The 144,179-nt window shown below is 38.2% G+C and overlaps 1 protein-coding gene across 1 annotated transcript; it reads left to right on the forward strand.

Annotated features, from left to right (window-relative positions):
• Positions 1-1,603: 1,603 nt before the first annotated feature.
• Positions 1,604-3,973, forward strand: LOC132309350 (receptor-like protein 53). The gene has a single exon (XM_059807665.1). It carries the CDS (start codon positions 1,604-1,606, stop codon positions 3,971-3,973), a length of 2,370 nt encoding a protein of 789 aa, XP_059663648.1.
• The last annotated feature ends 140,206 nt before the right edge of the window (positions 3,974-144,179 follow it).

Genomic DNA, 144,179 nt, shown 5'->3' on the forward strand with positions numbered 1-144,179 from the left:
GCTGTCCTCGCCGTCGTTTGGCCTCGCCGTCTGCTGGCCTCACAGTCGTCTGGCCTTGTTTTTCTATGTCATCGCCGTCTACTGTCCTTGCCATTCTCTATCATCGTCCGTCCTCTCCGTTCTCTGTCATCGTCTATCCTCTCCGTTTGTTATCCTCGCCAACGTCTGGCCTCGCCGTTTGCTATCCTCGCCGTTCTCTGTCATCGCTCGTCCTCTCTGTCTGCTGTTCTCGCCAGGTTTTTTATAATTACAATGATGGTATCTAAAAGTTTTTAGCATTGATTTATTATAATTACAATGATGGAGCATGAAATCATTGATTTTTTATAATTAGGTATCTGAAAGTTTTTAGCATTGATTTGTTTACCTTTCACAATTATATTTTTGGAATATTAATTAATTTTGAGAAGTAAATTTTTTTTAAAAAAAATTTAACGATCCGAGCCCAAGCTTTTAAAATTAAGACGAGCCTGAGCCCAAGCTCAATTTTTTGAGCTCGTCACGAGCCGAGCCTGAGCCCGAATAGACCCCGTAAACAAACGAGCCGAGCCCGAGCAGACCCAAGCTCAGCTCGGCTCGGTTCATTTGCAACCCTAGTACAGAGCATTGATATTTCGGAACTCACTTCTGTATCATGCAATCTAAATGGATTGCAGTCTTACAGAAAATCCCATGGGCCTACATCAAAATGCCCACAAGCCCAAAGGCAAAGATAAAACGTTAAAGCCCATAAAACACAGTCTTCAGGCCCAACCTCAAACTAACTACAAGCAAGAAGGGGACTCCTTTTAAGGGGATCAAAGAAGGATCAAGAAAGGCTCCAAGAGGCAACGATGGCTTTAGCAAGATGATGATCTTGTCAATGACGATGTTAAGAGTGGTCAAATGTGATGCACAAAGCAGGCCAAGGTATTCATTGATGCTTTCTTCCTTATAGTTTAAAATTTAATTTCAATTCCATGGAATTCAGCATAGATGGTTTGTGTGTGTGTTCTCTATATGTAATTTATTTTATGCAATGGTAGCCGCTTTCTTGACTTGGCAATATCTTAACTTTTCTTTCGAAGAACATGCCTTTCAAATTCTTGAATTTATGCCAATTGCTGGAATATGAAGGTTTTGGTCTCTATCACAACATGTCCAAATTCAATGAATTGGTGTAATTAGCATCGAACAGACTGTAAACTTCATTGAAAACATTTAACTCAATAAGTATATTCTCTAACACAAGAAGAATCCAGAAAGGAATTATATCATAAACAATTCCATTCCCATTATTCCAGCTAGTAACTTCAAAACCACAAGCCATGGTTTAATCTACCATTAAACTTGACTTCACAATTCATAATGATTTGTTCTATAAACGAGACAATCCACTATGTTAATATTTAGTAGACTACAATTTATGACAACTATTGTATATAAACAAATGTAAGCCGGCTTTATTTGTTTTTTTCATCAATCTACGTTTATACATATCACATCTAATTCCAAATGTGGCTCTTTTATGTGTCTCTGTCTTTTTATTTCACATCATCCTCTCTACTCTCTTCCTATAAAAGAGTGAACCAGTTACATTCAACCACAAACAAAACTAGGCATGATGACATTTGGAAGGTGTTATATTTTTCTTATTCCTATCATCTTTCTTTCTTTGTTTCCATTAAAGATCACATCATTGTCATCAAAAACAGAAACAGAAGCGGAAGCTCTTCTCAAATGGAAGAACAGCTTATCGTCTTCTTCCCTCGATTCATGGTCAGTTGCCAATCTCAAAAACCTTTGCAACTGGACTGGTGTCGTTTGTAGCAGTACTACTGGAGCTGTCTCCAAGATTAGTCTCTCCAATGCTAATATCAATGGAACACTTAACCGATTCGGTTTCACCTATTTTCCGAATCTCCAGCATTTCGACCTCAACTCCAACAGCATGAGTGGGCCAATTCCATCTGCCATTGGTAATCTCTCCCAACTCACTTCCTTGGACTTGAGCAACAACTTCTTCTATGACGTCATACCTCCAGAGATTGGATTGTTGACGAAGCTCCGATACCTGTATCTTGGGAACAACAGTCTAAACGGTACCATTCCATATCAGGTTAGCTCTCTTCAAAATGCACATCATTTAAACCTTGGAACTAACTTATTACAAACTCCAGACTGGTCAAAGTTCTCGGCTATGCCATCATTGACATACCTTACCTTTTCTTCCAATCGACTTACCTTGGAATTCCCAGATTTCATATCCAAATGCAGGAATCTGACAAAGCTCAATTTGCAAGAAAATAATTTCACTGGGAAAATACCTCAATGGTTGTTCATCAATTTAAGCAAGCTTGAATGTCTTGATCTTGGCCAAAATTCTTTTCAGGGGCCATTATCATTGAATTTTTCGAAGCTTTCCAAGCTAAAGTATCTTTTACTAGAGAACAACAGTTTCACAGGCCCAATTCCTTCTAAGCTTGGAAACTTGAAACACTTGTTGAGGCTGTACATTTCCAAAAACCAGCTCACGGGTCCAATTCCTCCAACAATTGGGAATTTGAGATTGCTGCTTCATCTTGATCTCAGTTCTAACCAATTGAATGGAGAGTTGCCTGATACCATGTCTAGCCTAAATAATCTTGAACTGGTCAATCTAAGTGGCAACCAGATCTCAGGTCAACTTTCACCAAAGTGGGGAGAATGGGTAAACCTTAAAATTTTAATACTGAATCGAAATAAAATTTCGGGTGAAATCCCAGCTAAGCTAGGACGCCTAACTCAATTGAACATTCTAAGCCTGGCCTCGAATGAACTAAATGGAGAAATACCGTCTACCATTTGCAACTTGAGTTCTCTTAAACTTCTTGATTTGTCTAATAACAGCTTGAGCAATGTGATTCCACAATGTTTAGCAAACTTCAGCAGTAAACTCATAGAGCTAGATTTGCGAATGAATCACTTTCATGGATCTATTCCAGCAAATTACACGAAGTGCAACAATTTGAGGAATCTCGGCTTGAATGGTAATCAATTGGAAGGGTTTGTTCCACAAACTTTGGCAAACTGTAGAAAGTTGGAAGTTGTAGATCTTGGAAACAAGAAGTTAAGCGACACATTCCCCCATTGGATGGAAAATCTTCCAGAGCTGCGTGTTCTTGTCTTGAGATCTAATAGATTTCGAGGCACAATAAGCACTACTTCCAAGAGTGATCAACCCTTCCCTAAGTTGCGAATCATTGACTTCTCGCACAATGAGTTCAACGGCTCGTTACCAACAGAATATTTTGAAAATTTTGAAGCAATGATGAATGTGGATGATGGTCAAACTGGTTTGACATACTTGGGGGACTCGTATTATGGAGCTTCTGTGACGTTGGTGGTGAAAGGAAATGAGATTGAACTAGTGAGAATCTTACAAGTCTTCACAACCATTGATTTATCGAACAACAAGTTCCAAGGAGAGATTCCAAATTCCATTGGAAAGCTTAATTCTCTCCGGCTGTTCAACTTATCCCATAATAGCTTTTCGGGTCATATTCCATCGTTGCTGTCAAATTTGGTTGTGCTTGAGTCGTTAGACCTCTCTTCGAACCAACTGGTGGGGGAAATACCTTGGCAACTGTCAAGCCTAACATTTCTTTTGGTCTTGAACCTTTCTCAGAATCATCTTGTCGGATTGATACCTCAAGGCCGACAATTTGATACATTTGAAAATAATTCATATTATGGTAACCAGGCGTTATGTGGAGTACCATTGACAAGGAAGTGTACAGATGATGAGACAACAACACGGCTGCATGAAGAAGGTAATTCAATTTTTGCAAGTGGATTTACTTGGAAAGTTGTCCTAATAGGACATGGTTGTGGATTTTTATTTGGGTTGATTATGGGTTGTCTAGCCTTCTTGACTGGAAAACCACTATGGTTTGTAAACGTTGTGGAAGGCGATCAACATAAAAAGAGGAAAAGACAGAGGAAGAATAATTGAGGAAATGCTAGAAAAGGAAATCAGTGAAGGCAAATAGTCAAATTATACCAGTGGTAGATCTAATGCATTTTTTCCGTATTAAGTTGTTATAAATGTGTCACGGTTTAGTTCCTCTTTGTTGCTTTCTCAATTGTCCATAATAGTTTGTATTTTATATTTGCTATTTGAACAACTACCTAGATTTGCTATTTGTTCAATCTCTCTCCCTCTTATTTTATTTTCTTGCTTTTCTCTTTGTTTAATTAATTATCATGTCACTTGTAATCTCTCTCTTTGGACTGGTTCTCTATATGATGGGGTTTGGAAACAGTGAGTGATAAATAGTTACAAGCAATATTTGTAAAACTGATCTTTTAGAACTATGAAGCAGATTCATTGAAATGAAAGAAGATCTGTCTGTTTTTAATTCCTCTCCTTCTTCTTATTCCATCTTGTCTCTTCTTTGATGATTTTGTGCGTGCATGTTCTATATGCAACCGGAGCCCCTTCCTTGACTTAACAATTTATCATGACCGCTTGGCCGGCTAACTTGACTTCAGAATTTTTAATTTATCACAATTCATTGAAAGGAACAAGTGCTGAACTTTGATTTTTCTAAAAAATTTAAGTCATTATCAACTTCCATTCATTTTTTTTTTTTTTTAATTTCATATTTGCAAGAATAACTGACAAGAAAATAATGTGGAAAAGCAAAATTCACTATAAAAAAGGTTACAGAGCATTGATATTTTGGACATGCAATCTAAATGGATTGCAGTCTTTTAGAAAATCTGCAAAATGTTGTAATTGCATAGACAGGATGATCAAATAGTTGAGTGGTCCCGAAATTGTAGACTTTCTCGTGTTTTACCAACCATGGGAAATAATTGGACATGATATATTATGGGTCGCGTGCAGATAACCCAAAAAATTATGTGCCAATTAGTCCCTTTTGCTTGTTTACCGGTACAAGAGTTGTGAATATACTAAAATACCCATCTCTCTCACACTGATCCGTTCTATTCTCCAGCGCCATTCTTAGCCGGAGCTTTCGTTGGTCATCCCTTCCTTGCTCGCCGGAGATTTTTCCAGAGTATCTTCCACCGATTAATCCTTGCTTCCTGTCGTTTCAGTCATCGGGTCATGAACCAGTCTTCGTCGTGAACCACATGCCCCTATCGTCGTGAACCATAATCCCTCACACTAATCTCTGTTAAGAGTTTTTGCGCAGCGAAATGGTTGTGGAATATAATATAGATAGATAACCTAGAGGAGTGGTTAATAGATTCAACTTGTTCTTTTTTCCAATTTTTATTTATTTTAATTTTACTAAAATAAAACTAAATGCAAACCACAAAGCAAAAATAAAGTGTAAGTAAAGTAAATAGAGTTTGAGAGATGACACCAGAATTTTAGCGAGGAAACCCCAATTGGTATAATAGACCAATTGTAACAGGAAAAACCTTGTTGGACTTTGCAGTCTTGAGATAAATGATCCACTATGTTTGAAGCAAAGTATACCGAACTTTGACTTAGTCTCACACTCTATCGTTCTACCAAAAATCAATTGCTGACAATCCTTGGCTTTGTGACTCCCTCGTCCAACAGCTCTCAACCTCAGGCTTACTTTCGATCTCTATAGAAGAGTTGCAAGTAGATCAGACAACATTCCACGAATGTTCTAACCCCTTCAAAGTGTGATTGCTTCACCCATTTTCTTCTAGATTTGAATTTTATGAAGAACGAATGAATTCTGCTTTTTGGAATTTATGAATCTTCAATTGTGCTCCAATTCCGATGAGATAGAGAACAACACTACTAAACCACTCTTGTGTTTATGTATGTGCTCTTAAAAATAAAATCAGAAAAATCAGATTGATTTTCTGAATGAATAAAAATATCTCTCAAAGATGGCTTTCAATTGGATCTAAATTTTGTATTCAGAAGCCGTGAATAAACCTATGTGTATGACAAGGTTTATATAGAGTTCAGAATGTCAAAAATTCGTGCATAGAATTTGAAAGGAAATCTAGTCCAAAAAGGAATCAGAATAAATTAGGAAACTGAAGTTCTAAGGCTGTCGAGACTTCTTGAACCGGTTCAAGAATTTGGGAACCGGTTCAAGATGGCCAGAAGGTATTTCAAAGGCTTCCTTTGACTCTTGAACGGATTCAAGAATTTGGGAACCGGTTCAAGATGGCCAGTCTTGAATTTTTTCAATTCTGCTGATGTTGAACCAATTCAGGAATTTGGGAATCAGTTGAAGATGGACAGAATGTAAAATCTTCCGTAAAAACTTCCAAATTACTCTTCCCAAGTGTTCTCACTTCCTCTCCAAACTTCCTAAAGCATTGTTTTCATCATCCCGGAGTGTAGTATACCATGAACACTTGAACTTCTTCAAATCCGCATCTGATCTTTGATCTTTGAAATTTTGAACCGAAAAATTACAACTCGATCGGACTTGTGCTGACACCGAAATTAGCCAATATATAAAATATATATTTTTCACAATTTTCCCAAGATATATATCTCACAATCTCTCCTTTTGGCAATTTCGTGACAAAACTCTAAAAACATCATGTAATCTACCCAAGCAGAAAAAAACAAATTACAATGATTGTCAAAGAAATAAATCGGAATTTTTCTTGAAACTTATGAAACTTCAACACATGTAGCAACCTGTAATCTGCACATTAGCTCAACAAAACTGCCCATGAAGCTTAATCAAGAAAAATAACCAATTAACATATATCAATATGTGAATATCAATGTATATGTATATGTCTCCCCCTCAATTCTAGAAACTCTCCTTCTCAAATATGCACACTTCTCCCCCTTTTTGTTACCAATTGACAAATAAAGCTCAATAGAGAAGGAAAAGAAATAATGTGGGAGAAGTAACAATAAGAAAGATCAAAACTATCATTCATGCATAAAATATTGCAATAAACACAAAAATATAATGATATATAGTAGCAATGGAACCAAAGACAAGTATCCAAGATAAAACATGTTCCATCCACAAGATATATAAGACCAATCATACTCAAAATCACACACATGATATCTCCATCCAATCAAAAACAAAAATTCCTAATAAAAACTATAAGGAAAATCTTTTTGGATTTTTTTTTATTTGTTTATTTGTTTATTTTTTTATTTTTTATTTTTCTGATATTTGAACAAATATTATGAGAAAACAATTTCCATGAATTTCAAGCGTATATGATAATTTAAGAGAATTTAAGAATACGAAATTTTTAGACACCACAAATTATTCAGTTAATTCAATTCTCAAGCATATAATCACAACATACATGAACTTCAACTTGGAACTTCAACTTGTAATTTTTAAGAAGATTTAGAAAATTGCCTAGCAAGTTCACATGTGTGTGTGTGCAATCCAATCTCATCAAATTTTAATCAAATCACATTGACCTACTATCTAAATCATATTGATCAAAAAGCATCAAGAAAAGATTGTTTTGAGCAAACTTTTTTGAGCAAGGCGCCTTTCACTCTAAAGAGTAAACAGTAATTCTCTATTTCAACTTGTCTCCTTCTTTCTTTTTACTCAATTAGCTCATCTTCAAAGTCTAGTAGGAGCTTTTGAACTAGTCTCAATAGGTAGCCTTTTCTTTAGCAAAGATTTTCAGCATTCTTTTGATTTTTCTTTTCTTTTCATGCTGTTTTTTTTTTTTAAAAAAAAACAATAACCATTATAGCTTTTATGAGCAATATGACCTAGTCAACTTTACAATGATTTCCAATTAAATTTCTCAGAGCTGGACTAGTGCACATGAAAAATATAAACCTCGATCAAGAGACTCATCTCTAAAAACAAAATAAACAAAGCAAATTATCTTTCAACATATAGATTACACATCAAGAATCTTTTTATTAAATAATCATGTGTCCTCAATTTGCATTAAAAAATAATTAATTCAAGAGAAATAATTATCACTCATGCATTGACAAGAAAAATATAATCATCACTTTCTTATGAAAGAAAAATAACCTAAATCCTAAACTATAAGATATGGTCCAATGGAAACAAGATATTCATCAAAGCATAGTTCATGACATAAAAACTTTTTAGGATTTACTCTGGGGGTTTTGCACCCAATGACCTATTGGAAACAAATTCCATAGCATCTATAGGCACATATAACCTCAAATCCTCTCTTCACCTAAATAGCTTTCACCTTCAACTTTTGAAGAGATTTTATAGGAACATCAAGAATATTCTTTTTCTTATTTGAATTCCTTTTAGCACGAAATTTTTTAGGCTTATTCCAATTATTTTGCTTTCTAGCATGAAACCTATTTTGTGCAAATGAATTATACCAATGAAAATCAGAACAAGAATTATCCCTTCTTTTTTTGTAACAATAATGTTGACTATGTCTAGTTCTACCACAATAAAAACAATAAAGCACCTTGGACACATTCTTAGCATGCATAGGATCAACAAAAAGTTTAGGCTTAACAATAGGTACATTCAAGTTTATAGGTTTAACAAAAACAATTTGACCCTCTTTACTAGTTGAAGCCTCATCAAAACCTAATCCAGTTTTATCACCTACATGCTTACCAACATTAATCATCTTATCAAGTTTAACCTGCCCAAAAGTAAATCCAATCAATTTCTCTTGTGACTTTTTCAATTCAATTTCAAGAAATTCCAATTTAAAAACAAGAGATTCTTTTGCAGAATTAACTTGACTTACCTCACCTTCTAGGAATCTTACCATTCCTCGAAGATCTTTAGTCTCCTTCTTTTTCTGTTCACTTTCCTTTTTTAGAGCATCTCTTTGCTTCTCAACTTCTTTCAATTCTCTTCATTGCTTATTGAAGCCTTTCTTCGTTTGAACATATGTAACATACAATTCATTGAAGGCTTTATCGAAATTCTCCTTTGTTGCTTCCTTGTAACAAACTTCATCATTAGGTTTTGCAGTATCCTCAAAATCTGAGTCATCTGTATCAGATAAAGAAAATCTTTTAGAAGTATCATTATTCACAATAGCAACAAAAGTAAGAGGATTATCATCATCATTAGAAGAATCATCATCAGAAAAAGAAGTATCATTATCTTTAGAAACTGAAACTTTCATTGTTTTACCCTTCTTTTTATCTTTAGACTCTTTCCTAGCAACAAAGCAATTTTTCGGACTTGGACAAACTATTGATGTATGACCTATACCACCATAAGTCCATCATTTTATCTCAGTCCATTTAGACTCTCCTTTTATCTTGTCTCTCACTTCCCCTAGATGAAAACTCTATATTCCTAAACCTTGACTCTCCCCCTTTCTTAAATGTATTCATCTTTTCAGACTTGATCAAATTTATAGACTTCCTAGTGATGTGTAATACCCTAATATTTTAAATGATTTATTAATTGGGATTGATTACTTTTTTATTTTAAAATGATTTGTTGGATTTAATTGGTATTAATTACTTTTATTGTAATGACCCGAACCTGTGGGTCCGGATCATTGACCAGGTTCCTACCCGAACCTGTGATCAACAAGGGTACAATGGTCATTTCCCATGCTCATGGGTAATATTCAATTTATTACATAACTCAGAACATGTCAAAATCACAGCCCAAGTAGAGAGGGTCAAACACAGGTCAAAGAGGAAGGGTCAGCTGGCTGATGGCCCTTGGTCGGCCGGCTGAAAATGCATGGTCGGCCGGTTGACTGAGATGGTCAGGCGGTCAAAACGACTCACCAAGTAGATAACTCTCGGGATTTTGCTACAGTGGCTTATCGGCCGACTGAAATTGAGGTTGGGCCGACTGATGAAGGAGGGTCGGTCGGCTGATAAAGAGGTTCAGCCAACCGACAGGCCCTGGGAACCTGCTACCTGTAACTAGAACATCAAACTGACTAGACTAGTTATGAACAAGCCTTATAAGCTATGCAATTCCGCATTCACGGCAACAATCAATACCATCCTCTCATCATAATTATTATTATACTTTCGAGTAAGGAGTTTCATATATTTAACATTCACAATATGAACATAGTACTGTTATTCATACATCCCTCTATGATCATATACAAAATAAAGAATATAATTATATCACGAGTCACAAAATGATACATTTGTAGTTAGTGCTTTACATGATGGGATTTAGTTGCAAAAGATAGCAAAAAGGTCAGTTCACTAATCCAAGCTAAGTCTATGGTGGATGATCTTCCGCCACTTCTTTCCCGAGTCCTGAAAAATGTTAAATAACAATGGGTGAGCCTAAGCTCAGCAGAAGGTGCCTAAGACAAACCTCTTGAAACCCAGTGATTCCAACAATGATTAGAAAATATAGAAGCGGGGTCTTGCCATACTGGGTAAATGAAGCACAAAATCAACATCCCAAGTTATAATTAAATTATGTCGTACAATGAAATGTAATGTCACAATGTGTCTCTCCCCAATTTCCAAAACCAATCCATTTCATCGTTCCAAAACCGTTAATGTAACCCGACCCATAGCACCTCTATGGCTTCATGAGGAGAGAGTGGACTAGCAATCCCTGACCACATAGTACCTCCATGGCATTGTTTGGGCCTAGATAGCTCAACTTTTCTCTAGATTACATTAACACCACAAACCACTAGGTGCCTCCTAGGCGTCAGGGTTTTCGCAAACCTTTCCTTAAACCTTTTTTCCAAAAACTATGTACTTTTCATTTAAATAAAAAGTCTTCCCCTTTCATGCCCTATGATATACATGGATGTCTTATGCTTTCCACTATCATGTCAACAAAGGAATTTATAACCACAATCAACATGCTTCCACATTTCAACTTTCAACAATTTACACATAATAAGCAAAGAGTTAATCTCATAAGCATGCTTTATCACACAATTCAACTAATACACATAAGTATGTGGTTCATATACAACAATTAAGCCAACTTAGAGAAAATTAACACAAATCTAACATATGAACTACAAATCAATGAAAGATTAACTTACTAAAGTCTAAGAAGTCATGGATTAGGAACCCCTACCTCAATTTGAAGAAAAGCCCTAAATTCACCTCAAACCATAGAATTTGAGATCCCCAAAATGGTGGTCAATTAAAGATTGACTCTGATCAAAACGTAGATCTTGGCTTGCTCTTTAATTTGCCGCAAATGGCATAAAAAATTTCCCAACGGTTTAAAAGGAATCGAGATTTGAAGCTTGCATAAAAAGAGAAAAGAAAAATGGGAGGAGAGAAAGAGAGAGGCGTGAGATAGAGAGAGAAACTTGAGACCAATAATGGTCTCTTGACCATTTAAAAGAAGAAAAAAAAAAATGGTGGTGGGTCCCACCAATTTAAAATATCTTCCTTTTTATTTTATTTCCTTTACAAATAATTATATGCACACAACTATATTATATCCACATAAGACACATTAAATAAAATGTAAATGATGTAAATGGACCCAACCATAACCCCCGTACACGACAATTCCGATAGCGGGTCCCACGCGGGACTTTCCGGTCCGGAAAACTGAAAAATGTAAAAATGACCACCCTTGCATTTCCAAGAGTTCTGAACTCAATGGAATGCCCTAACCAACTCTCAGACACACTCGGCACACTCCACGTTGTCTAGCATGTAAAACGAGAAAAGACGAAAATGCCCTCACTTAAACAAAAAATTCTAGAAAAATGGATAATGATGAAATTCAGAAATATTATAATCTCCCCAACTTAAAAGGATTTCATCTCCAAAATCAAGTCATATCTGGGGAAGAAAACAACTTGGGTACTTGGAGCATGATAAGTGCTCAAATGTAACGCATTTTAGCATCTAGGCTAGGGTATTATAGTCCAATCATCTATCTTATATCCATGTCTTAGATACTTATTTGTGTTATTGCCTATTTCAGGTGAATAATGTTCAAACAGGCTAACAAGAACCATTTAGATCATTTTTGGAGCTAAGGAGCAAAGTTGGAAAGAAGCCAAGAAAAATGCATTAGGGCAACTTCGATCGATCGAAGGGAAGTCCCGATCGATAGAAATGATCTTTAATCAATCGAAATCAAGGCGGTGCTAGCTTAGCCATTTGGATAAAGTCTAAAGATATTTTTGTGCCACGTCAGCTTCGATTGATCAAAGCCCAAGTGTTTGATCGATCGAACATCTTCGATCGATCGAAAATGTTGCTAGTAGTGAACTGTCTAATTCCCGAACGTGCCGTTTTCCACCTACCTTGCATAGTTGCGAATTTCCTCTAATCAGAGGCTATTATTTTGACTTGGTCCTTACTCAAAGGAGTGTGTAATTGATTTATTAAACAATCATTCTAAGAGATAGATAGTTTTTTATTACCAACTATAGAATAGAAAATTTTCCTCTCTAGAACTAGGGTTTTTGGGAAGAAAGTAAGGATGAAGATGATGATGCCAACCTTCAAACTAGCCCTTAAGGGTTCCATGTCCACTACCATGAGTAGCTAAATCCTTTTCTTGGGGCTAGAGATGGCCCTTAGGCTTGCTTATCAAACTTAGCCTTTATGTATTTTTGGGTATTTTAATTGTAATGAATGGTTTGACAATGAATATATATAAATCTTGTAATCTTTACTTGATTTGTATGATTTAATGCTTTCAATTGATCATTTGGCTCTAGTCATATGTCTATGTATGCCAGAATTGACGTTCATATGTTTTTCTCTAGATTTAATGGAATTGATGCATGTCTATGTGTGTTGATGATGTTAGTCGATCTAGTGATGGTCAAGGCATAGTGCTTAATTGAACACTCTTGAGATTTATTTGATGGTTTACAATTGTTTCTTGATGGATTGTATCGCATTTCTAATTTAATTAGTTTAATTTCATGTCTCTAGTCTAGTGTAGTGTAATTACTTTAAATTCTTAGATAGGTGAACAATCCATCCTTGTTTCTTGGTGTTCCATACTTGTTAATGCAAAGAGTGTATTTCTCTTGATATTTGTGTGTTAATTAATTGTGGTTTAATTGAATGGGTTTTGGTCTCATTTGATAAGTTATACTATTCATTTAATTAACTAGACAAACTATACTTATTTGCCTTCTATGCTTAGTTTCAATTAATGTCACACACACCCAAGTTACAATTTAAAGTACCCCATTAATGTATAATTGCTAGTGTTTGATGAAGTGAAGCTTAGTGGTGTCTCTATGCCCCAAGACCTCTTCTTATATCTTTTCCCTACTCTCTAGATTGGTCTTTTTACTTGCATTAATCTTTAATTGGATTATAGTTTAACTAAACAACCACCAATCATCTTTGATCACTCGACCTACTAATTCGACATTAATTTCTGTCACAAACACACCTCCGATCCCTTGGGACGTTCCCTACTCATGCTAGCTGTATTTTTAGTTGGAAGTGGTAGTGGCATTTTATAGATTTAAACTTGGCCACATTTTATCGCGTATACGACGAGGCTACACAAAGTTTTGGCGCCATTGTCGGGGATTGGCACTGTTGTGTTTGGAAACTAATTTGGAATTACTACTCTTTTGATCTTGTTTTTATTTTGGTTATTTATTGTGTTTGTTCTTGATTGGCTAGGTGCATTGAGCCATGAAAGCAAAGCAAAGGGAATTGAAGAAGCAAAGAAGCCAAGTGAAGCTAAGCAAGAGCATAAAAAACTCAAAAATAATAAATAAAAAATTTGCAAAGCAAACAAGGCAAAATAAAAAAAATTGAAAAACAACTTAAAGTTGCTTAAAGACCCTTTGTGAGCTTTTCTAAACTCAATCCCTAGTTAAATCGTCGGCCCACGTGGAGGCAAGTTTTTCATTTCTTAGATAGATTGTGAGCCCGCGTGGAGGCAATTTAATTTTCCTTGCATATTGTTGAAAGCATGAGAGTATGGGATCATCGTACGTAGAGGATTGTTGATTATTGATTTGTTGTAGAGGCAAAGTGATTGCTACTTTCTTGTTACTTGTTTTTGTTTTGTTTGTGCATGCATGGTCATAGGTCATTAAACCCTACACTTGTCCCACTTTATTTGAATCTTGAACTCCATTATTTGTAATTCTAAGGGTAGGGGTAATTCTAGTCACTCCATTTCATCAATGGAGGAGCAAAATGAGGACTATGTGGAGGACCTTGGTCACATAGACCAACAAGGCATCCTCCACCCTAATGTGCATCATGACAATATTCAAGTACTATTAGGCATGCCAAGGCCATTCATTCCACCACAATAATTAGACCAAGTTCCATTGGGAATGCCTTGGCCAATATTTGCTCCAAAACCTCCCATTATTCAAAGGAATCAAGGTGCTTATGTTGCACCCCAATTGTGAATCCTCCTCTTGCTTTGCATGATCATTATGTGTCAAATGAATATAATCCACCTACATGCATTCAATTGCCCCCTTTTAGAGCACATTACTATGAAATTAAATCGTAAACTATTCAAATGCTTCCTAACTATCATGGACTTCCAAGTGAAGAACCTTACAAGCATTTGGATGAGTTTCTTGAAGTATGTTCGACCGTGAAATACATGGACATGTCAAAAGAAGTGTTAAGACTCAAAATTTTTTCTTTCACCCTTAAGGACAAGGCAAAATATTTGTTCAACAATCTTAGGCATTTTTCGATAACTTTTTGGGCAGAAATGCAACAAGAATTCTTGAAAAAGTACTATCCGGTTTCAAAAACCAATGCTATGAGAACTTCCATTAGAGAATTTCTCAAGGGGTTGGGGAATTGTTTCATGAGGCATGGGAAAGATTTAATGACTTGCTTAGGAAGTGTCCACATCATGACATGCCTAAGTGGCAATTAGTTCAATACTTCTTTCAAAGTTTGCTGGATAATTACAAGGGTATGGTAGATGCATCTATGGGTGGTTCTTATCTTGATAAGCATGAAAATCAAGTTGGGCAATTATATGAAAGTATGAGTGAGAATTCAATGCATAGATCCTTATCTTTCAAGAATAGTAGAAACATAGGTAGAAGGAAGAGTGTTGGCTTGTATCAAGGTGACAATTCCAATGACAGAGCCGCCGAAATGAAATCATTGTCTCAAAGGTTTGATCAATTTTTTATCAACCAAAATTTAGTGAATCAAGTGTCTTCCTCCCCTAATCATACTCATCATGTTTCAAATGAATCTTGCATGACTTGTTCTAATGTTTTACATTTTACTTCCAACTGTCCCCATAGACATGTGCAAAATGAGCATCAACAACAAGTAAATGCCACTTTTGTTTACCAAGGGAATGATCCCTATGGCACACATTACAATCTCGGATGGAGGAACCATCCAAATTTCTCTTGGAAAAGCCAAGGGGAAGGCTCAAACCCTCCCCAAGGTGGTTTTCAAGTAAAGTATGTTCTACCTCCAATGCAAAACCAATGTTCCCAAGGTTATAGATCATTTCAATCATCACATGGAAACCAATTCTTAAATTCTCATTTTCCTAATCAATCTTCTTACTCTCAAGGAAATTCTAGGAGTCCCACTTTTGTGGAAAAATTGTTGATCGCGTTAGGTACTTTAGAGGCCAATACTCAATTTCTTCATTCCCATTCTCAATCTATTGGTAAGCTAAAAACCCAAGTCGGGCAAATAGCTAGTACTTTAAATGTTAGAGAGAAAGGGAAGATGCCTCTAAATATCCCACCAAAGCAACAATTTGTGGTGGAGACCAGTTCCTCATCAGAAGGTCACACAATTGAACATGTTAATGTGGTGACAACCTTGAGGAGTGGAAAATTGTTGACAACGAAGTAGGTGTTTCTAATGAAGAGAGTGAACCGGTGTAACCAAAAGTTGACACCCGTCTCATTTCACATTCTATTCCTCCTTCATTACATGTGCATGAACCCTTAGTTGAGAAAGTATTAAAAAATGATTTGAACTATGATTTGAAAAAGGATTTGAAAAATTCTTGTGTTGAAGATGTTTTGAAGAAAGACTTTGAAAAGATTTTTGAGCTAAAGGCTCCATTTCTGGATGCCTTGAAATGATCCATTTCTGTTGATAAACAAAAGACCAAAGTGAATGAAATAATTAAAGTGTTTAGGCAAGTGAAGATCAATCTTCCACTTTTGGATGCAATTAAACAAATTCCAGCTGATGCCAAGTTTTTGAAAGATCTTTGCATCCAAAAGAGGAAGAACAATAGCCATGCACCAAAGAAAGTGGTCTTGACCGAGCAAGTAAGCTCCATTTTGCAACACAACATTCTCCCAAAATTTAAGGACCTAGTTCACCTACTACTTCTTGCATCATTGGTGACCATGTTATTAACCAGGCTCTTCTTAATTTAGGAGCAAGTGTTAATTTTCTTCCTTATTCGGTGTATGTTAAATTAGGCTTAGGAGACTTGAAACTGACGTCGGTAGTTTTACAACTTGCCAACCGATCCATCAAAAAGCCCCGGGGAATCATTGAGGATGTGTTGATTAAAATTGACAAATTCTTTTTCCCGGTCAATTTCATTGTCATTGACACGTAACCGGTCCCAAATCCCAAGAATCAAATTCTCGTTATCCTTGGTCGTCCATTCTTAGCAACTGCGAATGCCAACATTAATTGTAGGATGGGGATAATTAAAATTTCATTTGGGCACATGAAGGTGAAATTGAATATATTTAATCCAACCCCAAGTTCAATGGATAAGCATGAAGAAGTGTGTGTTGTGAAGAAGTGTCTTGAAAATGAGTTTGATAAAATTTAGTCTTTGCTTGAAAGTGGAATTTCCAAAAGTTCATCTTCTAAAATGATTTCAAAGAAAGTTGTTTCAAAAACAAAGTTTGAAAGGGCATGGAAACCCAAAAATTGCATTGACAAAGGACCATCAATCTCATTTGAATCAAATCCAACAAGTTCTCTAGGGAACCATTTGTTGGGTAGGATTGAAAAATCCATTCACCCCATTAAGGAGGGGATGCATCATAAGATTTTTGATCTGAGCTAAAAGAGCCCAACGTCTTACTAGAAATGTTAAAGACTAGTGCATTTCGTAGGGTTTGACAACCCTATTCCTCCCTCATTTCTATTTTTATATGTTTTTGCGTCATCTAGATGAGTTGATTTGAAAAATCCGACTTAAGAGCTATTTTCTGCATTTTGAGTACTGCCAGGGAAATTTTGATCGATCGAACTCCCACTTTGATCGATTGAATCACTTGTATTGAGGATTTTTGACATTTCATTTCGATCGATCAAAGGTAAGTTCAATCGATCAAAATCCATATTGGATCAATCGAAGTTAAGGGTTCAATTGATCGAAGTTTTTTGATCGATTGAAAATGCATCATTTGAAAATTTCAGAAATCCCTTTTGGCCGGTTCAGCTTCCTATTTCTCTTTTTCTTTCTTTTTCTTTTCTCCTTATTTTTCCTATTTTTCCTTATTCTTTTTTTATTTTATTTTCTTTTTTTTTCCTATTCATCTTCTTCCTCTCTTCTAAACCCTAGCCACCACCATCTTTTCTCTCTCCCAAAATCCATCTCCACCTCATCCCTTTCACTCCATCTCATGCTCCTTCATCCTTTCTCCCTCAACCCCTCGCCATCTTCTTCGCATCCCGGCGAAGAATCCGAGAGCCCAAGCTTCTCGCCGCAAACCTCCGTAGTCGCCGGCGGTGCTTTTGGCCATTCGGCCAAGCTTTTCTCTCCAGTCTCTCTATTTTTCTCTCAAGTAGCATCAAAAACACCATTTCTGGCCGATTTAGGCCAAGGAAATCCCAAATCAAACTCTGGCGACACTTACAGATTCCGGCGAGACTCCGGTCACCTTCTCCTGCGCCGGTGAGGTTCAAAAAACCTCCGTTTTGCTCCAGATTTCTCCCTTTTCTCCCCCTACTCTCTAAAATTGTTGGGTAAGTTCTAATATGTAGATTTTTATTTTATTTTTCTTTATTTTATTTTTATTTTGTTTCTTGCTTTCTTTTTGCATTTTAAATTTGGCACTTTAATTTTCTTTTTGTATATAATTTTGTTTATATATAATTTGAAAACAAACTAGAAAATTAGAAAATACCAAAAATAAATAAAAATAGAAAAACAAAAATAAATAAATAAAATAATAAATTTCTTGTTGAAAATTGTTGTTTAACAAAAATATTTGGAACCAATTGATTTGGGACTAAATTCTGATGTATGTTGAATATTGATGAAAACAAATGAATATGGAATGTGGTTGTTGATGGTAGTTGTTAGAAGGAGAACGGGGCAAATTGCATTGGATTTGTGGAAAATTGTGGGCAGTGTCCCTAATTAATTTTGACTTGTGAATTGCTAATGATTTAAATGTTTAAATTGATTGTTAATGGATGTTTGTTGTGTTTGCAAATTTTTGGGATGTCCATTTTTAAGGGGAAACCATGCTAGATTTTCGTAAAATTTCTACACTTTGATTTTAAAATCCCAAAATGGCATGTGGTTTGATTTTTGTACTTTGAAATGGAATTTGAAAAGAACTTTAAAGTTGGTTTTGGAACGAGAAGAAAGAAAATGTTCAAATGTTTTCCAAGTTGAGCTATTGATGTTGATTTTGAAATGGCATTGAGAAATTAACTTGTTATGAGCATAGTTCCATCCTGTTTCCTTTACTTATCTTGAATGTGAAGTGCATGGATGTGTTTTAAGTTGTCTAAATTACTTGCAAGCATGATTTGACTTGTAACTCTTTGAAAATTGAAAATGCTAAGTCTTGTCTAAATGCATCAAATGTTTCAATGGACCTATTTGTAAAGTTTTAGTTGGATTGAGTGCATTATTTTGGTAAAATGATCTCTTATTGTTGAAATACTTTGTGATTACACTTGTTGGGTTTCAAATGATTCAAAAAGGAAAATTTTGAACTTTGTTTACAAAATTTGAAGTTGAATTGCATAACATTTAATTGATTTTCATTCATTGCATGATTCTTGTCATGAAGTTTTTCTACAATGCAATTGAATGTCTTGACCCCAAAGTTTTTAAAAATTCCAATTTTACCCTCAAAGTGTTGAGAAATTCCAAAGTTGACCAAAATGCCCTTATATGAGTTGAAATTTGTTCCATTTGATTCCCTTGCATCCATTTGCATGATCCTTTTTTGAACTGAAATGTGAACCAAGTTAGGACTATGTTTCCCTTGATATTGCTGTTTATCTAATTCCATGCCATTGTCTCAATATCTTATACACTTGTGATCATTCTTGATGACTGAGGTTCTTTCTGGTCCAGATTCTGACTTACAGATGGTAATCTTCTTGTATTCTTGATATTTATTCATTCTCTACTTCATTTAAGCATTAGAAGAGGTCATAACCCATGAGTGAGCATAGGATGTTGATTTTGTTGCATTACAAGTACAGGATATTTCTTTGTCTGGAGTTGTTCTTACTTGTGCATCATTCCGATATATGCCATCTAGTTGCATACCATGTCCAGGATTCTTTCTTGAACTTGCCTTTCATAACATGCCTTGGATTGCTGTGCTTTGCAACCATGCATTTCACTTAGTCTTTATTGCATGACATGCCTATTTCTTGAGTCCTAGATTGACATTTGCCATGCCTATATGCTCCATGTTATCCTGTTGCTCTATTTGCTCTTCATTGTTGGACTTGTGGACACTCTTGCTAGGAATTGATACGATCTCATCCTGGAGTCTACTTATCATATCATTGTAGCATTTTCTTGAGTTTTAGGTTTGTGAATACACGTTGCATTATTTATGCACATCATAGCCTATGTTTATTCTGTTGATCATGTTTTTACTCAGATTGTTCCATATGTGACTTTGTTGCCCTCTATACCATTATTGCATATCTGATTCTAAAGCTTTCTTATTCACTTCTTGCACAAGCATGATCCAATTTGTCTATTATTTGTTTCTACTTAATTCAGGCATGCTTTGTATTTTCTGATGAGCGCTGAAAAGTGCGTATTTAAACCCCTTATGCTTAGGTATTCTAGAACCTTTATCTATCTTATTTTACAATTTTGTATTGATTTCGTGTTATTTCCATTTTCAGGTACTTATCCCCAAAACAAGCTAACTCAGCCAAATAAGAGCATAATTGAAGCAATTCTGGGATGAATCAAAGAAAGGAGCAAAGTAGAGCAAAAGGAAGCAAATGGTGGAATTTTAGCAACTTCGATCGATCTCAAGAAAAGTTTGATCGATCCAACTTTCATCGATCTCAGCACTTCAAGATGGATCTGAGCTATGTTTGTCCCTATTCAAAGATCTCAAAAGTTCGATCGATCCAACTTCCTTCTCTGATCGATCGAACATTCTTGTCCTTATCCAAATGATTGATCTTATCTAGTTGTACCACCCTACCAACCACTTTTGTCCTTTTCCCAAAAATATCTTTAAAATATCTCAGATTTGTTGTTATCCAAAAAGGCGCCAACATCATGGATCGATCCAGCCTAAGTTCGATAGATCTCAGCCATGTTCGATCGATCCAAGTACAAGGTTCGATCAATTGAACTTCCTCCAGGGCGAAAAATTTAAATTTCCAGCTCACAAAAAGTTGTCCTTTATCCAATCATTGAAGAATATTTGTTGTACAACCCCAGCTCATTTTGGGTGTCATTTGACCTACCTATATAAGGATAAGGATTACTTTTTATATCATATCATATCATACCTTATAGAACTCTTAGGAATGAAGAAAAGAGGAGGAGGAGGCTAGAGACACCATTGGAGACTCTTCATCAACCAAGGAGTAGATTTCTTCCATGGAGCTTGCCCTTGAGGGTTAGAGGACATCATCCATGAGTGGCTAGACATCCTCTTGGGGCTAGAGTTAGCCCTAAGCATGCTTTCTACTTCTTGATTTATGTATTTTTGAGGGATTTGTATTTTTATTCATGTCTTGACACTTTTATATATATAGATCTTGTTTATTCCATGATTTATATGGTTTAATTCTTCTAATTGATCATTTCATTCTATCTATATGTTTATGTATGCTAGAATAGATATTGATGTGTTTGTCTCTATTTCTTATGTTATTAATGCATGTCTATGTGTATTGATGCTATAGATGTAGAGATTGTCAAAGCATAGTGCTTAATGGCATGTTCTTATGGTTTATTTGATGGTTCATACTCATTGCTTGATGGATTGTACCTCTCCCTTAGTTTAATTAGTTTAATTTCATGTCATTAGTTTAGTTGTAATGTAGTTGTTAAATGGGAGGACAATCCATGCTTGTTATTGATGTTCCATACTTATGAAAAGCAAGTAACATATATCTCTAACCTTATGATGTGTTTGGATTGTGAGCTTAAAGAAAAGATTAATGGCTTAATTTAATATATTATGCTATCCACCATGTTGTTTAGACAATATATACTTCATTTGTCATCCATGCTTGTTAGAACAACCACACACACACACATTGTTGCAATACATGTTTTTCCCCTCAATAATCATTCATTAAAGGTATAGAAAAGCTATGCTTAATGGTGATCTCTAAACCCCAAGATCTCTCTCTCTTTTATTCTCTCTATTGCATTGTTGTTTACTTTAGTTTAATTTGCATCTAGTGTAATCCTACCACTATTTTGATCACTCGACCTACTAACCCTAATTTTGATTCCTCAACCTAATGCGATACTCAATCCCTTGGGACGATACCTACTCACCCTAGCTATATTTTTAGTGAAAGGTAGTAGTGGCAATTTCTAAATGTCAAACTTGGCCACATAAACATAAACTTTTGGGTTCGGAGTGCGACAACCACCAAGTTTTTGGCGCCGTTGCCGGGGATTGATTGATTGGCAACGTCGTATTTGCGGAATCAATTAGGAATTAGTACTCTTTTGATTATGTCTTTACTTTGTTTTCAATTTTTATTACTTATTGTGTTTATTCTTGTTTGACAAGGAGCATTGGGCTAAGAAGGTGAGCAAAGGATATACCAAGCAAAGAGCTAAGCAAGCAAGGAAAAATGCTAAAAATCTAAAAATTGCTAAGCTAAGCTAAAAATTTGGAGTTGAAGTGCTAAAGGACCTTTGTGAGCTTTTCTTTACTCATCTCTTAGTTAAATCGTTGGCCCACGTGGAGGCTTGTATTTCAATTATTAGATAAATCGTGAGCCCGCATGGAGGCAATTTACTTTTCTTGCATATTGTTTAAGCATGGGAGTATGAGAACATTGTATGTGGAGGAAGTTTGTTGATTGTTAATTTGTTGTGAAGTTGAAGTGTTTATGTCATTGCTTGTTGTGTTGCATTGTGCATGCATGGTCGTAGATCATTGAGACCCACTCTTATCCCTTTAAATTTTCATCTTGAATCCATTGTTCGAAACCCTAGGGGGAGAGGCAGTTTTAGTCAATCCATTTCATCAATGGAAGGACACAATGAGGACCATGTGGAAGACCTTGGTCACATAGACCAACAAGGTATCCTCCATCCCAATGTGCATCATGATAACATGCAAGTACCATTAGGCATGCCAAGGCCATTCATTCATCCACCACAATAACAATAACAAGTTCCATTGGGAATGCCAATGCCAATCTATGCTCAACCACCTCCCATCATTCAAGGCAACCAAGGTGCCCATGTTGCACCTCTAATTGCTAATCCTCTGCTTGCTTTAAGAGATCACTATGTGCCTAATGAATATAATGCACCCACATGCATTCAATTGCCACCATTTAGAGCACACCACTATGAAATCAAGCCACAAACCATTCAAATGCTTCCTAATTATCATGGACTTCCAAGTGAAGAACCTTACAAGCATTTAGATGAGTTTCTTGAAGTATGTTCCACCATAAAATACACAGACATGCCGGAAGAGGTCTTAAGGCTTAAAATTTTTCCATTCACCCTTAAAGACAAGGCAAAATATTGGTTTAACAATCTTAGGCCTTTTTCAATTACTACTTAGGCAGAAATGCAACAAGAGTTCTTGAAGAAGTACTATCCGATTTCTAAGACCAATGCCATGAGAACCTTAATTCGAGAATTTTCACATGGGGATGGAGAAACATTTCATGAGGCATGGGAATGCTTTAATGAATTGCATAGGAAGTGTCCACATCATGACATGCCCAAATGGCAATTAGTTCAATATTTCTTTGAGAGCTTATCGGATAATTACAAGGGCATAGTTGATGCTTCCATGGGTGGCTCTTACATTGATAGGCATGAGAATGACGTGTGCCGTCTTTATGAGAGCATAAGTGAAAATTCTTTGCATCGTACTTTATCTTCGAAGAATAGTAGAAATTCTAGTGGTAGGAAGAGTGTTAGCTTACATCAAGTCGACCACTCCAATGAAATTGCCGCCGAAATGAAATCATTATTTCAAAGGTTTGATCAATTTTTGATTAACCAAAACTCGGCGAATCAAGTATCTTTTTTCCCTAACTATTCTCATCATGCATCTAATGAGACATGTATGACTTGTTCAAGTGTTTTACATTCTACTTCTAATTGTCCCCATGGACATGTGCAAAGTGAGCATTATGAACAAGCAAATGTTGTTTTTACTAATCAAGGGAATAATCCTTATGGAAATCATTACAATCCTAGTTGGAGGAATTACCCGAATTTCTCTTGGAAAAACCAAGGGTAGGGCTCAAACCCTTCCCAAGGTAGTTTTCAAGGAAAGTACATTCCACCTCCAATGCAAAACCAAGGTTCCTAAGGTTTTAGATCATCATATCAATCAGAAGGAAACCAATTTTCAAATTCTCATTTTCCTAATCAACCATCATATTCCCAAGGAAATGTTAGAAGTCCCACTTTTGAAGAGAAAGTTTTGACCGCTTTAGGCACTTTGGAGGCAAACACACAATTAATTCATTCTCATTCTCAATCCATTGCAAAGCTAGAAACCCAAGTAGGGCAAATAGCTAGCACTTTAAATGCAAGAGAAAAGGGAAAAATGCCTTTGAATGCCCCACAAAAGCAACAATGTGTTGTGGAGACTCATTCCTCATCAGAAGGTCACACGATAGAGCATGTCAATGCGGTGGCTATGTTGAGAAGCGGAAAGGTTGAGGACAACCAAGTGGGTGTGTCCAATGAAGAGAGTGAACCGGTGCACCCACAAGTTGACACTCGTCCCGTTTCATATCATATTCCTCCTTCATTGCTTGTGCATGACCATATAAATGAGAATGTGTTGAAAACTGATTTGAAAAGTGATTTTGAAAAGAAAAATTTGCAAAATGATTTGAAAACTTCTTGTGTTGAAAAGACTTTAAAGAAAAATTCTTAAAAGGTTTTTGAGCCAAAAGCTCCATTTTCGGATGCCTTAAATGGATCCATTTTAAATGACAAACAAAAGGCCAAAGTAAATGAAATCATGGATGTGTTTAGGTAAGTGAAAGTCAATTTTCCACTTTTGGATGCAATCAAGCAAATTCCGGCTTATGCCAAATTCTTGAAGGACTTGTGCACCGAAAAGAGGAATAACAAAAGCCAAGCAACTAGAAAAGTGGTCTTAACCGAACAAGTAAGCTCAATTTTGCAGCATAACACTCTTCCAAAGTTTAAGGACCCCGGTTCACCTACTACTGCATGCATCATTGGTGATCATATCATTAATCGGGCTCTTCTTGACCTAGGAGCAAGTGTTAATCTTCTTCCATACTCGGTATATATCAAATTAGGCTTAGGAGACTTGAAACCGACGTCGGTAGTTTTGCAACTTGTCGACCGATCAATCAAAAAGCCTAGGGGTATCATTGAGGACGTATTGATTAAAATTGATAAATTCTTCTTTCCCGTTGATTTCATTGTCATTGACACGGAACCGGTCCCAAATCCTAAGAGCCAAATTCCCGTTATCCTTGGCCGTCCTTTCTTGGCAACCGCGAATGCCAATTGTAGGACAGGGATAATGAAGATCTCATTTGGCCACATAAAGGTAAAGTTAAATATTTTCAATCTAACCCCCAATTCATTTGACAAGCATGAAGAGATTAATGTTGTAGAGAAATGTCATGACCTTAAAAGTGAAGGAATTGAGTTTTTATGTGAGACCAAAGTTTCAAAAAGTCCATCTTTAACCTTGAAACCAAAGAAAGTTGTTTCAAAATCTTGTTTTGAAAGGGCGTGGAAGGCCAAAGATTGTCTTGACTAAGGACCGAAAACGTCTTTTGAGCTTAATCCAACAAGTTCCTTAAAGAACCATTTGTTGGGTGGAGTTCAAAGCACTTATCACCCTATTAAGGAGGGGATGCACTGCAAGATGTTTGATCCGGGTTACAAGAGCCCAACGTCCTACTAAAGACGTTAAAAGACTAGCAAGACATTTCGTAGGGTGTCAAAACTCTATTCCTCCCTCATTTCTATCTTTAATTTCATTTCTTGCGAAGTTTAGATACTTATTTTTAGTTCATATGCATTGCTAGGAACTTTGATTAGGATTACATACACTTTTATACTAAAATTGAGCATTTTGCATAAGTTCGATCGATCTCCAAGGAGTATTCAATCGATCGAACTTCGACCTGCATCCGACACTTATAAAATTTTTGACCTGCATTCGACCTGCATCCAAATCACCTCTCTGTCCCATCATTCGAACTTGTTCTCAGATTGATCATAAGTTCTTAGATCGATCCAAACTTCAAGTTTGATCGATCTTGAGTTCCAACACTTAAAAAAATTTCTGAACCCAAAAACCTGCATATTTCAGCTCTCTGTCAGATCGATCGAACATTTTGTTCAGATCGATCTCTGTTCTTCATCCCACTGTCTTTGTTTTGACTTTTTAATTTTAAAATTCCAAAAATATTTTTTTTTTATTATTTATTTTATTTTATTTTATTTCATTTTATTTTCCAAAAATCCCCAAAAGATTTTATTTTATTTTAATTCTTCAAAAATCCAAAAATTTTTATTTTTTAATTTTTAGTTTTAAATTTTAAATTTTTAATTAAAAAAAAAATTCAAGGAGAGATCATTTCAATTCGATCGATCGAACTGGTTTGGGGAAGTTTTTAAAAATGAACCGAGGGTTTGTAGATCGATTCCAAAGATCGATCTAACCCTTTCAAACCCCTTTGTCTTTCGTTGCCGCTGCACCCACCTTCTTCATCTCCAACGAACACCTCTGGCGAGCTTCATCTCATCCTGAATCTCTCTCTCTCCTCTCGGATCTTCATCTCATCTTATCCTTCGATTTGGGTAAGATCCGAATCTCATCTTGTATTTCAAGCTTCGATTTACTTCATACATGTTTTCCATGTTAGAACCATAATGTTTTAATGATGATTATTGCAATATCTGAAGATTTGAAGCTTTGTTTATATATATATATATGTGTGTGTGTGTGTATATATGTTTGTATATATGGTTCAGATTTGTTTTGATTTTTGGGAGTATGGGCCTCGTGAAGTGATTAGGATTGATGCTATATTGTGTTGATGGGCCCACGACTATGTTCGTGAAGGCCCCGTGCCATCCACGTCACAGATCTGTGACTGTCCACGTTCTTCATAGAGTTCGATCGATCGAACATATTTCTCAAATCGATCGAACTTAGTTACTTAATTTTTCAGATTGATCATGAGAGATCGATCTCATATTTTTTGTGATCGATCGAACTTCATAGATTGCATATACACATTCCATGCATCTTAGCTTGTGTCCATGCTATCTCATTCATGCCCAATGCCTGTGATTTTCCTCATTGGATACATCTTACACTTATACTACTTAGCATGTTCACATCCTGTCACTTCCATAGATTCATGTCATTTATCTATTTTTTCTGTCTTACTTGACATACATGATTCTATTTTGTGCTTTAAACTTTTTATTCTGGTACTGACTTCCCTTAAAAGTTTTTCCTATTATTTTATAGGCCATGGTTCGGATCAAGACTGTAGCCCGGGGACACTATCACCGCCGAAGCAGGCAGACTTTGGATGACGAGGCCGGTCCATCTCATGCCCAGAACCTCATATAGGAGGAGCCAACTGAGCCCACACAGTCTCCCCATTCTGACAGCAGATTACACTCTGATGCTGGCGCATCTCCTTCACACGGTGACGCTGAGGCTGAGCACATTAGCCAGCTCAGCCAGCCTAGGAGTTAGACCAACCATTACGTAGATACTCACGCCTTCCAGTGGCGCATGAGTCAGTCTTCGACATAGACTTCTTTTCCAGATCAGTACTTACCCGATCAATATATGATGATATACTACGGAGGCGCCTTGTAGCCATTCTTGCCCCTGTCACATACCCAGTGTACCAGAGGCTAGTACGGATGTTTTTCCAGAACCTCCAGCCTGCCCCGCGTAACACAGCGGAGCTGAGGACCTCCATTGATGGCCATCTGATTTCTATTACTGTGGACACATTATCCAGATCATGCCATTGTCCACATGACTGCCCTCCAGAGCTACATGAGACATATCCCAGGCTATTCCGGCCTTCATATGTAGATATGGCTGTTCTTCTCACAGGTCATTATGCCGATGGCGAGATCTTCGCCACATACACCTATTTGCCAGATGACTTATGGTTCTTTGACTTAGTCTTGTTCCGCAACGTCTTCATGGCGGCCATAAGATTTAGCGAGAAGGTGACTTCTTGATAGCTCTATACGCTTTCTATATAGGGCATTAGCTGTCTATCCCTGCGCTCATCTGTAGTGTGAAAAAGAAGCTCTATGATGATCACATCAGCAAGGAACGGCCCAAAAGGGCTAAGTTTCTCCTATTTCCTCATCACCCAGATCTTGTTAGACCAGCGTTATTCTTTCCATCCACGGGAGCACCCTAAGAGAGGATTCTATACCTTTTAGAAGAAGGACTGGGATAAGAGCTACAATGCTATTATCAAGAGATTACAGGATGACACAATAGAGGCGGTAGAGGAGCTAGAGGCTGAGAAGGCAGAAGCAGCAGCAGACCCGGCAGCAGACGACGCAACAGTTGATCCGGCTGCCGTATACATGGACATTAATTTAGAGCAGCCTACAAAGGACGCAGAGCAGTACTCTCCAGTTGGGTCACCCATTCACGCATAAGAGCAGACTCAGGATCATCATTCTCCCGATCTAGCACCTGAGTCTCCAGATCACATACCCAGCTTTGGAGAGCGTCTTTAGACTCTGGAGGACATAGTGGTATTTATCAGTGCAGAGACTGTCTCCCTCAGAGCTAACATTGCTTCCCTCTGCACGGATGTCATGGCCGCATTTCGTGATCTATACTGAGACATCCGTGGAGCACGCCCTGCCCGTCCTGCCTCATCCACCTGAGATTCCCAGTCCCTCTTCCTTATTGTACTTGATATTTGTGATACTTGCTACATTTTTGTCATTGTAAACTATTTTTGCAGCCGGTCTGTCGGCTTTGATTTTATGATGTACTATGCACTTTATCCTGCTTTATATATATGCTTTCTTTATGGATGTCATATTTTTGTATTCTTATATCTGTCTGTTTGACTACATCAGGTGCATCTCAGTGACTTCAGTGAGAGAGAGTACTGCCTAAAATTTTCATAACCACCCTTTTACCTCTCTCTAATTTTCAATTGTTATCCCATTTACACTTCCACGACCACTGTACACTATTATTATCCCTTTTGTTATTTGATGAGTTTTATCCGAGTGCCAAATTTTAGGACCACAGTTCATCCCAAGTTTGGGGGGGCTATGCCACCTACTTTGGATACTTCAATCCCAGCCATTCTTTGCCTTAATTGTAATGGTATACTCTTTCTTTTTGTTCTCTTTGCATATTGAGAAAACTGCACCATTAAAGTTTGGGGGTAATGGTGCTTTGCAGTGTTTGTTTTTAAATTCAAAATTTTGAGCATGACTTGTGTATTTGAGGGATTTTCTATGATTGGTCCATAACTAGCTATGATTTTGATCTTTTGAGGGCTATATTGCTTATAATTTAAAAATTATCTGACTCGAGAGTTTAATAATCCTTGTATGCCTTGTGAATGCCATTTATGAGTAAATTTTGCGAAAAATTGATATCTTGCTTGCACTTGTGGTCCACATCATCCTGATTTTGTAATTGTTTTGTGATTCACTTTAGGATTCTACAATAGCATAGGCGCACACTAGCATTCATTTGTGGGGTACATGCTTTGTTGATTATTGAATTGGTTATATCCCAATTGGGCTAGTAGTGCATTAAAAACTTTTATTCTTGATAAAGGTGGATAACAACCCCTTTTCACTAAGTAGACGGGATTCTAGCCTTGTCAAGCACTGAACTTCTCGTGCCAAAAGGTGGAGGGCCCAAACTCTAAGTTAATAATTGAATCCAAAAAAAAGAAAAAAAAAGAAAAAGAAGTTGCGAAAGCAATAAAAGGTGAGGACTTTTCCCAAAAGGTGAGAAGTGGGAAATGATTAGATGGAGGTTGTCTTGATTTGTAGCCTAGTTGATTTGAGCTTGAAGTCCGTAGGAGTGTTTGAATACCTAATGCCCTAAAGCCGTCTAGTTTGGGAGTCATCAACCTAATACTCGACCTCATGAATCGCTAGAAAGCTTAATAGATCAACACATTGCACTATACTTCCATCTTTGATCCTAAAAAAAAGAAAAAAAAAAAAAAAAACCGAGTAAAAAGAATAAGCGCACCTAGAACAATAAATCTTTAATAAAAGGTCTACTTTATGTCTTAATGATCGGTACTAGATTTGAGTGCTAGTTTAAGGGTAAAAATGTAATTAATTCTTTAGTTGGCTTAGATAGCAACATATTTGATGCCGGTCCACTCAAAAAGGAATCTAGAGTTATTTTGATTTTCATGATCATTTTCTTGATGTGTGGAGGACCATACTTGTTTGCTTGATGTTGAGATTTTGGGAAATTGCTCAGAAATGTTTGAAAAATTGCATACTTGAGACAGTTTTCTCCCAATGCTTGTTTGTAATATTGGTGCCTCTTTTGTGATAATGAGCTTAATGTTTGTGGTTATCATTTCTAGAAACCCTCACGAGACTTCACTCGTCCACTAGGGGTAACCTAGGGGTTTAAAATGCTTGTTGCATATGCTAAGTGCAATCGTACTCCCTATGAAAGTGGCGTTATCCATTTATTGCTTTCTAGTTCATAGTTGTATAGTTGTTCATTTCATTCCTTTACTTTCTAGTTCATTGCTAGGGAGTAGCAATATTTAAGTTTGGGGGTGTAATGAGTGTTGAAAAGTGCATATTTAAACCCCTTAAGCTTAGGTATTTTAGAACCTCTATCTATCTTATTTTACCGTTTTGTATTGATTTCGTGTTATTTCCATTTTCAGGTACTTATCCCCAAAACAAGCTAACTCAGCCAAATAAGAGCATAATTGAAACAATTCTAGGATGAATCAAAGAAAGGAGCAAAGTAGAGCAAAAGGAAGCAAAGGGTGGAATTTCAGTAACTTTGATTGATCTCAAGAAAAGTTCGATCGATCCAACTTTCATCGATCTCAACACTTCAAGATGGATCTGAGCCATGTTTGTCCCTATTCAAAGATCTTAAAAGTTCGATTGATCCAACTTCCTTCTCTGATCGATCGAACATTCTTGGCCTTATCCAAATGATTGATCTTATCCAGTTGTACCACCCTACCAACCACTTTTATCCTTTTCCTAAAAATATCTTCAAAATATCTCAGATTTGTTGTTATCCAAAAAGGCGCCAACATCGTGGATCGATCCAGCCTAAGTTCGATAGATCTCAGTCATGTTCGATCGATCCAAGTACAAGGTTCGATCGATCGAACTTCCTCCAGTGCGAAAATTTTAAATTTCTAGCTCACAAAAAGTTATCCTTTATCCAATCATTGAAGAATATTTGTTGTATAACCCCAGCTCATTTTGGGTGTCATTTGACCTACCTGTATAAGGATAAGGATTACTTTTTACATCATATCATATCATACCTTGTAGAACTCTTAGGAGGAAGAAAAGAGGGGGAGGAGGCTAGAGACACCATTGGAGACTCTTCATCAACCAAGGAGCAGATTTCTTCCATGGAGCTTATCCTTGAGGGTTGGAGGACATCATCCATGAGTGGCTAGACATCCTTTTGGGGCTAGAGTTAGCCCTAAACATGCTTTCTACTTCTTGATTTATGTATTTTTGAGGGGATTTGTATTTTGATTCATGTCTTGACACTTTTATATATATAGATCTTATTTATTCCATGATTTATATGGTTTAATTCTTCCAATTGATTATTTCATTCTATCTATTTGTCTATGTATGCTAGAATAGATGTTTATGTGTTTGTCTTTATTTCTTATGTTATTGATGCATGTCTATGTGTATTGATGCTATAGATGTAGAGATTGTCAAGACATAGTGCTTAATGGCATGTTCTTGTGGTTTATTTGATGGTTCATACTCATTGCTTGATGGATTGTACCTCTCCCTTAGTTTAATTAGTTTAATTTCATGTTATTAGCTTAGTTGTAGTGTAGTTGTTAAATGGGAGGACAATCCCTGCTTGTTGTTGATGTTCCATATTTATGAAAAGTAAGTAATATCTCTAACCTTATGATGTGTTTGGATTGTGAGCTTAAAGAAAGGATTAATGGCTTAATTTGATATGTTGTGCTATCCACCATGTTGTTTAGACAATATATGCTTAATTTGTCATCCATGCTTGTTAGAACAACCATACACACACACTTTGTTGCAATACATGTTTTTCCCCTCGATAATCATTCATTAAAGGTGTAGAAAAGTTATGATTAGTGGTGATCTCTAAACCCCAAGATCTCTCCCTCTTTTATTCTCTCTATTGCATTATTGTTTATTTTAGTTTAATTTGCATCTAGTGTAATCCAACCAACCAACCACCACTTTGATCAATCGACCTACTAACCCTAATTTTGATTCCTCAACCTAGCGCGACACTCAATCCCTTGGGATGATCTCTACTCATCCTAGTTATATTTTTAGTGAAAGGTAGTAGTGACAATTTCTAAATGTAAAACTTGGCCACATAAACATAAACTTTTGGGTTCGGAGTGCGACAACCACCATTTCCTTATCAGTTGCTTACCTTATCCTTTTCCTATGCACTGATTTAAAATTGTTTTTGCAGATGTAGCATAGAAGAAAGACTCTTGCCAAGAAATGAGTTCCCCCAGTGCCACTGCCTGCACCTCTAGTTACAGAGTCTTCTTCTTTATCTTCTTTATCTTCTTCTGCCACTATGGATGCTGAGCAGGCCATTGTTAGAGAGGTCCCCACTGAGACTTGCGCCAGCAAGGCCTGGGAGACCGAGTACAGATTTAATACATAACTATTCTCTACACTGGACCAGACTAGACGGTCTTATAATGAGTTAGTGAGGCAGGGCATTGCTACTATTATGACTCCAGCAGATACAGTTGTCTACCCCCGATTGGTTGCCCTCTTCTACCAACACCTCCGGATTGATGAGGATGATAGCTTTCTTCTACATACTACCATTGACGGTTAGGAGATTAATATTTCTCTCCTGGCCATAGCTGCTGCCAGTCGATGCCCCTACACTTCTCCACTGTCTGAGGACACGCAGGAGCTTCTATTCCCTGACCATTCACCATTTCCTACTGAGTTAACCGTGGTAGCCATACTATCTCCACAGGTGGCATATGAGGGGCATACATTTTTAGACCGGGTTAAGATTGATCCCTGGTACTGGTTCTTCGATTCCGTGGTTTACCTCAATGCCTTCCCTACTGGTCATGGCACTCAGAGGAGAAAGGGGATCTTCCAGGCCTTATACTGTGTCAATCAGGGTTACTGGTTCTCCATTCCTGCACTTATCTGGGAGCTTATCCACAAGTTCTAGAAAAACTTGTGTTTTTCGCCTACCACCCAAGCAGAGACCTGGCATTTACCCTTTGGCCATCCTATCACACAGCTGTTTATAGACCAGGGATACTAGTTTGACCCTGAGGAGATCCCAAAGCCCGATGCTAATAGGGTAAAAAGAGCTTATAACTTGGCCCGGTGGACCAAGACTTTCAATTCCTACCGCAAAAATAGAGCCAACAGAGATATGAAAAGATTACAGGCACAGTTACAGAGAGAGGCAGCACAGGCAGTAATAGCAGCAACAACAAACGATGCTCCAGAGGATGATACAGCAGATAGATCTCCGCCTAGACAGAGATGTAGCGTTACTGCTTCCGGATCCACCTCCCAACCAGATATACCGGCTGTATCACAGCAGACTGGCCCGTCACATGCCCATCCTCTGGCACCTGCAGTATAAACTAACACTGACTCTAGCTACCGATCAGAGGTAGCTCTACATATTTTATATCTTTCGGAGCTGATATGACTGGTCGTCACGAGGTGGCATGATGACCTGGTGCAGAGATGTGATGACCTGGTCCGGAGACATGACGATTTGGTAGGGAGACATGATGATTTAGTTCAGAAATCTAATTCCCTGTGTGACGAGGTAGCTGAGGTAAGACATGAGCTTGGTGCTTTAAGGACCGACTTTACCACTTCGCTTACTCACTATAGCACCGAGATGTTTGCCATGCTGTTGCATATTGCTGACATGCTTACCCCGGATCCTACCGTCTTATCCCATTTTCTCTTTCATACTCATGATCTCTATTGCTCTGCCTATGATATTTTTGCATCATATTTGGATATTTGCACTGGTCTTGGATATATTTTTCTGGATATTTATTTGGATATATTTGGATAGTTATTTGTATTTGATTTTGATATTTTCAGATTTTGATGGATACTATTGATTCTATGGATATTTGATCTTGCACTTATTTTCTATATTTAGATTTTTGGATACTTGATATTAGTTTTAGATGTTATGAGCTTTACATTGCTAGATGCCATAATTTTTACCTAGTTGTCAGTTTTACTTCTCAGTTATATCATTGACGCATATGCTTTGACAGTTGTCAGCGTGACCATTTTCAAACAGGTTTTTAGAATATAAGTTTGGGGCTGTGCCTTCCAGAGCTAAGCTTCTGTTGCCGAGTCCCTTTTGCTTCACCCATTTAGTTTACTCTTTCCATTATCTGTTGCTTCTTTGTACATTGAGGACAATGCACATATTAAGTTTGGGGGTGTATTAGCATATCTTATATGTCGCACTTCAATTCTATGCATGTTGTATGATTTGAGAATCTAAGCTATGATTTTGATCTTTTATGGACCATGATACTTAGAATTTAAAATTTTCTTAACTTGAGAGTCTAATACTCCTTGTATGCCTTGTGGATGCCATTTAGGACTAAATTTTTCGACAGATTGATATGTTACTTGCATTTATGGTCCACATCATCCTGATTTTGTGATTGTTTTGAGATTTACTCTAAGATTCTACACTAGCACAGGCACACACTAGCATTCATTTATGGGGTACATGCTTTGTTGATTATTGAATTGGTTATATCACAATTGTGCTAGTAGTGCATTGAAATCTTTCATTTTGACAAAAGTGGATAATAATTCATTTTCATTGAGTAGCCGGGATTCTAGCCTCATCAAGCATTGAATTTCTCACACCGAAAGGTGGAGGGCCCAAACTCTAGGTTAATAATTGAATGTTGACAAAAAAAAAAAAAAAAAAAAAAAAAAAAGTTGCAAAAGCAATTAAAAAGTGAGGACTTCTCCCAAAAGGTAAGAAGTGGGAAATGATTAGATGGAGGTTATTTTGATTTGTAGCCTAGTCGATTTGAGCTTGTAAGTCCTTAGGGTTGTTTTAACACCTAATGCCCTAAAGCCGTCTGGTTTAGGAGTCATTGACCTAACGCTCGACCTCATAGATTGCTAGAAAGCTTAATATATCACTACATTGCACCATGCTTCCATCTTTGATCCTTTAGGATAAAATAAATAAATAAATAAATAAAAATTGAGTGAAAAGAATATGCGCACCTAGAACAATAAAGCTTTAATAAAAGGTCCATTCTTTGTTTTGACAATCGGGATTAGATTTGTGTGCTAGTTTGAGGGTAAGGATGTGATCATTTCTTTAGTTGGCTTAAATAGCAACATATTTGATGCCGGTTCACTAAAAAAGGATTCTAGAGTTGTTTTGATTTACATGATCATTGTCTTGATGTGTGGAGGACCATATTTGCTTACTTGAAATTGAGATTTCGGGAGATTGCTTGGAAAGGGTTAAAAAATTGCATACTTGAGGTAGTTTTCTCGTAATGTTTATTTTGTATATTGGTTCCTCTTTAGTGAGAGAGCTCAATGTTTGTGGGTATCATTTCTTGAAACCCTCATGAGACTTCACTCATCCACTAGAGGTAACCTAGGGGTTTAAAAGGCTTGCTGCATATGCTAAATGCAATCGTGTTCCTTACGAAAGTGGCGTTATCCTTTTATTGCTTTCTAGTTCATAGTTCTTTAGTTGTTCAATTCTTTCTTTACATAGTAGTTCATTGCTAGGGTATAGAAATATCTAAGTTTGGAGGTGTGATGAGTACTCAAATGTGACGCATTTTAGCACCTAAGCTAGGGTATTCTAGTCCAATCATCTATCTTATTTCCATGTCTTAGATACTTATTTGTGTTATTTCAGGTGAATAATATTCAAACAGGCTAACAAGAGCCATTAAGATCATTTTTGGAGCTAAGGAGCAAAGTTAGAAAGAAGCCAAGTAAATGCATCAGGGCAACTTCGATCGATCGAAGGGGAGTCCCGATCAAGGCGGTGCAAGCTCAGCCATTTGGATAAAGTCTAAAAATATTTTTGTGCCACGTTAGCTTCGATCGATCGAAGCCCAAGTTTGATCGATTGAACATCTTCGATCAATCGAAAATGCTGCTGGCAGTGAGCTGTCTAATTATCGAGCGCTCCATTTTCCACCTACCTTGCATAGTTGCGAATTTCCTCTAATCAGAGGCTATTATTTTGACTTGGTCCTTACTCAAAGGAATGTGTAATTGATTTATTGAACAATCATTGTAAGAGAGAGATAGTTTTTTATTACCAAATATAAAATTGAAAATTTTTTTCTCTAGAACTTGGGTTTTAGGGAAGAAAGTAAGGATGAAGATGATGATGCCAACCTTCAAGCTAGCCCTTGAGGGTTCCATGTCCACTACCATGACTGGCTAAATCCTTCTCTTGGGGCTAGAGATGGCCCCTAGGCTTGCTTCTCAAACTTAGCCTTTATGTATTTTTGGGGATTTGAATTGTAATGAATGTTTTGACAATGAATATATATAGATCTTGTAATTTCTACTTGATTTGTATGATTTAATTGATCATTTGGCTCTAGTCATATGTCTATGTATGCTAGAATTGATGTTCATGTGTTTTTCTCTAGATTTAATGGGATAGATGCATGTCTATGTGTGTTAATGATGTTAGTCTAGTAATGGTCAAGGCATAATGCTTAATTGAACACTCTTGAGATTTATTTGATGGTTCACACTTGTTTCTTGATGGATTGTATCACATCTCTAGTTTAATTTCATGTCTCTAGTCTAGTATAGTGTAATTGCTTTAAATTCTTAGGTAGGTGAACAATCCATGCTTGTTTCTTGGTGTTCCATACTTGTGAATGCAAATAGTGTATTTCTCTTGATATTTGTGTGTGAATTAATTGTGGTTTAATTGAATGGATTTTAGTCTCATTTGATAGGTTGTACTATTCATTTAATTGACTAGACAAACTATACTTATTTGTCTTCCATGCTTAGTTTCAATTAATGTCACACACACCCAAGTTACATATTAAATTTTCCCATTAAAGTATAATTGCTAGTGTTTGACAAAGTGAAGCTTAGTGGTGTCTCTATGCCCCAAGACCTCTTCTTATATCTTGTCCCTACTCTCTAGATTGTTCTTTTTACTTGCATTAATCTTTAATTGCATTATAGTTTAACTAAACAACCACCAATCATCTTTGATTACTCGACCTACTAATCCGACATTAATTTCTGTCACAAACACACCTCCGATCCCTACTCACGCTAACTATATTTTTAGTTGGAAGTGGTTGTGGCATTTTACAAATTTAAACTTGGCCACATTTTATCGCGCATACGACGAGGCCACACTTGGGCGAACCTTCTGCTCGAGCTCCCAAGTAGCCTCCTCAACTCCGTGATGCCTCCAAAGAAACTTCACTAATGGAATTATTTTGTCCCTTAACGCCTTCTGTCATGTGTCAAGGATCTGGACTGGTCCCTTGTTATAGGAGACATCCTCATCAATATCCACATCCACCCAATCAAAAATATGAGACAGATTTGTTTCATACTTCCGTAGTATCGACACATGGAAGACATTATGGACTCTGCCAACTGTAGTGACAACGTCATCCAGTAGGCAACCTCTCTTACTCGGTCCAAAATCTCAAAAGGTCTAATAAATCATGGCGACAACTTGCCACCCTTCCTGAACCTCATCAACCCTTTCCGTTAAGAGACCCGAAGAAAAATGTGGCCTCCCACCTCAAAGGATAGTGGCCGTCTCTGCCTATTCGTGTAGCTCTTCTGTCAGCTCTGAGCTGTGAGCAACCTCTGTCTGATCAACTTAATCTTTTTAGTGGTCTCAAGTACAATGTTGGGTCCTAAGGTGACTGTCTCACCCACCTCAGTCCAACAAATGGGAGATCTACAAAGTCTGCCATATAACGCCTCAAATGGAGCCATCTGAATGCTCGCCTGATAACTGTTGTTATAGGCAAACTTAATAAGTGGAAGGTGATCCTCCCAACTACCTCCCAAGTCAAGAACACAAGCCCGAAGCATATCCTCCAAGATCTGGATGGTACGCTTCGACTGGCCATCTGTCTATGGATGGAACGCTTTACTAAAGTGTAATGCTGAGCCAAACGCTACTTGAATACCTTCCCAGAACTTCGAAATGAACTTGGCATCCCTATCTGAAACAATAGCCACTGGAACTCTGTGCAATCTTACAATCTCTTTCACATAAAGTACACCAAGTGGCTCTGCGTCATCTGTTGCCTTAATAGGCAAGAAGTGAGTTGTCTAGGTCAATCTATCAATAATGACCCATACGGCCTCATTTCCTCTCCATGACCTAGGAAGACTTGTCACAAAATCCATGGCAATTTCCTCCCATTTCCACTGCACTACCGGTAGTGGCTGTAATAAACTAGTTGGTCTCTGGTGCTCGGCCTTCACCTGCTAATAGGTAAGGCATTTAGCCATAAACTACGCAACGTTCTTCTTCATCCCACTCCACTAATACTATCTCCTCAAATTGTGATACATCTTGGTACCACCTGGATGAACTGCGAAACGGGAAATATGAAACTCCCGTAAGACATCCTTGCGGCAAACTGTGGGAACAACCAACAAACCCTTGAACCGTAGACCTCCATCTGCATGTAAGGTCCAATCCTTCACGGTCTCACCACTCAAGATCAAAGCATGAATAACATCCAAATTGGGGACTTATCTCTATGACTCAATCACTTATCCGACAAGAGTAGGTTGAGCCACAAGACTAAAAAAAATGCCAACTCACTGCAAACATCATCATCAAAACACTGTAATCCCATCTCTGCCAGATCTTCAAGCATCTTCCATTTCTGAATAGCCAAACCAGCCAAAGTCCCACGAGATTTACGGCTTAAGGCATCTGCTACCACATTTGCCTTGCTCGGATGATACTGTAAGTCAAAATTGTATTCTTCTAAGAACTCAACTCATCGCCTCTGTCTATTATTCAAGTCCTTTTGGGAGAAAAAGTACATGAGACTCTTGTGATCCGAGAACACCTCGAATCTCTTACCATATAAATAATGTCTCTAACACTTCAAGGCAAATACCACTGCCGTTAGCTCCAAATCATGAGTAGGGTAGTTAAGCTCATAAGTCTTCAACTGTTGAGACCCATAAGCCATTACTCTACTATCCTGCATCAGCACACAACCCAAGCCATCACGTGAAGCATCATAATTAATCACATAACCCAAGCCACGCTCAGGTATCACCAACACTGGAGCTGTAGTCAACCTTGTTTTCAAATCCTGAAAGGAAGACTCACAGGCTTTGTTCCATACAAATTTGATCCTCTTCTGGGTTAATCTAGTCATAGGAGCCGCCAAACGGGAGAAATCCTTCACAAATCTCTGATAATAACCTACTAAGCCAAGGAAACTCCGGATCTCAAAAACATTCGTGGGTTGTTCCCAATTCAAAATGCTTCAATCTTTGATGGATTAACTGACACTCCACCTTTTGAGATAACATTTGCCAAAAATTTCACCTCTTACAGCCAAAATTCACACTTCTCATATTTGGCATACAAACGGTGGGCCCGTAGGATCTGCAACACTATACTCAAATGGACATCGTGCTCCTCCCGAGTCCATGAATACACAAGTATGTCATCCATGAAAACTTCCACAAACTGATCCAAGTAATCGTGGAAGACACGGTTCATTTGGACCATGAATGCTGCTGGTGCATTAGTCAAGCCAAATGGCATAACAAGGAACTCATAATGTCCATACCATGTACGGAACGTTGTCTTTGGGATTTTTTCATCCCTAACTCGCAACTAGTAATAGCCTGACCTTAAGTCAATTTTTAAAAAATAACCGGCTCTATCTGAAATAAGTAACATTCAGTCTAGAAGACCCCATGGACACTGAAGCTGTGGGTGCTGATCTAGCTGACTGCTGCCCCCTAAATCCTGGCTGCTCATGCTTATGTGTCTTACTTTATTGACCCTCGGAGAAAGCACTCATACCTCTGTTATGCTTGTAGGATTCCTTGATAGCCTTGTTGTCCTTACTCTCAGCCTCAACCACTGGGGCTTTTCGCACTACCTTTGCATACTCTGTCGGTTCTGAGGCAGCCACAATTGGCCTGATGGTAAGATCGAGGCCATCAACAAACTTTTCTATCTTCCCTTCCTCGTCATTAGCAATCCCTCGTGCAAACCTCCAAAGTGATGTAAACTTATTCTTATATTCAGTGACTGTCATATTCCCATGCTTTAACCCATCAAACTCTTTCTTTAGTTCTCTCCGATTGGGTGCCGAAAAATACTTCTCATAGTATAACTTCTTGAATGTGTCATATGTCATTGTGTCCAAATTATGGGTGTGAGAAATGGTCTTCCACCAAATCTCAGCATCCCCAACAAAGTTATAAGTCGCCAATGTAATCTTTAACTTGTTTATCACCAAATTCATGATGTTGAGATGCTTATCCACCCTATCCATGAAATTATCTGCAACAAGTGGATCTGGACCGTCCTCAAACAGAGTTGGCATCAATTTTCACAAACTTTACAATGTGGTAAAGAGTATCATCTAACTTATTTGTCTTTGGAGGTGGTAGTGGTGGCATAACCTATGATGATGATGCTCCTACCGACTGAAATGCATCGAAAAGAGCTTCCTGAACGACCAACTACAAATGCTCCTCATTTATCTGAAGAGGTGGATCAACAGTCCCCCTCGATTGTTTGGTTCTTGGCAGAACCAAGTCACGTAACAAAACATCCTCCTCAACTTGCTCCTGGTCCCTTTCTATGGTATTAGAGCTAGAACTCTCACCGGGGTCCCTTCGTGGTGGCATGGCACTATAAAATGAGAGAGTGGATTAAAAATGATGACACCAAGATATACTTGAGAATGAAGTCCTCATATGAAAAACTCTACAGTAAATGACAAAACTTAAACACTTTCCATACTCCCATAACACCCAATTAATAATGAGCATGATCATGCTAACAATAGATATCAACTTTAACAATTAACACGTAATCACATAAATAGGTAAATAAATAAGCAAGTAAGCATGTTTTTCAAATAATTTAACACCTTACACATAAGCAGATAAATATACAATTCAATTTCCCCATGCAACCCTAGGTAAGCCTTTACCTGTCATCCTAACGGTATTCGAACCATGGCGCTCTGATACCAATTTTATAACTACTCGAACCCGTGGGTCCGGATCATTGACCGGGTTCCTACCCGAACCTGTGATCAATAAGGGTACAATGGTCATTTCCCATGCTCATGGGTAATATTCAATTTATTACATAACTCAGAACACGTTAAAATCACATCCCAAGAAGAGAGGGTCAAACACAGGTCAGAGAGAAGGTCAACCGGTTGATGGCCCTTGGTCGGCCGACTGAAACTGCATAGTCAGCTGGCTGACTGAGATGGTCAGTCGGCCGGAACGACTCACCAAGTTGTTAACTCTTAGGACTTTGCTACAGTGGCTCATCGGCCGACTGAAATTAACGTTCGGCTGGCTAATGAAGGAAGGTAGGTCGGCTGATAAAGAGGTTCAGCCGACCGACAGGCCCTGGGAACCTGATACCTGCAGCTAAAACATCAACCTGACTAGACTAGTTATGAACGAGCCTTATAAGCTATGCAATTCCGCATTCACGACAACAATCAATACCATCCTCTCACCATAATTATCATCATACTTTCAAGTAAGGAGTTTCATGTATTTAACATTCACAATATGGACACAATACTGTCATTCTTACATCCCCCAATGATCATATACAAAATAGAGAATATAATTACATCACGAGTCACAAAATGATACATTTGTAGTTAGTGCTTTATATGATAGGATTTAGTTACAAAAGATAGCAAAAGGGTCAGTTCACTAATCCAAGCTAAGTCTGTGGTGGATGACCTTCTGCCACTTCTTTCCTGAGTCCTAAAAAATGTTAAATATCAACAAGGTGAGCCTAAGCTCAGTAGAAGGTGCCTAAGACACACCTCTTGAAACTCAGTGATCCCAACAATGAATAGAAAATATAGAAGCGGGGTCATGCCATATTGGGTCAACGAAGCACAAAATCAATATCCCAAGTCATAATTAAATTATGCCGTGCAATGAAATGTAATGTCATGATGTGTCTCTCCCCAATTTGCAAAACCAATCCATTTCATCGTTCCAAAACCATTAATGTAACTCGACCCATAGCACCTCTATGGCGTCATGAGGAGAGAGTGGACTAGCAATCCCTAACCACATGGCACCTCCATGGCGTCGTCTGGGCCTAGATAGCTCAACTTTCCTCTAAATTACATTAACACCACGAGCCACTAGGCGCCTCCTAGGCGTCTAGGTTTTCGCAAACCTTTTCTCAAACATTTTTCCCAAAAACTATGTACTTTTCATTTAAATAAAAAAAATCGTCCCCTTTCATGCCCTATAATATATATGGATGTCTCATGCTTTCCACTATCATGTCAATAAAGGATTTCATAGCCACAATTAACATGCTTCCATATTTAACCTTTCAACAATTTACACATAATAAGCAAAGAATTAATCTCATAAGCATGCTTTATCACATAATTCAACTAATACACATAAGCATGTGGTTCATATACAACAATTAAACCAACTTAGAGAAAATTAACATAAATTTAACATGTGAACCACAAATTAATAAAAGATTGACTCACTAAAGTCTAAGAAGTCATGGATTAGGAACCTCTACCTTAATTTGAAGAAAAGCCTTAAATTCACCTTAAACCCTAAAATTTAAGATCCCAAAAATGGTGGCCAATTAAAGATTGGCTTTGATCAAAACGTAAATCTCGGCTTGCTCTTTAATTTGTCGCAAACGGCATCAAAAATCTCCCAACGGTTTGAAAGAAATCAAGATTTGAAGCTTGCATAAAAAGAGAAAAGAAAAATGGGAGGAGTGAAAGAGAGAGGCATGAGATAGAGAGAGAAACTTGAGAACAATAATGGTCTCTTGACCATTTAAAGAAAAGAAAAAAAATGGTGGTGGGTCCCACCTATTTAAAATATCTTCCTTTTTATTGTTTTTTCCTCCACAGTTAATTATATGCACACAACTATATTATATCCACAAAAGACATATTAAATAAAATGCATATGATGCAAATGGACCCAACCATAACCCCCGTACACTATAATTCCGGTAGCGGGTCCCACACGGGACTTTCCGGTCCGGAAAATTGAAAAATGCAAAAATTACCACCCTTACATTTCCAAGAATTTTGAACTCAATAGAACGCCCCAACCAACTCTCAAACACCCTCGGCACACGCCATGGTGTCCGGCATGCAAAACGAGAAAAGACTAAAATGCCTTCACAAAAACGAAAAATTCCAGAAAAATGGATAATGACGAAATTCAGAAATATTACAATTATTTTATTTTTAAATGATTTATTTTATTTAATTGAGTGTTTAGATTAATTGTCTTATTTTAATTAGAATATATTTGTTGAATTGATATGGTGTTTTGCTTTGTGGAATGCTTTGATTGAATTATTTATTTGATTTGCGTGTATTTATGCTTGTGTGATTTGTTTGTTAATTATTTATAATTATTAGATTTAATTTAATTATTTTATTTTAATTAGATTGGGCTAAAGAAGAGTGGGACCAATGGATGTGGTCTTGGGCTTGAAAGAAGCCTTGTTGGGTTAATTAATAAAGGCCCATGGTTATAAAGATATTTAAATAATTATCTTTGCGTAATTATATATATATAATTATACATATATAAATGTAATTAATTAATAATTATTATGGAAGGATATATCTGTATATATTTATTGATATATATATGTGTGTGTGTGTGTGTGTGTGTGTGGATATGATTTAATTAATTAATGATTAATTATGGAAGGTAATCTACACACACACATATATATATATTATATAATATGTGTGTATATATTTTATATTATTTGATAATTATTATTTCTTTTATTTGGTAGTCCTATTAGAACTAGGATTTGGATTTTAATGTGTATAAATTATACACATAAGGTTTGGGATATTTAAGTTAGAAAAATAAGAGATACAGAGAGAGAAGAAAAAAAGGCTGACAAGAAGGATGCCGGATCTGAGAAAAAGGACGCCGGAATTGGAAGAGACAATCACAGTTTGAAACGTCGGTTTCGTTTTGAAACCTTCGGGCGAGTTCTTCTCTAACTTTCTTCTTAGAACTCATAAGGATTTCACATTGAGTATTAATGTTTAGATTAATATTATTTGCTTAAAATTCATGATTAGATCGGAATAATTAAAAGTATAAATTATTATATTTGACTTTTGGATTATTGGATTTTAATTGATATATATAGGTGTTGTATAGATATTTCAAAATTAATCTATAGGTGGATTTGTGACCCAAGAGGGTTAATTAGCGTTTCTTTATTTTCTAGAATTTTTATAGAATTTCTAGAATTTTTCTGTATTTTTTTGGAACTATTTTATATTTTTATGATATTTTTAAAATAATATATATAATTATATATGTGTTTAAATATAATATATATACTATACACGAATTAGAGGCTGTAATATATCGGTGCATCTGGGTGTGCAATCCAGTGTGGTGCGGCTTAAAGTAGATTGGTGTGTGCGTTGATCTAGGCCGTAGGTTGAGTTGATGGATGATAAAATGATTCGGTACATTACGGTGCATGTAAGTATGATACGCATGTGCATCTAGGCCCTTGGTGTGGTCTGGTTAACAGAGAAGAGATCTAGTATATCGCAGCGCATGGGGTTTTGAGCGTGTGTGCATCTGGACCATTGACTTGGTCCAGTTAACATAAAATTAATGTAGTGTGACGCAGCTCACCAAAGCCCAGAGTTCTAGCCAACCAGAAGCAGCCACATCACCCAGAATAAAGAGACGCGTGGCAGCGCGTGTACCATACGTGGGAGTATGTGAATACACCTACCAACTATGGGTGGTACGTGGAAGCACGTAAGAGGTATTTGGGGGTGTATGACGGCGCGTGGGGCGCGTGCAGAGGTGTTTAAGGTCTCGGGAAGTGGCTGTGGAGTCCATTGATGTCCTAGGTTTGATTTCAAACTTGTTAACGTTGAAATCAATCAATAGAGGAGGTATTTTGGGTGTTTGAGGGTTATAGGATGATACTACGTTATTTAGTTGCATTTATTTGCGTAATATAATTAATTAATAATTTATTACGGAAGGAAGTGTATATATATATATATATATATATAATCATATATGTGTATATATGATTTATTTAACTTGTGATTAGTATGGGAGGATGTAAGTGATACCCCTCGGATCCGAGACACGGGTTGATCAGGCCCAGGCCCAAACCCGAGGGATATCAAACAATTAATATGCTATAACGAACACAGATTACTAAATGAAATAAGAATTAAAAAATTTAATAGCTGAAAGAAATCTAAAAGACAATCCTTAACAGTTAAATACTTAAAATTTGAATAAACAAATTCCAAAACCTCCTAGGGTACAACTCGGGAATCCATCTCTAGACGACCCCTAATAATAATCCAAATAGTAGTAAAAGAAGTAACTGAAAAAACATCCAGAAGTTAGCTACGAAGAGAAATCCTACATCGTCAGTAGAGTGAATAGAAACCTCTGCTCAGCACGAACACGTCTAAGTCTGAAACTGTCGTGTACCTGAAAAACAGAAGTGGGTCAGGCCCATGAACAAGTTCTATCCTACTACAATCCAAGCAGAGACTCGATACGCATGTACATCCTAACCAATTCAACAACAACTAATAGTCCGTAAATATATATATAGTCACACTAAAGGACTCTCACTGGACTATAGGCTGGTCTCAACCTGAATAGAGGCAACATGCTCAAACACACACAAAGTGGGCATGTGTACCTAAACCTAAACAGGGTACACCTCTAACCGTCGTATCCAGCTATGCATCCCAATGCATATACGCTCCCTAACCGTCGATCCTGAGACTCAAGCTCATATTGAGTTACCATAACAATATATATAAAATCCATCCAGAATCCGTAGTAGTGCCGCTCAACTATATGTTGCCTTGACACTACAAATCCATAGGATTTAACTTTTAGTCAATCCCTTTCCTTAATCCTAGAGTAGGTAGGACTTAGCGATTTCGAATTAATCCCCCTTGTATGTCACCGTCCCATACCGGTACATACCATCTATCCATTCAGCAAATGATAATACAGATCATGCATGTAAATATCATCTAATCCATAAATTCAACCATTGAGAATAAAAATATTAAATTTACTCCTCAACTGTCCCAGAATTAGCATATTAGAGTTGAGTATTTTAATAAGCTAATTTTCCCCTACACTACCACAGTCCAGCAATTGATAACATAGTAGTATTCTCAATTATCCAATTATTCTCAGAATCCATATAAGTGAAAGATCATGTTAAATGTACACATCCAGTATTATATCAGCAAGCTTGATAACCATAGATACACTAACAAGCTTCTAACAACAGTTCAACAGTTTATACAATAGATGCTAAAATTGAATCATCAAGAAGTCCACAACAAGCATAAATAACATGTATATATATATTTTAACATGCTCAACTTCTTCACTGCTACATGATCAGATTTATATAATCGTTTTCAGACAGAACTGATAGAACAACCTGAACCATCGTATCCCTTAACAATTTGCAGCTTTGTTATAAACTATTTATTGTGCAACCTATAAACCCAAAGTGGTTTATTGCTCATTCCCACACTCTCTGATGCTTTAACAAGACCCTAGGTACATTTAGTATATCAGTTACAGCCTCTGAAAACACCAAAAATCATCAGAAAACAACCCAGAAGCAAAAACTCGCACAAAACGCAACAGAAGGGGGTGGAGCCGCTTCCCCCACATGGGGAGCCACCTCCCCCTTGTGTGGAGCCGGCTCCACACTATGTGGAGCAGCCTCCACAGCCCCTTGGAGCTGGCTCCACCCTTGTGTGGAGCCGCCTCTACCTCCAGCTTCCTCTGTTCTCTCTTCTCCGTTTACCTGTGTGATCTCCAGCGGTTTTCAATACTTCTGTCCACTACTGTCCAGGTTTTGGCTATTTTAAATTTTGATTCTAGTGTTCTAGAGAGTTTTAAAACATCCCACAATAATTAACTTCAAATAGAACAAGAATTACATAAAGAAGAAACAGAACAGAAAACAACAGTTCATGCAAACATCCGATCTAGAACAATTCAGAACATGCAAACCAGATTACTTCCAACGTTTATTTACTCCTAGAATTGTATTAGAGATGTAAAGAACACAAGTCTAAGGGAGAGAGTTAGGTATAGAACTTGCCTCCCACCGACGTTCGTTTATATTTTCCGGCGAAACTCTCCTCTGTTTGTTCTCCCTCTATTTCCTCAATGCCTCCACAGAACTTACATTTTGTTGTATTTTTAAACCCTAATCCATCCTAACATGCATATTTATAGACTCATCATTAACCCTAATCCAAGTAACGCTAGGGTAAAAACTATGTCGGCTAAATACGTGACTCTAAAAACTGATAGAAACCTAATTTGATAAAAAAATTAACTTAAGCCCACTAAAACCGTGAAATGAAAATAATGAACCATACAACAATTAACCACGTACATAAAATAAACAAGGATTAACTAATTAAACAATTAAAAATAATCAGACAAATAAACTATTAGTTTAATTAATAAATTCCAATAATACAAATAATTCAAGTAAGTCAAATAAGGCAAAGAAACACTTAAAGAATTAAAACTCAATTAAAACAATAAATTAAATACCAAGAAAACAATAAATTAAATACTAGGACTATCCTTTTTAAAATTAGGGGTATTACATTCTTCCCCCCTAACAAAAGGAATTCCGTCCTCCGAATTCGCCCTTACCTTCATCCAATATTTCAGGAAACTACGAGCGAATGACATCCTCCCGTTCCCAAGTGGACTCAGCCTCATTGTGATGACTCCACTGAACACGTACCAAAGGAATAACTTTATTACGAAGAATCTGATCTCGACAATCTACAATACGACACGGTGGCTCCAGATAAGTTGCATCCGGCTGCAACTCAATCTCCCCAACATCGATATGCTGATACCGATCCTCATCTCGCAGAAATTTTCGCAACATGGAAACATGGAACACATTATGGACACCATCCAAATTATCCGGAAGTGCTAACCGATAAGCGACAGTTCTAACACGATCCGTAATCATAAATGGACTGATAAACCACGGTGACAACTTCTCTTTCTTCCCAAAGCGCATAACACCCTTCGTAGGAGACACTTTGAGTAGAACCTAATCCCCAACCTGAAACTCCAAAGCACGAGTGCGACGATCAGCATAGCTCTTCTACCTACTCTGGGCAGTACGTATGCGAGCTTGAATAAGAGCTATCTTCTTTGAAGTATCCTTGATGAACTCAAGACCCAAGAATTTGCTATCACCAACCTCCATCCAACAAACAAGCGATCGACAGGGTCAGCCGTATAACGCCTTAAATGGTGCCATCCCAATAGTCTTCTGAAAACTATTGTTATAAGCAAATTCCACAAGTGGTAAGTAATCGTCCCAATGACCCTTAAAGTCAAGAACACAGGACCGAAGCATATCCTCCATAATCTGATTCACCCGCTCAGTCTGTCCATCAGTCTGAGGATGATAGGCAGTGCTAAGGTGCAATTTCGTACCCAAAGCCTACTGAAAACTCTTCAAAAAGCCAAACACAAAGCTCGAATCCCTATTTGATATAATAGACAATGGAATGCCGTGCAACTTCACAATCTCTGATATGTAAAGCCTTGCCAACTGCTCCGAAGTGAAATCAGTGCAAATAGGCAAGAAATAAGCTGAGTTGGTCAACCTATCCACAACAACCCATATGGAATTATGCCCCTTAAAAGAATTTGGCAACCCTTCCACAAAATCCATAGATATGCTCTCCTATTTCCACTCTAAAATCGGTAGTGGCTGTAGAGCTCCTAGCAGCCTCTAATGATCAATCTTAACCATCTGACAAGTACTACACCGAGAAACAAAAAGAGCAATGTCCCTCTTCATACCTGCCCACCAAAACTGCCGCTTCATATCTTGATACATCTTATCACCTCCCGGATGAACAGAAAACTTAGAGTGGTGAGTCTCAGTTATCACATCCTTCCTCAAATCATCAGCAAAAGGTACCACTAACCATCCCTTGTACCTCAAACCTCCTTCAGCCCCAACATAATAAAATGAAACCTCTCCAGAAGCTATCTCTGCAACCTTGTCAATGCACTGCTGATCCGTGAGTTGTGTTTGTCAAACCTTGCGAATGATGGAAGGTGTAACCACCATGCAAGCCATAAAAGCATCTGATAACTCACCACATTCTTCAAAGCATTCCACTCAGTAGTGAATAGAGCAGAAAGACTTCCAACAGGTTAGCGACTGAGTGCATCCGCCACCACATTCACTTTCCCTGGATGGTACTGTATAGAAAAGTGATAGTCTTTCACAAACTCTAACCACCTCTGTTGTCTCATATTCAGCTCCCGCTGAGTGAATAAGTACTGCAGACTCTTGTGATCACTAAATAATTTGAAGGACTCACCCAACAGGTAATGCCTCCAAATGCGTAAGGCAAAGACTATAGCTGCTAATTCCAAATCATGTGTTAGATAATTAAGCTCGTGAGGCTTAAGCTTCTGAGATCCATAAGATATAGGTCACTCCTCCTACATCAAAACACATCCAAGACCCTGCAACGAAGCATCCGTGTACACAAGATACTCTATCCCACTCTGTAGAGTAGCCAGAATTGGTACAGAAGTCAACTTCCTTTTCAGCTCATCAAAAGCTCGCTGACAGTGTTCATCCTACACGAACTGTACACCCTTCTTAGTCAGATGAATGAGTGGTCCTGCTATCTTGGAGAACCCCTGGATGAATCTCCTGTAATATCTTGCCAGACCGAGAAAACTCCGAATCTCAGTAGGTGATATAGGCTATCCTCACTCAACCACCGTTGAAACCTTGGCCGGATCCACTGCTATCCCCTTTTCTGACACCACGTGACCCAGAAATTTCACGTCCCGCTGCCTAAATTCACACTTCTTGAACTTGGCATATAACTGGTGATCACGAAACGTCTGCAAGACTATGCGAAGATGTCTAGCATGGTCGTCCTCAGACCTAGAATAGATCAAGATATCATCAATAAAGACAATTCCAAACTGATCCAAATAAGCCCGAAAGACTCTGTTCATTAAATCCATGAACACTGCAGGTGCATTAGTCATCCCAAACAGCATGACACGAAACTCATAAGAACCATATCTCATGAGAAATGTTGTCTTAGGAACATCCTGCTCCCTAACCCTTAGCTGATGATATCCAGAACGTAGATCAATCTTGGAGAAGTATGTGGCTCCCCTTAACTGATCAAATAGATCATCAACCCTGGGTAAAGGATACTTGTTACGAATCGTAACCTTGTTCAATTCCCTGTAATCTATACACAGGCGAAGTGAACCATCTTTCTTCTTCACAAATAGAACCGGTGCTCCCTAGGGTGAAGTACTCCTGCGAATGAAGCCCTGGCTGAGTAGCTGCTGAATTTGATCCCTCAGCTCACGCATCTCCACTAGTGCCATCCTATAGGGTGCCCTAGCAATAGGCGTAGTGCCTGGAGCTAAGTCAATAACAAAGTCGATCTCGCGACTAGGCGGCAACCCTGAAATCTCCTGAAATACATCTGAGAAATCTTGTATAATCGGTATGTTATCCAATGATACAGTAATCCCCTCTTCCGTTTCCTCATCCACATGGAACAAATAGGTGCTAGTGACTCCACTAGAACACGGCATAGCGACAACATACATGTCCTGACCAGGTATGGTAAACACAATAGACCTATCAAAACAATTAACTTGGGCATGGTAGTGAGACAACCAATCCATCCCAAGTATCACATCATAAGTGTGTATGTCCAGGACCAATAGATTGGCTAGAAATCTGAGTCTGCCAATATCTAGTATCATAGGCCCATCACTCTCATGTATAATAGCTGTATCACCCAATGGTGTAGAAAAACCCTGAGGTCTAGTGCATACCCTCGTCCTCATCCCAGATAAAATAACAAAAGCCCTAGCTACAAATGAGTGTGTAGCACCCGTATCAAATAAAACACGTCCATGAAAACTATGTATAGGAAACTTACCCTCTACAGCCTGAGGTGCTTGGATATCTTGTAGCTTAGGGTTGTACACCTTGACATAATGTAACTGCTGCAGTGCCTGTCCCTGAGGTTGAGGCGGTGCCGGTAATGCCGGATAAGTCTGTCCCTGAATCCGAGGAACCTGTGGAGCTGGTAGAGGCACTGGCGCTCTCTGCCCCTACTGCACATGATGTCCTTGTCCCTGTCTGTGTCCCTGTCGCTGTCTAACTGTAGGACACTGCCTGGAAGTGTGACCATACTCTCCACAAGTGTAACAACTACCCTGGAAAGTACCAAATGGCCTCCTCTATCGGTTAGTCTGTGGCTGTTCCTGTCCTGCCTGCGGTCCCCCATTTTGTTGACGCTGAATAGGTGCCACATCCTTAGAAGCATCTGAACCACCCTTGTGCTTCTTCCAAGGCTGCTGTCCCTGGAATCTACCCTTGTCATTCTGTCGGTGTCCGTTCCCATTCCCCTTCTTAGCTGACTAATTAGCAAAGTCTCTGTCACCCCGCTTCTCACCATTGGCCTGTCTGATGTCTACAGTTAACTAATACTGCTGTAAAGCGGCATCTACCACCTGAGCATAGGTAGTATAAGTTGGACTACCTGTAATAGCTCTCTTGATAGACCACATCAGTCCCTTGACAAAACTGTTACGCTTCTTCTCTTCTGTATCCACCTCCTCCGGTGTAAAGAGAGACAAGCGTGTGAACTGCTGCTCATACTCCGCCACTGTCATGTTCCCTTGCTACAGATTTAGAAACTCAGTCTTCATAGCTGCCCTGACTGCATGAGGGAAGTATTTTTCATCAAAGCGTGCACTAAACTGATCGTAAGTCTTTGTCATCCTCTCCTTTGGGGTGGTAACTGACTCCCACCACTGTAGTGCATCCCCGACTAGCTTGAAAGTAGCAAGCATCTGCTTCTGAACCTTCGTGCACTGAATCAAGTGAAGATGTCGCTCGATATCCTATTTCCACTGGTGAGCTACTCTCGCATCGGTGGAGCCTGTGAACTCAGGTGGACTCCCCTTTGTGAAAGAGCTCCTAGCCTTTTCCCAAGAATACGTCTGAACAACCGGTGCTGGTAGGGGTGCCGGCTGTACCTGAGGCTGATTCTAAAGTGCAGCTATTACCCCAGCTTCTATAGCCCGAGCAACGAGGTCATTGAGGTGAGGAGGAATCTCTGGATCTCTGACCTGGTCCAGAGTCTGCTGAACATTCTCCTGTCCCTCCTGAAACTGACCCATGTCATTTTGAAACCCAATCCTTTGCAGCTCTTCCTCCATGTGCTGACGCCGTAGGAGATATTGTTGCCTACGTGCCGCTCTCCTGTCCTTCCTAGTTCCTTGCATGTTCTATCCGTTTCTAGCGTTAACCATCTGTTAACACGAAAAGATAGACATCAGTACGATTTCTATGCAAATCGTAAGGAATACAATAAATCTTAACTTAAGCTCTAATCAAGATAACGCTACGCGGAAGACTTAATATGAAACGTCTTAGAGACACTTGAACCTGGAGTGCTTTGATACCAACTGTGATACCCCTCGGATCCGAGACACGGGTTGATCAGGCCCAGGCCCAAACCCGAGGGATATCAAACAATTAATATGTTATAACGAACACAGATTACTAAATGAAATAAGAATTAAAATTTTTAATAGCTAAAAGAAATCTAAAAGACAATCCTTAACAGTTAAATACTTAAAATTTGAATAAACAAATTCCAAAACCTCTAAGGGTGCAACTCGGGAATCCATCTCTAGAGAACCCCTAATAATAATCCAAACAGTAATAAAAGAAGTAACTGAAAAGACATCTAGAAGTAAGCTATGAAGAGAAATCCTACATCGTCAGTAGAGTGAACAGAAACCTCTGCTCAGCACGAACACGTCTAAGTCTGAAACTGTCGTGTACCTGAAAAATAGAAGTGGGTCAGGCACACGAACAAGTTCTATCTTACTACAATCCAAGCAGAGACTTGATACGCATGTATATCCTAACCAATTCAACAATAGCTAATAGTCTATAAATATATATAGTCACACTAAAGGACTTTCACTGGACTACAGGCTGGTCTCAACCTGAATAGAGGCAACATGTTAAAACACACACAAAGTGGGCATGTGTACCTAAACCTAAACAGGGTACACCTCTAACCGTCATATCCAGCTATGCATCCTAATGCATATACGCTCCCTAACCGTCGATCCTGAGACTCAAGCTCATATCAAGGTACCAGAATAATATATATAAAATCCATCCAGAATCCGTAGTAGTGCCGCTCAACTATATGTTGCCTTGACACTACAAATCCATAGGATTTAACTTTTAGTCAATCCCTTTCCTTAATCCCAGAGTAGGTAGGACTTAGCGATTTCGAACTAATCCCCCTAGTATGTCACCGTCCCATACCGGTACATACCATCCATCCATTCAGCAAATGATAATACGGATCATGCATGTAAATATCATCCAATCCATAAATTCAACCATTGAGAATAAAAATATTAAATTTACTTCTCAACTGTTCCAGAATTAGCATATTAGAGTTGAGTATTTTAATAAGCTAATTTTCCCCAACACTACCACAGTCCAGCAATTGATAACATAGTAGTATACTCAATTATCCAATTATTCTCAGAATCCATATAAGTGAAAGATCATATTAAATGTACACATCTAGTATTATATCAGCAAGCTTGATAACCATAAATACACTAACAAGCTTCTAACAACAGTTCAACAGTTTATACAAGAGATGCTAAAATTGAATCATCAAGAAGTCCACAACAAGCATAAATAACAAGTATATATATATTTTAACATTCTCAACTTCTTCCACTACTACATGATCAGATTTATATAATCGTTTTACAGATAGAACTGATAGAATAACCTGAACCATCGTATCCCTTAACAATTTGCAGCTTTGTTATAAACTATTCATTGAGCAACCTATAAACCCCAAGTGGTTTATTGCTCATTCCCACACTCTCTGATGCTTTAATAAGACCCTAGGTACATTTAGTATCTCAATTACAGCCTCTGAAAACACCAAAAATCATCAGAAAACAACCCAGAAGCAAAAACTCGCACAAAACGCAATAGAAGGGGGTGGAGCCGCCTCCCCCTTGTGTGGAGCCAGCTCCACACTATGTGGAGCTGCCTCCACATCCCCTTGGAGCCGGCTCCACCCTTGTGTGGAGTCGCCTCCACCTCCAGCTTCCTCTGTTCTCTCTTCTCCGTTTACCTGTGTGATCTCTGGCGGTTTTCAATACTTCTGTCCACTACTGTCCAGGTTTCGGCTATTTTAAAATTTGATTCTAGTGTTCCATAGAGTTTTAAAACATCCCACAATAATTAACTTCAAATAGAACAAGAATTACACAAAGAAGAAACAGAACAGAAAACAACAGTTCATGCAAACATCCGATTTAGAACAATTCAGAACATGCAAACCAGATTACTTCCAACATTTACTTATTCCTAGAATTGTATTAGAGATGTAAAGAACACAAGTCTAAGGGAGAGAGTTAGGTATAGAACTTGCCTACCACCGACGTTCGTCTATATTTTCCGGCGAAACTCTTCTCTGTTTGTTCTCCCTCTATTTCCTCAATGCCTCCACAAAACTTACGTTTTGTTGTATTTTAAAACCCTAATCCATCCTAACATGCATATTTATAGACTCAACATTAACCCTAATCCAAGTAACGCTAGGTTAAAAACTATGTCGGCTAAATACGTGACTCTGAAAACTGATAGAAACCTAATTTGATAAAAAATTAACTTAAGCCCACTAAAACCATGAAATTAAAATAATGAATCATACAACAATTAACCACGTACATAAAATAAACAAGGATTAACTAATTAAACAATTAAAAATAATCAGACAAATAAACTATTAGCTTAATTAATAAATTTTAATAATACAAATAATTCAAGTAAGTCAAATAAGACAAAGAAACACTTAAAGAATTAAAACTCAATTAAAACAATAAATTAAATACCAAGAAAACAATAAATTAAATACCAGGACTATCCTTTTTAAAATTAGGGTATTACAATGTATATATATAATAATAATAATAATAATAATAATCAATGATTATTATTAAGGTGTTATACATATATATATATATATATATATATATATATAAAATAATATATGTGTTTATGTATATATATTATTTAAGATGATTAGTATTATTATTCTTATTTGATATATCTGGATAGGCTGATTATTAAATTAATGATATGCTTATAGTCTGCATGAGATGTTTATGTATAAATTAGCTATTGTTGAGTTTAAAGTTGGTACATGGTTGAATTGTAGGCATTGATGAGTTGCCATAGGCGTAAATATATTGCCTGAGTATTTGTATAAATACAATACATGCATAAGAAGTACGGATGAGTTGCCAAGTTAAAAGTATAAATATATATACTTAACGACGCATGGTTGAGTTGCCAATATATAAATAGATATATTTATAATGGCGTGGTTGAATTTGTTAATGTATAAATAAATTTACTTGTGGAGGCATGATTTAATTGCTAATATATAAATAAATATATTTATAATAGTATGGTTGAATTGTTAATACATAATTAAATTACTATGTGCTAGATGATTAAAATTTCATCTATGGTTATTGTATGTATAGGTTGGATTAGGATTAAATATCCTTAAATTAGGATAATATAGTACTTACAGGTTAGTGTATTATTTTATATATATTAATAAAATAATATTGGTGAGGTTGGTGTATTATTTTATTTATATTAATAAAATAATATTGGTGGAGACATGGATGAATTGTCAAAGCATAATTATTTGGATATGTGATTTAAATAATTAAATCATTATTGGATTTTGGATTAATTTATTATTCCTTTAATTATAATTTATTATCTAAATGATTAAATAATTGTTTAGATTGGAATTAAGGTTAAAGGAGTTTCTTTTAAAAAGAAATGTTGGATTAGTCTAGGTATGATTATTGTTTAATCATTGTTAATGATTTTGTAATCAATGAACCTAGTGACAGATGTGACTGTTGTATTATATATATATATGTGTGTGTGTGTGTGTGTGTGTATTAAAGAAAAAAACTTTATTAGGATTAGCTTTGGTCAGATATGATCTTTTTATTAGTTTTCAGAGGCCTAGTAGAGAAAGCTTGCTCGTGGGTTTAACCTACGATTTATTTTTTAAGTTATTAGAAGGTCCGAGTCTTAAGGTTGAGGATCTGCAACTAGAAGACTTATCTATTCTTTTTATTTTATTTTAAAGTAGCATATTATTACTTCAGTATTTATTGATGACTTTCTAGATAGTGGATTTTGGTTAAGGGGTCCTTGAGTTACGAGATTCCCAAGTTGTAAACATTGGAGAGTTATTAATGGATTTATTATTTAATAGATTTTCCTTCAGTGGGTTATTTATTCTTTTTATTTCTTTTTGTACTCTGTGCTTTTTTGAAATACTTTAATTGTTTTCACATCCTTCAATTTTGTACGCGGATTTGATTAATCCGTGTTTCGAAATTAGGGGGTATCACATGATGAAAGCAATTTCTTCATTGGACTCCCTATCATACCTAACCTCAGACTTGGAAGACTCAGACTTTGAAGATTTTAGGGCTAAGTCTTTAGGTTTTTGGGAATTTCCATAGTATTTCATCTCATAGTTCTTAATATGACCTACAACCTCATCAACTTGCATGGTAGTGATGTTTTGAGTTGCTTGTAATGTTTCAACTTTGATTATGAACCTTTTAGACAAAGACCTAAGAATTTTCTTGTTGATTTTCTTAACTGTCACTTTCTTTCCTAGGTTTCGAAGGCCAGACACAATATGGTTGAGTTTCATGTAAAACTCATAAAAGGTTTCATCTTCTTCCATCTTAAGATTTTCAAATTGAAACACAAGCATCAGATCTTTGAAGATTTGACTTCATCTGTACCCTTATAGGTAAGTTGAAGTATATCCCATACCTCCTTTGCAATTTTACAATGAGCAATACGAGCAAACTCAGATTGGACAACAGATTTGAATAAAAAAAAACAAAGCTTTGGTGTTTCCTTCTAGAGCATTATTTTTCACTATGACTCTTCCTTTTCAATGGTAATACCATCCTTTGTGACTGTAGGTTTTTTATAACCTTTTTCAATTGCAGCCTAAACATATTTACCTTTAGTCATAAGAAAAACTGTCATGTTAGGTTTCCAAAAAACATAATTATCACCATCAAACAAAGGAGTACGTTGAATAGATCCACCTTCCTTAAGAACGCTATCCATATCAAATTTTGAAAACAAAAACAGAGATTTTTTTTAATTAAAAAAAAAAAAAAAATCTACAAGGAACAATTCAATGTATAGAAGATGGCTTTGATACCACTTGTTGGGAGTTTGTGCACAGCGGAATGGTTGTGGAATATAATATGGATAGATAACCTAGATGAGTGGTTAATAGATTCAACTTGCTCTTTTATCCAATTTTTACTTATTTTAATTTTATTGAAATAAAACTAAATGTAAACCACAAAGCACAAATAAAGTGCAAGTAAAGTAAATAGAGTTTGGGAGTTGACACCAGAATTTTAACAAGGAAACCCCAATTGGTAGAATAAACCAATTGTAACAGGAAAAACCTCGTTGGACTTTATAGTCCTGAGATAAATGATCCACTATGTTTGAAACAAAGTATACCGAACTTTGACTCAATCTCACACCCTATCATTCTACCAAAAACCAATTGCTGACAATCCTTAGCTTTGCGACTCCCCCGTCCAATAGCTCTCGACCGCAGGCTTACTCTCGATCTCTGTAGAAGAGTTGCATGTAGATCAGACAACATTCCACGAATACGCTAACCCCTTCAAAGTGTGATCGCTTCACCCCTTTTCTTCTAGATCTGAATTTTTTGAAGAACGAATGAATTCTGCTTTTCTGAATTTCTGAATCTTCAATTATGCTTCAATTCTAATGAGATAGAGAACAACACTCTAAATTACTCTTGTGTTTATGTATGTGATCTCAAAAATAAAATCAGAAAAATCAGATTAATTTTCTGAATGAATAAAAATATCTCTCAAAGTTGGCTTTCAATAGGATATGAATTTTGTATTAAAAAATCGTGAATAAACTTATATGTATGACAAGGTTTATATAGAGTTTAGAATGTCCTAGTTCTTCTGAAAATATGGAAAAAATCGTGCATAGGACTTAGAAGGAAATCTAGTCTAAAAAGGAATCAGAATAAACAAGGAAACTGAAGTTCTAAGGCTGCCAAAACTTCTTGAATTAGTTCAGGAATTTGGGAACCGGTTCAAGATGGTGTGATACCCCTCAGATCCGAGACACAGGTTGATCAGGCCCAAGCCCAAACCTGAGGGAATATCAAACAATTAATATTTTAAAATGAACACAGAATATAAAAAGATTTAAGAATTAAATAAGAAAGTTGAAAGAATTATAAAATCCTCCAAATGATAATGAATAGTAATAATCCAGTTCTCCAAAACCTCCAAGAGTACAACTTGGGAATCCATCTAGTGGACCCCTAAACAAAAATCCCAACTGAACTGAATAACTGAAAATAAATCAAACTAGAACATAGAGGAAAGTCCTACGTAAGCAGATAAATGAGACTGTCCTCGACAAGCATGATCAAACTCTAAGGCTGGAACCATCCTGTACCTGAAAAGAATAAAAGAGTGGGTCAGGCCCACGAACAAGTTCTAATCTAACTGCAATCCATACAGTGACCTGATACGTAGATACACCCTAGATACCTCACAATATCTATCTAGTCCATACATATATATATCCACACTAAGGGACATTCACTGGATTACAATAGGGGTCTCAACCTGAATAAAAGGCAACATGCGAAAATGTACCCAAAGGTGGGCATGAGTACCTAGACCTAACAGGGTACACCTCAACCTATCATAGCCAGCTACACATCCACTTCATATACGCACCCTAACCAACGAGCTTGAGACTCAAACTCATCTCATGGTACCATAACCATATATCTAAAGTCCGTCCAAAACCAGAGTACGTCATTTAATTATTCATTAAGTTGACATATAATATACAATCTAGTTAGTCACTTAACTTATTCAGTTGATATGACCTAATTACAACCAACTAAAATAGGAAGTCATTTAACTTAGTCAGTTGATCTAACTTAAACATAATTAGGATTAAATATTTTACAATTCATTCCTTTAATCCGATAGGTTAGGTCTTAGCGTTTTAAGCTAAACCATCCCCAGTATACCACCGTCCCATACTGGTGCATACAATCCTCAATATCCATGTAAATTTCAACATATAAATAATAGTTTAGCAATTTACAGTCCAAAACCATTATCCAAATAATTGCAGAAGAGTGTTTAATATTTCAGCAATTAAAATCCAAACGTTAATCCACGTAATTGTAGAAAAAGGTTTAATATTTCAACAATTAGCATCCAGAGCATGCATAGATCAATTCTAATAAATAAATAACCCTATCATGCATTTAAAATAAGTTTTATAATTATACTATATCCCATTAAATTACTAAAATTAAACCAATCAATTTATTTCCTTCCATCCGTTAACAGCATAAACAAATAGTTAAATTTTATACTATTCGTCCCATTAACTTAGAGGTAAAGCTTAATGAATTAGAGGTCTTAATAACACCCAAAATTAACCACTTAACCCCTCTGTGAAGTCTTAGAATTAATCAAAGCAGTTTAACCCTCAAAAAGTCTTAATACAGTGCGTCAAAAAATTTCAGAAAAGGCAAAATTGAGAGAGCCTGCTCCATAAACCTGAGAGCAGGATCTTTTGTGCATGGAGCTAGCTCCATGACTCTTAGAGCAGGCTCTAAGGGTGTGGGAGCCGGCTCCCACTATAATGACCCGGTCATTTCATTCCTTTTCTTTTCCTCAGAATTTCACGGATGAATTTTTTCATTGAAATTTCTTGTCTGAGTCCATGACTCTTAGAGCAGGCTCTAAGGGTGTGGGAGCCGGCTCCCACTGTAATGACCCGGTTATTTCATTCCTTTTCTTTTCCTCAGAATTTCACGGATGAATTTTTTCATCGAAATTTCTTATCTGAGTTCAGTTTCTCATCGCTTAGTGTCATCTCGAGTGCTCAGAAATGGTTTCTGAGATTCTTTCCTTTGGATTGACAACTTCCTTTAAGAACTGAGTCATTTCCACATTTTTCGTTTTTTTGACACTATTCACTTTTTGTCATTTTCCCTATTTTGTCTTCTTCCCTATTTTATCTTTTCCCCGTTGGTCACTTTGTTCGCATAACCTCACTCCTTGTGTTCGGAGTTGGTTTTTGACTTCACGTATCACGAAATACGTATCTTTACTTTTGCAGAAAAATACTCTGGTTACTCCCGGTGTCTATAGGGGCATGGATGCATAGTTTTTTAGAGTCTTTTTCTTTTCTTGGGGTGTTTTTCATAAATATCTTTTAAAGATATTTTATTTCAGGGGTATCTAAGAAAATATCTTTTGGAAGATATTTTCATTCTGGGGTAATTTCGCAGTTAACCCTTTTTGTAGGGGCTATTGTGCAATTAACGAAAGTTATTGCAAAATATCTCGTTTGGAGCCTGGATCCTCCTACAGGATTTATTTTCACATTTCGTCGAGTCATGTACTCTTAGAATTTCATTCTGGTCATTTTCCTCCAATTTTAGGGTTTTTGGCCCCGGTTGACGCCGAACTTGTTCGGGGCATAACTCTCTGCTCGGGACTCAGTTTTTGATACCATTTCTTTCGTTGTTCATATTTTCTGATTTTAAATCTTTTTTGTTCACGGAGTTTTTCCATTTGAGTGTGTTTGCTCAAATTTCACTTTTTCAGACCTAGCGGGGCCTGTTCGGGGCACTTTTGAGATTTTCTAGAAATAGGAGGTTATAAAATTGAAAAGCCATCTTTTCCTCTCGTCAAGCACGACCAGCAGCTCCCATGGCTGCCCAAAGGGGGTCTACCACCCTTCTTCTCTCAAGTAAATTTCTTTCCCTTTGTTATAAAGTTATAGTGCCTTCACGTTTTGTGCTTGTCTTGATTGCGCACATCTTTCACCCTTATTAGAACCCATTTTTGGCCAAATCTTGAGTTCGGGTTTGAAGTCAAGTTGTGATTTTGATGGGGCTTTTGGGGGGTTCATGTAGATCGTGTTGTCCCCGACAAAACCCCGAAGTTTCGTCGAATTCGGAGCGGTTTCATTTTGGTGGCTTTTGAGATTTTCAACTCAAATTGAGGTAGGGGATGTCTTAGGTTAATATTATTGTTGTCTTGATTGCTTTATAAGCATATAAAACTTGTAAGCATGCCTTGTTCAAGTTTTTAGAATTTAATTTATTTATTTTCTTTGTTTAGGATTTAATTCTAATAATGGTATATAGTTTAGAATTAAATTGTGGCATGCTAGTAAATTAGGCCTTGGTGAGTTGTGTAACATATATGAAATTTGGAACATTTGAATAAGAATTGCAAAACTTATTTAATAATTATCTTTTGTGAAAGATTAAATTACATAGTTGAAACAAGCATGAAATCAACTTGTATTATGATATTAAAGTAGGCCTTGGTGAGTTCTTTAACTTATGCTAAATTGAGGTTATTTGGGTATGTTTGAAAATCTAGAGAAAAATGAATTAATTAGCTTAATTAATTTTATTTTAAGTGTGTTAGTCACTTAAATTGATATTGGATGTAATAGGTTGATAATTCCTTGAAATGTAGTCCGTTTAATTATCTTGTGAGCATGCTACTAACTTGTTGTAGAATTAGTACTTGTGGGCTCTAAAGATGGTGATTTGATTTAGCATGATATGTGATATCATTGTCTTGAATAGCTTGTTTAAATATAGCTTGTTAGAATATTACAATTGTTTACCTTGAAAGCTTGTTGCTAAATTGAAGTTTATTTAGTACTTGTCGCTTAGAATGGTAATGTGGATCAATCGTTGTAAGATATTCTTACTTTATATATAAATTGCATATTAAGAACATGACATGTCATATACTATTTAGACTTGAATTCTAGGACATGGTTTATATGGATTCAACCTTATTTGTGCATGGAATGTGGTAACTTGCATTTGATTTTGTATAAGTTTTGAACTTATTGATTTTGGAAAGCTTATGAAGACATAATTTATGTGATGGCTAGGGTTTGGCTCTAGTACGTGGACAAGTGTCCTCTAAGTCATAAATGCGTACTAGGTGGTACCTTGTGGGTCGTAATTACCCAAAAATACTTGTTTGGTCTAGCGACCGAATGTCCTAGTCTTTCCACTATTTGATTTTGCATTTAATTTCAAGTTGTTAATCATGGATTACTTGTAGCTTGAGAATTGATGCTTACTTTGGGTATTTGAATCCTATTTTGTATACTTGAAACTGTATACTTGCTTCTTATATTTAGATCTTATTTAGTATACTTGAAACTGTATACTTGTCTTGTGTATTTAGATCTCATGTACCATACTTGAACTTGTATCCTTGGTTGTGTATCTAAACCCTAATTAGTATACTTACGCATTGTATGTTTGATTTGTGCAATTGGACTTTATTATGTATACTTGTGTTCGTGTACTTGATTTACGAGGTTTTCATATAAAATGTACACTTGGTTAATATATTTAGACATTGTGTGACTTATCTTAATATAGTTTAGTATACTTGGAAATGTATGCTTGTATGTTGTGTAATATGTTTCAACATTGTTTAGTATACTTGAGCATGTATACTTGTATGCCGTTGTTCACTTAAAATTGCATGAGTAGCTTAGGATGCTCCCTGAGTCTCACTCTGCGTAGACGTTAGGTGGCATAAGCCCCTTTAAGATGGTTCACCTTAAGGTGATATAATTGTAAAATGCTAGGTCGATGCATGCTTATCTCCTACGAGTAGCTTTTTGTTACTCACCCACGTAGTGGGGACATTTTTCAGGTACAGGGACCTTGATTTGGGATGCACACTATGCCATGGAAGTTTTGTAGACTTGAAGTATCATTTTCATGAAAATGTTAGTATGAAATGCTATTTGTAGCTCATATGTCAAAACTTGTATTCTTTGATTCCATATATGTAAAGTGTACATAAGTACACTCTTTTCAATGTATTTGACATGTATGAGGTGAGGTCGGAGGCCAATGACATGTATTTTGTATTCTGTACACTTTCATTTTTTTAAGGTTATTTATGAAAATATTGTAAAATGCTAAGTCATTGCTTCATAACTTTTGCACCGGGTGTGGGAATTTCATTCCATTTCTTTCATGGGGTTTCTATGATCATGTATGAGGTGTGGCCAAGGGCCAAACACCATTTTGTTCTAGGTTTCGCATTTGGTTTGGCATGTTTTAGATGCTTGAATGAGTCTAGGAAATGTTTTGAAACGTGTTTGGATTATGTAGAAAGCATGTAGAACTCTAGAATTGGCCCAAGCACCATTTTTACTCATTGTAGCAGCTTTCCATAGCAGCAGCAAAGGCGTCGGTCGGCTGATGGAGCTCCATCGGTTGGCTGACACATCTCTCGAGACCATTCTAGTAGGCTTTTAAGGAAAAACCTTGTTTTAGCCTACTGATGATTGGGGTTTGGCCGACCGATGGTTGATTTTGGCTTGCTGATGGTTGCATTTTGGTCGACCGATCCTCCCTGGGACCTTCTCTTTCTAGTTTTCTTGATAAGCTTTGTTACTTCGACTTCAGAAGGTCATAATTCCTTCATTTCTGATCCAAATCAGCTCATTCTTGAGCCTAACTTCAAGAGCATGAAGTTAGCTTTCCAATGGTACTAACCACTCATCTAAAGTCCAACTGTAGTAGGAGTTACTCTAGTTCTAATGAGATAGGGTCGTGGTATCTCCTAAATGGAGAAGGCCACTTTGTTTTAATTTCATATATTTTCCATCCGGGCTCAGAATCAGGCGATTCTTAAGTCTAACTTTGTTTATTTTTTTGTTGTCTTTCTAATGGTGTGCACGGTGGCACCCATTTCAGTGTGAAATGACCATTTCACCCTTAGTTTATTTCTTTTCGAGTTAGGCATTCTTGTTTCATTTGAGTTCTATGGCTTCATGGGGAGTCATCTTGGCACCTAAGGGGATGACGTACATCTCTCAAGGTCATTACTTTATCTTTTGCTTCCGTATCTTGGACTCGGTTTGGGTCATCACAGGACGCACTGGCTGGGCCATCACACCCACTTCCATGGAGTCGGCTCTTTCCCCCTCTGAGAGCCTCCAGTCCAGTTTCACTCTGTTTTAGCCCATCTGCTCCGTCTCCAGCCATTCCAACCCCTCTGTTCCTCTTTAATACTGAACCTAAGAGTCTTATATAATCCTAGTAACATTCCAATTTTTTGTTTACAATAGTTGAAAATAAATACAGTGATTACAACCATACCGAATTAACATGCTTAAAGAACAAAATTGAAACTCAGACATGCAAGAACTGTAACCGAATTGATTCAACGCATATAGATCATCAATATAACATATAATAAACATGTAAGTTCTAGTTAATTATCAATTTAAACCCTAGAGACTATCTAGGTGCACAGAACACAAGCCAACGGGAGAAAGGAAGAAAGAACTTGTCTATGATTTAAGTAACGAAATCTCGGCGTTGTCTCTAAGTTTCCGGCAATACTGAACACCATCAAGCCTCTTACTACTCTGGCTCTTCCTTTCTCCTAGGTCTGACCTTTAAGCCGTAGCCGAAACCCTCACCGAACGTGCTCTATTTTCTTAAAACCTTTCTATGTTTCTCTCTGTAGCTTTGGTACGTGAATAGGGTTTTGTTTTTAACCCTAACAGATGTACTGTTTTATATATAAAGGTTAAACAAAACCCTAATCCATGTATAATTAGAGACCAAACACTAACTAAACCCTAGTCGGCCCATAGAACAACCTAGGTTAAAATATATGCCATATGCACATACGTGACGTCTCAAAGAAAACCCTAATTAATTACCATATTTAAAATACTCATTTAACTTATTTAGATAATTAAACCATTATAATAAATCAATTAAGGACACATAATAAACAAAAACAATTTACCAATTAAATTAAATAATTTAATTAAATCAAATAATGCAATTAAATTAAATAATCCAAATAATTCAAATAACCAAGCAACAAAATAATTAAATAATTAAAAATGCAACAAAATACTTAATTAAAATACCGCGACTATCCTTTTAAAGTTAGGGGTATTACATTCTTCCCCTCTAACAAAGGGAATTCCGTCCTCAGAATTCACTCTTACCTTCTTCTAATATTTCAGGAAACTGCGAGCGAATGACAACCTCCCGTTCCCAAGTAGACTCAACCTCAATGTGACGACTCCACTGAGCACACACCAAAGGAATAACCTTATTACGAAGGATTTGATCCCGTCGGTCAACAATACGACACGGTGACTCCAAATAAGTTGTATCCGGCTGCAACTCAATCTCCCCAACATCGATATGTTGATACCGATCCTCATCTCGCAGAAATTTTCGCAACATGGAACACATTGTGTACACGATCCAAATTATCCGGAAGTGCCAACCGATAAGCAACAGCTCGAACACGATCCGTAATCATGAATGGACCGACAAATCGCGGAGACAACTTCCCTTTCTTCCCAAAGCTCATTACACCCTTTATAGGAGACACTTTGAGAAGAACCTGATCCCTAATCTGAAACTCCAAAGCACGTGTGCGATGATCTTCATAACTCTTCGGCATACTCTGTGCAGTGCGCATATGATGCCTAAGAAGAGCAATCTTCTCAGAAGTATCTTTAATGAACTCAGGACCTAAGAATCTGCTCTCGCCCATCTCTATCCAACAAACAGGCGATCAACACAGTCGGTCGTACAATGCCTCAAATGGTGCCATCCCAATAGTCTTCTGGGAACTATTGTTATATGCAAACTTCACAAGTGGCAAATTATCCTCCTAGTGGCCCTTGATATTAAGAACACACGACCGAAGCATATGATCGGTTGAGAATTCGATCTATAATAAATCAGCCTTCGCAATAGCACTAATCATTATAAAATAGGGCTATTGGTCGGGTAAGTCGAACCACTGGGACTGCGCTAACCTATAGCAACCTAAGTGTTTAGAGTCTTTTTAGAATGATATGGGATGTTCACAGAGGATTTGTTGGTTGTCACTTAAGCTATGAATTTAAATTGCATAAAACAATAAAGTAAAGAGATAGGGATAATAAAGAAGAGACTAGGGAAGTGACTCCACAACCATCAATAGGTATGCTAGGACATGATTTACTTAGGGGAATAACTTATATATACAACCATGGGATGTAACAACACAAAATTATTACATTCCCCTCAAGAAATATATGAAGTCAATAGGCAAGAACAACCTATCAAAGTATTACATGCTTAGGTTACCTAAACTAGAATGCAACCTTGGACATGCTTACTAAGCCAAAGATTATCAAGCCCTTAACCTCAGAATGTAAGCACATGAAATAGAATCCAAGAATAATCTATCAAAGGGAGATCCTAAGCAATAGATTATCAATTCTCCTAATTATCATGCCAATAACAACACTTCCATGAACTTATCTCCATTGTCACTATGAAAATGTAGCAATATAATCAGAAGAGAAAAACAATATAAGACAAGACATTTAACTCAAAATGATCATGTATAGATATTGAAGTTCATTACATCAAATAAAGTGCTCTAGTTCATGGAAAAGTTACATACATATATTACTCCCCAAAAATAAATCAAAACAAAGCAATGCTTACAAAATGGAGCTTCACCACTTCCCTAGATAGGGAGTTAGTTGCTCATGGATGCAAGAGAAGAAGGAGAAAGGATGAAGAACCCCTTCATTTTCGCACCTATAGGATACCCACGAGCCAAGAACTCAAGAACTCCCTCATTTGCTTTCTAACACCTTCCAAAAGAAATTGATCTCCTTCATCTATGATGAGATATCCTCCTATATACACTCAAAACCTACTCCCCATGCTGAAAATCTTGACCTCCCCCCTCTGGTTCATTCTCCACCACATAAAATGAAGATAAGGGGACAAAAATGCTAAAACAGAGGGGCAGGTGAACTGCTTGCAGAGGGTCGGCGGTCCCCCGCGGAAGCTGCGGCTCGCGGGGATGTCTCTGGAGTGTTTGGCGGGCACCCGCGGTGGCGCGGCGGGCGCCCGCGGGAGGGCGCCAGGGCTCCTGCGGCTGCAATGCAAGGTGCCGCAAAAGAGGCCAGAGAGTTTGGGGTTGGCTGGCGCATCGCGGGAGCTCCGCGGGCGCCCACGGAGGCTGCACCTACACTTCAACTCTTAATTTTCTACAATCTTCTTCAAGCTGGAGCGATGGCACACGTCCCTTACGAAACACTAAGTCATGTCGCCACAAAAACAGTAATAGAGGAGGCTTGATCAAAAAGATGATTTCCCGACACGGCGCATGCAATTCAATACAAATGATGTCAAAACCGTTTTTTTTATCACTCTCGGGCACAAAACCTGAAATCCTAAAGAAATACACAATTGAAGTAAAACTTTACATTATCCTCTAATAATGGACTTAATTAATGCAAGAAGGGGCGCTTGAATGTGCAATATTCAGCACTTATCACACCCCTAAAACTTACATTTTGCTAGTCCTTTAGCAAAACAAAATATAGAATCTAGCAAAAAAAATGACTACATGCATTAGTCATTAAGCACGAAATTTATCTATGAAGCTCAAATGTAACATGGAATGACAAAAAAAAAAAAAAAAAAAAAAAAAAAAAAAAAAAAAAAAATTGGAGGAAGTTCCATTAAATAGACTACCTTGCATATATGAAGCCTTAATAATCAAAATGGCGAAAATGAGTTCAATCTTAAATGCATCAATCATAAAGCTCTATATAAAAACTTCAATTATCATCTCTTAAATAACATGGACTCCAACTTCAATGATGGTGGGCCGAATTCCCAATATGCGGCTTTAACCCTCTTTTTCCAATCCCAAGAACACATTTTCACATCCTTAAATCTCCTTCAAAATGAGGTCCCCATGGCATAGTTTATTCATAATGTAACTTTTGTTGCTTATTGAGAACTTTATTGTTCAACACAAAAGAAAGCATACTATTGGTTGTGCAATGCCAAAATCCTTTAAGTTTTCTAACCAACCCATGTAGCAAGCGTTAGGCCAACAACTCCGAAACCATATGGCTTTAGGGTGCTAAGTGTAGAAACACTCCTAGGGCTTAATAACTCGGGCTGGAGAGGCTACGAACTTCAACGAACCAAATTTATTTATTTTTGAATAACCGTGCAATGTCTAGGTTCTTTATGCTTTCTAACCAACCCATATAACAAGCGTTAGGCTAACAACTCCCAAACCAAATGGTTTTAGGGTGCTAAGTATAGAAACACTCCTAGGGCTTAATAACTCGAGCTGGAAAGGCTACGAACTTCGACTGGTCATTCATTAGGGTTATTAATTCAGATCACTGAGTCCCGATCAAAGTCAATTTGGGTTGCATGCCTCACGATTAGGTTTTCGGTGTGTAAATATGCAATGTGAAACATAAAAGAGTATGAAATCCGACAAGAATTTAATTGAAGTCTTTATACAAACCAACTATGAATCAACATGCTTATTTCAAAAGTTTCCTTATTTTCAAAAATTATCTTGGCTTCTATACACAAAGTATTAAGTACATGCTTCAACCTTCAACAAGTTCCATGGTTACACTATCATTACTTTCAACAATATGATTTTATTAACTTATGAGCATAAAAAATAATGAGCAAAAATCATACGAATGAAAGCACATGCACCCCCAAACTTGAATGTCACATTGTCCTCAATGTGAGAAGACAAAGGATTAGAGAATTAGAAAGAAAACTGGAGAGTGCAAAGAACAATAGTACCAAGTTGAGAAGGAATAGAGTGGCGGTGCAAAAATAGGCCACTTTATGAATTCCAAGAGCATACCCCCAAACTTGAAATCAAAAACCTGTCAAAAGCATCTATACAGAGCAAGAATCAAATGAATCCAAAAATTACTAACGATAACTACAACTTATTTCAAAGCTAAAATCTATGCAAATGAACAAAAGAGATGCAGTAAAAAGTTTAAAAGAACTGGAAAAAAAATGCCAAATGTGGCCCAAAAGAAGTCTAAAAGTAGTACTACTGCAAAAAAGAAAATAAAATGAGAAACAGGAAATCAATTCTCTATTGGCGCGGAGGAAGAAGCACTAGGTGCACCCGGCGCCCGGTCAATCAATGATTAGAGCATAGCCTGCAAAATCTCTTAATTCTCCTGGGTCTTCTGGACGGCGCCCTCAATGGCATCAAAGCGTAAATCAAATGCATCAAATCGAGCATTCATGGTGAGATAGTCATCTCGAGTCTTGACATCCGGCGGCTAGACAAAAGTGGTAGCTAAAGAACTAGGGGCATCAGGAGGAGAAGGAGCAGGAGCCACAGGGGGGGCCGGAGCACCCCAGTCCAGCGCGTCACCAATACGAGCCTGACAGGACGTCTGAAGTTGAGCTGTGCTGGACTTCCAGACCCTAATGTTGAAGCGCAACACATTTTTCTCTTTCTGTTCACCACGGGGAGCTCGGAACCCCATATTTTTGAGCAACCTTATAATAAGGTATGGAAATGGGAATGCCCAGGTTGTGGTGGTGCGTGACCAAACCAAGATTAATTCCTTATAGATTTTGAGCAATTGGTCCCAGACAAGTTGTGGGACACAAAACCAACACTCCTTTTCAGCATAGTAGAGGGTTTTTAAAAATTCCCCCTTTTGCTCGGAATGGCCTGGCACGGGTAGGACGTTCTTGGCCAGGACCGAATCGAGAAACCATAGCCGGTAAGGTAAGAAGATTTATTGGTGCTTGTGGTTCTGTTTCCGGTGAATTGACTATGACAAATTTCTCCCACAATGTCCGCTAAGGTAGGCTGATCGGGACCTTCAACATAAAGGGGGAGGCCTGCCTTATCCACTGGCGAAATCAAGGGGCAATCCATAGCCATAGCAAGGTCATCGAGGTCAAATTCATAATCATAGTCATCAATGGTGGTTTTGATTTTGTCCGGTTCCTCACATGAGTGGACCATGTTGGCATAGAACAGCCGGACCACACGTGGGAAGTACGAATGAGCACGCGGTTTGAAAATAAAGGATAGGCCACGAGCCCTCAATTCATGAACGGACCATGCGGTCTCCACATTGCTCTCAAAAGTTGGTGTAATGTCAAAATGAGCTTCAGTTTCAATTGGCCATTCAGCCCAATTTGGGGGCGGAGGAGCATTAGAAGGGCCCTCGGATGACCTAGCACGCTTGGAAATAACCCTAGGAGCCATGGGAATGAAGAAATTTGGTTCAGGACTTTTAACGAACACCTGGTGTGTAGCACAATTGGGAAGAGAGCAAAATGTTGGTTAGAGACTGAAAAACCCAAAAATTTTGTACCTAAAATCAACCATGCACAACTCCAACAAATTCACCAACCTTCACCACATCAATCCCATCCTCCATTGATCACAAACTGAAAGAAGTAAAAGTAGAAAAAGAGAGACTTACCCAATGTGGAGGAACCAAGGCTTTGCAAGCTTGAATGATAGATCTGGAGGATGGATTTTTTTTTGATAGTAGATGATGATGATGGAGATTGGAGATGGGAAGATAAATATTGGGAGAAATAGGCAGATGGTTACAGGCTTTGAAGGGTGTAGGGCGAGAGTAGAGAAAGGGGAAAGAGTTTAAAAGAAACCAAATGGGCTTGAAAGCCCGTTTACTTGGCAGCGGAGGGAAACCGCGGGCTCCCGCAGTTGTGTTGAGTGTACTGGCCTGATTCGCGGGCGCCCGCGGTGGTGCGGCGGGCACCCGCGGGAGCTCTTGAATTGATGCCTTGGGTATCAAACACAAACTTCTCAAGGCCATGAGTGAATCAGGTGAGCTCTTAACATGAATTGGGGTATGATGGATATCTGGATCACCGCATAAAGTGACATGGAGCGAATGAATTCACAAGCTATAGCCAAGAGATGTAGAGACAATAAAAGCTCTGAATGAAATGGAGAATATGCTCAATGACTTCAAATATTTCCTGAAGTGGAATGAAGATTTGGATACAATGAATAAAACCAAATGGAATTGCCGGAATGCCCGATGAACCAATTCAGGAAACATGCACATTCTTAGCCGACTTCGCCACTTCCCGGGAAAATCTAGTCACGGGGCTTAAAAAACATGGAAGCTAAGAATTCGGAAGAATTGCTTCTCATGAATGCTAAATTTAATGTCGATAGCTAGACGAACTAGGCTTAGCATGGCGCACTAGTTCTCATAAATTGGGTCCGTCAATAGGACTTTCTCAACTTTTCGAATAGGGACTATGCCATCAACATAAAGCTTAAGGCGTTGGTTGTTAACCTTGAAGAGAGATCCATTAGCAGGATCTTAAAGCTCAACCACTCTATGAGGAAAGATAGAATTGATGAGGTATAGACCATCCCACCTTGACCGGAGTTTACCGGGAAAGAGTTTCAAGTGGGAATCGAAAAGCCAAACTTTTTGTCCCGGGGCAAAAGACTTATTGACAATGTGCTTGTCATGGAATGCTTTGGCCTTTGCCTTATAGATTTTGGCACTTTCATACGCATCATTACGCATTTCCTCAAGTTCATTTAATTGCAAAGCACAATTAGAGCCGGCTTGTTTGAGATCAAAGTTGAGCCTTTTTAGGGCCCAAAAAGCACGGTGCTCTAATTCTACCGGGAGATGACAAGCTTTTCCAAAGACAAACTGATATGGCGACATGCCAATGGGCGTCTTATAAGCTGTCCGGTAAGCCCAAAGCACATCGTTTAGTCTCAACGAGCAATCTTTGCGGTCCGGTCGAACCGTTTTATCCAAGATGTGCTTAATCTCCCGATTAGATACTTTAACTTGACCACTCGTTTGAGGATGGTAGGGTGTAGCAACCTTATGAATGACGGAATACTTAGAAAGGACGGATAAGATAATGATTTCTGAAATGTGATCCGCCGTCACTGATGATTACTCGGGGAGCACCAAAACGACTAAAGACGTTAGATTGAATGAACTCGATCACGACTTTATGATCACTGGTTCTGGTAGCTACGGCTTCCACCCATTTGAAAACATAATCCACCGCTACAAGGATGTACTCGTAGCCATAAGAAGGTGAAAATGGTCCTATGAAGTCGATTCCTCACACATTAAAATTTTCAATTATTAAGATGGGAGTGAGGGGCATCATGTCTCTCCTAGACATGGACCCGAGCTTTTAGCAACGCTCACAAGATTTACAGAAGTTGTAAGCATCCCGAAACATGGATGGCCAATAAAATCCACTTTGAAAGACTTTGTCGGCTGTCTTTTTGGCACTAAAATGGTCGCCACAAGCAAGAGTATGACAGAAATTGAGGATACTTGAGGTCTTAGTTTCAGGAATGCATCGTCGGATGATTTGCTCTGGGCAATACTTGAATAGTTCCGGATCTTCCCAAAAGAAATGCTTGACTTGGAAGAAGAACCGGTCCTTCTCTTGTTTGGACCAATGAGTTGGAATTTTACCTACCGCAAGGTAGTTGACAATATTCACAAACCATGGAAGATTTGCATGAGAAATCTGGAAGAGTTGCTCATCCGGAAAGGAATCACGGATGACGGCGAAATCTGAAGATTTTTCAATGAGTAAGTGAGAGAGATGATCGGCGACAACATTGTCTGCCCCTTTTTTGTCCCGAATTTCAATGTCAAACTTTTGAAGTAAGAGTATCCATCGAATCAAGCGGGGTTTGGTCTCTTTCTTTGCTAACAAGTGCCGAAGGGCGGCATGATCCGAGAAGACTATGACCTTGGAACCAAGAAGATAGGAGCGGAATTTATCCAAGGCATAAACTACAGCTAGCAACTCTTTTTTAGTAGTGGTGTAATTTAATTGAGCATCAAAAGAGTTCGACTAGCATAATAAATGATGTATGGGAGCTTGTCCACACGTTGGCCCAAAACTGCGCCTAATGCATAGTCGGATGCATCACACATGATCTCAAAAGGGAGAGACCAATTGGGTGGTTTCATTATTAGGGCAGATGAGAAGAGAGTGCGAAGTTTAATGAAAGCTTCCATGCACGCTTCATCAAAATTGAATGGAACATCCTTGGCTAAGAGATTACACAAGGGCCGAGAAATTTTACTAAAGTCCTTGATGAAGCGACGATAAAATCCGGCATGGCCAAGAAAGGAACGGATTTGACAGACGAAATTCGGAGGAGGAAGATTAGAGATTAACTCAACTTTTGCCTTATCCACCTCAATTCCCCGTTTTGAAATGACATGTCCTAGAACAATGCCTTCTTGGACCATGAAGTGGCTTTTCTCCCAACTTAGAATGAGATTTGTCTCCTTACACCTTTGGAGCATAAGAGATAAATTATTGAGATAAGAATCAAAGGAGGAGCCAAAGACGAAAAAATCGTCCATGAAAACTTCCAAGAATTTTTCAACCATATCGGAAAATATGGACATCATGCACCTTTGAAACGTTGCCTAAGCATTGCATGGCCCAAAAGGCATGCGACGATATGCAAAGGTTCCAAAGGGACATGTGAATATTGTTTTCTCTTGATCTTGGGGGGCGATTGCCACTTGGTTATAGCCGGAAAAACTGTCAAGAAAACAATAGTAGCTTTGGCCGGCTAGCCTTTCTAGGATTTGATCAATAAATGGGAGTGGAAAATGATCTTTCCTAGTTGACGAATTGAGCTTCCGGTAGTCAATGCACACACGCCACCCGGTGGTGGTTCGTTACGGCATGAGCTCACCCGCTGAATTTTCAATAACGGTGAGACCGGATTTCTTGGGAACAACTTATGCCGGGCTTATCCACTTGCTATCAAAAATGGGGTAGATGATTCCCGCATCTAGCAATTTTATCACTTCCTTCATTACTACTTCCTTCATGTTAGGATTTAAGCGGCACTGAACCTCTCTAGTAGGCTTTGCGTCCTCCTTTATATGAATGCGGTGCATACAAATGGAGGGATCAATTCCTTTCAAGTCAGCCACTGCCCAACCAATAGCTTCTTTGTGCTCTTATAGCACCGCTAAAAGGTTGGTTTCTTGGTCCTTTAGAAGGTTCGATGCAATGATCACCGGGAGAGTTTGATTTGAACCAAGGAATACATACTTGAGATAGGCCGGGAGTGGCTTAAGCTCAAGTTGTGATGGAGATTTCAGAGATGGAACCGGAGGAGTGGTAGAGAGCTGAGGAAGCGGCTCTTTTGGAATTTTCCAAGGGGGAATGTTCATGGTAGCAGCAACATCAAGCAGAGAATTAACTTCTTAGATAGATTGATCAATGTCAAAGTTTGAGAAGTCAAAATGAGACATGCAAGTTTCAAAAGGGTCCTTGCTTAGAATGAAGAGGAGAGATTCTTCGACCACTTCATCAATGACATCAACAAGGAAATAATCATCCTCATTGGAAGGATGTTGAGTTGCATGAAAGCTATGGAGTTTGACTTGCATGTTTCCAAAAGCAATGTCCATCACCCCGGTTCGGCAATTAATTGATGCATTAGCCGTAGCTAAGAATGGCCTACCAAGGATCACGGGAATGTACTTTTTTGGATCGTGGACCGGTTCCGTGTCAAGAACCACAAAGTCTACCGGGAAGTAGAATTTGTCCACTTGGATGATAACATCCTCAAGAATGCCTCGTGGATGCTTGACCGATCTATCGGCAAGTTACAAAACCACGGAAATTGGCTTTAAATCTCCTAAGCCAAGCTGTAAGTAAATTGAGTATGGAATTAAATTCACACTAGCTCCTAAGTTAAGGAGGGCCCTCTCGATTTTGTTGTCACCAATGACACAAGAGATTATGGGGGCACTCGGATCCTTATACTTTGGAGGAGTGCTGTACTGAATGATAGCACTAACATTTTCAGTTAACCTCACTTTCTTTGGCAAATAATTTTTAGGAGTGCGCTTTTGAGTGCACAAGTCTTTGAGAAATTTTTACATCGGGAGGGATTTGCTTGATAGCATCCAAGAGGGGCAAGTTGATCTTCACTTGCTTGAAAACTTCCCACATGTCTTGAATTTTACAATTCTTGTTCCCAATATGTATCGACTCTTGAAGACGTTGAGGAAATGGAGCTTTTGGCTCATAAGTGGTTTTTACATTTGGGGTGACAAGCTTGGGATTTTCGTGAATGGTATTTGGATGAGAAGAGCTTGGAATTTGATTGGAAGAGCTTGAATTTGGATGTTGCAAAGGAGGTTCTTTTTCATTTTTGTCTCCATCAACCTTGTTGTCAACCACTCTACCACTCCTAAGGGTGGTGATTGCTTGAACATGCTCATGACTCGGCCCACTCAATGGACGGGTTTCATCAATCGCATACATCCCTCTAGGATTTTCAAATGGTTGAGCGGGAAGTTTACCTTTGTCCTTTTGAAGCAATTGGTTCACAGAGTTAGCTATTTGGCCCACTTGATTTTCGAGCTTAGCTATGGATTGAGTATGAGAGTGAACCATTTGAAGAGTAGGCTGCAAAGATGTCAAGAGTTGCTTATTGGAATCTATAATTTGCTTGTTTAATGATTCCATCATTTGCTTGTTTGCAGCCACAATTTCACCAGTTGGGTACACCAGAGGTTGATTGGAGACATTTGGATTGTACGGAAGACGGTAGTTTGAAGAGGCTAGAAATTGCCTATTTTAAAATTGAGGAGGGGGCTGATTTTAATGCCCTGGATTTTGGAATTGCGAATTCTGTGGGGCTTGTTGCCTCCACGAGAAATTCGGGTAATCTCGCCATCCCGGATTGTAGGTATTGGAATAGGGATTATTCTTGGATCTTGAGAACATGGCATTAGCTTGCTCTTGATTTGGATTGGAAAATTGCTCCGGTGTAAGGCAATCTTCCGTGAGATGGAATGGACTAGTGCATGATGAGCATACCGAACTTGTCAAATTTTGAGATAATGAAGGAGAGAGATGTGGTGCCATCAATTGATAGAATTTATGAGCTATGGCATCCACTTGAGATAATTCCTCCCTTATTGATTTTGGTTGACAAGGGTTGGTGTTCTTTGCATTGGTTGAGGTTGGAGCCCTACGAGAATTATGTTGAAGTGAATTTTCGCTTAAATTCTCTAGTAGGGTCCAAGCCTCATCCGCATTCTTGGACATGAACATCCCACCACAAGAAGAGTCAACCATAAATCTATGGGGTTAGGTCAAGCCAGCATAGAAATCTTGCACTAATTGCCATTTTGGAATCAAATGATGCGGACATTTTCTAAGAAGATCTTGAAGCCTTTCCCAAGTCTTGTGGAGTTGTTCTCCATCCATTTGAGAAAAGCTAAGAATGGAATGCCTCATTTGGTTGGTTTTACTCACCAGATAATACTTCTTAAGGAATTCTTGCTGTAATTGAGCCCAAGAAGTGATGGAATTTGGAGTGAGTGAGCTCAACCAATACTTTGCCCTATCTTTTAAAGAAAATGGGAAAAGATGTAGATGAAGTGCATTCTCAGGGAAACCTCTCAACCGGATGGTTGAATAGATTTCAAGGAATTCATCAAGATGCATATACGAATCTTCATTATCAAGGCCATAGAAAGATGGAAGCATTTGAATGGTACTTGATTTGATCTCATATTGAGCCGCATCGATGTTTAGCATCACTATGCATGAAGGAGAAGCATAAGTAGTAGGGATGAAATAGTCCCTGAGAGTCATTGGCTCTACATTTGGAATTTTGGCCCTATCATTATTAATTCCCTCATTTCTGACATCTCCTACATTTTCAGCCATTGTGTTAAATTCAGTTTCAAGTTCTCTTACGCTAGAAGATTCCCTAAGGTTTCGTCTAAGAGTTCTTTCAAGTGAATTTATGTCAACTAACGAGTCAATAGTTGGTAGGGAGAGTGATCTACGGCCAAACATCAACAATACATAATGCTATCAACGCAACTATTCATCATTCACAACTCCACATACGATGTTCCCATTCTCCTCAATTATCAAGACAGAATTTAAATGGCCACGACAAGGACCGATGCTTGTACACGAAATTTAAACAAGATAATAGCCTCAACAAGGGCTTCAAAACTAAATTATCACTAAGTTTAACACATGCACAATATTCACAATGTCGAAACGAGAAGGTCAAGAGAACCTGGGGTCCTGTAGACTTACAAATTAGCTAGCTTTCCCTTGGCGAGTTTCGAGTCCCTAGAATCTCAATTACAACACAAGATGGTCAAACTACATAAGAAATATCCACAATTCACAATATTGACAATCAAACAAAAATTAACCCTAGCACTTCGGTTGCTAAACCGTTTACAGTCCCCGGCAACGGCGCCAAAAATTGATCGGTTCAGAATTCAATCTATAATAAATCAACCTTCGCAATAGCACGAATCATTGTAAACTAGGGCTATTAGTCGGGTAAGTTGAACCACTAGGACTACGCTAACCTATAACAACCAAAGTGTCTTGAGTCTTTTTAGAATGATACGTGGTGTTCATAGAGGATTTATTGGTTGTCACTTAAGCTATGAATTTAAATTGCATAAAACAATAAAGTAAAGAGATAGGGATAATAAAGAAGAGATTAGGGAAGTGACTCCACAACCATCAATAAGCATGCTAGGACATGATTTACTTAGGGGAATAACTTATATATACAACCATGGGATGTAACAACACAAAATTATTACATTCCCCTCAAGAAATATATGAAGTCAATAGGCAAGAATAACCTATCAAAGCATTACATGCTTAGGTTACCTAAACTAGAATGCAACCTTGGACATGCTTACTAAGCCAAAGATTATCAAGCCCATAACCTCATAATGTAAGCACATGAAATAGAATCCAAGAATAATCTATCAAAGGGAGATCCTAAGCAATAGATTATCAATTTTCCTAATTATCATGCCAATAACAACACTTCCATGAACTCATCTCCATTGTCATTATGAAAATGTAGCAATATAATCATAAGAGAAAAATAATCTAAGACAAGAGATTTAACTCAAAATGATCATGTATAGATATTGAAGTTCATTACTTCAAATGAAGTGCTCTAGTTCATGGAAAAGTTACATACATATATTACTCCCCAAAAATAAATCAAAACAAAGCAATGCTTACAAAATGGAGCTTCATCACCTCCTTAGATAGGGAGTTAGTTGCTCATAGATGCAAGAGAAGAAGGAGAAAGGATGAAGAACCCTCCATTTTCGCACCTATCGGATACCCACAAGCCAAGAACTCAAGAACTCCCTCCTTTGCTCCCTAACACCTTCCAAAAGAAATTGATCTCCTTCATCTATGATGAGATATCCTCTTATATACACTCAAAACCTACTTCCCATGCTGAAAATCTCGACCTCCCCCCTCTGGTTCATTCTCCACCACATAAAATGAAGATAAGGGGACAAAAATGTTGAAAAAGAGGGGCAGGTGAACTGCCTGCAGAGGGTCGGCGGGCGCCCGCGGAAGCTGCGGCTCGCGAGGCTGTCTCTAGAGTGTTTGGCGGGCGCTTGCGGGAGGGTGCGGGGGCTCCTGCGGCTGCAATACAAGGTGCCGTGAAAGAGGCCAGAGAGTTTGGGGTTGGCGGGTTCATCGTTGGAGCTCCGCGGGTGCCCGCGGAGGCTGCACCTGCACTTCAACTCTTAATTTTCTGCAATCTTCTTCAGGCTGGAGCGATGGCACACGTCCCTTATGAAACACTAAGTTATGTCGCCACAAAAACGCTAATAGAAGAGGCTTGATCAAAAAGATGATTTCCTGACACGGCGCATGTAATTCAACACAAATGATGTCAAAACCATTTTTTTATCACTCTCGGGCACAAAACCTGAAATCCGAAAGAAATACTCAATTAAATTAAAACTTTACATTATCCTCTAATAATGGACTTAATTAATGCAAGAAGGGGTGCTTGAATTTACAATATTTGGCGCTTATTAGCATATCCTCCATGATCTGATTAACCTTCTCAGTCTGTCTATCAGTCTGAGGGTGATAAGAAGTGCTAAAATGCAATTCTGTACCCAAAGCCTGCTAAAAACTCTTCCAAAATCCCGACACAAAGCTCGAATCTCTGTCCAATATAATAGATAACAGAATTCCATATAGCTTTACAATCTCTGTAATGCAAAGTCTCACCAACTACTCCGAAGTGAAGTCAGTGCGACTAGGCAAGAAATGAACTGATTTAGTCAATTTGTCCACGATGACCCCAATGGAATTGTGATCCTTAAAAGAATTAGGCAATCCCTCTACAAAAGCCATAGAAATGCTCTCCCATTTCCACTCCGGTATTGGTAGTGGCTGTAGAGCTCCTGGCAGCCTCTAATGATCAATCTTGACCATCTGACAAGTACTACATCGAGAGACAAAAATAGCGATGTCTTTCTTCATACCTGCCCACCAAAACTGCCGCTTTATATCTTGATATATCTTGTCCCCTCCTGGATAAATAGAAAACTTAGAATGTTGAGTTTCAGTCATCACATGCTCAAATCATTAGCAGAAGGTACTACCAAACGTCCCTTGTACCTCAAACCTCCATTTGTCCCAACATAGTAAATGGAACCTCCCCGGAAGCTATCTCTGCAATTTTATCAATGCACTGTTGGTCCGTGAGTTGTGCTTTCAAAACCTTGTGAATAATAGAAGGTATAACTACCATGCAAGCTATGAAAGCATCCGACAACTCATCCACTGTCTTCAAAGCGTTCCACTCAGTGGTGAATAAAGTAGAAAGACTACCAACAGGTCGGCGACTGAGTGCATCTGCCACCACATTCACTTTCCCTGGATGGTACTATATAGAGAAATGATAGTCCTTCACAAACTCTAACCATCTGCACTATCTCATATTTAGCTCTCGTTGAGTGAACAAATACTGCAGACTCTTGTGATCGCTAAATAATCTGAAAGACTCGCCCAACATATAATGCCTCCAAATACGTAAGGCAAAGACCACAGCTGCCAACTCCAAATCATGTGTTGGATAATTAAGTTCGTGAAGCTTAAGCTTACGAGATCCATACGAAATCGGTCGCTCATCCTGCATCAAAACACACCCAAGACCTTGTAACGAAACATCTGTGTAGACAAGATACTCAATCCCGCTCTGTGGAATAGACAGAACCGGTACAGAAGTCAACTTGGGCTTTAGCTCACCAAAAGCTTTCTGACAACATTCATCCCACATAAACCGTACACCCTTTTTAGTCAGATGAGTGAGTGGCCCCACTATCTTTGAGAACCCTTGGATGAACCTACGATAATATCCTACCAATCCGAGGAAACTCTAAATCTCGGTAGGTGAAGTAGGCTGTCCCCACTCAACCACTGTTGAAACCTTGGCCGGATCTACCGCTATCCCCCTTTCTGACACCACGTGACCCAGAAATTTCACTTTCCGCTGCCAAAATTCACACTTCTCGAACTTGGCAAAAAAACTGGTGCTCACGAAGCGTCTGCAAGACTATGTGAAGATGTTTAGCATGATCGTCCTCTGACTTTGAATAAATCAAGATGTCAGCTATGAAGACAATGAAAAACTGATCTAAATTAGCCCTGAAGACTCTATTCATTAAGTCTATGAAAACCGCAGGTGCGTTAGTCAGTCCGAAAAGCATGACTCGAAACTCATAAGATCCATATCTAGTGAGAAACGCTGTCCTTGGAACATCCTGCTCCCTAACCTGAAGTTGATGATATCCAGACCATAGATCAATCTTAGAGAAGTACGTAGCTCCCTTCAACTGATCAAAAAGATCATCAATCCTAGGTAACAGATACTTGTTACGAATAGTAATTTATTTAACTCCCTGTAATCTATACACAGGCAAAATGAACCTTCATTTTTCTTCACAAACAAAACTAGTCCTCCCTAGGGTGATGTACTCCTACGAATAAAACCCTGGCCGAGTAATTGCTAAATCTGATCCCTCAGCTCTCGCATCTCCACTGGTGCCATCTTGTATGGTGCCCTAGCAATAGGTGTAGTGTCTGGAGCTAAGTCAATCACAAAATCGATCTTTCGACTAGGTGGCAACCCTAGAATCTCCTGAAAAACATCTGGAAAGTCCTATACAATTGGCATGCGATCCAATGACACAATAACTTCCTCCTCCGTTTCCTCCTCCACATGGAACAAATAAGTGCTAGTAACCCCGTTAGAACGTGGCATAGCGACGACGTACATATCCTAACCAGGTATGTTGAACACAATAAACCTATCCAAACTATTAACTCGGCCATGGTAGTGAAATACCCAATCTATCCCAAGTATCACATCATAAGTGTGCATGTCTAGGACCAATAGATTGGCTAGAAATCTGAATCTACCAACATCTAGGGTCACAGGCCCATCACTCTCATGTAAAATGGCTGTATTGCCTAAAGGTGTAAAAATACCTGAGGTCTATTGCATACATGTGTCACCAACCAAACTATAAAAATCCAAAATTTCTAAATACTCCGTAAAGCAAAGCACGTAAAATAAACAAAATACTCCAAAATCTACCCACTTTTAGATTTTCATTCTATCCTGGGAATTTCTCCTTCGAAATCAAACTTACCATATTGATTTACACAAGTTCTTTTATAAACTCCTTGGTAATCACCTTGTCTCAATACAATGTACTTATAAGCAAATATTTGTTTGTCTGTCCAAAACCAATCACTCCACTTTGATAATTATTTATTATCGCAACATACATATCCCAATATAGTCTAATAAAACCATATGTGTATATATCACAAAAATGCTATCACAAAATACAATAAAGATAGCCAAAACCGTTAGTCCACTTTATTAAGAACTTTTCCAAACCATAATTGTCAAACGAATAATTGTAAAATATTCTTTAACATAATACTAGTGTACGTGATTAAATCCGTACTATACTTTTAGTAATATCTCCACTACTACTAGTAATTAAAATTACTCTTAAAAGAGCATTCATCCTTGAACACCGGTGCCCTCCATCTTGGATGCTCCGGTATCTCCTTCATCAGGATCTTCTTCGGGGTTTTCCTCTCCGTTTGGCTTAGCTTCGAGTACAACCGAAGTTTTGTTAGGTCCATAGTATGCTGGCCAATCTCGTACACCCGAAACCTTCGTTGACTTATACTCCGAAGCAACACCTATTAGAATTAATTCCTTGGTCTCCAATTCTGCCTTCTTGGTCAGCCTTCGTAGGGGAATCGTCGGAGTAACCTTCTTCTTCCTTGGGTCCTTCTTTGCTTTCATCACTCACCACATCCTTTTCCTAGTGCCAAACATTCTGCAATTACAGAAAAAAAAAACTTGACATCAGTACGTTCTAAGCGAACCGTTAAGGAATACAATGAATCCTAAACTTAAGCTCTAATCCAGATAAAACGCTATGTGGAAGTCTTACTAAGAAATACCCTAAAGACACTTAAACCTAGAGTGCTCTGATACCAACTGTGATACCCCTCAGATCTAAGACACGGGTTGATCAGGCCTAAGCCTAAACCTGAGGGAATATCAAACAATTAATATTTTAAAACGAACACAGAATATAAAAAGATTTAAGAATTAAATAACAAAGCTGAAAGAATTATAAAATCCTCCAAATGATAATGAATACTAATAATCCAGTTCTCCAAAACCTCCAAGAGTTCAACTTGGGAATCCATCTAGTGGACCCCTAAACAAAAATCCTAACTGAACTGAATAACTGAAAATAAATCAAACTAGAACATAGAGGAAAGTCCTACGTAATCAGATGAATGAGAGACTGTCCTCGACAAGCACGATCAAGCTCTAAGGATGGAACCGTCTTGAACCTGAAAAGAATAAAAGAGTGGGTCAGGCCCACGAACAAGTTCTAATCTAACTGCAATCCATACAGTGACCCGATACGCAGATACACCCTAGATACCTCACAATATCTATCTAGTCCATACATATATATATCCACACTAAGGGACATTTACTGGACTACAATAAGGGTCTCAACCTGAATAGATGGCAACTGCGAAAACACACCTAAAGGTGGGCATGAGTACCTAGACCTAACAAGGTACACCTCAACCTATTATAGCCAGCTATGCATCCACTGCATATACGCACCCTAACCAACGAGCCTGAGACTCAAGCTCATCTCGTGGTACTATAACCATATATCTAAAGTCCGTCCAAAACCAGAGTACGTCATTCAATTATTCATTGAGCTGACATACAATATACAATCCAGTTAGTCACTCAACTTCTTCAGTTGATATGACGTAATTATAACCAACTAAACCAGGAAGTCATTCAACTTAGTCAGTTGATCTGACTTAAACATAATTAGGATTTAATATTTTACAATCAATTCCTTTTATCCGATAGGTTAGGGCTTAGCATTTTGAGCTAAACCATCCCCAGTATGCCACCGTCCCATACCGATGCATACAATTCTCAATATCCATGTAAATTTCAACACATAAATAATAGTTTAGCAATTTACGGTCCAAAACCATTATCCAAATAATTACTGAAGAGTGTTTAAAATTTCAGTAATTAAAATCCAAGCGTTAATCCATGTAATTGTAGAAAAAGGTTTAATATTTCAACAATTAGCATCTAGAGCATGCATAGATCAATTCTAAAATATAAATGACCCTATCATGCATTAAAATAAGTTTTATAATTACATTATATCCCATTAAATTGCTAAAATTAAACCAAGCAATTTATTTCCTTCCATCCGTTAACAGCATAAACAAATAGTTAAATTTTATACTGTTCGTCCCATTAACTTAGAGGTAAAGCTTAATCAAGTAGAGGTCTTAATAACACCAAAAATTAACTATTTAACCCCTCTGTGAAGTCCTAGAATTATTCAAAACAGTTCAACCCTCAAACAGTTTCAATACAGTGCGTAAAAAAATTTCAGAAAAGGCAAAATTGAGAGAGCCTGCTCCATAAACCTATAAGCAGGCTCTTTTATGCATGGAGCCAGCTCCATGACTCTTGGAGCCGGCTCTAAGGGTGTGGGAGCAGGCTCCCACTTCCATGGAGCCGGCTCTCCCCCCTCTGAGAGCCTCCAGTCCAGTTTCGCTCCGTTTCAGCCCATCTGCTCCGTCTCCGGCCATTCCAACCCCTCTGTTCCTCTTTAATACTGAACCTAAGAGTCTTATATAATCCCAATAGCATCTGAATGGTTGGTTTACAGTAGTTGAAAACAATTACAGTGATTATAACTATACCAATTTAACATGCTTAAAGAACAAAATTGAAACTGAGACATGCAAGAACTATAACGTATAATAAACAATATAACGTATAATAAACATGTAAGTTCCAGTTAATGATCAATTTAAACCCTAGAGACTATCTAGGTGCACAGAACACCAGCCAACGAGAGAGAGGAAGAAAGAACTTGCCTGTGATTTCAGTAACGAAATCTCAGCGTCGTCTCTAAGTTTCCGGCAATACTGAACACCGTCAAGCCTCCTACTACTCCTGTTTTTCCCTTCTCCTAGGTCCGACCTTTAAGCCATAGCCGAAACCCTCACCGAATGTGCTCTGTTTTCTCAAAACTTCTCTATGTAGCTTTGGTATGTGAATAGTGTTTTGTTTTTAACCCTAGTAGACGTTCTGTTCTATATATAAAGGTTAAACAAAACCCTGATCCATGTATAATTAGAGACAAAACCCTAACTAAACCCTAGTCAGCCCATAGAACAACCTAAGTTATAATATATGCCAGATACACATACGTAACGTCTCAAAGAAAACCCTAATTAATTAACGTATTTAAAATACTCATTTAACTTATTTACATAATTAAACCTTTAGAATAAATCAATTAAGGGCACATAATAAACAAAAATAATTTACCAATTAAATCAAATAATTTAATTAAATCAAATAATGCAATTAAATCAAATAATTTAATTAATTCAAATAATGCAATTAAATCAAATAATTCAAATAACTAAGCAACAAAACAATTAAATAATTAAAAATGCAACAAAATACTTAATTAAAATATCATAACTATCCTTTTAAAATTAGGGGTATTATAGATGGCCAGAAGGTATTTCGAGGCTTCCTTTGACTCTTGAACTGGTTCATGAATTTGGGAACTGGTTCAAGATGGCCAGTCTTGAATTTTTCCAATTCTGCTGATGTGGAACCAGTTTAGAAATTTGAGAATCAGTTCAAGATGGATGGAATATAAAATCTTCCTTAAAAATTTCCAAACTCTTCCCAAGTGTTCTCACTTTCTCTCCAAACTTCCTAAAGCATTGTTCTCAACATCCCGGAGTGTAATATACCATGAACACTTAAATTTTTTCAAATCCCCATCCGATCTTCAATCTTTGAAATTTTGAATTAAAAAATTATAAATCGATCGTACTTATTTTGACACCAAAATTAGCCAATATATAAAATATATATTTTTCACGATCTCCACAAAATATATATCTCACAATATCCAGTTTCTGGAGTCACGACCTGTCCATTGTCATTCCTTCCCGTTGTTCAGTCCTTGCTTGCGTCATCCGGTCACTCACACTCATCATTATCATCAATCAATAATCACACACAAACCCATTTCAACGTCATCAATCAGTAATCACAGTCAAACCCAAATCACAGACCCAACACATCCTTGCTCGCCTGGCCGTTAATCTCATCGCTTTAAAGTCCGGCCGTTAGTCCTCATCGTGTATGACAATTACAGTCAATGCTCGCTGTCAAGTCCGGTTGTTAATCCTCATCCCTCCTACCTCTTGCTAAGTTGTTGCCAGAATCTTCTCTAGTCACCGTTGTGTTTCTTGGTCGTCCAGTACTCGAGTTTGGTATGGTTTCGGAAAGTGCCGAATTCTATATGAAGCTCACTGAACTGGCCAAGGTTACTCGCCGGAGTGAACAAAGGCTCACCGGAGTTGGGCATGTCACTGTTGTGTATGCGGATTGTTGAAGTTTCTTGGATAAACCACAGAATTGAGAAATTTGAGTTTGTGGCGCTCTCGTTGAGTTCACAGGTCCGGCGCCAGCATAGGTGCGGTAAGACCCGTGTCAACAAGACGTGACCCACATGTGTGGCGCTCTCGTTGTGTTTAACTTGTTATCCAACTACCGCGATGGTGAGCCACTGACAAATCTAGTTCACATTCTCACTGCTGGAGCGCCACCTTCCACGGCGGTGCTGTTTCGAATGAACCCATCTTCTCAGTCGACGATATCTTCAACGCAGATAGCCGTCAACGGCGCCGATGAGTTTGGAGGTGAGATTTCTGGTGCCGGAACCGATCTTGGAGGTAGCAATGATGGCCTTCTCGGTGAGATTTTTGGTGCCGATGACAACTCGGTTGTGGCGGCAGCGATGTAGTCGAATGGGGTTGAGGGTTATTTTTGGGATATTTGGAATTTTCAGCTCTTAAAATAGTCCTTTACTGCTGGAAGTTGATCGGAGGCTCTTACTTGCAACATTTTGACATCTAGCATGGATTTATATGCACAAACAAATTACATGATGTAATCCGCACAAAATCAAAACAATATATCGGATCCATGCATAATATCATGAAAAATGGGTACAAATTTTTTACTGCTACTTAGTATCGGCAATATGTCCAAAAAAAATATTTAAAAATATAAAATTTAGATATTTGTACCATGTCGAAGTAAGGTACCATGGCATAGGAGTATTTTGTAGACTTTACACTATATTATATATATAATATGCAACATACGATGGGAAAATCCCATGGGCTTACATCACAATGCCCACAAGCCTAAAGGCAGAGATAAAACGTTAAAGCCCATACAACACAGTCTTCAGCCCAACCTCAAACTAACTGCGAGCAAGAAGGGGCTCATTTCAATGGGATCAAAGGAGGATCAGGAAAGGCTCCAAGTGGCGATGATGGCTTTAGCAAGATGATGATGATGATGCTGTCAATGATGATGTTAAGAGTGGTCAAATGTGATGCACAAAGCAGGCCAAGGTATTCATTGATGCTTTCTTCCATGTAGTTTAAACTTCAATTTTAATTCCATGGAATTCAGCATAGATGATTTGTGTGTGTGTTCTCTATATGTTATCTATTTTATGCAATGGTGGCCCCTTCCTTAACTTGGCAATATCTTAACTTTTCTTTCGATGAACATGCCTTTCAAATTCTTGAATGATTTGTGTGTGTGTTCAATATCTTAACTTAATTTCAATTCCATGGAATTCAGCATAGATGATTTGTGTGTGTGTTCTCGATCTATATATATATATATATATATATATATATATATATTTTATGACATACCTCGACTTGTCACCAAACCATTTGATTGGTCTAATAACTAAATTTATTCACTAATGCGGGCAAAACTTGAATATCTTAATCTGAGTGATAATTTATATCTAAATGCATGCAACTTTTCACTTAAGTGGCAATAAATTTCTACATAAGCAATGTTGCTAATATGGAATTAGAGTTTTGGAATTGAATTTGGAGAAAAGCAACTCAGAAAATTAAACCAAAATTTAAGAGAATTGTAAGATCTGACAGTGCACTGTGCTTTCTAGTGTGGGGCAACAGTTCTCACCAGTGGGCAGAAAAGCACTGGTGCATTAGAGTGTGCATTAGAGAGATTTGCAGTTTATTGAAACTCTAGTTGACAATACATCCAAATATTGAGAAATAAATTTGGCATAAATGATATGGACTCATAGGATTCATAGAGCGCGGAATGGAAACGTAAGATTCAGGGGCAAAGTGAGGAATCATAATTTGGGGTGGCCGAACTTAAATATATATATATATATATATATATATATATATATATATATATATTCAATCCACTACACGAGACACCCCTCAGTTGGCGCCGAATTAATACTATATAATTTAAAATTTATCAATCAATTGCAATAAAAAAATTATTATTATGCTACGCTTAATTTCTTACTAGTATATATATTGAAAAAATATAATTCAAAAAATGAGGAAAGTGAACCTAAAGTTATAAAAATTGATCGATATGCAAAAGAAAAAAAAAATTAAAGAAGAGAAAGTGATAAGTTACCGGTAAAAGAAAAAGTGGTAAATGAAGAAAAAAAAATTGTTCAAGAATTAAATTTTATTCAACAAATGTTTCAATTTTTAAAAAACAAAAATTTGATTACTTTGATTCCACTTTGAGAAAAATACATGTCATTATTACCTTAATGAAATATTAAGAGAAAAATATAACATTTTAACTTTAAAAAAATACAATTAGCAGGAACAAAATAGAGAAATGCTTTAATAATTTATATAAGAGTAGCTATAGAATTTGTCTTCCAAGGACAACTAAACATATTAGCACATATGATAATATTATTGCTATTGGCATTGTTGTTATATTAGTATCACAATATTTTATTTTTTACTACTTCTCATGAATTGATTCAAAAAGAAGGTTCATGTGTTTTTATTTCATATGAGGAAATATTTGAGTAATTTTTTTATTCTCTTTCTTGAATTCATATAAAAGATATTATACAATTGTATATATTCATTTAAATAAAACAAAATTGTATTGTTATAAAATCTACCAACAATTAACTTATATTTTTATTTTATAAGATTTTAGCTTCTAAAAATAGATGGTCTGAATAAAATTTTTATATGAGTTTTGAGGTGATACAAGCTATAATTGTTGTGAATTCATAATTATATCGACAATAATTTAGTGTTTTGAAAATTTTTGGGGGCACCAGTTAAAATTTTATATAGATTTTAGGAGTCCAAGTAAGAATATTTATATAAAATAATAATTTTAATTGGGGAATAAGAAGAAATTGGAAAAAATTTGGAGGAGCCATGCCCCCTCTAGCTCCGCCCCTTATAATTATATAAAATTCTACCCTAAGTGGTTGGGAAAAGGTCAATCATCTCCATTCTTCCAAAGAAAAGGTTTTTGATGACATTAATCCTCTCACAAAAAGGTTTCTCTGGATTGGTTCCGACCTAAGGAAAACAAGTTACAGAGTTAACTGGACCTCAGTTTGTAAACCCAAATCTGAGGGCAATCTTGGGGTACCAAAATTGGAAAATGCAAATAAAGCTATCATTTAAAGACATATTTAGGAGCTGAAATCTAAGATCAGCCAGAGAATTTGGGTGCACTGGAGGAGTCTGGTGCATATCCTATTTATTCAATGATAACAATTTCTGGACAAAGAAGACGCCTCAAGTATGCTCTTGTAGCTGGAAGAAAATTTTATAGTTAAAGGCCACTTACTAAGAAACTTCTCAAGCATAAAGCAAGTAATAGGAACAATACGTTTTTCTGGGTTGATAATTGGCTTAATGGGGTCCTCTCACTGATCATTTCATTGAGCCCTTCATACAATAATATAGGACACTTGTTATCATCCCTTGTAATATGGGGATATTGATTACGGGATTCTTTCGGCCCAGGTCCTTATAATACAGGACACTTATTATCGTCCCTTTTAATACGGGGATATTGCAATTTTAATAAAGGGTTGTTTTTTTACGAGCCTTACCTAGCTCGCCCCTTTAATAAAGAGATATTTTGCCCAAGCTTTATATGCTTGCCCTTTAATAAGGGAGTTAAAGTTTTTCACTTTCGTGGACTCATCCTTTATGCTTGCCTTGCTTTGTGACTATGGTGGTAGTGACCCGTCAAATTTGAAGTTCATGTCACTAAGCTTGGTTCCACGTTGAAAAGACCATCATTAGTGCTTGATGGTTAAAAACCTCATAGAACCACCTTGGACATGGTGAACTCATTGATTGTAGAAACTTTATTGGACTTAGAGTCATTCCCGGTGTGTAAAGACATTTTCAGAGGATCGGGCACTGGTCTTGGACGATAAGTTTCCCCGAGGGGTCGCTGAAGGAGAGAAACTAGAAACCCGACTAGCTCGATGTACCAAGGTTGGTACGTCGATCTTCTAAACCTTGTCATCATATGTAGATCGACGATTGATATCGTGTGATCCACTATGCTGCCCCTGATGGTGGAATCTTGGGTGATGAACCATTCTATAGACGTTTATACAGCGGACGGGGTGCTTGGTGCTGCAATAACTTACAGTTGTCTAAAAATATTAGATTGTTTTAGAAATGATTACTGAAAATTAACCTATCATGGATTATCAATCCAAAATTCTGCATAATCTAAAGTCGATAGACAATTCCTGTAAAGGAAGAGAGGTGACGACTGTCGTCTGGTAGGTGGAGGCTTTACTAGTAGGTAGAAACCCCCTTGTTGGCAGTGATCTTCTTGATGGGCGCAGACCAACTCACTTATGTAGGCGCAAAAGGACCAGGCCTTAGTCTTCAACGATCAGGCCTTGGTAGTTGGCTGCTGCCAGATATGAGATAGAGTTTGGTCTTAGATGACCAAACCTTAGTAGTGAGGGGACTAAGCATCACTAGATGGAAAACACCACACTGGACTACCTGGGTCGATGTGCCAAATTTTGATTATTATCAGCATACACTAGGTGGCATCACGCAACCCGTCGTTTTGCCTCCAATATGATGGATTGGTAATCATGATGTAGAGACCCGTTTTTATATAAGAACATGGAAACCCGTTGTCAACTGATGACTTTGGGATGGTTTCCATGATTGAAAACTTTCGTCTCGCCATCTGAGCTAAGTCACGTCAGGATTATCATTTCTTCAGAGAATTAATCGTTCCCACAGACGGCGCCAGCTGTTGATGCAGAAATCCTTACGGCTCGGAACAACGACGTTTACCTGCAAAACAAAGGGACGTCACCTCGAATGGCACCGGTGGGGTGCCGGCCAAGGACCCTCCGACGATCAAGTTAGTACTTGTAATCATATCACATAATAATTATGTATATTCTCTTTAGGGTTTTTTCTCATCCCTTCTTTAACGGCTTAGTGCCCTATTTATGGCTGTCGATTGGAATCAGAATTGATCCCGCGTGCGATCGGCTTGTGCAAGATCAGAGGAGATCGATTGTTGCCATATTTGTCAGGATAAGATTTACTCCTTTGACTAATAAGCGCCGAATATTGCATATTCAAGCGCCCTTATTTGCATTAATTAAGTCCATTAGTTGATAATAATGCATAGTTTAGCTTTAATTGTTTGTTTTCGTTTATTTTCAGGTCAGTTCCCCCGAATGTAGCTAAAGGAACGGTTTTGATAATCTTTTGAAGAATTAAAGTAAGTCGTTGCTGGGGACTGTTTTGAGCCAAGTTTCTTGAGCCACTATGTGTATAAGTCTTGCAGCATCGTATTCTGAATGACGATCTTGTCATCAGGCCAATCCAAAGTGGCCAAGGAGAAGACTGCATGCCATGAGCACAGGCCTTCGCGCACCTGCGCACGGCTAGTGCCTGCCAAACATCCTAGTAGCATGCCTTCCGTCGCGGGGCCCTGCAGGTCTCGTGGGCCCCCGCCGAGCCTCCGCGGGCGCCCGCCATTTTGTCCAGAGAGCTCCTTCGATTCCCAAGAACCCACAGGCGCCCGCCTTGCGCCCACGGGTGCCCGCCAGATAGCAGACAAGTAAGCATGGGCTTCACTTTTCTTCACTAAATGTTATCCCTTAATTTAGGGGATTGCTCTAAATGGTCTTGGAGTTAGAGGACCACATATTTCAGGGTAGATGGATGGCTAAGGATATATATTAGAGGGTGGTTACATTGTAAAGGGGTATCACACATTTTTACAAGTTTTTAGAGAGAGAAATATTAGAAGAGAGGGTTTTTGCTTGGCTTGAAGGGCTGAGCTCAAAAATGGAAGAAGTCTCAAAGCTTCTTCCTTCCTCTAGTGCATCCATGGGTAACTAAACCTTCATCTAGGGAGGTGATGAAGCCCACCCTTGTAAGCATATTCTAGATTAATTTTTATTTTGGGGATAGTGATGTATAATTTTAGTCTTTCTATGACCTAGAGCTTCTTACATGTTGTAATGGATTCTAATGTCTATAAATGGTTATTTTGAGTTAATTGTCTTGTCTTAGATGATTTCTTTTATTAACTATATTGCTTGTGTTTTCATAGTGACAATGAAAATAAGGTTGTGGAATGGTTTTAATGGCATGTTGATACAGAGCCTTGATAGTCCATTGCTTAGGTAATCCATTTGATGGTTTATGCTTGATTCCTAATTTCATGTGCTTCATCATTTGATTAAGGACTTGGTGGTCTTTTACTTAAGAGAGTATGCTTGGTACTACACCCTAGTTTAGGTAGTTCAATTATATGAACTTTTGATGGATCATTCTTGTTTTTGATTTAATGAACTTCTTGACGATTATATGGCAACCATAGGTTGCTATATAATTCCTGACCATTATATATATTGTTTCTCCCCAATTTAGTCTTTTTCTAGCATGTGTAAAGTGTTGGAGTGGATTTATTTTCCTAGTCTTCTATTTCTGAATTTCTTTTCACTAAAGTTCTTGCAAGTTATTGTTTTATGCATTTTAAATTCCTAAGTTTAGTGACAAACCAACAAACCTCTATATACCTTTTCATCATTCTAAAAGTGATTCTAGGTATCTTAGTTGCCATAAACTAGTAGTCCCAGTGGTTTGACTTACCCGACCTATAGCCCTATTTTACAATGATTTGTGCTATTGCAAAAAGGTTGATTATAAATTGACTCCGATCAATTTTTGGCGCCGTTACCGGGGACTGCAAACGGTTTTACAACCGGGGTTTTAGGATTGCCTTTGGTTTGATTGTTAATATTGTGTCTTGTGAATATTTTCTTGTGTGGTTTTGATCATTGTGACATTTTAAGTGTTTGTGAGATTCTAGGTATTCAAGGCTTGCTGAGGGAAGTTAGCAAATTTGTAAGTTTAGACGACTTCAGGTAAGTTTTTGAAGCACTAGTTTCAAAGTTGTGAATATCTTGCATGTTTTTAGATTAGATTTAGTTAAGTTGTGAAGCCCTTGTTGAGGCTATTTATTGTTCTTTTCAATTGCAAGCATCGGTCCTTGTCGTGGCCATTTACATTTCTGTCTTGATAATTAAGGAGAACGGGAACATCGTATATGGAGGTTATGGTGATGCATTGTTGTTTTGATTGTGTTATGAGTTGTTGATGTTTGGCCATAGATCACTTTCCTTACCGACTCTTAACTCGACAGTTTACATAAATTCACTTGAAAGGACTCTTAGAAGAAACCTTAGGGAATCTGCTAACATAAGAGGAATTGAACTTCAATTTAATACAATAGCTGAAAATGTAGGAAATGTCAGAAATGAGGGAATTAATAATGATAGGGCCGAAATTCCAAATGTGGTTCCCATGACTCTTAGGGACCATTTCATCCCTACAACTTATGCCTCTCCCTCTTGCATAGTGATGCCAAACATCGAGGCAGCCCAATATGAGATCAAATCTAGCACCATCCAAATGCTTCCATCTTTTCATGGCTTTAAAAATGAGGACCCCTATAAGCACCTTGATGAATTCCTCGAAATATTTTCTACTATCAAGCTGAGGGGCTTCCCTGACAATGCTCTCCATTTGCATCTCTTCCCATTCTCCTTAAAAGATAGGGCAAAATATTGGTTGAACTCCCTTACTGCAAATTCCATCACTACACAGGCTCAATTGCAACAAGAATTCTTAAAAAAATATTATCCAGTGAGTAAGACTAATCTAATGAGGCGTTCTATTATTAGCTTTTCACAAAGCGATGGGGAACAACTCCATGAGACTTGGGAAAGACTACAAGACCTCCTTAGGAAATGTCCGCACCACCTAATTTCAAAATGGCAATTGGTGCAAGCTTTCTATGCTGGTTTGACCGACACCCATAGATTCATGGTTGACTCATCATGTGGAGGGATGTTCATGTCTAAAACTGCGGATGAGGTGTGACCTTACTATTGAATTTGAGTGAGAATTCATTGGAACATAATTCTCATAGGGCTCTAACCTCAACCAATGCCAAGAACACCAACCCTTGTCAACCGAAGACAATGAGGGAAGAATCATCTCAAGCGGATGCCATAGCTCATAAATTGTATCAATTAATGGCAACACATCTATCTCTTTCCTTGTCTCAAAATTCAGCTAGTGCGGTGTGTGCATCATGTACTAGTCCTTTCCATCTCTCGGAAGATTGCCCACACCGGAACAATTTCCTAATCCCAATTAAGAGCAAGCAAATGCAATGTTCTCAAGGCCCGGAAATAATCCATATTCTAATACTTACAATCTGGGATGGAGAGATCATCCGAATTTCTCGTGGAGGCAACAAGCCCCATAAAATTCGTAATTTCAAAACCAAGGGCATCAAAATCATCCCTCTTCTCAATTTCAAAATAGGCCATTTCAGGCCTCGTCAAGCTACCGTCCTCCATATAATCCAAATGTCTCTAATCAACCTCCTGCGTTCCTAACTGATGAGATTTTGGCTGCAAACAAATGAATGATGGAATCTCTAAATAACCAAATGATGGAATCCAATAAGCAACTATTGACATCATTGCAATCCACTCTCCAAATGGTTCATTCTCACAATCAGTCTATTGCTAAACTTGAGAATCAAGTAGGGCAAATAGCCATTTCAATGAACCAACTTCTTCAAAGAGATAAAGGGAAGCTTCCCGCTCAACCATTTGAGAATCCTAGAGGGATTCATGTGATTAACAAAACCCCTCCTCCGAGTAGGCCAACTCATGAACAAGTTTAAGCAATCACCACCCTTAGGAGTAGTCGAGTTGTGGACAACAAGGTTGATGGAAGTAACAATGACAAAGTTCTTCCTCCTAAAAATCCAAATCTTCTCTTTTCTAATCCAAAGTTCACTCCGGAAAATCCAAAGTCTAATGTTGAAAATTCCAAGTTTGTTAACCCAAATGTGGAGACGTCTTATGAGCCTAAGGCTCCGTTTCCTCAACGTCTCCAAAAGTCGACACATTTTGGGAACAAGAATTGCAAAATTCAAGACATGTGGGAAGTTTTCAAGCAAGTAAAGATCAACTTGCCTCTCTTGGATGCTATAAAGTAAATCCCTCCCTATGCAAAATTTCTCAAGGATTTGTGCACTCAAAAGCACACTTCCAAAAATCATTTGCCAAAGATGGTGAGATTAACTGAAAATGTGAGTGCAATCATTCAACACAGTGCTCCTCCAAAGTATAAGGATCCGGGTGCCCCAACTATCTCGTGTGTCATTGGCGACAACAAGATAGAAAGGGCCCTCCTTGACTTAGGAGCTAGTGTAAATTTGATTCCATATTCAGTTTACTTACAGCTTAGGTTGGGGGATTTAAAACCAACATCCGTGGTCTTGCAGCTTGCCGACAGATCGGTCAAGCACCCACGAGGCATTCTTGAGGATGTTATTATCAAAGTGGACAAATTCTACTTCCTGGTAGATTTTGTGGTTCTTGACACGGAACCGATCCATGACCCAAAGAAGCATATTCCCGTGATCCTCGGTAGGCCATTTTTAGCTACGGCTAATGCTTCAATTAATTGCTGAACTGGGGTCATGGACATCGCCTTTGAAAATATGCAAGTCAAACTCCACATTTTCCACGCCACTCAACATCCTTCCGAAGAGGACGATTGTTTCCTTATTGATGTGGTCGATGAAGTGGTTGAAGAATCTCTCCCCTTCATTCTAAGCAAAGATCCTTTGGAAACTTGTATGTCTCATTTTGACCTCTCAAACTTTGATATTGACCAAGCCATCCAAGAAGTAAATTCGTTGCTCGACATAGGTGCTATCATGGATTTTCCTCCTTGGAAGATGCCAAAAGAACCACTTCCTCAACTCTCTACTACTCCTCTGATCCCTTCCATGAAATCTCCTCCATAACTTAAGTTAAAGCCGGTCCCGGCCAATCTCAAGTATGTGTTTCTGGGTGCCAATCAAACTATTCCAGTTATCATTGCATCGGACCTTCTAAAAGACCAAGAAACCAGCCTTTTAGCGGTGCTACAAGAGCATAAAGAAGCTATTGGCTGGGCAGTGGCTGATTTGAAAGGAATTGACCCCTCTATTCGAATGCATCGCATTCATATAGAGGATGACGCAAAGTGTGACGGCCTTGGTTTTTCAAGCCAATGCGTCCTGTAATGAACCGTAGTTGGATCCGATAACGGATCCGAAATGTGGAAGCGAAAACAAAAAACAAGACTCTAAGAAGTCAAAGTGACCTTCCATGAGGTCGTGGAACTCAATTAGAACTGATGCGGAAGCAAACGACAAAAAATATGACAAATAAGCCCCTAGGGGCAAAATAGTCATTTTTGAAAACTATAGACTCGGGTGCCGCCGAGTACACCACTGGAAGGACAACGAAAAACTAATCAAGATGGACTCAAGAATCACTTGATTCAGAGTCTGGAAGAAGAAGATATAAAACTCCAAAGTTTCATAAAATCAAACCTTTGGGTTTGAAATCAATGCGGCAAGGGTACTTTATAAGGGGTAAAATGGTCTTTTCAGATATAATTTGATGCAACCGTGCATACAGTTATATAAACCAGCAAAAACTAATAAACTTAGACTCAAAAATCACTTAATTAGGAGTCTGGATGATGAAGATATGAAGCCTCAAAGTTTCAAAAAAATCAACTTATTTTCCGGGTAAGAAATCTGGGCAAGAATAGTGTTTTTACAGCAAGCAACATTTGATTTTTTTCTCGGAACTGAGGCTAAAAACGGACCCTTAAACGAGTTTTTCTGGAAAAACACGAAGAAGAAACCCCCTTTAAAATCACATTTTCTACCCGGCATTTTAGAAGGAAGGGAGAAAAACACGCTGTAAGATCCCTAAATGCCCCTAAATCAGCTTAGGTCAAGAGGGACCCAAAAAGCTGCTACATGAAATTGCTTCAGGATCAGTCCACAACTGAGAGCAAAAACGGGCTATCAAATGAATTTTTCTAGAAAAACACCAAAAAAAAAAAAAAAAAAAACCCCTCCCGAAATTGAGTTTTCTGCATGAATCGTGAGAGAATTAAAAAAAAACTCAACGTAGAATGCCCAAAATGCCCCTCCATGAAATCTGGTCATGAGGGTCATAAAGCTGCTAAATGTAAAATTAGAAGCTGAACTTTGTAATAGATTTTCGGTATCAAAACGACATTTTCTGGAAAAACATGAAGAAGAAATCCCCCTAAAATCACATTTTCTAAGTGACCATGTTGAAATAAGAAAATAAAACTGATTTGAAAAGTCTAACAAGCCCCTAGATCAGATTATGCAACAAAGTTTCTAAATGAATCCATGGGAGGCTCATTTCACCAAAGAAGAAGGTTTGCCCGGAAACAACTATGCACGTAAACGTAACTTACCTATTAGGATGTGCTACAATGGTCCATGGCTTAAAAATATCACCGATGAAAAATTCGACCCCCCAACGGGCAAAGAGGCAAAAATAAACAAGAAAAGAGAAATTCGAAAACCAAAATTAACAAATGATTTCAAATTACCGTTTGGCCCTTGGCCACATTTCAAACATGATTCATAAGACCGTATGAAAGAATAAAAATGGAATTCCTATACCCGATGTAAGCATAGTGAAGCAATGACTCGGCATTTTTTAATATTTTCATAATATTTCATAAAGTTAAAAGTTACATAGGATACAAATTAGATGTCATTGGCCTATAGCCTCATCTCATACATGTCAAATACATTGTAAAAAGTGTACTTATGTACACATTACAAAAATAGAATCAAATTTACACATTTTGACAAATTTTGACACATTTTGACATATAAAGCTATAAATGGCATTTCAAGCCAACATTTACAAGAAATGAGAACTTCAAGTTTACAAATCATCCAAACATGATGTGAATCCCGAATCTTGATCCCGGTACCTGAAAAATGTTCCCACTACGTGGGTGAGTAACATAAAGCTACTCGTAGGAGATGAGCATGCATCGACTTAACATTTTACAATTCTATCACCTTAAGGTGAAAGATGTCAAAGGAGCTCATGCCACCTAACGTCTATGTCAAGTGAGACTCAGGGATCACCCTAAGCTACTCATGCAATTTAAAGTGAACAACGGCACACAAGGATACATGCTCAAGTATACTAAGCATTGTTAAAACATGTTACACAACATACAAGCATAAATTTCCAAGTATACTAAACCATATTAAGATAAGTCATGCAATGTCTAAGCATATGTACACAAGTATACATTTTATATGGAAATCTCGTAAATCAAGTATACGAACACAAGTATACTAACCTAAAAGAGATACGCCTAAAACAAGTATACACGGCACAAGCATACTAAATGAAATTTAAACTCATGGAGCAAGTACACAAGTTCAAGTATACTAAATAGGATTAAAATATCTAAAGCAAGCATCAATTCTCAAGCTATAAGTAATCCATGATTATCAACTTGAAATTGAATGCGAAATCAAATGGTGGAAAGACTAGGACATGCGGTCGCTAGACCAAGCAAGTGTTTCCGGACAATTACGACCCACAAGGCATTACCTAGTGCGCACATGTATAAGTTATTCCGGGCAATTACGACCCACAAGGTACTACCTAGTGCGCACTTATGACTTAGAAGACTTTTGTCTCCGTACTAAAGCCAAACCCTAGCTATCACATGAAATATGTCCTTACAAGCTTCCCAAAATCAATACGTTCAAAACTTATACTAAAATCAATAAGTTAGACCAAACTTATATCAAAATCAATAGTGCATAAAACCATCTTCCATGCACAAATAAGGTTGAATCCACACAAACCATGTCTAATGATTCAAATTTAAATAGCATATGACATGTCAAGTCTCCAATATGCAATTATACACAAAGTAAGAATATTTTATAACAATTGAGTCACATTACTATCCTAAGCCACAAGTACTAAATAAGCCTCAATTTAGTAACAAGCATTCAAGGTAAACAATTGTAATATTCTAACAAGCTATATACCTACATAAGATATATTTAAACAAGCTTTACAAGTCAATGATATTCTATATCATGCTAAGTCCAATTACAATTTTAAGAGGCCCCAAGTACTAATTCTACATCCAATTAGTAATATGCTCATAAGGTAATTAATTTCACTACATTAGAAGGGATTTTCAACCTAACATGAAAAATCTCAAGATTTCATATTAATCCAAATTAAACTCAAATTAATATATGTTAAAGAACATAGCATAGTCTTCACATATATTATACCCAAAATCAATTTAAGTGACTACAACACTTAAAAATAAAATTAATTAAGCTAATTAATTAATTTTCTCTAGATTTTCAAACATATCTAAATGTCCTCAATTTAATATATGTTAAAGAACTTACCAAGGCCTACTTTAATATCACAATACAAGTTGATTTCATGCTTGTTTCAACTATGTAATTTAATCTTTCACAAAAGATAAATATTAAATAAGTTTTACAATTCTTACTCAAATGTTCCAAATTTAATATATGTTACACAACTCACCAAGGCCTAATTTACTAGCATGTCACAATTTAATTCTAAACTATATATCATCATTAGAATTAAATCCTAAACAAAGAAAATAAATAAATTAAATTCTAAAAACTTGAACAAGGCATGCTCACAAGTTGTATATGCTTATAAAACAATCAATACAATAATAATATAAACCTAAGACATCCCCTACCTTAATTTGAGATGAAAATCTCAAAAGTCCACAGAAAAAAAAGTGCTCTGAATCCGACGATATCGAAGGGTTTTGTCGGGAACAACACGATCTACATGAACCCACAAGAAGCCCCATTAAAATCACAACTTGACTTCAAACCCGAACTTAAAATTTGGCCAAAAACAGGTTCTAATAAGGGGGAATGATGCGCGTGGTCAAAACAAACACAAAACGCGAAGGCACTTTGACTTTTTAACAAAGGGAAGAAGGTTCAAATGAAAGAAGAAAGGTGGAAACCCCCTTGGGTTGCAATGGCAGGTTCTGGTTGTGAATGGAGAGGGTAGAAGTTGACTTTTTAATTTTAAGTCCCCCTATTTATAAAAAATCTAAAAAAGTGCCCCGAACGGGTCCCGCCGGGTCCGGAAAAGTGAAATTTAAGCAGACACGCTCAATTAGGAAAACTCCATGAACAAAAAAGATTCAAAAGGAGAAAATATGAATAATGGAAGAAATGGTGTCAAAAACCGAGTCCCGAGCAGAGAGTTATGCCCCGAACAAGTTTGGCGGCAACTAGGGCCAGAAACCCTGAAACTGGAGAAAAATGACCAGAAGGAAATTCTATGAGTACACGACTTGATGAAATGTGAAAATGAATCCCGTACAAGGATCCAGGCTCCAGGCAAGGTATTTTTCAATAACTTTCGTTAATTGCATAATGGCCCCTCCAAAAAGTGAAAACTGCACAACTGCCCCAGAATGAAAAAATCTTCCAAAAGATATTTTCTTAGATACCCCTAAAATAAAATATCTTTAAAAGATATTTACAAAAAATACCCCAAGAAAAGAAAATAATTCCGAAGAACTTTGCATCCATGCCCCTATGGACACCGGGAGCAACCAGAGTACTTTCTTGCAAAAGTAAAGATACGTATTTCATGGAAACCACTTAGAATAAAGATACGTGAAGTCAAAAACTAACTCCGAACACAATGAGTGAGGTTACACCAACAAAGTGACAAACGGGGAAATGACAAAATAGGGAAAAGGACAAAACAGGGAAAAGAACGAAAGTGAATAGTGTCGAAAAACGAAAAATGTGGAAATGACTCGGTCCTCAAAGGAAAGAGTCTCAGAAACCATTTCCGAGCACTCGAGACGACACTAAGCGACAAGAAACTGAACTCAGAAAAGAAATTTCAACGAAAAAAATTCATCCGTGAAATTCTGAGGAAAAAGAAAAGGAAGGAAATGACCGGGTCATTACAACCTACCCTCCTTAAAGAGATTTCACCCCCGAAATTAGGAACATTCCCAAAAGAACTAAAGAAGGACTGTACACAAGGTCACACAAAAGAGCAGATCATAAAGTACCTAAGGACAACTCCAAAGGTCTCAAGATCAACGAAGAGACACGAAACCACGAACCGTGAGACACTTCACTAACAAATTGACATACCAACCCAATGTCAACCACCCTAAGGAGATCAAGGCAACTACACATCGAAACAAGGAACACAACCAGAAGCAACATGGCAGCACGAATACTGACTAGAACCCGCCCACAACGTACCCAAGGTGCGGTAGCATCCACAGTGTCAAGTGCCCACCCACACTCACATTACTAGCCAGGTAATGCAAGGTAGCATCGACGGCAACTAGCACTCGCCCACACACAACCTGTACGGTAGTATGACAGTATAAAGCCCTAATTCGTCACCTGCCCCCAATAAGCTTACCCGTGAAACCTATCGATACAAATGACATCAATGTCAAACAATCATTACCAAAAGCACCACGGGAGCCAAGCATTCTGTGAGAGTTGCGATATGGTCCAAAATGTCCAGCCGGACCATTTTGGCCAATCCAAAACTCTGACAACAATGTCATAGGCACCGCTACGCTTAAGGCCTTAAATCCTCAATACTTAAAAAATCGACAATCCTAAGTCTCAAAAACACCATTGCCAACCACAACAGTCATGAATCTAAAGCCTGACAAGTCTATGCCCTCAAGCCAATGGATAAGACTTTACAAAATCAAACGATATCATCATCGCTCTAGCCACAACGACTCCCAACAAGATAATGCACCCAAAATCCCCCCCGTCATCCTAAAACTGACCTACTATAATGCTACACCTAGGAATCAAGACATCGGATCAAGCTCACACACACAATCCCTGACAGCCAAAGTCACACAACTCTAGGCATAGTACAGGAATGATAAAGGAAATGAAGTAATAAAGCAATTAGTCATGCAACATACACGTATATATATATAAGTATACATTCACAAGTATACTAAATAGTACAAAATCCATGGTGAACAAGTATATAGGCTCAAGTATACTAAATCAAAGTAAAATGAAATAAACAACGCGCAAGTATGCTAGGTACAAGTATACTAAACGTAAATGAAATTCTACGAATAATTTCACAGAAACAATATCGCACCATACAACTAAACACATAGTGTACAAGGGTAATCAAATATGCTACCTATCATATAGGGTTCAAGCATCAGAGACATACTACACATCACCTATGACGCTAGCATGACAAACAGATATAGGAAATGGAAAAAACACCATCTATACCAGCATATAGCCATCAAATAATCAAATCCCCTAACATGTTTCCAAGGCATGCTCAAAACAACAAGGTATATAAACATGTAGGAATGACTATGCAAATAACAATCCTGCAAAATCATAAGCAAGAAGGGATGAAATGCCTCTCGAAAGTACGAACTCACCGAAAGTGAAACCCCAAAACCTGGATGAGTCAAGTCCCCCACCGCGAGGAAATGAATCATCTCCTAGAATGAACACTAAGGTCCCTGAAACAAAGAGCCTACAAGTCTTTCCCAAGATTGGCCCCAACATATAGTGGAATCCTAACGCCACACAAAACAAAACGGCGCAATGGATAGTCCCAATACTAACCATTACATGACACCAACAAGAGAACTCAACTCAAGATGCCAACGAGTTCGATAAGAACTCCACAGGATCCTATCGGAACCCTAAACGTAAAATCCCAAGTCTCTAAGGACAAGGGAGAATAATTAATTGCACCAATGCAATTAATTACACGGGAACACTCACACCCCAACCTAAGCTCGTAAGAGCTGTCCAAGGCAAGACAAGAAGAATTCCAGGTCAACACATCTATTAAATCCCTAACCTTCACTCTAAGAAGAAGAGGCGCGAGGACCGCACCGTGAGGCTCACGAAAATGAATCTCCCAATCCCCAAGGAAGGACTCGAGTTAATCCAACTCATCGTCCTATGATGCTAGAAACAAGACCCCAATGATGTCATCACATCAAGGTCACCACGAAACCTCAAGAGATGACGCCCTAACATCAGTCTCAACCAACCAAGCTAGGACAGCCCGCAATGCCTAAACAAGACATAAAATAAGCAGTTGTCACATAATATAACAATGGACTACGTACTCACACAAGTAGAAAATAATCACATAAGGCATATCAATGTAAGCATCATACAATCATACTAAGAATAACAAGCACATGTAACACGCTAAGGCAAACAAACATTACCATCATGCAAAGCATACAAACGTGAATCAACATGCTAAAACAGACAAACATATACAATATGCTGAGACCTACAAGTATATACAATGTACTAAGACAGACTAGTATATACAATATACTAAAGCAAATAACCATATATATCATACTGAGACATTTAAAGAAACTTCTAAACATACATCCACAAAAAGCACGTAAACATGTGATCACATTCAACATGTTATCAAAAGCAATTAAACACATAGAGCATGGCAACACAAGCATGATATGCACCCAAAACCCGTCGTCCTAAGGTTTTCAAACCTAGAAGCTTTGATACCATTTGTGACGGCCCTAGTTTTTCAAGCCAGTGCGTCCTGTGATGAACCATAGTTGGATCCGATAACAGATCCGAAATGCGAAAGTGAAAACATAAAACAAGACTCTAAGAAGTCAAAGTGACCTTCCATGAGGTCGTGGAACTCAATGAGAACTGATGCGGAAGCAAAAGACCAAAAATATGACAAATAAGCCCCTAGGGGCAAAATAGTCATTTCTAAAAATTATGGACTCAGGTGCCACCGAGCATACCACAGGAAGGACAACGAAAAACTAATCAAGATACACTCAAGAATTACTTGATTCGGAGTCCGGATGAAGAAGATATGAAACTCCAAAGTTTCATAAAATCAAACCTTTGGGTTTGAAATCAATGCGGCAAGGGTACTTTACAAGGGGTTAAATGGTCTTTTCAGATATAATTTGATGCAACCGTGCATACCGTTATATAGACCAGCAAAAACTAATAAACTTAGACTCAAAAACCACTTAATTAGGAGTCCGGATGATGAAGATATGAAGCCTCAAAGTTTCAAAAAAATCAACTTATTTTCCGGGTAAGAAATCTGGGCAGGAATAGTGTTTCTACAGCAAGCAACATTTGATTTTTTTCTCGGAACTGAGGCTAAAAACGGACCCTTAAACGAGTTTTTCTGGAAAAACACGAAAAAGAAACCCCCCTTAAAATCACGTTTTCTACCCGGCACCTTAGAAGGAAGGGAGAAAAACACGCTATAAGATCCCTAAAATGCCCCTAGATCAGCCTAGGTCAAGAGGGACCCAAAAAGCTGCTACATGAAATTGCTTCAGGATCAGTTCACAACTAAGAGCAAAAACGGGTTATCAAATGAATTTTTCTGGAAAAACACAAAAAAAAAACCCCTCCTGAAATTGAGTTTTCTATGTGAATTGTGAGAGAATTAAAAAAAAACTCAACGTAGAATGCCCAAAATGCCCCTCCATGAAATCTGGTCATGAGGGTCATAAAGCTGCTAAATGTAAAATTGGAAGCTGAACTTTGCAATGGATTTCTGGTATCAAAACAACATTTTCTGGAAAAACACAAAGAAGAAACCCCCCCCCCCCTAAAATCACATTTTCTAAGCGACCATGTGAAAAGAAGAAAATAAAACTGATGTGAAAAGTCTAGAAAGCCCCTAGATCAGATTATGTAACAAAGTTTCAAAATGAGTCCATAAGAGGTTCATTTCACCAAAGAAGAAGGTTTGCCCGGAAACAACCATGCACGCAAACGTAACTTACCTACTAGAATGTGCTACAATGGTCCATAGCTTAAAAATACTACCGATGCAAAATCCGATCCCCCAATGGGTAAAAAGGCAAAAATGAACAAGAAAAGGAAAATTTGAAAACCAAAATTAACAAATGATTTCAAATTACCGTTTGACCATTGGCCACACTTCAAACATGATTTATAAGACCCTATGAAAGAATAAAAATGGAATTCCCACACCCAATGCAAGCATAGTGAAGCAATGAGTAGGCATTTTTCAATATTTTCATAATATTTCATGAAGTTAAAAGTTACATAGGATACAAATTAGATGTTATTGGCCTATGGCCTTATCTCATACATGTCAAATACATTGTAAAGAGTGTTCTTATGTACACATTACAAAAATAGAATCAAATTTACACATTTTGACGCATTTTGACATATAAAGCTATAAATGGCATTTCAAGCCAACATTTACAAGAAATGAGAACTACAAGTCTACACACCATCCAAGCATGATGCGAATCCCAAATATTGAACCTGGTACCTGAAAAATGTCCCCACTACGTGGGTGAGTAACATAAAGCTACTGGTAGGAGATGAGCATGCATCGACCTAGCATTTTACAATTCTATAACCTTAAGGTGAAACATGTTAAAGGGGATCATGCCACCTAATGTCTATGTCAAGTGAGACTCAGGGATCATCCTAAGCTACTCATGCAATTTAAAGTGAACAACGGCACACAAGGATACATGCTCAAGTATACTAAGCATTGTTAAAACATGCTACACAACATACAAGCATACATTTCCAAGTATACTAAACCATATTAAGACAAGTCATGCAGTGTTTAAGCATATGTACACAAGTATACATTTTATATGGAATTCTCGTAAATCAAGTATACGAACACAAGTATACTAAGGTAAAAGAGATACGCCTAAAACAAATATACACGGCACAAGCATACTAAATGAAATTTAAACTCACGGAGCAAGTATACAAGTTCAAGTATACTAAATAGGATTCAAATATCCAAAGCAAGCATCAATTCTCAAGCTACAAGTAATCCATGATTAACAACTTGAAATTGAATGCGAAATCAAATAGTGAAAAGACTAGGACATGCGGTCGCTAGACCAAGCAAGTGTTTTTGGGTAATTACGACCCACAAGGCATTACCTAGTGCACACATGCATAAGTCATTCCAGGCAATTACGACCCACAAGGTACCACCTAGTGCGCACTTATGACTTAGAAGACTCTTGTCTCCGTACTAAAGCCAAACCCTAGCCATCACGTGAAATATGTCCTTACAAGCTTCCCAAAATCAATAAGTTCAAAACTTATACTAAAATCAATAAGTTAGACCAAACTTATATCAAAATCAATAATGCATAAAACCATCTTCCATGCACAAATAAGGTTGAATACACACAAACCATGTCTAATGATTCAAGTCTAAATAGCATATAACATGTCAAGTCTCCAATATGCAATTATACACAAAGTAAGAATATTTTACAATAATTGAGTCACATTACTATCCTAAGCCACAAGTACTAAATAAGCTTCAATTTAGTAACAAGCTTTCAAGGTAAACAATTGTAATATTCTAACCAGCTATATACCTACACAAGATATATTTAAACAAGCTTTACAAGTCAATGATATTCTATATCTTGCTAAGTCCAATTACTATTTTAAGAGGCCCCAAGTGCTAATTCTACATCCAATTAGTAATATGCTCACAAGGTAATTAATTTCACTACATTAGAAGGGATTTTCAACCTAACATGAAAAGTCTCAAGATTTCATATTAATCCCAAATAAACTCAAATTAATATGCGATGAGCACTAAAAAAGTGCGCATTTAAACCCGTTAAGCTTAAGCATTCTAGTACCTTTATCTATCTTACTTTGCCGTTTTAGACTTATTACGTGTTATTTATATTTTCAGGCACTAATCCCAAAATTTATCTAACTCAGCCAAATAAGAGCTTAATTGAAGCAATCCTGAGATAAACCAAAGGTGGGAGCAAAGTGGAGAAAGAAAGGAGCAAAAAGGAATCAAGTTGTGCAGCTAAAAAGTTCGATCGATTGAACATCTATGATCGATCACAGTTTTTCTCGATAGATCCAACCTTGGCCTTTGCTGAAATTCCAAGTTCGATCGATCGAACATCACCTTCGATCGATCGAACCCTATTTTGTCCTATTCAAATGATTGATCTTATCCACAGCTGTACGCTTACCAACCACTTTTGTCTTTTTCCCCATAAATATCTTGAAAATATCCCAGCCTTGTCATTATCCGGAGGAGTCAGACCACTTCGATCGATCCAAGATGCAGTTCGATCGATCGAACCTATTTTCGATCGATCCAAGTTATGGTTCGATCGATCGAACTTCCTCTAGCAAGAAAAAGTTAAAATTCAGCTCATTTATTTCGTCCTTCATCCAATCATTGGAGAATATGCCTTGCACGACCACAGCTCATCATGGGGTGTATTTGACCTACCTATATAAGGAATATGATACACTTTTTGAGGGAGTCTCTTGACACACATTGAAAATCATCTTGGAGGCTATTCTTGGAGAGGAAGAAGGGAGGAAGCTAGAGCAACCATTGGAGGAGATCTTCACCAACAAGGAGTAGCCATGGAGTTAGCCCTTGAGGGTTGGATCATCACTACCATGAGTGGCTAGACATCCTCTTGGGGCTAGAGTTAGCCCCAAGCATGCTTTTTATACTCTAATCTTGTGTATTATTGAGGGATTAGTGTTGTATGATACATCTTGATATTCATGTATATATAAATCTTGATTATTTCATGGTTTGTATGGTTTAATGCTTCCAATTGACTATTCTATTCTATCCATATGTCTATGTATGCTAGAGTAGGATATTCATGTGCTTATCCCTAGATTTAGTGTTTTTGATGCATGTCAATGTGTATTGATGCTATAGATCTAGAGATTATCAAGATGATATGCTTAATGAATGCTATTTTGGTTTATTTGATAGTTTATGCCTATTCTTGATGGTTTGTGCCTCTCCCCTAGTCTAGATAGCTTTATTTTCATGCTAGTAGTGTAGATTTAGTGTAGTGGTAGTGTAGTGTTGGATGGGAGGATAATCTACTCTTGATGTTTGATGTTCTATGTTTGTGAGTCCAAATGACATATTCCTCTAATATTGTGTTGTATGTGAATTTTGAGCTTAATGAAGGATTAATGACTAGTTATGATATGTTGTATCTTTCACATGTGTTTAGACAATTTATTCCTCTCCCAATAAATATTTTGTACCTCTCACATGATGTTTAGATAATGCATGTTTAACTAAATCATCCTTATGGATTGCTTGGACTATGAGCTTAATGAAAGGTTCAATGACTTGAATTGTTATTTTGTTATCTTCACATGATGTTTAGACAATATATTCCTCTACCAATAGATGTATTGTGGCCTCACACATGTTGATTGAGACAATTTGCACTTGTTGAGTCATCCTTACCAATTGAATGTCTTTTACACACACAACATTGTTGTAACACATTCATTTCCCTTATTAGTCACTTGATTATGGTTTGGAATAGTATTGTTTGGTGGTGATCTCTACACCCCAAGACCTTTCCTTCTTACTTACTCTTTATCTTATTGCATTGCTTTATTATAGTTTAGCTCATTTAGTATAATCAACCAACCCAATTCTCTTTTGCAATCATTTGGTACGCTAGAGTCGAAGTTGAAATTCCAACACGTATAATCCCTTGGGACGATCCCTACTCACCCTATCTATATTTTATATAGAGAAAGGTAGTAGTGGCTTTCTATAAATATAAAACTTGGCCACCTCCTAAATTCACAACTCTTCAAGCTTGACTTGGTATCGCGACCCTTGTAAAGGACCGGTCAATATATGTTAAGGAACATAACATAGTCTTCACATATATTATACCCAAAATCAATTTAAGTGACTACAACACTTGAAAATAAAATTAATTAAGCTAATTAATTAATTTTCTCTAGATTTTCAAACATATCTAAATGTCCTCAATTTAATATATGTTAAAGAACTTACCAAGGCCTACTTTAATATCATAATACAAGTTGATTTCATGCTTGTTTCAACTATGTAATTTAATCTTTCACAAAAGATAAATATTAAATAAGTTTTACAATTCTTACTCAAATGCTCCAAATTTAATATATGTTGCACAACTCACCAAGGCCTAATTTACTAGAATGCCACAATTTAATTCTAAACTATATATCATTATTAGAATTAAATCCTAAATAAAGAAAATAAATAAATTAAATTCTAAAAACTTGAACAAGGCATGCTCACAAGTTGTATATGCTTATAAAACAATCAATACAATAATAATATAAATCTAAGACATCCCCTATCTCAATTTGAGATGAAAATCTCAAAAGCCCATCGAAAAAAAAGTGCTCCGAATCTGACGATACCAAAGGGTTTTGTTGGAGACAACACGATCTACATGAACCCACAAGAAGCCCCATCAAAATCACAACTTGACTTCAAACCCGAACTCAAAATTTAGCCAAAAACGGGTTCTAATAAGGGGGAATGATGCGCGTGGTCAAGATAAACACAAAACGCGAAGGCACTTCGACTTTTTAACAAAGGGAAGAAGGTTAAAATGAAAGAAGAAGGGTGGCAGCCCCCTTAGGCTGCCATAACAGGTTCTGGTCGTGCATGGAGAGGGGAGAAGATGACTTTTTAATTTTAAGTCCCCCTATTTGTAGAAAATCTCAAAAAGTGTCCCGAACGGGTCCCGCCGGGTTCTGAAAAGTGAAATATAAGCAGATGCACTCAAATGGAAAAACTATGTGAACAAAAAAGATTCAAAATGAGAAAATATGAATAATGGAAGAAATGGTGTCAAAAATTGAGTCCCGAGCAGAGAGTTATGCCCCGAACAAGTTTGACGGCAACCGGGGCCAGAAACCCTGAAACTGGAGAAAAATGACCAGAAGGAAATTCTATGAGTACACGACTCGATGAAATGTGAAAATGAATTCGTACGAGGATCCAGGCTCCAGACGAGGTATTTTGCAATAACTTTCGTTAATTGCACAATGGCCCCTCAAAAAAGTGAAAACTACACAACTGCCCCAGAATGAAAATATCTTCCAAAAGATATTTTCTTAGATACCCCTAAAATAAAATATATTCAAAAATATTTACAAAAACCACCCCAAGAAAAGAAAATAATTCCAAAGAACGTTGCATCCATGCCCCTATGGACACCGGGAGCAATCAGTGTACTTTCTTGCAAAAGTAAAGATACGTATTTCGTGGAAACCACTTAGAATGAAGATACGTGAAGTCAAAAACCAACTCTGAACACAAAGAGTGAGGTTACGCCAACAAAGTGACAAACGGGGAAAAAACAAAATAGGGAAAAGGACAAAACAGGGAAAAGAGCGAAAAGTAATAGTGTCGAAAAACGAAAAATGTGGAAATGACTCGGTCCTTAAATAAAGTTGTCAATCCAAAGGAAAAAGTCTCAGAAACCATTTCCAAGCACTCGAGACGACACTAAGCGACGAGAAACTGAATTCAGAAAAGAAATTTCAATGAAAAAAATTCATCCGTGAAATTCTGAGGAAAAGGAAAATGAAGGAAATGACCGGGTCATTACACAAAGCCTTCTAGAGAAGTCCAATGCCAGTTGAATCCTAACATGAAGGAAGTGATCATGGAAGAAGTGATCAAACTGCTAGATGCGGGAATCATTTACCCCATCTCTAATAACAAGTGGGTAAGCCCCACTCAAGTTGTCCCCAAGAAATCTGGCCTCATCGTTGTTGAAAATTCAACGGGTGAGCTCGTGCAACAATGCACCACCACCGGGTGGTGTGTGTGCATTGACTACCAGAAACTCAATTCAACTATTAGGAAAGATCATTTTCCACTCCCATTCATTGATCAAATCTTTGAAAGGCTAGCCGGCCAAATCTATTATTGTTTTCTTGACGGTTATTCTGACTATAACCAAGTGGCAATCGCCTCCTAAGATCAAAAGAAAACAACCTTTACATGTCCCTTTAGAACTTTTGCCTATCGACGCATGCCTTTTGGGCTATGCAATGCACCGGTAACGTTTCAAAGGTGCATGATGTCCATATTTTCTGATATGGTTGAAAAATTCTTGGAAGTTTTCATGGATGATTTTTCCGTCTTTGGTTCCTCCTTTGATTCGTGTCTCCACAATCTATCCCTTGTGCTTCAAAGGTGCAAGGAAACAAATCTCATTCTAAGTTGGGAGAAAAGCCATTTTATGGTCCAAGAAGGCATTGTTCTAGGGCATGTCATTTCTAAATGGGGAATTGAGGTGGACAAAGCCAAAGTTAAGTTAATCTCTAATCTTCCTCCTCCAAATTCCGTCCATCAAATCCGCTCCTTCCTTGGCCATACCGGTTTCTATCGTCGCTTCATCAAAGATTTTAGCATAATCTCTCGGCCCTTATGCAATCTTCTTGCCAAGGATGTTCCATTCAATTTTGATGAAGCTTGTACGAAAGCTTTCATTAAACTTCGCACTCTTCTCTCATCCGCCCCAATCATGAAACCACCAAATTGGTCTCTTCCATTTGAGATCATGTGTGATGCATCCGATTATGCATTAGGTGCGGTTTTGGGCTAGCGTGTGGACAGAATTCCACATGTTATCTATTATGCCAGCAAAATGCTTTCCGATGCCCAGTTAAATTACACCACCACTAAAAATGAATTGCTAGCTGTGGTGTACACCTTGGATAAATTCCGTTCTTATCTTCTTGGATCTGATAAGCGCCGAATATTATATATTCAAGCGCCCTAAATTGCATTAGTAAAGTCCGTTGTATGTTAATTTATGTAGATTATCTTCATTTCTATGTTTTTATGCATTTTCAGGTTCATTGGCCAAAATGGAACAAGAATAAGGCCTTGTGGAATCTTGAGCAACAAAAGGTGCCAATGCTGAATTCTGGCAGCAGTAGAACCTGGACTTTGCTCGCCATTTTGACCTTCCAAACTCGAGAACTGGACTTCCCTCATAACATGAAAGATTTAGAGCTCTGAATCAGCTTTCCAAATCTTCAAACGGTTTGTCATTCGGAGCTCGGAGCAGAGAGTTATGGCCTTGTTACCAGAGGTGCGCAGAACTGCCTGGCAGCAATGAAATTCTGCCTTGATCTTCATTTTCGACCAACCATCCTTGAGAATTGGATCTCCACTAAAACATGAAATATTTAGAGCTCTGAATTAGCTTTCTAAATCTTCAAACGGTTCATCATTCGGAGTTCGGAGCGCAAAGTTATGGCTGTTTAACCGAAGTAGGTCTGGGCGGAGCAAGGCAAGAATGGAGCATTCTGCTCCAATTTCGAGTGCTCGAGCCCTTATTTCGAGTGCTCGAACTTAGGGCAGAATTGCATCCGGAAATGGCCCATTTTCAGCCACTTGCATCTTGGGTTCCTCAATTCTAATTTCCCTCTTTAATGGTTGGTTGGAGATGTTGGTTGGTGGGGGGTTTCTAGAGCCTTATCTCTAGAAGATAAGAGAGGGAAGCCACACAATATGATTAAGCTTCATTTTGCAAGATTAAAGGAGAGAGAAGAGAGCAAGGAGGGTGTGTTCTTGAAGCCAAAGGAAGGGAGCTCGAAAATGGCTTATTCTTCCAAGCTTCCTTCTTCCATTTTTGTATCCATGGATAACTAAACCTCCATCTAGGGAGGTGATGAAGCTCTCTCTTGTAAGCATGCTTTAATTTCATCTAATTTGGGGAATGATTCATGTACATGGTAGTTTCATGATTTAGAGCACTTACACTTGTTGTAATGGATTTCAATGCCTATAAATGATCATGTTGAGTTCTTATCTTGTCTTAGATTTTATCCTCTCATGATTATATAACTTGCATCTTCATAGTGAGAATGGAAATGAAATTGTGAAATGGGTTTAAAGGCATGTTGTATGAGAAATTTGTTAATCCATAGCTTAAGACTTCCTTTTGATGGATTAATCTTGTATCTTGACTTCATGTGCTATTACCATAGTGATTAAAGGGTTTGATGGTCCCTAGCTTAGTGAGCATGTTATGGCTACACCCTAATCTAGGTAGTTCTAGCATGTGGCTCTTTGAGGGATTATACTTAAATCTTGATCCTATGATTTTCTTGAGGATAATGTAGCAATCTAGTATTACTACATATCATTGCCATGTAGTGAAATTGTTTCCCAAGTTAATAGAAATTTAGTATGTTTATAGGATTGGTGGTGAATTCACTTCCCTAGACCTCCTTTTCTAGACTTCTTCTTCTTAAATTCCTTGCATTTATTTCTTTAAGCACATTTCAATTCTAGTGACTAAGTGACAAACCAACAAAACTCTATATACCCCCTCATCATTCTAAAAGTAATCTAGACTCTTAGGTTGCCATAGACTAGCGCAGTCCCAGTGGTTCGACTTACCCGACCAATAGCCCTATTTTACAATGATTCGTGCTATTGCGAAGGTTGATGTTTAATTGACCAACCGATCAATTTTTGGCGCCGTTGCCGGGGACTGCAAACGGTTTAGCGACCAAAGTTCTAGGCTTAATTTTAGTTTGATTGTTAATATTGTGTCTTGTGAATATTCCTTGTGTGTTTTGATCATCTTCGTGTTGTAAGATTCTAGGGACTCGAAGCTCGCCGTGGGATTGCTAGCAAATTGTAAGTCTAGAAGACCCAAGGTAAGTCTCGTGACTTCTAGTTTCGAATTGTGGATATCGTGCATGTGTTAAGCTTAGAAGTAGATAAATTGCAAGCCCTTGTCGAGGCTATTTCAATTGTGTATTTTCAATTCCAAGCATCGGTCCTTGTCGTGGCCATTTTAATTTTTGTCTTGATAATTGAGGAGAAAGGGAATATCATATGTGGAGGTTATGGTGATGAAGTGTTGTGTTGATTGCTTTGTGTGTTGTTGAATTACTCCTAGATGGAGAATAATTATCTCCCAACTCAATTCTACACACCACATGCGTTTTGTGCTTTTTGCTCTAGTAATACACATCATACAAGAGATTGTCTTCCAACAAGACAATTCTCGGACTTCTATCTAGAGCAACCAAATGAAAATTTCTTTGAACCGGGTAGTGATCCATACTTCAATGGTTATAACTCGGGTTGGGGAGACCAACAAAACTTCTTGTGGCATGACATAGGAAATTCAACCCCACAATCTCATATGCAACCTTTTCAACCCAATGATCATTCTTTCCCGCCCTCTTCTCCTTTTCCACCGTCTCCATTGGATGAGCTAATTGTTGTTAACAAACAAATGATGGAGTCTATGCACACGCAAATGATGGACTCCAACAATCAACTATTGGCCTCCCTTGCTAGCATGCAATCCACAGTAGAGTCTATCAATCAAGTGGTACCATATCACCAGTCCCAAGTTAGTGCAATGATAGATGACCAAATATCTCAAATTCAACAAAGGATTAATGCTAAAAATCATGAAGAGGAGGAAACATTTTCATTTGAATTCATGGCCAATCCAAAAGAAAATTCTATGAATGATGAGATTACTCCTAGTAACTTTCATCATGAGAATGATCAAGTGGTCATCACATATGAAAATGATGAAATAGTGGTTGAAGATCAAATTGTTGCCACTCATAAAATGGAAGAATTTGTGGTTAAAAATGAGGAAAAAGATGATGAGATTGCATCCTTTAAAACTCTAGAACAACCCCTAAATAATCCTTTGCTTGATGCACCTCCTTCAATGGAGGATCCTCTAAAAGCTTGTTTGGCTCATTTCAATGGTGAGGATTTTAATGTTGACAATTCCATTTCAGAGGTGAATTCTTTGCTTAATATTCATCCACCTATTCATTCTCTTCCTTGGTCAACATCAAATGTATCTCTTTCTTGGGAGCTTGCATCTCATCTCATTCCTTCTCCTGAGTTATCTCAAGCTGTTGAGCCCGAACCACCGGATAAGTGTGGGGAGGATGTTGAAAGTTTGAAGGACAATTCTCCGGGCATTCCCGTGCTAAATATGATTTTTCAAAAACCTTTGCTAGGTGTGCCCTCACTTGATCCACCTTTCCCTTATCCAAATCAGCCCCTAAATAATCCAAAGTTCTTCATTGAAGATAAAGAGTGGATTGAGGTCTTTCCATTACCTCTTTCCAACTTTTGTCTTCAAGCTCTTTTCTTTCCGCTTCCAAAAGAACTTTCTTACTTAGGGAAGCTTGAATCTCTAGAGAGACATGGTCTAGGGTAAGGAGGACTAACTTGATCTCGGTGTGTCTAGCTATCGAGATTTTTGAGGATTAGTGCCTGCTCTAACTTCGTCTAGCTATCGACATTAAATTTAGCAAAGCAAGGGAATAAATTCTTTCGATGTTCCAAGCTTCCCTACCTTCTCAAATTGCTCGTGCCTTGAAATTTTCTGGGAAATGGTTTCGAAAAGCCAAAAATTTGATTTTTCTGAAATGGTCTTCAGTTGTGTTCCGCAATTTTAGACCGGCTTCTTAGACCTTCTCAGCTCTAATTTTCATTCCCGGAAATTTCCATCGCTTTCGAGCAAGTTCATAGGATCTTTGGCATGCAACTCATGTGCACAACCTCTCATTTTCAACGCATTGTTGGATCATGGTTCCCCAAAATTTTCCATGCATTGGAGATGAAATGCAAAGTTTGACAATTTTTCATCTAGGCATTAGAAATGTTGAGCAATTTGACAATTTTTCCAAAAATTTTCCATCCATGCATTGGATTGGAATTATCTTACAAAGCTTCAACAATTTTTCCCTACATTAAAATTGGAATGATGTTGCGATGCAAAAGTTCAAAAATTTCTTCTATGCATGGGAATGCCATGCAAAGCTTCAAAATTTTTCTATGCATAGCTTGAATTTAGGTTGCCACATGCAAAGTTTAAAACTTTCCCCATGCATTACATGGAATGACATGCAAAAATTTTCAAAATTTTTTTCCATGCATGGGAAGGTTGCATTCATAGAAAAATGTTGCCACATGTTCAAAATGCATACCTTAATGGGAATGAAGTTGCCACTTTCTAATGCCATGCGAGGTTTACAATTTCCATCTCAATGTTGCAGTCCAGTTTAATGATTCCATAGCATGCATTCATGCAATGCATAAGAATACTGCTAGCACACCATGCATGAAAATGCATCCAATGCATGCACTAGTGCCCATTGTCAACCCACAATGAAGATGTCCAGTTGAGTGCTCGAAACCAAACATCCTAAGGCTACTGCTGTGATTTCGAGCAATCTACCTTCCCTGTCGAGTGCTCGCTTCTGCCGAGCTTGCTTGCAGCCCTCACCCGAGCCCTCTCACTTCTCTCTTGAGTGCTCGAGCTTGTTTGAAGCTCACACCCGAACTCACTGCCAAGACTTCGAGCACTCGAAGTCCCATTTCGAGTGCTCGAAGTGTGAACCAACTTCTCTTCCTCCCTCACCCGAGCCCTCATCTCTCACAACTCACCTCACCAAACCATCACCCTTACCACCTCTCGGCATCAACCACCTTCCTCTATCCATCATTCTTCATCTCTCTATCTTGAAACAAAACCAACCCACCAAAGCCTTACTCCCCAAACCACCCTCCAACTCATGCTCACCACAACCCAAACCATCAACCTCCTCTCGGCATCTCTGCAGACAACCCCACCAACCCTCCTCTCTCTCTCGGCAACTACACCCACCACCACCCCTCACCTCCATCAACCTACTCCAACACCGACCCCACCTCTCGGCAACTATACTAAAAAAAAAAAAAAAAAAAAAAAAAAAAAAAAACAAAAATTTTTAGATTTTTATCTTGCACTAAAATTCAGGTTAGTATTTTTATTTCTGTTTTGGTTTTTCTTATGAAGCCTATGCTTTTACTTGTGTATAGTAGTTATGTTTTGACAGGTCTTCCTGTCCAAGTTTGGGGGACGCCTTTGCGCATTCACATCGATGGATATTTTTGCATTCGTCACTCCACTTGGTAATATTGTTCTTTTACCTTCTTTGCTCTTATTTTGTTTCACTCGTCTTCACACATTGAGGACAATGTGACATTCAAGTTTGGGGGTGCAATAGGACATTTTTGGTTTCACATTTTTGCTAAGCAATGATAGTATGATTTGAACTTGTCGGGGATGAAGCATATGTTTGATACCTTGTATATAGAAGCAATTGAATTTTTGAAAATAAAGAAAAATTTGAGTTGAAATGATCATGTAGATTCAAATTAGTCTGTATAAATGTCTCAATTAAATTCTCGCTGGATTTGACACTCTTTTAAGCTTCACAATGCACAGATGCACATTGGAAACTTAACTGTGAGGCATGCAACTTAATCGACCTTGACCTTGGCCTAGTTAATCTGATTTGATGAACCTAATAGATGAATATCTTTGGCATGATTTAAGTTGTCTAAAAAAAAAAAAAAACTGAGAAAGAAAGAAAAAAATGACCAGTTGACGTTCGTAGCCTTTCCAACTCGAGTTATTAAGCCCTTTGGAGTGTCTCTTCACTTAACACCCTGAAGCCATCTGGTTTGGGAGTTGTTGGCCTAACGCTTGCTACAAGGGTTGGTTAGAAAGCTTAAAGGACTTAAACATTGCACGGTCATTCAAAAAGATTGTAATAAGCATGGTTCGCTAGAGTTCGTAGCCTTTCCAACTTGAGCTATTAAGCCCTTTGGAGTGTCTCTACACTTAACACCCTAAAGCCATTTGGTTTGGGAGTTGTTGGCCTAACGCTTGCTACATAGGTTGGTTAGAAAGCTTAAGGGACTTTAGCATTGCACAACCATTCTATGTTTCGCTTATAAGTTGCAATAAATTGTCAATAAGCAACAAAAGTTGTCTTGTAAATAAAATCATGCCTTAGGGACCTCATTTAAAGGGGAATTTAATGATTTGAAAACTTGTGCTTTGGAATTGGAAAAGAAAGTAAAAGCCGCATGTTGAGAATCCAATTCACTTTCACTGAAGCTAGAGTTGATTTCCATTCAAGAGATGATAATTGAGTTATTTATATAGACTTTGATGTTGATGCATGTATGTGGAAATGTATTTAGCCAATTTTTGTATCAATGCTTCATATATGCAAGGTAGTTTTCCCAATGACCCCATCTCCAGTTTTTGTCTGTTTCAAGTTGTATTTGAGCTATGTATCTATCTCATTTTACCATGGATGATATTTTTGTAGTAGCATGCCCATGGTTGTCTTTTCATTGAAGTATTCATTGTAGTTTTGCTAAGGGACTAGCAAAATGTAAGTTTGGGGGTGTGATAAGCGCCGAATATTATATATTCAAGCGCCCTAAATTGCATTAGTAAAGTCCGTTGTATGTTAATTTATGTAGATTATCTTCATTTCTATGTTTTTATGCATTTTCAGGTTCATTGGCCAAAATGGAACAAGAATAAGGCCTTGTGGAATCTTGAGCAACAAAAGGTGCCAATGCTGAATTCTGGCAGCAGTAGAACCTGGACTTTGCTCGCCATTTTGACCTTCCAAACTCGAGAACTGGACTTCCCTCATAACATGAAAGATTTAGAGCTCTGAATCAGCTTTCCAAATCTTCAAACGGTTTGTCATTCGGAGCTCGGAGCAGAGAGTTATGGCCTTGTTACCAGAGGTGCGCAGAACTGCCTGGCAGCAATGAAATTCTGCCTTGATCTTCATTTTCGACCAACCATCCTTGAGAATTGGATCTCCACTAAAACATGAAATATTTAGAGCTCTGAATTAGCTTTCTAAATCTTCAAACGGTTCATCATTCGGAGTTCGGAGCGCAAAGTTATGGCTGTTTAACCGAAGTAGGTCTGGGCGGAGCAAGGCAAGAATGGAGCATTCTGCTCCAATTTCGAGTGCTCGAGCCCTTATTTCGAGTGCTCGAACTTAGGGCAGAATTGCATCCGGAAATGGCCCATTTTCAGCCACTTGCATCTTGGGTTCCTCAATTCTAATTTCCCTCTTTAATGGTTGGTTGGAGATGTTGGTTGGTGGGGGGTTTCTAGAGCCTTATCTCTAGAAGATAAGAGAGGGAAGCCACACAATATGATTAAGCTTCATTTTGCAAGATTAAAGGAGAGAGAAGAGAGCAAGGAGGGTGTGTTCTTGAAGCCAAAGGAAGGGAGCTCGAAAATGGCTTATTCTTCCAAGCTTCCTTCTTCCATTTTTGTATCCATGGATAACTAAACCTCCATCTAGGGAGGTGATGAAGCTCTCTCTTGTAAGCATGCTTTAATTTCATCTAATTTGGGGAATGATTCATGTACATGGTAGTTTCATGATTTAGAGCACTTACACTTGTTGTAATGGATTTCAATGCCTATAAATGATCATGTTGAGTTCTTATCTTGTCTTAGATTTTATCCTCTCATGATTATATAACTTGCATCTTCATAGTGAGAATGGAAATGAAATTGTGAAATGGGTTTAAAGGCATGTTGTATGAGAAATTTGTTAATCCATAGCTTAAGACTTCCTTTTGATGGATTAATCTTGTATCTTGACTTCATGTGCTATTACCATAGTGATTAAGGGGTTTGATGGTCCCTAGCTTAGTGAGCATGTTATGGCTACACCCTAATCTAGGTAGTTCTAGCATGTGGCTCTTTGAGGGATTATACTTAAATCTTGATCCTATGATTTTCTTGAGGATAATGTAGCAATCTAGTATTACTACATATCATTGCCATGTAGTGAAATTGTTTCCCAAGTTAATAGAAATTTAGTATGTTTATAGGATTGGTGGTGAATTCACTTCCCTAGACCTCCTTTTCTAGACTTCTTCTTCTTAAATTCCTTGCATTTATTTCTTTAAGCACATTTCAATTCTAGTGACTAAGTGACAAACCAACAAAACTCTATATACCCCCTCATCATTCTAAAAGTAATCTAGACTCTTAGGTTGCCATAGACTAGCGCAGTCCCAGTTGTTCGACTTACCCGACCAATAGCCCTATTTTACAATGATTCGTGCTATTGCGAAGGTTGATGTTTAATTGACCAACCGATCAGGATCCAAGGTCAATGTATTTTCGGATCATGCTGCTCTTAGGCATTTGCTCGCCAAAAAAGAGACCAAACCCCCTCCTAATTCGATGGATACTCGTACTCCAAGAGTTTGACATTGAAATCCAGGACAAAAAGGGGACAGACAATGTTGTCGCAGACCATTTCTCTCGCCTACTCATTAAGAAATCCTCTGAATTTGCTGCAGTCCAAGATTCTTCCCGGATGAGTAACTATTTCAGATTTCCCATTCAAGTCTTCTTTGGTTCGCGGATATTGTCAACTACCTTACGGCAGGAAAAATACCATCCCAATGGTCCAAACATGAGAAAAACCGGTTCTTCTCCCAAGTTAAGCATTTCTTTTGGGAAGATCCGGAGTTGTTCAAATATTGCCCGGACCAAATCATCCGGCGATGCATCCCTGAAGCCGAAACCACAAGTGTCCTAAATTTCTGCCATACTCTTGCTTGTGGTGGACACTTTAGTGCCAAAAAGACCACTGACAAAGTCTTTAAAAGCGGATTTTATTAGCCATCCTTGTTTCGGGATGCTTACAACTTCTGCAAGTCATGTGAGCGATGTTAATTGCTCTGATCCATGTCTAGGAGAGACATGATGCCTTTCACTCCCATCCTAATTATTGAAATTTTTGATGTATGGGGGATCGACTTCATGGGACCATTTCCATCTTCTTATGGCTATGAGTATATCCTTGTAGCGGTAGATTATGTTTCCAAATGGGTTGAAGCCGAGGCTACCAAAACCAATGATCATAAAGTCGTGATCAAATTCATTCAGTCCAATATTTTTAGTCATTTTGGTACACCCCAAGCAATTATCAGTGATGGTGGATCTCATTTCCGAAATCGTTACCTTAAATCCGTTCCCTCCAAGTACTCTATCATTCATAAGGTTGCCACACCTTACCATCCTCAAACGAGTGGTCAAGTGGAAGTACCTAATTGGGAGATTAAGTATATCCTAGAAAAAACGGTTCGACTAGACCGCAAAGATTGGTCATTGAGACTAAACGATACACTTTGGGCTTACCAGACAGCTTAGAAGACACCCATTGGCATGTCGCCATATCGACTTGTCTTTGGCAAAGCCTGTCATCTCCCAGTTGAACTAGAGCACCGTGCTTATTGGGCCATAAAAAGGCTCAACTTTGATCTCAAACAAGCCGGCTCTACTCGCAAATTACAGCTCAATAAGCTTGAGGAAATTCGCAATAATGCATATGAAAGCGCCAAAATCTATAAAGCAAAGACTAAAGCATTTGATGAGAAGCACATTGTCAAAAAGTCTTTTGCCCCTAGACAGAAGGTTTGGCTTTTCAATTCTAGATTGAGACTCTTTCATGGTAAACTCCGTTCACGGTGGGATGGTCCATATATTATCACTTCCGTCTTTCCTCATGGTGCAGTCGAACTCCAAGATCCTACCGATGCATCTCTCTCCAAGGTTAACGGCCAACGACTTAAGCCTTATGTTGATGGAATAGTCCTGATCCAAAAAGTCGAGACAGTCCTATTGATGGACCCAATTTATGAGGACTAATGCGCCATGCAATCTTGGTTCATCTAGCTATCGACGTTAAATTTAGCATTCATGGGAAGCAATTCTTCTATCTTCCAAGCTTCCTTCTTCCACGTGTCCATTGCCTAGAAATTTCCCGGGAATTCACTAAGTTTCACTAAAAATGTGCATGTTTTCGGAATTGTTTCATTGGGCATTCCGGTGGTCACATTTGGTTTTCTTCATCATTTCCAGGTCTTTGTTCAACTTCTGGAAATATTCAAGGTCATATGGCATGTGTCCCATCTTATCCTAGGTTCTTATAGTACTTGAATCTTATGGCCGTTGCTTGTGAATTTGTCCCGTTCTATCTAATTTTATGTGGTTACCAGGATCTGCAACGCGTTTTCGTCCATGTTGGAAGTCTGTGTGATCAAGTCTGGGCCGTGCAAAGTTGAGTTATGCTGCACAAGGAAGCATTACAGGAGGCCCCACAGGTGCCCGCAGCACCACCGCGTGTGCCAACGAAATATGCCAGTGTGCTCAACAAATTCGCGGGGCCTCGCCGTGTCTCGCGGACCCCTGCGAATCTCCCCAGTGCCCCTCGTCGCATCGCGGGCATCCGCGAATCCCCTCCGCTATTGTTAAATGGGCTTCCAAGGCCATTTCCCCCCATTTTATTTCATTTTAAACCCTACCTCCTCTCAACTCTCGCCCCTAACTTTTCTCTTGCCTTCTCTCCAACCTTCCATCTCCTTCCAATCTTTCCCTAACCCTCTCATTCATCCATCTCACCATTCATCCTCCCATCCCCCATCCCTTACTCTCTCATCATTCAAGCATAAGGGGATTTTGTTCCTCCAAGTTGGGTATGTCTTTTTTCCCTTTCTTTTTCTTTTAAATTTTCACATTAAGGAGGATGGGATTCTAGTTGTGGGGGATTGGTGATTGTTGGATGGTGATTGCATGTCATTTACAGGTTGAAATTTTTGGGTTTTCAAGTTTCTAACCTCATTTTGTCCCTCTTCCCAATTCTTATGCATGCCAAGTGTCCGTAGAAATTCCTGAGCCAACTTTCCTCACTCTAATGGCTCCCAAAGTGGCTTCCAAGTGTGCTCGATCATCCGAGGGACCTTCCAATGTCCCTCCAACTCCAAATTGGGCAGAATGGCCAATTGTCCCTGAAGCAAATTCAACATTACCTATGATTTTGAACAAAATCAAGAAACCGCATGGTCAGTCCACAAATTACGGGCATGTGGTCTCGCATCGCTTTTCAAACCATATGCTCATGCCTACTACCTGCGCGTAGTCCGTCTATTCTATGCAAACCTATTCCATTCATGTGCAGAACCTGACATCATAAAAACGACCATTGATGGCGACGTTTATGAATTTGGCCTGGATAACCTTACTATGGCCATGGATTGTCCATTGGCTTCACTGGTGGATGCGGCAGGCCTCCCTCTTTATGTTAAGCCACCGGCTCAGCTTCCCTTGGCGGACATTGTGGGCGAAATTTGTCACAGTCAATTTACCGGCAATCGAACCACAAGCACCAATAAATCCTTCTTACCATGCCGGCTGTGGTTTCTTGATTCAGTCCTGGCCAAGAACGTCCTTCCCGTGCCAGGCCACTCTGAGAGTAAGGGGGATTTTCTGAAAGCCCTCTACGTCGCTAAAAAGGAGTACTGGTTTTGCGTCCCACAGCTTGTTTGGGACCAAATTCTCAAGATTTATAATGAGTTGATCTTAGTGAGGTCCAGCAGTGCCACCACCTGAGCATTTCAATTTCCATACCTTATCACTAGGTTACTGAAAGATACCGAGTTTAAAGCACCTCGTGGTGAGGCAAAACTAAAGACAGTGGTTGACTTTAACCTCGGGGTCTGGAAGTCCAGCACAGTTCAGCTTAAGACGTCCCGATAGGCTCGAATTGGAGGTAACTTGGATTGGGGTGCTCCAGCCCTTCCTATGGCTTCGGCCCCCGCTGCTCCAGCTGCCCCTATTGCTTCGCCATTGGATGTCATGACCCGTGCTGATTATCTTGCCCTCAATGCTTGTCTTGATGCGTTTAACATACGTTTTGGCAACATAGAGGGTGCAATTCAGAAAACTCAGGAGAACCAGGAGGTTTTGCAGGCATTGCTCCAGACTTTGCTTGACCGAGCACCTAGCGCACCTGGTGGTTCCTCCACCACTTCGATGATGGAGTGATTCTATGCTTCTAGTCTTATTTCCCTTTTCAGTAGTACTTTTTAGACTTCCTTTGGGCCGCGTTTGGCAATTATTTTCTATCTTCTTTTGAACTTACAACTGCATCGTTTTTGCTACTTTGCATGGATTATAGTTTTTAGTTAAATAAATTGCAGTTATTTTCATTCATTTTGGATTCATATGATTCTTGTTGTGTATAGATGCTTTTGACAGGTTTTTGCAACCAAGTTTAGGGGTATGCTCATGGAATTCACGAAGTGGCCTATTTTTACACCGCCACTCAATTCCTCTTCAACTTGGTACTATTGTTCTTGTTGCACTCTTCTTTGTTCCTTATTTATCCTTTGTCTTCTCACATTGAGGACAATTTGACATTTAAGTTTGGGGGTGCATTGCAATTGTTATATTTTTGAGATAACATTTTTGCTTGCATGTCCATATCTTGATGCATGTAAGTTAGTAAAGTCATTTTGTTGGAAACAATGATAGTGTAATCATGGAACTCATTGGAGATGGAAGTATATGTTTAAGACCTTGTGTATAGAGGCAAATGATATTTTTGAAAATAAAGAAAAATTTATAATGACCATGTTGATTCTTATCAGTTTGTATAACCGCTTCAATTAGATTTTCGTTGGATTTCAAACTCTTCTATGGTTCACATTGCACAGATGCACACCGTGAACCTAATTGTGAGCTATGCACCCCAATTGACCTTGATCATGACTCAACTAATTTGAGGTGATGACCCTAATGAATGGATAACTTTGGCATGTTTTTATTAAAAAAAAAAAAAAAAAAAAAAAAAAAAAAGCAATGATAATAACCAGTTTGAGTTCGTAGCCTTTCCAACTCGAGTTATTAAGCCCTAGGAGTGTCTCTACACTTGTAATACCCTGAATTTCAAAGGATAGTCCTGGTATTTATTATATTGTTTACATTGCATTTATTTTTGTTTAATTGTTTAATTGTTTATTTGTTTATTTTTTGTTTAATTGTTTATTTGTTTATTTATTTAATTGTTATTGTTTGTTTTATTTATTTAACTGGCAGTTTACTTATATTTGCATTATTTGAAATTGTTTATATTTGCATAAATTGTATTGAATTAATTATTAGATAATTGTTTAATTGATGCAATTTAGTTGTTTTAATTGAATTAATTGAATTAAGTTAATTATATTTAAATTGTTTTAACGTGACTGTATGGAGGCACATATATATTTATATTAGGGTTTTATTTAAACGAATGTAGCCGACTTAGGGTTGGTTTTGTATTCGAATTAGGGTTGTGCTAAAGCCAATAAATAGAGTATTTTACGTTGGTTTAGGGTTACACAGGAAAAACTATATTCACTAATACGTATACCGTGAGACAGAGAGATACAAAGAGTGAAAACTAGTAAGGTTGACGGAGAGGTTCGATGATACACTGGACGGAGTGCTTCTGGATTGAACCAAGAACACTTGAGATTTAGAACATGAGTCTCGAACATGGACAGAAGCTTCAGAGATAGTGGTTTAGAGTTTCAAAACTGAAACTCAAGGCAAGTCCCTGTTCTTCTCTTTCCCTTTAATTCGTGTTCGGTGCATGCTTAGTTAGACTCCAGGGTTTTATTAAAGGCTAAAATGGATTGAAACAAACTTAGTTACATGTCTTCCATTCATATATGAATTTATTTGATCTCATTGTATTAACTATTTTTCATAATAATTGAAATTCTGTAATTTATTCCTTCTGTGTTTATAATTAAGCATTGTTCTAATTGAGCTTAGTATTATAATTAGATGCCTCGTAATTAATCTGGGACTGAGTTTCAACTCTAAAACAAGTCCATAGAATAGTATTTAATTGCATAATATTAATTGGAATTAAATCTGTAAAAACTTGCTTAAAAATTTCTACCAGAGATTCTGTGTTCATGGCTTTAAAAAGTAGATCCTATACATGTTGGGATTGGATCTAAGAGATTTAAGATGAACCTAGGACTGAGTTCGAGCATAGAACAAGAATTAGAACACATTACAGAGGTTCTGTAATCACCGGAATTGGAGAAGATGAAGCTGGAACGGACAACGACTGCTAAGGAGAGGGAGAGTAGGCTCCCAATTTCCTTAGAGCCGGCTCCCAAAGAAGTGCAGCTGGCTCTTGGTGTTCTTGGAACCATTTCTAATAGCCTAGAGCCAGCTCTAGATAAAAAATAGAGCAAGCTCCTAATTTTGAGAGCCTACACCTTCTTAAAACATACAGAAACGAGTTTTTTTCCATTGTTTGGGGACTGTTTGGGCTGTACAGACTTTTCTTAAATTGTTTAATTGATTTTCTTTGATGTAATTAACTGCTAGGAACTTATAAAACTATTGGAAAACATTGGTCTAGTATGGTATTAGGAAATGAAGTAGCATACAGCTTGAGAAAACTTGTACTATTGCAACTATTTTGCTAGGTTTATATACTGGAACTTATCAAGGCTTTTAAATATGATCTAATTATATATAATCATATTTTTTTCCAATGTTATAGGTAAGGTGAATTAATTAAAATCAACTATACGTGGTATGGACTTAATTGGTACTTCAATTGTATAAAATTGTATCAATTCATGGATCTTGTTGGAGGAGGTAAATGGTTGCATATGTTATAGCAATTTACAACATTGGATATGATTTTAGGCCCTGTATTAAATGCCTAATATTTATGTATATGGATTAATTTGTCTTGTGCATATTTTGGAGTATGGTTGATGATTATTTAATACTGTATTGTCAACTATGTTAACCGGAGGATTGTATGTATCGGTATGGGACGGTGACATATTAGGTAGGGACTTGTTCAAACACTAAGTTCTACCTAACTTGGATTAGCGTATGGATTAATCATATAGGTTAAGTCCATCACCTACTTATGTCATATCAATTGAGAATTGAATGACCTACTATGGTTTCAGGATGGATTTTTTATACATATATCAAACCACTACACAGACGGATGGTATTTTGTATTAGGAGGAGTACGGACTCTATATATATATTATATGGTGCCGTGGTATGAGCTTGAGTCTCATGACCATGGTTAGGGCGCGTATATTGCCTAGGATAGATAACTAGACATAGGTGTTGTCCCCTGGTAGGTCTAGGTACTCATGCCCACCTTAGGGTGCGTATTTGCATGTTGTCTTCTATTCAGGCTGAGACAGACCTACTGGACTAGCAAGCATCCTATAGTGTGTACTATATACATATATAGACTACTCTAGATATTGTTAAGTCTTCCTAGGATGTATCTGCGTATCAGATTATTATTTGGATTGTAGTAGATCAGGACTTGCATATGGGCTTGACCCACTCCTTTATTTTTCAGGTGTTCGTCAGTTCCAGGGTTAGAGCTTGGACGTGCAGAGCAGATACAGATATTCATTCCTCCGATTATGTAGGAATCTTCTCTATGTTAGCTTTGGATTTTATTTCTATCATTTCAGTTTTGGTTTGAGAATTTTAATAAGGGGTCCAATGGATGGATTCCCGAGTTGTAAACTTATGGAGTTTTGGATTATCGGATTTGCTTAATTAAGATACAAGGATTTCCTTTTAGTTTCTTTCAACTTATTATATTATTTCATATTTCACTTTGTATTTCGTGTTCAATAACATATTAATTGTTTGATATTTACCTCGGGTTTGGGCCTGGGCCTAATTAACCCGTATCGTGGATCCGAGGGGTATCATAGTTGGTATCAGAGCCAGGTTCAAGTGTCTCTAGGATTTTATCGTATAAGACTTCCACGTAGTGTTTTCTCTTGATTAGAGCTATCTATTAAGATTTATTGTATTCTTTATGGTTCAGTTTAGTCGTGTTGATGTCTGTCTTTTTGTGTTGACAGAATGGCTAATGCAGAACCAAATGGAATAATCGGCAACAAAGGGAACCTGCCCGTAGGCAGCGTCAGGAGGATGAAGGTCAGTTTTATGAGGGACAGGAGGAAGTTCAGCAGACTCGGGATCAGGGAGGAGATCCAGAGTTTCCTCCTCACCTCAATGATCTTATTGCTCGAGCTATAGAAGCAGGGGTAACGGTTGCACTTCGGAATTAGCCTCAAGTACAGCCGGCACCGTTACCAGCACCGGTACCAGCAGCAATTGTTCAGTCTGATACTTAGGGGAAGGCTAGGAGTTCTTTCACAAAGGGGAGCCCACTTGAGTTCACAGGCTCCACCGATGCGAGAGCAACTCACCAGTGAAAACAAGATATCGAGCGACATCTTCGCTTGGTTCAGTGCACGGAGGTTTAGAAGCAGATGCATGCTACCTTCAAGCTAGTTGGGGATGCACTACAGTGGTAGGAGTCAGTTACCACCATAGAGGAGAGGATGGCTTTGACTTATGATGAGTTCAGTGCACGCTTTGAAGAAAAGTATTTTCCTTATGCAGTCAGGGCAGCCATGAAGACTGAGTTTCTCAATCTGCAACAGGGAAACATGACAGTGGCAGAGTATGAGCAGCAGTTTACACGTTTGTCTCTCTTTGCACCGGAGGAGGTGGATACAAAGGAGAAGAAGCGCAATAGTTTCGTCAAGGGACTGATGTGGTCTATCAAGAGAGCTATTATAGGTAGTCCAGCCTATACTATCTATGCTTAGGTGGTAGACACTACTCTATAGTAGTACCAGTTGACTGTGGATATCAGACAGGCCAAGGGTGAGAAGCGGGGTGATAGAGACTCTGCTAACCAGTCAGTTGAGAAGGGGAATGGGAATGGACATCGATAGAATGATAAGGGAAAATTCTAGGGACAGCAGCCTTGGAAAAAGCACAAGTGTGGTTTGGATGCTCCTAGGGATATGGTACCTATTCAGCGACAACAGAATGGGGGACCACAGGCAGGACAGGGTCAGCAACAGGCTAACCGACAAAGGAGACCATTTGGTACTTTCCAGGGTAGTTGCTACACTTGTGGAGAGTATGGTCACACTTCCAGGCAGTGTCCTACAGTCAGACAGGGACAGGGGCAGCATGTGCAGCAGGGGAAGAGGGCGTCAGTGCCTTTACCAGCTCCACAGGTTCCATGGATTCAGGGACAGACACATCTGACTTTACCGGCACAGCCATAGACTCAGGGACAGGCACTACAGCAGTTGCATTATGGCAGGGTGTACAACCCTATGCCACAGGATATGCAGGCACCTCAAGCTATTGAGGGTAAGTTTTCTATACATAGTTTTCATGGACGTGTTTTATTTGATACGGGTGCTACACACTTATTTGTAGCTAGGACTTTTGTTATTTTATCTGGGATGAGGACGAGGGTATGCACTAGACCTCAGGATATTTCTACACCATTGGGCGATACAGCTATTATACATAAGAGTGATGGGCCTGTGACACTAGATATTGGCTGACTCAGATTTCTAGCCAACCTATTGGTCCTGGACATGCACACTTATGATGTGATACTTGGGATGGATTGGTTGTCTCACTACCATGCTTAAGTTAATTGCTTTGATAGGTCTATTGTGTTTACCATACCTGGTCAGGACATGTATGTCGTCGCTATGCCACGTTCTAGCGGGGTTATTAGCACTTATTTGTTCCATGTGGAGAAGGAAACGGAGGAGGGGACTACTGTATCATTGGATAATATACAAATTGTACAGAATTTCCCAAATGTATTTCAGGATATTCCAGGGTTGCCACCTAGTCGCGAGATCGACTTTGTTATTGACTTGGCTCCAGGCACTACACCTATTGTTAGGGCACCATATAGGATGGCGCCAGTGGAGATGAGAGAGCTGAGGGATCAGATTCAGCAGTTACTCAGCCAGGGTTTTATTTGTAGGAGTACGTCACCCTGGGGAGCACTGATTCTGTTTGTGAAGAAGGTTACTATTCGTAACAAGTATCTGCTACCCAGGATCGATGATTTGTTTGATCAGTTACGGGGAGCCACCTACTTCTCCAAGATTAATTTGCGTTATAGGTATCATCAACTGAGGGTTAGAGAGCAGGATGTTCCTATGACAGCGTTTCTCACGAGATATGGTTCTTATGAGTTTTGTGTCATGCCGTTTGGGACGACTAACGCACCAGCAGTAGTTCATGGACTTAATGAACAGAGTCTTCCAAGCTTATTTAGATCAGTTTGTTATTGTCTTTATTGATGACATCTTGATCTATTCTTGGTCAGAGGACGATCATGCTAGGCATCTATGGATAGTGTTGCAGACGTTTCGTGAGCACCGGCTGTATGCCAAATTCGAGAAGTGTGAATTTTGGCAGCGGGAAGTGAAGTTTCTGGGTCACGTGGTGTCAAAAATGGGGATAGCAGTAGATCCAGCCAAGGTTTCAGTTGTGGTTGAGTAGGGATAGCCTACTTCACCTACTGAGATTCAGAGTTTTCTCGGATTGGCGGGATACTATCGGAGGTTCATTTAGGGGTTCCCTAAGATTGCGGGGCCACTCACTCATCTGACCAAGAAGGGTGTATAGTTCATGTGGGATGAGCACTGTCAGCGAGCTTTTGATGAGCTCAAAAGGAAGTTGACTTCTGTACCAGTTCTGGCTACTCCTCAGAGCGGGATCGAATATCTTATTTACACGGACGCTTCGTTGCAGGGTCTTGGATGTGTTTTGATGTAGGAGGAGTGACCGATTTCTTATGGATCTCAAAAGCTTAAGCCTCATGAGCTTAATTATCCAACATATGATTTAGAGTTGGCAGCAGCAGTCTTTGCCTTACGTATTTGGAGGCATTATCTGTTGGGTGAGTCCTTCAAATTATTTAGTGATCACAAGAGTCTACAGTAGTTGTTCACTCAGCGGAAGCTGAATATGAGACAGCACAGGTGGTTGGAGTTTGTGAAAGACTATCATTTTTTTATACAGTACCATCCAGGGAAAGCGAATGTGGTGGCGGATGCATTCAGTCGCCGACCTATTGGTAGTCTTTCTGCTCTATTCACTACTAAGTGGAATGTGTTGAAGAAGGTGGATGAATTTTCAGATGCATTCATGGCTTGTATGGTAGTTACTCCTTTTATCATTCACAAGGTTTTGAAGGCACAACTCACGGATCAGCAGTGCATTGACAAGGTTGCAGAGATAGCTTCCGGAGAGGTTCCATTTTACTATGTTGGGGCTGATGGAGGTTTGAGGTACAAATAACGGTTAGTGGTACCTTCTGCTAAGGATTTAAGGAAGGATGTGATGACTGAGACTCACCACTCTGAGTTTTCTGTGCATCCAGGAGGCGACAAGATGTGTCAGTATATGAAGCGGCAGTTTTGGTGGGCAGGTATGAAGAGGGACATTACTCTTTTTGTCTCATGATGTAGTAGTTGTCAGATGGTCAAGATTGATCATTAGAGGCCGCCAGGAGCTCTACAGCCACTACCAATACCGGAGTGGAAATGGGAGAGCATTTTTATGGATTTTGTGGAGGGATTGCCAAACTCTTTCAAGGATCACAACTCTATTTGGGTTATCGTGGACAGACTGACGAAATTAACTCACTTTTTGCCTATTCGTACTGACTTCACTTCGGAGCAGTTAGCGAGACTTTACATTGCCGAGATTATGAAGTTGCACGGCATTCCATTGTCTATTATATCGGACAGGGATTCGAGCTTTGTGTCTGGATTTTGGAAGAGTTTTCAGCAGGCCTTGGGTACAGAGTTGCACCTTGGTACTGCTTATCATCCTCAGACTGATGGACAGACTGAGCGGGTGAATCAGATTATGGAGGATATACTTCGGTCGTGTGTTCTTGATTTCAAGGGCCACTGGGAGGATTATTTGCCACTTGTGGAGTTTGCTTATAACAATAGTTTCCAAAAGACTATTGGGATGGCACCATTTGAGGCGTTATATGGCCGACCGTGTCGATTTCTTGTTGGATGGAGGTTGGTGAGAGCAGATTCTTGGGTCCTGAGTTCATTAAGGATACTTCCGAGAAGATAGCTCTTATTCGAGATCGCATTCGTACTGCCCAAAGTAGGCAGAAGAGCTATGCTGATCGTCACACTCGTGCTTTGGAGTTTAAGGTTGGAGATCAGGTTCTACTTAAAGTATCGCCTATGAAAGGTGTCATGCGCTTTGGGAAGAAAGGAAAGTTGTCACCACGGTTTGTCGGTCCATTCATGATTACGGATCGCATTGGAGCTGTAGCTTATCGGTTAGCACTTCCAGATAACTTGGATCGCGTTCACAATGTGTTCCATGTTTCTATGTTCCAAAAATTTTTTGCGAAATGAGGATTGGTATCAGCATATCGATGTTGGGGAGATTGAGTTGCAGCCGGATGCGACTTATTTGGAGCCACCATATGGTAGTGTCGACCGTCGGGCACAGATCCTTCGTAACAAGGTTATCCCTTTAGTTCGTGTATAGTGGAGTCTTCACAATGAGGCTGACTCCACTTGGGAACGGGAGGATGTTATTTGCTCACAGTTTCCTGAAATATTGGAAGAAGGTAAGAGCGAATTCCAAGGATGGAATTCCTTTTGTTAGGGGGGAAGAATGTAATACCCCTAATTTCAAAAGGATAGTCCTGGTATTTATTATATTGTTTACATCGCATTTATTTTTGTTTAATTATTTATTTGTTTATTTATTTAATTGTTGTTATTTGTTTTATTTATTTAACTGGCGGTTTGCTTATATTTGCATTATTTGAAATTGTTTATATTTGCATAAATGGTATTGAATTAATTATTAGATAATTGTTTAACTGATGTAATTTAGTTGTTTTAATTGAATTAATTGAATTAAGTTAATTATATTTAAATTGTTTTAACATGACTGTATAGAGGCACATATATAATTATATTAGGGTTTTATTTACACGGATGTAGCCGACTTAGGGTTGGTTTTGTATTGGAATTAGGGTTGTGCTAACGCCTATAAATACAATATTATACGTTGGTTTAGGGTTACACAGGAAAAACCCTATTCACTGATACATATACCGTGAGACAGAGAGATACAAATAGTGAAAACTAGTAAGGTTGACGGAGAGGTTCAAGGATACACTGGACGGAGTGCTTTTGGATTGAACCAAGAGCACTTGAGATTTAGAACAGGAGTCTCGAACGTGGACAGAAGCTTCAGACACAGTGGTTTAGAGTTTCAAAACTGAAACTCAAGGCAAGTCTCTATTCTTCTCTTTCCCTTTAATTCGTGTTCTGTGCATGCCTAGTTAGACTCCAGGGTTTTACTAAAGGCTAAAACGGATTGAAACAAACATAATTATATGTCTTCCATGCATATATGAATTTATTTGATCTCATTGTATTAACTATTTTTCATAATCATTGAAATTCTGTAATATTGTTCTAATTGAGCTTAGTATTATAATTGGATGCCTCGTAATTAATCTAGGACTGAGTTTGAACCCTAAAACAAGTCCATAGAATAGTTTTTAATTGCATAATATTAATTGGAATTAAATCTGTAAAAACTTGCTTAAAAATTTCTAATAGAGGTTCTGTGTTCGTGGCTTTAAAAAGTAGAACCTATACATGTTGGGATTAGATCTAAGAGATTTAAGATGAACCTAGGACTGAGTTGGAGCCTAGAACAAGAATTAGAACACATTACAGAGGTTCTGTAATCACCAGAATTGGAGAAGATGAAGCTGGAACGGACAACGGCTGCTAAGGAAGAGGAGAACAGGCTCCCAATTTCCTTAGAGCCGGCTCCCAAAGAGGTGGAGCCAGCTCTTGGTGTTCTTGGAGCCGTCTCTAAGAGCCTAGAGCCGGCTCTAGATAAAAAATAGAGCAGGCTCCTAATTTTGAGAGCCTGCACCTTCTTAAAAGGCACACAAACGAGTTTTTTTTCATTGTTTGGGGACTGTTTGGGCTGTATAGACTTTTCTTAAATTGTTTAATTGATTTTCTTTGATGTAATTAGCTAATAGGAACTTATAAAACTATTGAAAAACATTGGTATAGTATGGTATTAGGAAATGAAGTAGCATACAGTTTGAGAAAACTTGTACTATTACAGCTGTTTTACTAGGTTTATATACTGGAACTTATCAAGGCTTTTAAATATGATCTAATTATATATAATCATATTTTTTTTCCAGTGTTATAGGTAAGGTGAATTAATTAAAATTAACTATACGTGGTATAGACTTAATTGGTACTTCAATTGTATAAAATTGTATCAATTCATGGATCTTGTTGGAGGAGGTAAATGGTTGCATATGTTATAGTAGTTTACAACATTGGATATGATTTTAGGCACTGTATTAAATGCCTAATATTTATGTATATGGATTAATTTGTCTTGTGCATATTTTGGAGTATGGTTGATGATTATTTAATACTGTATTATTAACTATGTTAACCGGAGGATTGTATGTACCGATATAGGACGGTGACATATTAGGTAGGGAATTGTTCAAATACTAAGTTCTACCTAACTTGGATTAGGGTATGGATTAATCATATAGGTTAAGTCCATCACCTACTGGTGTCATATCAATTGAGAATTGAATGTCCTACTATGGTTTCAGGATGGATTTGTTATACCTATATCAGACCACTACATAGATGGATGGTATTCTGTATTAGGAGGAGTACGGACTTTATATATATATTATATATGGTGCCGTGGTATGAGCTTGAGTCTCATAACCATTGAGTTGTAAACTTATGGAGTTTTGGATTATCGAATTTGGTTAATTATAATACAAGGATTTCCTTTTAGTTTCTTTTAGCTTATTATATTATTTATATTTCACTTTGTATTCCGTGTTCAATTACATATTGATTGTTTGATATTTCCCTCGGGTTTGGGCCTGGGCCTGATCAACCCGTGTCTCGGATTCGAGGGGTATCACAACACTTGACACCCTAAAGCCATCCAGTTTGGGAGTTGTTGGCCTAATACTTGCTACAAGGGTTAGTTAGAAAGCTTAAAGGACTTAAACATTGCGCGGTCATTCACAAAAGTTATAAATAAATAAATATGGTTCGTTAGAGTTCGTAGCCTTTCTAACTCGAGTTGTTAAGCCCTGGGAGTGTTTCTACACTTAGCACCCTAAAGCCATCCGGTTTGGGAGTTGTTGGCCTAACACTTGCTACAAGGGTTGGTTAGAAAGCTTAAGGGACTTCGGTATTGCACGACCATAGTATGTAAATAAAATAAACAACAAAAGTTGTATTATGAATAAAGTCATGCCTTAGGGATCCCATTTAGAAGGAAATTCAATGATTTGAAAGCTTGTATTCCTGAGATTGGAAAAAGAGGGTAAAAGTCGCATATTGGGGATCCAGTTCACTTTCACTGAAGTTAGAGTCAATTCTATTTTAGAAATGACAATTGAAGTGTTTATATAGACTATGATGATTGATGCATAATACTTGAAATGTGTTTGACCATGCTGTATATCAAGGCCTTGTATATACAAGGTAGTCTGCCTAATGAGTTTGTCTCCAATTTTCTATTGTTCCAAGTTATATTTGAGGTTTGTAGATATTTTTGCACTTCATGATTGATGCATGTTGTCAGCACTCCATATGTTGTCATTTTTGTTAGGTTATATATTTTAATTTTGCTATGGGACTAGAAAAATGTAAGTTTGGGGGTGTGATAAGCGCCGAATATTGCATATTCAAGCGCCCTTATTTGCATTAGTTAAGTCCATTAGTTGATAATAATGCATAGTTTAGCTTTAATTATTTGTTTTCGTTTATTTTCAGGTCAGTTCCCCCCGAATGTAGCTAAAGGAACGGTTTTGACAATCTTTTGAAGAATTAAAGTAAGCCGTTGTTAGGGATTGTTTTGAGCCAAGTTTCTTGAGCCATCATGTGTATAAGTCTTGCAGCATCGTATACTAAATGACGATCGTGTCTTCAGGCCAATCCAAAGTGGCCAAGGAGAAGACTGCATGCCATGAGCACAGGCCTTCGCGGGTGCCCTCCAAACATCCCAGTAGCATGCCTTCTGTCGCTGGGCCCCGCAGGTCTAGCGGGCCCCCGCCGAGCCCCCGCGGGCACCCGCCGTGCCACTGTGTGCGCCCATCATTTTGTCCAGTAAGCTCCTTCGATTCCGAAGAGCCCGCGGGCGCCCACCAGACAGCAGACAAGCAGGCATGGGCTTCACTTTTCTTCACCAAATGTTGTCCCTTAATTTAGGGGATTGCTCTAAATGGTCTTGGAGTTAGAGGAATACATATTTGGGGGTAGATGGATGTCTAAGGATATATATTAGAGGGTGGTTACATTGTAAAAGGGTATCACACATTTTAACAAGTTTTTGGAGAGAGAAATATTAGAAGAGAGGGTTTTTGTGTGGCTTGAAAGGATGAGCTCGAAAATGGAAGAAGTCTCAAAGCTTCCTCCTTCCTCTAGTGCATCCATGAGTAACTAAACCTTCATCTAGGGAGGTGATGAAGCCCTCCCTTGTAAGCATGTTCTAGATTAAATTTTATTTTGGGGATAGTGATGTATAATTTTGGTTTTTCCATGACCTAGAGCTTCTCACTTGTTGTAATGGATTCTAATGTCTATAAATGGTTATTTTGAGTTAATTGTCTTGTCTTAGATGATTTCTTTTATTAACCATATTGCTTGTGTTTTCATGGTTATTTTGATGGTTTATGCTTGATTCCTAACTTCATGTGCTTCATCATTTGATTAAGGGCTTGATGATCTTTTTCTTAAGAGAGTATGCTTGGTACTACACCCTAGTTTAGTTAGTTCAATTATATGAACTTTTGATAGATCATTCTTGTTTTTGATTTAATGAACTTCTTGACGATTATATGGCAAGCATAGGTTGCTATATAATTCTTGAACATTATATATATTGTTTCTCCCCAATTTAGTCTTTTTCTAGCATATGTAAAGGGTTGGAGTGGATTCATTTCCCTAGTCTTCTATTTCTAAATTTCTTTTCACTAAAGTTCTTGCAAGTTATTGTTTTATGCATTTTAATTTCCTAAGTTTAGTGACAAACCAACAAACATCTATATACCCTTTCATTATTCTAAAGGTGATTCTAGGTATCTTAGTTGCCATAAACAAGCAATTCCAATGGTTCGACTTACCCAACCAATAGCCCTATTTTACAATGATTTGTGTTATTGCAAAAGGGTTGATTATAAATTGACTCCGATCATTGACTTCCTCAAATTGTGCCAAGGTTATCCTCACCCTATTGAACCATGTCGTCACTCATTATCCTGGATAAGAAATGTCATCATTCTTATCCCAGAAAAATCTTTATCTCTGATAACGAAATATGTCGAAGAGATCTGGCGATTGGGAAAAATAATCTACCTTGACCAGCCGCCAGACCTCTTCGATATATTTCGTTATCACATATAAAGATTTTTCTCGGATAAGAATGATGAAATTTCTTATCTAGGATAATGAGTGATGATGTGGTTCAACAGGGTGAGGATAACCTTGGCACAATTTGAGGAAGTCAAAGGAGTAAATCTTATCCCCGATAAATCTGGCAACAATTAAACTCCTCTGATCTCGCACAAGCCGATCTCCCGCATGATCAATTTGATTCCAATCGACAGCCATAAATAGGGTACCAAAAAGTTAAAGAAGGTATGAGAAAAAACCCCTAAAGAGAATATACATAATTATTATGTGATACGATTACAAGTACTAACTTGATCGTCGGAAGGTCCTCGGCCGGCACCCCACCGGTGCCATTCGAGGTGACGTCCCTTTGTTTTGTAGGTAAACGTCGTTGTTCCAAGTCTTGAGGATTTCCGAATCAACAGCTGGCGCCGTCTGTGGGAACGATTAGCTCGGACGGCGAGACGAAAGTTTTCGATCATAGAAACCATCCCAAAGTCATCAGTTGACAACGGGTTTCCATGTTCTTATATAAGGACGGGTCTCTACATCATGATTACCAATCCATCATATTGGGGGCAAAACGGTGGGTTGCGTGATGCCACCCAGTGTACATTGATAATAATCAAAATTTGGCACGTCAGCCCAAGTAGTCCAATGTGGTGTTTTCCATCTAGCGATGCTTAGTCCCCTCACTACTAAGGTTTAGTCATCTAAGACCAAACTCTATTTCATATCTGGCAGCAGCCAACTACCAAGGCATGATCGTTAAAGACTAAGGCCTGGTCCTTCTGCGCCTACATAAGTGAGTTGGTCTCCGCCCATCAAGAAGATCACTACCAATAAGGGGGTTTCTACCTACTAGTAAAGCCTCCACCTACCAGACGACAGTCGTCACCCCTCTCTTCCTTTGCAGGAATTGTCTATCGACTTCAGATTATGCAGAATTTTGGATTGATAATCCATGGCAGGTTAATTTTTAGTAATCATTTCTAACACAATCTAATATTTTTAGACAACTATAAATTATTGCAGCACCAGGCACCCCATCCGCTGTATAAATGTCTATAGAATGGGTCATCATCCAAGATCCCACCATCGGGGGCAGAATAGTGGATCACACGATATCAATCGTTGATCTACATATGATAACAAGGTTTAGAAGATCGACATACCAACCTTGGTACATCAAGCTAGTCGAGTTTCTAGCTTCTCTCCTTCAGCGACCCCTTGGGGAAACTATTCGTTCAAGACTAGTGTCCGATCCTCTAAAAAAGTGAATCAAAGTCCAGTAAATTTTCTACAATCAATGAGTCCACCATGTCCAAGGTGGTCCCATGAGGTTTTAAACCATCAAGCACCAATGATGGTCTTTTTAACCTGGAACCAAGCTTAGTCACATGAACTTTAAATTTGATGGGTCACTTCCACCTTAGTCACAAAGTAAGGCAAGCATAAAGGATAAGAAAGTGAAAAACTTTTACTCCCTTATAAAAGGGCAAGCATATAAAGCTTGGGCAAAATATCCCCTTATTAAAGGAGCGAGCTGGGTAAGGTTGTAAAAAGTAAACCTTTATTAAAGTTGCAATATCCCTGTATTATAAGGGATGATAATGAGTGTCCTGTGTTATAAGAACCCGGGCTAAAGGAATCCCATAATCAATATCCCCGTATTGCAAGGGATGATAACAAGTGTCTTGTACTATTATTTCCCTTATCAATAGGGCATGTTGAGTGAAGTTTGAACATGTTACAAACTCATTACCAAATAAGTAACAAAAAAACCTAATTCCCTTACTAAAGGGACGAGCTGAGTGAAGCTCGTAAAACCTAATTCCCTTACTAAAGGGACGAGCTGAGTGAAGCTCGTAAAACCTAATTCCCTTACTAAAGGGATGAACTAAGTGAAGCTCGTAAAACATGATTCCCTTACTAAAGGGACGGGTTGTGTGAAGCTCGTAAAACCTACTTCCCTTACTAAAGGGACGGGCTAAGTAAAGCTTGTAAAATTTAATTCCCTTATTAAAGGAGTGAAGAGCTGAGTGAAACTTGTACAATTTATTCCCTTACCAAGGACAGAGTATCCAAAGGTACTAAAAATAGTACCCAAGGGTACCAAAAATAGTACCCAGGGGCAGAGTACCTAAAGGTACTAAAAATAGTACCCCCGGTGACCATTACCCAAGGGAAGAGTACCCAAAGAAGAAAAAAAAAATGTTACTATTCACATGAACAGTACCTGCGGGTACTGTTCCCAAGGCAAGAAAATAATAATAATAATAATAATAATTCTTGTTACTGTTCAAATGAACAGTACCCGCGGGAATAGTATCCGCGGGTCTTGTTCCCAGGGCAAGACAAAATATATATATATATTGTTACTGTCATATGAACACTACCCGCGGGTACTGTTCCCAGAGCAAGGGAAAAAAAAAAGAAGTTACTATTCACGTGAATAGTAACCGCAGGAATAGTACCCGCGAATACTGTTCCCCGAAAAAAAAAAAAAAAAAAAGAATTGACATTCCCAAAGCTAGACGAGCAAGCTTAGGAATGGGGGGCAACTGATAGGGAAAAATAATCTACCTTGACCAGCCACTAGACCTCTTCGACATATTTCGCTATCAGACATAAAGATTTTTCTCGGATAAGAATGACGACATTTCTTATCCAGGATAATGAATGACGATGTGGTTCAACAGGGTGAGGATAACCTTGGCACAATTTGGGAAGTCAAAGGAGTAAATCTTATCCCCGATAAATCTGGTAACAATCGATCTCCTCTGATCTCGCACAAACCGATCTCCCGCAGGATCAATCTGATTCCAATCGACAGCCATAAATAAGGCACCAAGCCTTTACAGAATATATGAGAAAAAACCCCTAAAGAGAATATACATAATTATTATGTGATACGATTACAAGTACTAACTTGATCGTCAGAGGGTCCTCGGCCGGCACCCCACCGGTGCCATTCGAGGTGACGTCCCTTTGTTTTGCAAGTAAATGCCGTCGTTCCGAGTCGTAAGGATTTCCGCATCAACAGGGTATAAGAAGAAATTGGGAAAAATTTGGAGGAGCCATGCCCCCTCTAGATCCACCCCTTATAATTATATAAGATTCAACCCTAAGTGCTTGGGAAAAGGTCAATCATCTCCATTCTTCCAAAAAAAAAGGTCATTGATGAAATTAATCCTCTCACGAAAAGATTTCTCTGGATTGGTTCCGACCTAAGGTAAACAAGTTAAAGAGTTAAGTGGACCTCAGTTTGTAAACCCAAATCTGAGGGCAGTCTTGGGTTACCAAATTTGGAAAATGCAAATAAAGCTATCATTTAAAGACATATTTGGGAGCTGAAATCTGAGATCAGCCAGAGAATTTAGGTGCACTGGAGGAGTCTGGTGCAGATCCTATTCATTCAATGATAACAATTTCTGGACCAAGAAGACGCCTCAAGTATGCTCTTGTAGCTGGAGGAAAATTTTGTAGTTAAAGGCCACTTACTAAGAAACCTCTCACGCATAAAGCAAGTAATGGGAACAATACGTTTTTCTGGGTTTATAATTGGCTAAATGGGGTCCTCTCACTGATCATTTCATTGAGCCCGTCATACAAATAATGGCACTAGTGGATCTAGGGGGAGCCCACCCCAAATTTTTTAAAATTATTATTAGTATTAGTCTATCCAAAAAAATATTGACCAACCCCATTGAGAATTCCTGAATTCAATAATGGGGTTTTCAATTAACACTAAGGTCAGCTCATACATTCAATCCAATACCTAGGTCTTTCCGCAATAGCTCACCACCATCATCCTTGACTTGACCTTCCTCACCCCTCCTGATTCATCTTCAAAAGACATTGTTATTGGACTGCTGGCCCCAATATAAAGTACTCAATTAAGCATACCCTAAGTAGCATGTCCCAGCACCATCACATGTCATCTGGTTTAACCTGGTATGGGATTCCATCGCTATCCCAGGGCAAAAGATGATATTATGGATTGCTATCCAACAGGCAAATTACCTACTCTAAATAGCAAGACTATGTTACATATGAATTCCACCATCTGTCCACTATGCTCAAACAAGCTAGAGAACCAAGACAAATATTGCAGATTTTAGCTAGAGAACCAATTCGTAAGGCCGGGCAAGCCAACACTGGAGCAGCAAAAGCCCTAGAATTCACCACTATAATCTAGCACTCTCTGTCCTTGTCTACAATATCTAGCAAGAAAGAAATCATAGGTTCTATAGGAATCTTCCTTCATCGCAATCAAATTTCTTGAAGCTTGTCACTACCTCCATCGCCAGTTCCCTACGTGCATCGAAACACATGAAGGCTATGAAGCCCTCTCTTCCCTCACATATGAATGGAATACTACACTGACTGCCCATCTTCACTGGATTACTACTGAAGTTGTTATCAACGGCAATTTCTATTATTCTGTTAACGATGGAATCATATATGGTCTAGGGCCATTGGTAAAGCAAGTTGATCTGAATTGCCTCTGGGCTTGTTGGATGAACTTTCCATTCTTTTGTTGTTTTGTTTTATTGGGTTGCCTAGTTGTTGGGCTCCTCTTAGGCCTACATGGTCATGTAAATCTTGTTTATATTGTTTAACCGTTGAAAAAAAATTATAAATAAAATAAATCACTTTATCAAGAGTTATTTTGTTTGCTAATTTGCTATTTCATTCATTGTTTGAATTTTGCTTAGCTAAAGAGATGTTCTTCAAGCAAAAATCTCAAATTCACTGGCTTAGAGAGGGTGACTAGAACACAGCCTACTTTATGAAGTGTTTTTCATCAAAAGCCAACCAAAGAAAGATTGTTACCATTAAAGACTCCAATGGAAATACTCTTTATGGTACTAATGTACAAAATGATTTCTTGAACCACTTTCAGAATTTACTTGGACAAAGCTACACCAACTACTCAGGTATGTCTACCTTCTCCAATTTAATCTCCAAGTTTGTTCCTCCAGACCTGCTACCCTCACTCACAGCTGAACTTATTCATACATGGAGATTTAGAACTGTATCTCATCCTTCAATCCGTATAAAAGCCCTGGCCCAAATGGTTTTAATTCTTGTTTTTTTATCCATGCATGGCCTATCATTCAACAGGATGTCACAGCTACAATAAAGGATTTTTTTGCCCTTATACCCACAGTACCTAATCCTACCTCTGTTAGTGATTATAGGCCAGTCTCATGTTGTAATTTGGTTTATAAGTGTATATCTAAACTTATACCTTCAAAATTAAGCCTTGTTCAGCCATCATTAGTTTGCCCTGCACAAACTGCATTCATAAAAAATAGGAACATCACAGACAACATCTTATTGGCTTATGAACTACTCAATGGTTACCACAAATCATCTCATCCACCATGTTGTACCCTCAAAATTGATCTCAAGAAAGCCTTCGACACTATCCACTGGTAGTTTATTTTTGATATCCTACTCTTGTTTGGCTTTCCTCCTTAGTTCATCAATTGGATTACACAATGCATCACCACTCCCTCCTACTCTATCTCACGTGATGGTCAGCTTTGTGGATTCTTCAAAGGAAAGAGAGGGGTAAGGCAAGGGGACCCTATCTCTCCACAGCTTTTTGTTCTTGCAATGGAAGTCTTAACGTTGTCTCTCAATTAAGCTATATCCCAAAGAATTTGCTTCAGATACCACTGGAGATGCATAGAATTACCTATTTCTCACTTTGCATTTGCAGATGATATCATGCTATTCTCACATGGAGACTTAGCCTCTGTTAAAGTGTTAAACTCTACACTTAATAGTTTCTTACTTGCTTCTGGTCTATCCAATAATTCTTCCAAAAGTCAGGTCTTCTTTTCTGGAGTTGATAATAGCATAAAAGCTTACATCCCTACTTTATTTTGACACAGGAGCTTTACCAATCACATACCTTGGACTGCCACTATCTTCTTCAGCTATCAATGTTGCAAACTGTCAAACCCTAATGTAGAGAATCACAGCATGAGTAAATATGTGGACATCAACATTTCTATCTTATGCAGGAAGAGCAGTGTTGATTAAGTCAGTTTTATTTTCAATAAACTTACTGGTCACAGGCTTTTGTGCGGCCTTTGGGTGTGCTTGATCAAATTAACCAAATTCTGAGGTCCTTTTATTGGTCTGGTACTGAGTTGAAGAAGACAGGAGCTAAGGTAGCATGGAGTGCAATATGCAGACCAAAAAACTTTAGAGGCCTGGGATTTCCTTGTCTTGAGCTCACCAATAGAGTGTCAAGTCTCAAGAACCTTTGGAGGTTATATTCTAGAAGGGATAGTTTAAGGGTGGCATGGACCTATACATACCTTATCAAAACTAAAAGTTTTTGGACAGTTAAGCCTACATCATTGAGTTCTGGATTCTAGAGGAGATTCCTTAAGCTGAGGGGGATGGCAAGGGGTATTGTTAGCCACAAATTGGGGGCTGAAGACTGCACAAGCATGTGGATGGACTACTAGCTACCAAATGGACCTATCTCACTTCAGCTTTGTAATGACACGGTCATTTTCCTTCCTTTCTTTTTTTCGGTAATTTCTTTTTTCGTCTTTTTCCCTATTTCGTTCTTTTCTCGTATTTCATTTTTTACTTAAATAACCTCACTTTTTGTGCTCGGATTTGATTTCGGCTTTGCATGCATCCACGATATTTCATTTCCACGATATCTACATTTTTACTTTTGTTGAAAAACATATTAAAGGATTACTTTTCTTGTAAAGGGCATAGATGCATGACTTTTTGTAATTATTCATAACTTGAGGGGTTTTTGGGAATAATAAAAAGTAATTATTTTTCGTCTTAGGGACCATTTTGTAATTTAATTTAGAAGATATCTTCAAAAAGGACCTTTTTACAATTTTCAGAAAATGTGACAAGTGTCACACTCTCATGGTGCCACTTGTTGATCTTGTTGTGGAACCACTTGGAGGCTTAATCTCTCGACACATGGAGGGTGGAGATTCACCCATTTGTTGGCCTAGAATAGGAGCACTTGTTGGCATAGATGGTTAACAAATGTAGGCTTGATTTTAAATCTTGGAAGTTTACTTGATTCATGACAAGTGTAGTACTCACCTTTAGTCTTGCAAGTATGTGTGTAAGAGGTAGTGTAAGAGCACCTAGTGAGTGGAGAATTCCAATACATTTAACTTAGGGTTTCATCTCATTTTATTTATTCATCTCTTTCCTCTCAAGAACCCTAACCTAGCCACCATTGAAGACAACCTTGGTTTAAGGCTTTGACTTCATTTTTAACTTCCTTCCACTCACTTTAGATCATTGAGCATGGAATACAAAAGCCTTGCTTCATCTTCCTCTTCATAACCCTAGAAGGAAAACTTGAAATTCATTTA

Source organism: Cornus florida, unplaced genomic scaffold, assembly GCF_030987335.1.
Source record: "Cornus florida cultivar Cherokee Brave unplaced genomic scaffold, ASM3098733v1 CherokeeBrave_3.0.0_Hap2_Chr05, whole genome shotgun sequence".
Classification (NCBI taxonomy): Eukaryota; Viridiplantae; Streptophyta; class Magnoliopsida; order Cornales; family Cornaceae; genus Cornus; species Cornus florida.

Excerpts from the sequence above, each read along its gene's own strand:
- LOC132309350 (XM_059807665.1), top strand. The coding sequence starts at position 1,604 with ATGACATTTGGAAGGTGTTATATTTTTCTTATTCCTATCATCTTTCTT.